The sequence below is a fragment of the Lissotriton vulgaris genome, chromosome 3_1 (assembly GCF_964263255.1).
Source record: "Lissotriton vulgaris chromosome 3_1, aLisVul1.2, whole genome shotgun sequence".
Classification (NCBI taxonomy): Eukaryota; Metazoa; Chordata; class Amphibia; order Caudata; family Salamandridae; genus Lissotriton; species Lissotriton vulgaris.
Genome location: NC_141689.1, coordinates 159197231 through 159319126, shown reverse-complemented (window position 1 = coordinate 159319126; position 121896 = coordinate 159197231). Strand labels below are relative to the sequence as shown.

The following is a 121896-nucleotide window of genomic DNA, read 5'->3' as shown; positions in this document are numbered from 1 at the left end:
GCAGACTCCATCATAGCACCTCACCTCCGAGACGTCATCAACTGCTCCCTCAACTCCGCCACCTTCCCAGAAAGCTGGAAACACGCAGAACTCAGCGCCCTTCTGAAAAAACCCACAGCTGACCCCACCGAACTCAAAAACTACCGCCCCATCTCGCTCCTTCCTTTCCCGGCCAAAGTCATCGAGAAAGCTGTCAACACCCAGCTTGCCGCCTTTCTCGAAAGCAACAAAACCCTCGACCCCTCACAGTCCGGATTCCGAGCCAAACACAGTACTGAGACCGCACTCATCGCAGCAACAGATGACATTCGAACCCTACTGGACAATGGAGAAACAGTCGCCCTCATCCTCCTTGACCTCTCCGCAGCCTTCGACACAGTCTGCCTTAGCACCCTATTACAGCGCCTCAGTAACATCGGAATCCAAGGAAAAGCACAGGAATGGATCACCTCGTTCCTCACCGGAAGAACTCAGAGAGTCCGACTCCCTCCATTCAAGTCAGAGGCCTCTGAAGTCATCTGCGGCGTGCCGCAAGGATCGTCACTCAGCCCCACCCTCTTCAACGTGTACATGAGCCCCCTCGCAGCCATCGTTCGCCAACACAATCTCAAAATCATCTCCTACGCTGACGACACCCAACTGATCCTCTCACTCACCAAGGACCCCAACACTGCCAAAAACAACTTACACGAAGGAATGAAAGAAGTAGCCGAGTGGATGAAGCACAGCCGTCTGAAACTGAATTCAGACAAAACTGTAGTCCTAATCCTAGGTACCTCCCCCTCCGCCTGGGACGACTCTTGGTGGCCAGAGGCCCTTGGAAAAGCACCCATCCCGACGGACCACGCACGGAACCTGGGCGTCATCCTGGACTCCTCACTCTCAATAACCAGACAAGTAAACGCTGTCTCATCATCTTGCTTCAACATTCTTCGCATGCTCAAAAAAACATTTCGCTGGATCCCCACCGAAACTAGAAAAACGGTCACTCACGCACTGGTCACGAGTCGCCTGGACTACGGAAACACCCTTTACGCCGGTTCCACCGCAAAACTCCAGAAAAAACTCCAACGCATCCAGAACGCCTCAGCCAGGCTCATACTAGATATCCCGCGCAAAGAACACATCTCTGGTCACCTGAAAAACCTCCACTGGCTCCCCGTAAATAAGAGGATTACCTTCCGCCTCTTAACCCACGCACACAAAGCTCTTTACGAACTTGGACCCGAATGCCTCAACACACGACTGTCCTTCTACACCCCATCCCGTCAGCTACGATCCTCCAACCAAGCCCTTGCCACTGTTCCTCGCATCAACAAAGCCACCATGGGAGGTAGATCCTTCTCCTACCTGGCAGCCAAAACCTGGAACTCTCTTCCCACTCACCTTCGCCTTACTCAGAACCACCTAGCATTCAGAAAGCAACTTAAAACTTGGATATTCGACAAGTAATCTCCCCCCCTCCCTCAAGCGCCTTGAGACCCTATGGGTATGTAGCGCGCTATATAAATTTCTGACTTGACTTGACTAGAGATCCCTTCTGTGGACGCCAGCTTGCGTAATGTTGGCATTGTGTATGGTTGCGAAAAGGTCCAGGTGAGGCGTGCCCCATTGGGAGATGTGACTGAGAAGCTGCTAATTCAACTCTCACTCGTGACCACATACTGTCTGCTCAGTGAGTCCGCGAGGACATTGTCCATTCCAGGGACGTATTCTGCACAAAGGGAAATGTTGTGAAGAAGCAACCAATTCCAGATTTTCTGAGATTTGTGAGATAACGTCAGGGAACGGGTCCCCCCTTGTTTGTTTATAGAACGCATTGTTGTGGTATTGTCTGTCCTCACAAGCACTGGGGAATTTTTGATCAGAGGAAGGAATGCTCGAAGCGCCAGCTAAACTGCTCGTAACTCGAGAAGGTTTATGTGCAGTTGTCGCTCTGAAGGGGACCACTGTCCTTTGATTCTGAGTTCTTGGAGGAACGCACCCCAACCTTCCAGGGACGCATCTGTTATGATATGCGGAGAAACTGGAAGCAGGAAAGGCAAACCTCGCAAAAGGTTCTGCGGGTGAATCCACCACTGTAGAGCTTTCACCACGGGAGGAGTCACCCGGATGACATCGAATGATCCTGTACACTGGATCCATTGAGTGGACAGCGCTTCCTGAAGAGGGCGCATGTGAAGACGGCAGTGTGGTACTAACAGGATGCAAGCAGACATCATCCCAAGCAGGGACTTGTAAAGGCGCACCGTGAGGGATCTTCTGGTTTGTATGCGGGCCGCTAAGGATGTCAGCTTGGATTGACGCTCCTGCAATAGAAATGCTTTCTTCTGTGCCGTATCAAGGACAGCGCCTAGGAAAGTGAGATGCTGGGAAGGTTGAAGGACCGATTTGTCTCGATTGTGAGTGAGGCCCAAGTCGTTGAAAAGTTGAAGACAGGCGTTGGAGGATTTGGTCACGCCTGCAAAAGAAGGCACCTTGACGAGCCAGTCGTCCAGGTATGGGAAGACTTGGTGATGTTGCTGCCGGAGGTACGCAGCCACTGGAGGCATTTCGTGAAAATGTGTGGCACTGATTTCAGGCCGAAGGGCAACACCCGAAACTGGTAGCGTCTGCCCGCCACCGCGAACCTGAGGTATTGCTTGTAATTCCTGTGGATAGGCACGTGAAAATAAGCGTCTTGAAGGTCTAGACACCATGAAGTCGTTCGCATTGAGGAGAATTGACACCATACGGAATGACTGTTTTTTGAGATACTTGTTTAGGTTTCTTAAGTCCAATATAGGTCTCCATTTTTTCTCCTTCTTTCGGATCAAGAAAAATAGGGAATAGAACCCCTTGCCTCGCTGAGCATGAGGGACTCTTTCTATAGCACCTTTCTGGAGCATTAGTGAGAGTTCCAAAAGCAGTAGATGTAAATTTTTGTGGAGCATTGGACGAGGAGGAGTTTGAGGCAGAGTTTCTATGAACTCCAGAGTGTGTACGAATTGAACTAGTTGGAGGACCCATCGATCCGTAGTAATCTTTTTTCTAATTTTGCAGGAAAGACTAAATTATTCCTCCAATCTTGCATGGCAGAGAAGACATGGAGACCTGTGGCAGAGAGAAGTCATTGTCTTCTGGCTGTGCTTGACTTTCCTCCTTTACCACAAAAGGAAGATTTTGTGTAAGACGACTGCTGCTGCCTCTGTTGATATTGAGGCTTATACTGCTGACTTGAGTTGTAAGAGGACCGGTAACCTTGAAAATCTCCACTTGCAGAAGATTGTCCTCTCCCTCTTGAGCTCCGAAAGGGAGGACTCAAACTGGAGGGTACCCAGTGCCCTCGCCGTATCGGTATCTTTTTTAATACATTGTAGCGCCTCATCAATGTGTGCTCCAAACAGAAGTTGGCCGTCGTAAGGCATGTCAAGCACTTTAGATTGTACTTCGGGACGGACAGTAGTAGCTTTCAGCCAACCTTGGCGTCTCAGCACCGCAGCCCCTGCCAGTTGGCGAAACCTCGTCGATACGATATCCATCGCACAATCGATTATCTCTGAGGCTGAGCATTACCCCTCCAAGAGAATCTTCCTAGCCTCCTCTTTTTGTTCTTCCGGTAAGGATCCCAAATATGGGGCAATATCAGCCCATATTTGACGGTTGTAACGTCCTAACAGTTCCAGAGAGTTAGAGGCGCGCACTGTTAATGCGGACATAGAAGAAAAACGCTTTCCAATATTGTCTAGTTTTCGTCCCTCCTTATCCGGAGGTGCAGTTAGAGTAGCAGAAGGATTTTTCTATTTACGCTGCGCTGCTTGAGTAACGACAGAGTCCGGTTTGGGATGGCCAGTAAGGCAAGCTGGAGCAGTGTCTGGAGCCCTATATTTCTTGTCCAGCCTATGCAGCACTGGGGGCAAGGAAGAAGGGTTTTGCATGATCTTAACCCCCGGATCCCAAATGTAGTCGATGATAGGTATGGACCAGACAGCCTTTTTGATGGGTTCCTTAAAATCATACAGGAAACAGTCTTGGTGTTGAGTTGTAATAGGAATTTTGAAACTCAAAGCCGCCCTTTCCAGGATATTATGGAACCCCCCAATGTCCTCCAGGGGCGAATCGGCTTGCGTAGGCACAGGAGATTCTGGACATGGAATGACAATCGTCCCATTCGTCATGGGAGTCCTGAAGTTCCCCTTCATGTTGTTGCTCTTCCTCATCATCATCCAAGGATGGTGGAGGTTGTGAGGGAACAGGGTCCGGCTGAAGTACTAGAGGCAGAGGCCGAGATCTAGGTGGAGGAGAGACCACTGGAGGTGGTGGAGGCATAGACAGGAACCTCAGTTTATAATCCGCAATCAAAAACTGAACATCAGTGACTATAGATGCAGGCAGACACCATAGGTTAAAGGGGAGGAGGCTGGAATTCCTCCTGGTAATCTATTGGTTCTTCCTGTTCTTGTTCCTCATATTCCAAGCTCTCGTGGTATTTTACGTTCAGTTCAGATGGACTAGTAGCTGTCTGGAACATAGAGCCATCCTAGTCCAGGAGATGCGCAGGAGGTAAAGGCTGGACTCTGCTCGGAGAGGTTAAATCCGGTGTCAGTGTGCGTTTGGTAATTTTTAGATGAACATACGCACTTTAAGGTATGTTCCGTTGTCGAACCAGTCGACTGGGTGGTCGTCGACGACTGATCCAGAAGGCATCGATGTAAATCAGGTTCTCCCCTTGCCCCTGCACAAGTATTAAGCAATCTGGCTCCGCTGCTGCTTAATCCACTTCTTGAGATTTGGAATCTCTCATTAGCCTCTGGCCTATTCCCTTCTCTTTGGAAACAGGCCAGGTTGATTCCTATCCTGAAAAAGGCCGATGCTGACCCAACTCTCTTTAGTAATTATCGACCTATCTCACTCCTCCCTAAGCCGGCGAAAATCTTGGAAAAAGTGGTGCAGGAGCAGCTTGCGGAACACCTGGAATCAAATCAACTTCTTCATGATTCCCAGTCTGGTTTTAGCACTGAGTCTACACTTCTGGAGGTGTCGGAGGCTATTCGAGAGTGCGTGGATGCGGGCGAGGAGACCATGCTTGTCCTCCTCGACCTATCCGCGGCCTTCGACACTGTCTCACACGACATCCTGTTAGATCGCCTCCGAGATACTGGCATGGGGGACCCCTTTGGCGTGGGTGAGATCCTTCCTAAGAGATAGTACTCAGCAGGTTTTCCTCCGGCCCTATGCTTCTGCAGAGAAACCTTTGATATGTGGCATTCCGCAGGGTTCGGCACTCAGTCCCCTGTTTAACGTTTACCTTGCACCTCTGGCGGATGTGATTGAATCCTGGGGTGTCAGAGTGATCTCTTATGCTGCCGACACTCAGCTTGTGTTTTCATTTAGAGATCACTCTGAAGGCAATTTGTCCAACTCTCGACAATGCCTGGTCAACATCTCCTCCTGGATGACTACCAACAATCTGAAACTTAATGCGGATAAGACTGAAGTCCTATTTTTCAATCAAAAATCTCCTCTCCCGGCTGGAGTATGGTGGCCTGCTGAATTGGACCCTGCTCCAGTCCCAGTCTTATCCACACGCAATTTGGGCTTTCAATTTGATAATGCTTTGTCCTGTAAGACCCAAGTTAATAAAGTTTCAGCAGCATGCTTTGGTAAACTGCGTATGATTAAAAATATTTTCCCTTTTCTTCCGCTTGACTCACGGAGAACTGTGGTTCATGCGTTAATCACGTCCCATTTGGATTATGCAAATAGTTTGTATGTGGGAGCCCCGGCCTATCTGATTAAACGATTGAAGATCGTACAGAACGCAGCGGCCAGGCTGATCTGTAACATTCCGTATCGCCACTCCATTACTCCATATTTGGTTAAACTGCATTGGCTGCCGGTGTCCCATTGTATTCAATGCAAAGCATTGCTCATTGCGTTTAGGGCGCTCAATGGTCTGGGCCCTGCTTATCTGAGACGCAGGCTGAAACCTGTTCAGTTGGTTTATGTTCTCAGATCTAATCTTCACCTCCTACATGCCCCCCGTTTCAGTGTTTCTAGAATGGGAGGTCGGGCTTTTGCTGTGGTTACTGAAAAACTTTGGAATCATCTTCCTCCGGATCTGAGGTTCATGACATCAGAGTCACTATTCCGGAGTAGACTAAAAACCTGGCTATTGTTTAATGTCTAGACTCCGCTGTGCCTCTTTTGGTTGACTGCTGGTCGTAGCGCCGGGACACCCCCGTTGGGGGTAGCTGTGCGCTTTATAAGCTTCAAAAATAAATAAAATCGACAACAATTTAGTTGACGGTTGCGGCGTGGACGGCGATTTCTTCGTAGACAGCCTCGACGTTGGCTTCGCCGACAGATGGCGTCGATGGAACTTTAGTCGACGATGTTTTTATCGACGACTATGGTGCTTTAGTCGACGATGACTTCGTCGCCGCGGAAGTGCTAGTCGACGGCAGCTGAACAAGCGTTGACGACGACTTCTTTATTTTAATTATAGAGGAAATGGACCTATCCGTCAACGACTAGGATGTTGTAGACGTGGACGTTGACATTGAAGACTCCATAGAAGTGGAAATGGTAGCAGTCGACGCAGTCACCGGCAAAGCTGACGAAGTTGTGAAGCGTTTCTTGAAGGTGGAAGCAGAGCCCTGAGGAGAAACCTTCACAGGCAAGACCTTAGAATGTACCTCTGAAGACTTTTGAGTCTTCTTTTGAGGTGGCTCCGAAGATGGTCCTGGGGATGTCACTCTAGGTCTTTTAGGAGATGTGGACTCCTGAAGGAACATTCACTCTCACCAGAAGAGACTGTCTGGTCTTTATCCTTCAGTCTCTGTAGCCATATCAAAAGGCGGCCCTCTCTGTCCTTGAGGGTCTTTGTTGAAAAAGTCCGGCAGACCTTACAATCTTTAGAAGAGTGGTCTGGGTAGAGGCAATAGAGACAATCCTTATGCTAGTCTTCTACATGAAGCCTCTTCTTGCCACATGAAGCACAAGGTCTAAAAAGACTTAGGATATCAGCCATAGTAAACTGAAAACCCCACACAAATGAAGTGCTGAGAGAAATAAGGAAAACTGAGCAGAGCTCAGTGGAGACTTCCTTAGCACGACGTGCGGTAGAAAATCTGAGGGACCAGAGCTCCTTCCAGGAAGGTTCTAGAGAGTGGTGATAGCTGATTGGCTCTTGGCCAAAGTTTGGTCCTTTTCACAAAAGGACAAGGATATGTTGCTAATGAGAGGCCTCTGGCCCATTACTATGTATATATGTCTATATGACATTACTTTTTTTATGTACCGGGGACTCCCATCCCGACGACGGGGAATGATTCAGGCATGTGAATCTATGAAAGATACCCCTAATACTGGATAAGCAGACTCTCCAGCTCACGCACTGATCAGGAAGCTACCTTTCTCCTGCCAAGAATCCAACTCCAGCGTTTCCAGTTGCGGGATGTTGGGAAATCGAGTCCAGAGAAAGATATCAGACCTTCATTCTAACAAGGTATGGAGCCGATTAGAACCTAGAGAAACCTTTGGTAGATTCTTGGCAAAAACAAAATCTATGCTAAACAATACTTACTTCTTTCCTCGTACTAGACTTAAGTTGGGTACATTGGGGTAGGTGTATTCTAGAAGCACCAGTTGTGTATTTTAGTCTATGTTTTTTATGTATGTATTTTTATACGACTTAGAAACCATACAATCATCTGCCTAACGATTGTAGCAGTTCACTTCTCTTGCATGAGAAAGAAGATTGTTCAACAAACCCTTTTATTGAAAACTCCCTTCTCACTATTTCCCTGCAACTCTGTAGAAACTAAGCATGCGCGATTGACTGAGTGAACTAGTTATCCATTGTTTCCACGACTGAGAGATATTCTTATTCTTGGGAAACAAAGTTGTCATGTTTATGCAGTTGTGCAAAACTAGAAACTCTCTCGAATGAACAAGAAGGGATTAATGACCTCTGAGTTAGCTGGCAGATGCACATAATTTAAAAGTTTAGTATATTCGATAGAGACCTATTGACCTAAGTCCTACGTCAAATCTATAGAATATATTTTTCCAATGCGCAGAGCCTATTGGGAATATAGGAACTACACTACAGACCTAGAGACCCAATTCGCCTGAAACAACTTTCTTTCACAGTAGGATGATGGCATCATCCTGGAACTATGCGTTAAAACTCTACCCTACATCTTTTTCCTTTCTCTCAGATGTAATAACCATTGGAGTACATACACCCTTGCATCTATTGATCCAGCATCTCATGTAACAAGTGCCTGTAATATTCCATGCAGAAGTTGCAGATATTCTTTCTGTATCTGTGATAGCCTGCCACCTGGTTCACAGCATTTCCTACAGGGTATACAGCTTACATTTTTGAGCTTTTAGTGCACTTCTATAAGAGGATTTCCCAAATGACGGTGCTGGGATGCAAAGGAACCTACGTTTTCAGAGTACTGTGCACTAGCTGTCTTCCAGGTTGGAACACAGAATCGAGAAATTAGGCAGATTGCAAGTGTGTACCCAAAAATTCAAGTTACAATCATTCACAAATTCCTTACTCATCTCTGGTTTAAAATTCCATCAGAAGAAAGCGGTCTCTTAGTCTAAAGAATTATTTGCCTACTGTGGAGTGAACAATGCAGAACAAAATTAGCCTGAAGCTACAGAATGAAGCATATTCCTTACGTGCATTTGCGAATTATGAGGAATCGTTCAGTTGATTCATTTTTCACAAGCATACTGAGGACAAGCAAATTCAAGTAAAACATTGTACAAACTTGATTAAAAAAAATATTTAAAAAACAAGCATTTAACTTATTCTCGGTTCAGGTGAAGATCTTTTAATTTATAATAAGTTTTAACATTGTGCCCCTTTACTGATATTGGAAAAGGAAATAAAAGTTCTTTGCTTTTTTTTTGAAAAATATTTTTGTTTTGTTTTCAGTTTTATTACCATTTGACACAGGCTAGCGTTGCACCCACTTCTAAAGCTGCGGGAAATCTGACAAATGAAATCAAACAGAATGGAAGTAATTTCCCAGAAAATGAATCCACTCTGTTTAATTGACTGCACTGCCTTGGAAATAAACGAAAACTGCTTTTGCAACAAAAAGCCCCTGTACAAAAGAAAAAAACCAACAAGTCGGAGACGCAGCTACGCTGTTCTGACTGAGGAATGAAGAAGCCAAGAAGTCCATGAACACTGGAATATCTGCACAACATGGAGTGGCTGCCTGCCAGTTGTTTTTGGTCCAGCTAAAATAAGTGCTTTAACCATACAGATCGTCATCATTGTCTTCATTGTACACGTTGCCACCACTTCCTGGCGCAGAGCCTTGGCTTGGTCCAGCTCCGGGTTGGCTGCCTGATGGGAACCTATGAAAAGAGATCCAAGTTTTAATAGACTTCAACAGAACGGAAGCTAACACGTTAATACATCTATCCGTAAGACATAGGAAAATAAGATTAGTGGACAATCCCCAGTTCATTTAGTTTGTACGGCTAACCAAAATAAAGAGACAAAACAGAATACACCTTTACAATATCAGACACCCTGAATTCTTCCTATATTCGTTCGCTCCATGATTCCAAGCTCCACAGGCCCACTGGTCGCCGCTAAGGGAGAAAACTGCTATGCAATCAATGCACTAGTGTGTGGTCTGCATCCCATATGCCTCGAACAGAAAAGGCTACTTACCAGTATGCATCTGTTCTTGGCATGTAGGGCTGCAGAGCCACTCTAGGGCTTAGATCGCCATCTGGTGGTGGGCCCGGATGATTACACTTTGTCTGTTAGATTAGGACTCCTGTAGATCTTAGTGCGCATAGGCATCGACTCCATCTTCAGATTGTTTTTCGCCACTGGGGAAATGATGGAGTTGAAGGAGTACAGAAAAAGATGTCCATGTCTTGTGTATCTAATTAAGATATTACTGGAACAGATATAGGTAGCAGGGGATGCGGGTGGGCGTTTGTGGCTCTGCAGCCCTACATGCCAAGAACAGATGCATACTGTAAGTAGTGTTTTCCGTTCAAGGAATATGGGCTGCAGAACTCACTAGTGCATTGATAGCACAGCAGTTTTCTCCCTTAGCGGCGACCACCAGTATCGGTTGCATTAGTTTGAAATAATGTCTGGAGTACAGCCTGGCCCACACTAATTTGTTGTTTTGCTTGCAAATCTACACAGTAATGTTTTGTAAATGTGTGCGGTGTAGACCATGTAGCTGCTTTACAGATATCATCTGGGGGTATATTTCCTAGGAATGCCATAGATGCCCCTATTTTACAGGTGGAATGGATAGAGTGAGTTTTGCTTTTTGGTAACAAATTTGAATGCATTTAACAATCCACCTTGCAATCCCAGATTTTGAAATGGGATTACCTTTATGTGGAGGAGAAAAGGACACAAACAATTGTTATGTTTTACGAAATGGTTTTGTCCTATCAATGTAGTAGAGGAGCACCCTTTTTACATCTAATGTATTGTGGTTGAGAAAAGAATACTGGCAGCTCAATAGATTGGTTAAGGTGGAACGGTGAAAGGACTTTTGGAAGAAATTTTGGGTTTGTTTTAAGACCCACTTTGCTGTGATGTAGTTGTATGAATGGTTCTTGAATTGTTAATGCCTGGATCTCACTTACACGGAGTGAGGTAATAGCGACTAAAAAAGCAACTTTCCATGTAAGGAACTGTAATTCACACTCCCACAATGGTTCAAATGGAGGACCCATAAGTCTAGTGAGAACAATATTTAAATTCCATACCGGGGAGGGTGATATCCTGGGAGGAATTATTCTTTGAGTCCTTCCATAAACGCTTTGATGGCAGGTACTCTAAATAATGACAAATGTCTGTTTTGAAGGTAGGCTGCTACAGCAGCAAGATGTAACCTGATTGAGGAGTACGCTAAACTACATCTTTGTAGATTGAGCAGGTAGCATATGATGTTTTGGATAGAAACATATAATGGATTCATGTTATTTGTGCACCTTTTCCATTAGGCTGCATAGCATGCTCTGGTGGTGGGGTGTCTCGCTTCTTTTATGACATTCATGCAATCTGGTGGAAGATTGAGGTATCCAAATTCTAAGACCTCAGGAGCCAAATCGATAGGTTGAGCTGCATTGGGTCTGGATGCATGATCTCTCCATGGTTCGGTGTCAGTAGATGTGGAGAGAGTTTAAATTTTTGATGTGGTACTGAGAGTTCTAGTAGTTTGGTGTACCACGGTTGTCTTGCCCACGTTGGTGCTATAAGAATCAATGTGAGGAAATGTTGCTGTAGCTTGCGTACCACTAACGAATTAGTGGGAGAGGTGGAAAAGCGTACGCAAATTTGTTTGACCAGCTCATCCATATCGCATTGCCTTTGGACAATAGATGTGGATATCTGGCGGCGAAGCTTGGGCATTTGGAGCTGCGGTGTGTGGCGAACAGATCTATCTCTGGTTGGCCCCACTTGTAAAAGAAAGATTGAAGACTTTGAGGATGAAGTTCCCACTCGTGTATCTGTGGTCTTTGACAACTTAACAGATCTGCAACTGGATTGTGAACTCCTGGTAGATGTTCTGCTAACAAAGATTTTTTGAGGAATGGCCCACCTCCATATGCTCTGCGCCAGCCGGGAGTGTGTTCCTCCCTGTTTTTGGGTGTAATACATGGCTGTCATATAGTCTGTACAGACTAGTACAGCCTTGTTTGATAGATAATGTTGAAACTATTTTAGAGCTAGAAAAATTGCTAGCAACTCCAGATGATTTATGTGGAGTAGCTTTTGTGAGATGAGTCTGTGGTTCGCACCACTTGTGGAACAGGCTCTATGAACGACTGGCCCTTGGAAAGGTTTTTGGTGTTCCACCACTGCAGAGAGCGATGTGCCCGGTCGTCCACCACCACCAGATCTGTTATTTGTTGTGGAGCCCGATCCCACTGACTTTCTAAGCACTCTTGTATGGGTCGCATTTGGAGTCTTGCGTGTGGCACTATGAAAATGCAAGATGCCATCATTCAGATTAACTGCATGAACACTCGAGCTGGTAGCAAGTGCTGTGGCTGGAATTTTTGTATAAGAGCTTGCATACTTTGTATCCTTGTTAAATTTGGGGATGCAATTGCTTTGGAGGTATCTATTGTGGCACCCAGATACTGTTGAGACAGGGATGGTTGGAGATGTGACTTCTTTTGATTTACTGTGAATCCTAGCTTGTGTAACAGGCAGATGGTCTGATGCGTGTGCTGTACACATTGGTGGTACGACTTGGATTTTATTAACCAGTCATCTAGGTATGGGAAGACATGAATGTTGTCCCTTCTTAAGTGTGCTGCTACTACTGCTAGACACTTTGTGAAAACTCGAGGTGCCGCAGTTACTCCAAAAGGGAGTATTTTGAACTGGTAATGTTGGCCGTCTAGTACGAACCGAAGGTACTTTGTGAGCTTGATGGATAGGAATGTGGAAGTAGGCGTCCTTGAGATCTAATGTGGCAAGTAATTCACTTTGTTTTAACAGAGGCAGGACCTGCTGTAACGTGACCATATGGAAATGGCCGGACTGTTTGTAAAGGTTTAGAGGCCTTAGATCTAGTATAGGTCTGAGGGAACCGTCCTTTTTGGGTATGAGAAAGTATAGGGAGTAAACTCCTGTGTTTCTTTTGTTGTTTTCTTTATTTTTTTTTAAATAATTTTTTATTGTTAAGAAAAGCAAACATTGGACATTGTTTCAGGGAAACTCCTGTGTTTTGATGGTGTTTTGGGACTGGTTATATTGCATTCTTTTGCAGTAGAGATGCAACCTCTTGTTTTAGGAGTGCGAGATGCTCCTGTGACATGGGACATTGTCTGGGTGGTATTGTTAGAGGAGTGGACATGAGCTCCAGGCATTACCTGACTGAATTATTTGTCTTACCGACCTGTCTGTGGTGATGGAGTTCCAGACAGGTAGGAACTGTTGTAATCTTCCCCCAGACAGGAGTGGAATGGTCTGGGGGGCGATGGGAGGGAAGTCACTGTTTGAGAGTAGAGGCATTGTGGTTCTTGTTGCCCCTACCTTTGTTGTTACCTCTATATCCTCCTCTGTAATAACCTAATGGGCGAGGTCTGGGTGGACGCTTTATAAGAAGAGGTGTTGTCCGTTTGAAAACCTTTAGAGGCGCCCCTGTAAGAGGAGCGATGAAAGGACGCTCGGTGGGTCTGAGTTTGTAAGGCTCCCATGGATTTTGCCTTATCAGTATCTTTTTTTCATTTTCTCTAGTGCGTTAGCAACTGTTGGACCAAAAAGATGTTGCTGGTCAAAGGGTTGGTTTAGGATACTGATCTGTGCTTCTGGCTTGAATCCAGAGATGCATAACCAGGCATGTCTGCTTAACAGTACTCCTGTATTTATTGCTCTAGAGGCTGTGTCAGCAGCATCTAACGCACAGCGGATTGAGGTATTGGTAATAACCTTGCCTTCCCCTATTAAGTCAGAAGCCCTGGCTTTATATTGTTCTGGTAAATGTTGCATAAGTATTTCTAGCTCATCATAATGAGCTCGATCATATCTTGCTAACAAAGCTGGAGTGTTAGCAATTCTCCAGACATTGGCTGCTTGTGAGATGGTGCATTTTCCTAAAGCATCTAAAAGCTTAGACTCCTTATCAGGGGGTGGAGCATCCCCTGTTATCTGCGAGTTAGCTCTTTTCCTCACATTAGAGACTACTAATGAGTCTAACGCCAGCTGACCTTTGATGTATGCTGGGTCAATTGGAGCCGCTTTATACTTTTTTTCTAGTCCGGGGTTAATTACCCTGGCTCTGATGGGGTCTTTGAATACCTCTGGTGCATGTTTTACCACTCCATTAACACCTTGAATGCTAAGGCAATTCATCCCGGATGCTGAACTCCCTTGAATCCCATTGTTCATGACAAGCTCAGCTCGTCATGAGCATGGAAGGGGTTAAGTATTGGTAATGTGGTTGTGGTTTTATGTGACAACAGTAATGTATCCATAAGGAAGTCTTCTTCCACTGGATCTGTATGTAAGTCCACTCCATGAAAAAAAGCTGCTCTATGAATGAGCTGTGTAAACTCAATAGTGTCTAGTGGAGGAGATGGTCTAGAAGGGTATGCGTCATCTTGTGGCAGATCTGGTGCATCTAGCGCATTATAATATTCCCCGGGATCATCTGATGGCCCAGGTATATTGTCTGGGTCATCTGTGTCATCTATGTGTTGCTCACTTTCTACCCCCTGTGAATAATTGTCTACATAGTCATCATCCTGTGCTGTAGGACTAGGTGTAATGGATGGTGAGTGTGCAGGAGAAATGTCTATTGGTAACTTTAGCAACTGTGAAGGAATTCTTATGGGGGAAGCTTGAGCATGTTTTTTAAGAGGAACTGGAGGTGGCTTGGGAGTGTCCATTTTCCTCTTTTCAGGCACTGTAATTACATGTCCAGTCTTTGGATGAATAGGAAGAGACTTTTGTTTCGGATCTGGTTAGAAAAGCTCTTCAGAAGTATCCTCTCTCAGTGCCAATTTGTCTTGCTTGGGACCGAATTGCTTAGAAGTTTTTACAGTGTCTAATGCAGTCTTTGGAGCAGATCTTGATTTCGGTTCCGAAGACTTGGAATCGTGTTTCTTTTTCCGATCGGAGCTTTTTGGATCCGGAATTACGGGTCCCGAAGCGCGTTTGGGATCATCCACCTTCAGAGCTGAAGTGTGTTTCGGTGCCGAGGTGGGCTTTGGGTCGCCTTTTTTCAGAACCATAGTAGACTTCGGTTCGATAGACTTGGGGACCGCTTTCGGTGCGGAGCTTGTTTTCAGCTCAACCGCTTTCGGTACCGAGGGCTGCTTCGGTGCCGGAGTTAGTTTTGGTTTGAGGACTTTCGGCTTGTCGGAACCGACAGACTGACTCAAGCCCGAGTCGACTGGAGGCTTTTTTGGATTCTTCGTTGCCGAGCCAGAAGGCGGGCGTCTGAAGGTTTTGGTCGGTGTGCACCTGGACCCGGAGGTGGAACCGAAGTCTGTCCCGGTATGGGGGGGGTGAACAGGGTTGATGCTTGTACTCACGACCTGTTGACCAGCTGGAAGAAGATAGTCGTCTTCTGATTGTCCCTCAGCTCCGGAAGCTGAATCCTCTGCTTCGGAAACAATGTCATCCTGCTGTCCTTCGAACTCTAGCTCGATCGGAGCCTAGACTATGAGAAGGTCTGGTGTCGATGAAGAGAACTACGCCATGACTCTTCGAGCTAGACGGTCTCTGATGGTTTTCTTGGACCGGAACGAAGCGCAGGCCTGGCAATCTCGACTTTCATGCTCTGGGGAACAGCACATTTTGCAAACCTCATGAAGATCAGTGTGGGGAATTTTGTGTCCACACTGAGGGCACTTCTTGAAGGGTGTTCTTTCCATGAGCCAAAGGCCCAATGGCGCAGTTGGTACTGACGAATGCTGGAATCAAGAAGCGCATGCCTTTCTTCGACGCGGGTAACTGGAATTACTATCGAAGACTATACCGATGGTATGATGCAGGACTGGAAGTCGAAAAGAGATCGGTAACGGGACCGAACGATAAACACATCCGAGCCCGATGGCGGAAAAAGCAATCTGAAGATGGAGTCGATGTCCATGTGCACTAAGATCTACAGGAGGAGTCATCTAACAGACAAAGACTCTTCCAAGACAACAACAAAGTGTAATCATTCGGGTCCACCACCAGATGGCGATCTATGCACTAGTGTGTGGTCTGCAGCCCATATGCCTCGAACAGATGGTTACTAAGGAGCTCTAGAACTTATAGCTGTTGCAGCTGTGTAACACTCCGGCTCCTCTTGTCTGCCAGACGCCTGGGTAGGTTGACGGCTCCTCTTGTCTGCCAGACGCCTGGGTAGGTTGACGGACGCAACGAACGGCGATCTAAGGCCTACTACTTTATACGACAGGAGGAGACTGTTGAAGCAAAGCAACCCTTACACTACGATTGCACCAAGACGTGGTAGGACCCACGGCCTACCAGTCGACCCCATGTGGAGTAGGTAAAAGCTACGCCGTCCACACTGTGTAGATCGTTTAATTTTATAGGTCCAGACGAGTTGCGCTGTATCCCTAGGAACGACTGCAAGAAACATGTTGACCATACACCAACTAACCACATGGTAGAGTAAACAACCCTGGATCATTGCACCAGGTAGTCTATCTCACCATTTTGTTTTTACTAAGGTAGTTAACCAGGCTAATAAAAATCCCTGTGGATTACCTAACCTTTTTTAAACTTCACACCACCATCACTTACACACATCTACACCCTTTCACACGAGGCCCCCATACCCGCATGCACCAACTGGCAGGGACAAAAGATCTCAGAGAAAGAGCCCCATCTGGGTGCCCGTCAGGCATTGCACCGCCAGCTTGACGAGGAGCAAAAACCCATATGATGAAGCATGACACCTAGCTTGCAGGGTGTGTGAGGGTTTTAGGTCCCGAAAGAGAAGATCCCTCCCTCCCTTCCCCCATTCACTCTTAAACTAGCTCTCTGGGTACCCTCTATTTCAGGTTGGTCTCCCAGTACATACCTCTCTCCCCACCAGGGAACTGCGTACCCTTCTTTGTTCTAACACTGGTGTGAAACATTGAAGCTCCTACAACCTGCATACATTTGAGGCCTAATCACCGATGCTTACCAGTCCACCTCACAGCTTTCTTCTGAACTCCGTGCAGGACAGCCTTGATGTCTTAGTAGAGGTAGGCCAATTTAGAAAAAGAAAAGTTCCTTTTCCCAGATGAGTTTCTGTAATGTTTTTCATGTGAGGGGGGAGGGGGGGGGGGGGGGGAGGGGGTGTCCATAACTGGGCATGATAGATCTCTGAAGGGGAAGCTGAAGTAGTAAGTTTCTCACAGTGCTTTCACTGGGTGATAAAAGATGGTCAGAGTATAATGCTCATCCAATCCTAGCCCACTTCATTTTATCGTATAATAACTAATTTAGCTATTTACCGATCCCTTTTAAATCTGCATTAACTCCATTATCTTCTCTGAAGATCACACCGACTCCTAGTAATTTAATCTACTAAAGCGGAACTGGAGTAAATTCACTGAATGGTTTTCTAAGAGTATAAGCTTAATTTCAATAACCAACGACAACAGGATGCCTCAAGGCAGCCAATGCAAAAACCTTTTGGCTGTCCCATGGGGTGGGTGGTGGACCGGGGTTGGGTAGGAGTAAGTCATACATTTTGAAGACCTGTGATATGCCGGTTAACAGAAAATATGGTCCCTTCTTCAGAGTAGCGCCTATGCGAATGGAAACATTCTTCACGGCAGCAGTAGCAGTTACCCATTATAGGCCTTTTTACCTCCTGGAAGGAATTAATTCTACAGCACACTATCCACCTAGATATGGTTTGCTTTGCAGAAGTTATGCTTGTGCAAACCGCACAATAGTGGACAAAATATTGACATGATTGTCTGAACTCCTTTATCATGAATGACGAAGCAGTAATTCGCAGCCCTCTTCCCATCTGATGTAGGAAGAAACTTTCTGCCAGAGAGAAAGTATCTTTGAGAATCATAAGGGAAACAGTTTGAGGTGAAGATCAGCTGTGTTTTTGGAAAGGAGGATGACTTTGTAAAGCTACTTTGCATACGATCACCTTCAGTATGTTTTGTCAGATGGCTCAACTTTCAGCGCATGTAGCAGGAATACAAGAACAGGAGACTCAACTAGGGCAGATTTTGTCCTACTGACCACCTCTTGAGGCCAGAGGAATCTATGGAGGTGCTGATTAGAAACATACCTAATCTGCACTGATGTCCAGTATCCATGTAATTTGACATAAATAAGAAAGCTCTCATGGATTTAAGGTGTCGTCATACACAAAAGGAATTATAGCTGCATTAATCCCTTGCAAGATTTCTGTAGCAAATACTTACGCAACTTAACAGATTTCAATTAGTGGTGGTAACATAAATACCTCCAATAATAAAAATCACCGTCAGATAAACGCCAACAGTATTACTTCATAATTTTTTACGACCTGTAAACAATCAGTGTTCCTCCATCAGAGCGTTGTTACCTGAAGCTGCCAAATCCACGGCTTTGCTGTAATGTCTGTGCAAACATCTCATATTTCCGGATGTCATTGTCACTGACAGAGCGGCGGGCAAAGCGCATAGCCTCCTCAAAATGATCCTTGCGGATTTCAGGAACTGGATCATCCTCCTCCACTTCCTAAAATAAAAGGAATACATGCGATAATGCCCATGAACCCAAGCAGTCAAATCACACAAATATTTACAGAGATTCTTAGCATGACCTGGGGGAATAATTAAAGTATCCTACAAAAGAACTCTTGCCGGTAGGGAGAAAGGTTCATAGTTTGAGCATGTAAAAAGTAAGCCAATTCCAAGCAATGAGTGAATGGAGGTGCAAGACTCACAAACATGAGTAATATTTCAGTGCCGTCTCCCATGCTCAGAGAGTAAGAAATGTTAAGTGAAGGGAAGGGGTTCATAGAAAAGAGCACCCCACGAATGATACAGAACGGAGACAGTTGTGTTCTATGGCACAAGAAACAACCTATGGTTTGCATTAGAATGTTGAAAGCAGTTTAAAAAAAGCCCGCACCCCACCAAGAGTCAGTTATACCAATAAAGCATTTAGCATTTGCCCATCTCCAGTCTGTCACTTTCCATGACAAAAATGCTAAACTCAATCTTGAAGTGACTTTTAGGATCAGCTTCTTTGTTCGAGATGTGGTTAAAACAAACCAGACATCTGTACAACCTGTAGCCCCTTTGCTACTTAAAGCAAGTATATATGCACACACACCAATATGAACTAGGTATTATTGAAGACACTTCCGATTTAGCGTGGCAGCTGGCAAGAGATGACCCAGAGACCTTTCTTAGATTAAGTGAGGAAATGCAGAGGGATTACAGTCACTGAATGAACACTAGAAGATATTCTGCAGGGAACTTACCATGGCTGAGGGATTGATCTGTCGCTCCCGCTCTCTCCGGATCTCGTTCTCGATGCACTCGCGGATAGCTAACTTGCATGCTCGCTGACAAATTTCTGTAAGATCCGCACCAGAGAAGCCATTGGTCATTTTAGCCAGGAAATCGACATCTACATCCTGTGAAGGATAGAAAAAGCAGTTCAACTTTGGATGCCTACCACAGTTCTGCACTTCACCAAAATACAGAGTTGGATACCTTTCATCCAGAAAGTGGCAGCGTTTATCTTCAATGACCGAGAACAACATCTGCACATCAAATTACAGTCAAATGCCCTTCGTGCAAGGGCCACAGTGTTAAAATTCAATGATGGGGAACAAGATCTGCTCATCTCTACATGCAACCTTCATCTTTACTAGCTAGCTAAATCTGAAAAGCACATCAGAGACCGAAAATTGTGTCAAGTACTCAGTAAAGCATAAAAGCTTAAGGGCCAACAGCAGAATAATAAATGTGTAAAGACCACTGTGTCCGAAATCTCCAATTGTGCCAAGCTTTTAATTTGGTTTAAATATTTAGGTAAGTTGTGCGCAACGTTAAACAAAGTGAAACTGAAGAATTATTCTTAGCAGCAGAGTGGGCCAATTTATAAACAAAAAACACAAAACACTAAATTTTAATATCAAAGAGTAACAATTGTATACAATATAACAAATCTGAAAATCACTGTATTCAGCAATCTACTCAGAACATCCTTATACAGACAGAGACCCATGTTTACACTGGTCTTCAAGACACATTCTAAATATGTGGTGCTTAATGACTTTCTAAAGTGAGCAAAATGAATTTGATGAAAGGACCAATAGAGGTAGCACACGTGTCTGAGGAAGAGGCAAGATATACAAATCAATAAGAGAAAAAAGACAAGTAGTACTCTTAGCTGAAATCACAGTGGCACAAATGCACCACCAACTACTAATGTAAGATCAAGGGTTATTAAATGTTTGCTTTTGTCAAGTAAAAACTGCAGAAATTACAGGGCATGAAAGAATATGGATAACCAAACGCATATGTGCCACCTTTGAAACTAATGCGCAGCTCATTTTTGTCAGCGTCCCAGTTTGGACGAAATCAGGAGACAGATATTGTGAAATACTTTAGAAGTTGAGGGTCAAAAAACATTAGAGGCAATCAAAATCCGTGACCAGGTACAAAGGTATCATCCAAGTGTACATGTTCAACTTATACTGGTGGAAAAACTATTCTGGGCGGCTTTAAATGAGAAATTTACCAATCTTGCTCATTTTATTCGTGATTGCTAATAAAATGAATGAAAACGCAGATTAGATTCTTTTGAAATTTGTAATTTCATAGTGCCAAGTCACAAACGTATACTTATTTTAATCTGAAAGTCAAGATGACTGATTTTTTTTTTGATTTTGTACACCTGGCTTCGCCGTGGAGAAATTATGGGATTGACTATACTGTGCCTGATTACCAACTTTTTATATTTCTGTATTTGAGAGAAACCAGGGCATGTGATTGCAGTTTGTGAAAAACTAACCAAAAGAAATCAAACAATTTTTAATACACAATATACCAGGTTTTTACTCTGCTCTATTTATGGACTACCCCAGCGCATGCTCAACACAGCTACAACTTATTTTTTATCAGTGTTAATTGGCTGCAAAAAATGTCCCCCAAGGATGCTACTTCCACTTTAACACAAGAGTTCGGGCCACTGACTTATCAGCTGATGGACGTCAGTATGATTAGACATTTAATCCGACGGCAGAAAAAGAGGACCAAGTGATTTGGAGAGAAGAAACAGACCTTATCTATCCAGTGGAGTGTGCTTTCAGCAGTTAGGAAGCTGAACTTCAAGCTCAACTGAACTTCCGATGACTGTTCATGTGAAATGGACATTTATTTACCGGGAGTAAGTGAAGAAATTCAGCTCACACAACATTCCAAGCTTTGTTCACATACAACAGAATCGATCATCGACCTAATCACTGCTAATTTAGACAGTACAATCCCTGGATCCATAGCAGTAGCCTGGTCTGACCAGCTCCATCTCCTATTTCACCTCACCCTTCCTGCCCTTATGCAAGTGTCTCCCTGGTGCACTCGGAATATCAGCTCTCAGACTCATTCTAGAAAACCAACATACATAAAGGAAACACCCAAATGAACTCACCTTGTAGTTCTTAGAACTGCCAGAATGGCCTGTAAAAGAAGACTTACAAAGCTAAACAAACCTTAACCACTAGCGAACTTAATACAGGTAGGCACCAACCCAAATAACTAATAGATTCGGTCACCCATTTCGACCTCCTTGACAAATCTAGGTGTGAAGATTTTGCTAGCTTCTTCCGAAAAACAGATCAGTAACCTTTAAATTAACGTAAACATTCCTCCCAAGAAATCTAAACATTCACCGAAACACTTTACTGCCACTCCTCCTAACTTTGAAAACAACTGCAGAGACCATAACATCAGATTACACCAATACCCCATTTGTGCTCCCAAGCCAAACACAGAGGCACAGTCTCACCAATACAGTTAACCTGCATCAATGCTTCTCTACAAAAGTACCAGAGTAGACACTTGAAAATCAGTCCTGCAAGACCTCGAGCACATCGCTTGAACACAAAGTTTTACACTGGCCTCCCTTTATGTCAAAGCTACTGACACAAGCATTGACAAGGGAATTAGGTCTCGCCTATGAAAGATAGAATCCCTTTGCTGCTAGGCCCCCCCCCATGCTAAGCTTTTTTTGGCTATTTGGGGTAGTTCACTCTTCGGCCCCTGTAACCCTTTGACCACATAAGGTATCCATGCCAAATTTGCATCCCTTTCTTCCATCATGGGGATTTTAAAAGGTACCCAGGGTTTGTCGATTACCCAGGAGGGGATCCAGAAATTAGCCACAATACAGCTAAATTATTTTTTGGGGAAAAAATGCGACAAAAGTGCTACAGATTAAACTTGTTATTTCCCCCAGCAAATGGTATCAAAGGGGTTGTGGTGCTGAAATCACCATCTTCCCAGGTTTCAGGGACAAGCAGGCTTGTCCGAAAACCAAACTATTTTTTACACAGTTTTGAAATTTTACTGGGACAGCCTTTTTTTCTATTTTTTGTGCTTTCAACCTCCTTCCAGTTAATGGTAAAAATGGGTATAAAAGCAGTGATAGATCCTGGAAAGCTGTTCATTTCTGAAAAGTAGACATTTGGCTTTAGCAAGGGGTCATTTGTGTAGCTCCGTCAAGGTGTTCTTATGAAAACTAACAGTTGAAAATACGAAATATTGAAAAGTTTAAAATACTACCCATTTGTGCCAACGTTTTCACCTGTAACTATGACAGATGTTTGGAAGCAATATAGTGTTACATCCGCTGGACCCTTCTGGTTGTGGGGATATACAAGACTTGTAGGTTCACCAAGAATCCAAGGAACCCAGAGCCAATAACTGAGCAGCGTCTTGCAATGTGTACCGGGTATGTAGCAATTCATTTGGGAAAATATAAACAGGGAAAAATTGGTATGAAAGACACCTATGTATTTCTGAAAAAGGAACAAAATATATAGTTTGTAAACAGTAGCTTTGCGCACATCTCCGAAATTGTGGGTACCCATACAAGCATGTGAATTATAGCACATTTTTCAAAGTGACTTTTTTTTACACATCTTACATTTGGAAGGCAGAAATGCTTTGAAAGTCAATAGGTAATAACAGTTGCTCTACAATTCTGTGTTCCCCTAAGTCTCCCAATAAAAATGGTACCTCAATTGTGTGGGTAGGTGTAGGGCCCGCGACAGGAAACAGCCCAAAACGCAACGAGGCCACACCACATTTTTACAGTGAAAACTGACCCTTTATTTGCAAGGTGCCTAGCTGTAGATTTTGAACCATAGCCCTGCCGGCACCTAGGGAAACCTAGCAAACTAGACACCAGGGGGATACAGGATGGGATGGGACTGCCTGGCTCACACCAGGCACTTACAAAGAATCACTTGCAAACCTGAAAAAAAACTCTGCCCAGATTCCAGAACTTTCAATCACAGAAAGTTGAAGATTTTTTTTTTTTTTTACTAAATTTGAGGTTTGCAAAGGATTCTGGGTAACAGAACAGTGAGCCACACAAGTCACCACATCCTGGACTCCCCTGGGTGTCTAGTTTTAAAAAAAAGTAAAGGTTTGCGGTTTCCTTGGGTGCCAGCTGTACTGGGATCCAAAATCCACAGGTAGGCACATTCCGGGAAAAAAAAAAAGTCTGTGCCTAGGGGGCTTTCTGCCACCCTGGGGAGGGGGAAATCAGGGGCTATTCCCCAGATATGCCCCCTGGGCCTAGTGGGTTTTTACCACCAACCCCCCCCCCCTCCCCTCCCCCAACCCTCATCGTCAGTGTCCTGGCATTATACCTTCAGTTGAGATGGACTATATGCTAGTCTGAACAAACTTTCATCTGCAGCTTATCTAGAAGATTTTCAGCAGAAGCGGCGATACTTTGCTCAAGGATGTCAGATTTGAGGATATTCACTTCGATTCCAGTGGTGTCTTTCTTCTGCTCCGTCAACAAGTATCTTTGAAACCATGCTCCTATCTAGAAATTAATTTAGCAATTCACTGCTCCCAGACCAACTGGATTTGCACCACAAATGCGTGCTTTCCAACTCCTCGCCAAAGAAATAACATTCAAGTTGGATGTATCCAATCTGACTTCATTGAATTGGCTGCACCTTTGAATACAATGTACCCTCAAACCTGCAGGCATCACAGACAAAGCCTTGCATCTAAACACCCCAAACAAGCTTCTTCTAAAATTACTCTTGCAGAAGGAACACAAATATTAAGAGGCGAGGTTTTGGTGCTGCATAATTTAACCAAGTGTAAAGTCGGAGAGAGAGACAGAAAGCCACAGGAGGGAGATGAGGGTACAGGGAGCGTCTGGCAGTGGGTTGACGAGGCCTGGGGCGGAGTAAGACCTACGCAGCCTTGCTGTTAGACGTGCCGACAAGCGCAGGCTCTGAACACAGCTTCAGACACCAGCACTCATTATGCTCTCCGGACAGGAGCATGCCTCTCTGCTCCTTATCCCCCACTGCCACACGAGTCTTAGACTACTTTACATTCCACATTATGACCATTTACCATTTCTGCGTCCCTGCCGATCTCTGAAACGTCACATCATTTATACACAATAAGAAATGTCCACCTCAAAAGCAATATGCGAAGAGCTCCGAAACCCTACCCTGGCTGACACTTGCTCTGTACGAAAGACTATGCTCAAAACTCATGGACTACGACTGTCACCCTGTGGCATAAAAGGGAACTGCACCCCCCCCCTCCACCCCACCCCGGAACTCCCTAAATCCTGTCCGGATCGATGTCGGCAGTGCTCAAATTCGGGGATTACTGCGATTGTCTACGGTACCACTGTGGGCTCGAGTCGGGGTACCACGCGGATGGACGGCGTCCCCCACTTATTTTAACAGGAGGACGCCATCCTCCCTGCCAAACAGCTGGACTTCACTCTTTGGCCTCTCTGGGACAAGGAGCTTGGCACCTTTCACGACGTCACTTCTGGTGACATCGTCCCCCCACTTCTTTTTTTACGACTTGTGCCCCGACCACTGATGTTTATTCAGCACGGCCACGCCAGTTCATCCACTGTCCAATGGTTGTGTAAAGTACACCACTTATGAATGGGTTTTAATCAAAAGAGTGGTGTGCAAAACCTAAGCTTTCTTGTGCAAATACTACATGGTATAATATACAGTGTCTGGTCGCCACAGCGTTTCAGTACAGAAACCATTCCCTGTACATTCAGAAACAAGAGCTGCGGCTATGGGTGCTTGGGAATGGCCTGCCAAATGACAAAGGTACCAGGGACAATGTGCATCTCAAAGAAAAGTTACAAGAGTGCATGGAATAATTCTAAGAACGCGTGGACTCTGGAGTCCTGGCTATTATCGGTAACACTTTGGACGACTTCAAATTGAGCATGTCTTTGTGATGTCAGAGGCCTACTAAGGAATAAATAAGACAGCAACCCGGGAACAAGTGCTCGCACTGTGCCTAGGCTAGCAGAACAACATGGACTTCACATGGGGATCTTTACCGCAGGATAAAAGGCAGACAGTGATTTCGCAAAGCAAAACAAGAGAGCTGTAACTTACCTTAGCAACCGGGGACTTCCTGAGGTTGGCCTTCAGAATGGCCATGCGTGACTTCTCATCGGGCAGAGGGATGTAAATCAACTGATCAAGGCGGCCGGGTCGCAGAATGGCCGGATCAATGATATCAGGACGGTTTGTGGCACCGATGATGAACACGTTCTTCTTGGTGGACATCCCGTCCATCTCAGTTAGGATCTGATTGATGACTCTGTCTGCGGCTCCACCACCGTCCCCGATGTTCCCTCCTCGAGCCTTGGCTATGGAGTCCAGCTCATCGAAGAACAGCACACAAGGAGCTGCCTGTCGCGCCTGCCAAGCAATCACATTTCATTAGGATATCTAAAGGCAAGGACCCGGAATCGGCAAAATCTGTCTCAGGTCATCTATTAAAAGGGATTAAAGATCACTCTCTTGTTAAGAAACAAGCTTGGGATCGGACACTTATGCCAGTACCCCCCCCCCCCCTATTTTTATTGGGTCGATAAAGTCTTTCCACAAAAAGACATTTATGCTCAGTTTATGTTGCGGTGCACAGGAATTAAGTAAAAATTAAAAGAGGAATTTCCCCCCTTCACAAAAGCATCCTACAAAGTGCCACAAAACCAAAAAGCTACAATATAGCATGCTGCATGCTTGAACCATTATCAGCGTCACTCTTCAGCTCACCTTATCAAAGATCTCCCGGACGTTTGCTTCAGATTCTCCAAACCACATGGTGAGCAGCTCTGGCCCCTTGATGGAAATAAAGTTGGCCTGACATTCATTGGCAATCGCTTTCGCCAGCAGAGTTTTACCACATCCCGGGGGTCCGTAAAACAGCACTCCTTTGGAAGGGGTCATTCCAAACTTGAGGAACTTGTCTGGATGCTCCACAGGGTACTACAATTAGAAGTTGCAAAAAAAGTTTGCATCAAGAGATCAATTAGGAAATCAACTTCTAAACAAGAGGAAAAAAAAAGCAAATGCTTTACAGAATCCAGCAATAAGACTAAATGTTTAGCAGAACAAAGCTGCCAACAAGTGTCCCCCCCCTTTTTTTTATACACACATAGGAAACATCTGAAAAACAGATTAAATGTTTCCTATTTTGTGAGCCTTGAAACTGCGCTTGGGTTTTACTAGCTGTTTTAATTGTGTATTTTTTTCAAATGCTCACTTTTTAGTTAATACCTTTGGTTAACTTACAGTGCATCTACACTGAATGTTTCTTCTAATGTTAGTTTAGTGTCGAAGAGATTATACGGTCAGAAGCACAGGCTAACAGTGAACAAGCAGGCTTTGCCATATGCTTATATATTGCAGTCTGTTGATTCACCCTGGCGGAAGTGCTCATTCACTGGCTGGTCCTCCAGAGACCTGGCTTGTTGCGCCCTTTCACCAGGCAGCACGAGTATCAAAGAGAATAACCCTACTCGCTGAACTGTAGAGCATCAATAAAGAGACCTACGCAATTTAGATGAGCAAATGGACAGCTTCAACTCCCTTGATTTCATGAATTGTAAAGCCACAAACTAACTGATCACAGCTGCTAATGCTCTACTTGGTGCTGGGGAGGCCATCTGCTTTTTACCAGGGGCAACTTCAGGGGGGTGGAGCAAGGTTTCATTTTGTGTTGGAAACACTATTTGTTAATGCTAAAGAAAGCATATAAACAAAAAACAATCTATGTAAGCAACTCTTCTCCAATTACATCACTGTGATAAGTAAACTGCATGTTTATTAACCTCTTGGCTGCTAATGACAAGGGTAACTCGTCATGGACTTTCCATTGATTTCAATGGAAATTATATGATAATCAGAATATATGCCTTAGCAGTAAAGGGGTTAAAGACATTTAGAAAATCTATCCAATAGGGTTTCACACCACAGCTTGGGAAAAAGGATAAACCCACTCCTAGGCATAGACATTAGTGCTTAATTAGTACACAAAACAAAAGAAAGTCCCAGAGCCTTGTCAAGAGGCCACTGCAGCTTGCACCAACCATTACACCTGCCAATGCTGCCAATGACAATACCAACTACTAACCGTCACATTCCTAGTATTCCAGGCCCCAAAAGCTTTGGAAGCCACGTACGACCAACTGTGGAATGATAGACATGGCGTTTGGTGTGAGACATGTTTAGAAACTCAATCCATATCGCCAGTGCACACTGCTATTTTGAATTGAAGGAAGTTATCCAGAAGAATATAAACCCATGAAAGGTACTTTTGCATGTATTGTTGAGCTAATTCTATATATCGTGACTACATAACGTCCTGCATTCTGAAGTACCGGAGATCTCGAATTTATAAGCAATTCAGATTGCTGTTGAACCATAGACCAAACGCTACAAGACTAGCGCACTTTCTGCCCTGAGGAAGCCCAACTTGGGCGAAACGCGTTGGTTGTGTGTCCGATCATCCTGTACAAAGAATATGTCCAAGGATGAAATAAAAGTGAACTGTGTACAATATTGAAGGACTCACTCATTCTGTGAAAGAGTGGACATACACTCTTTTTTTGTTGCCACCCTACTCTCATTTTATCTAGATCTACACATACACACATGTACGTACATAAACATTTACACACGTATGTACATACACAGAAAAATAGGATGCCAATCATTGGAGTCAGTTAATAATTTGTAAAGTAAACAAGATTTCTTCAATTCCTGGCATGTGCCTGCCTAGAAAACGACAGCCATTTAAAGAACCTCATGCTGCATTTATGGGAGAAAATTTGGTATAGAGCATTTTAGCAAGGCAGGTTTCACATGGTTGAAGAGTTAACCATATTTGTTTGTGCTGTACTCAGAGGTTCAGCTATTTCCATGAAACAACTCCAGAACGGAGAGCCATTACAAATTATCAGGATGCTGAACTGGTTGACTTTCATGCCCTCAACATCAAAGACTCTGCACAGCAGGGTTGAGACTAATAAAGCAGGGGATTGCAAAATATTAAAGTGCTAACGATACAGTAAGTACATATCTTTAAGGGAGTGAGAAAACTACTTGGGCTGATGGAACCAATCTGCTCTGTAAAAACAATCTGCCCAGCTACTGCTGGTTCATGCAGCAGTAGCTTCATGCAAGGTAATTACCTCGATCAGAAGTGTTATATACTATAGAAATTCAGCAGTTCTAGTTCTCAAGTAAGCATTACTAGTGTCCTAAGGTAACTATAACCCAGGCCACTGCCAAGCATAGTTTTCTCATCAATAATTTAATTGCAAATGTTGCAGTGATATTATCAATGATGTCAGATGTCAAGAGTGATGTAAATGCGGGGTAATTAGCAGTGCATGGTGATGGCGCGAGTTATTGTTACCTTAGGGCAGGAGTAATAGTTACTCGAGACAAATAGAACTGCTGAATTTCTATGGTTTTGTGTGGGTAAAATCCGAACCCAACTAGAACATCCTTGTAACCTTTGCTTTTTATTGAATTTCACGGTTTAAAAAAAATATATCAATTGTACTACAATTTGACCCATAAGTTCAATTAATCAATTCATTTTCACAAGTTTATAAATACATTTTCTACACACATTCATTCTTCTATATTTTAAAACAAAAAATTAAGGTAACTTAGGTAGTCTTTCCATAAATGCAATGCACCATGTCTTGGTTTCATTTTATGGATCCCCAGAGCCATAGCAAATCCTCAGACAAATAAGGAGTCTGCAGGTTATATTGCACACGTTCAATATTAAAACACCACCACATTTAATACAAACATAAGCTACTGCAATTTCTAGAAGTGCATCACTGCTGGTGTGAGTGGCTGTGTGGGGCGCTTTTGTAGGTCTGTGGGTGTGCGAGTGGTTGTGTAGGTGTGTGTGTGAGTGCTTTTCTGGCTCCGAGTCATGTAGGAGTGGCTGTATGGGTCTAACTGGGTGTATTTTACTTTAATTCAGGTCTGGATCCGCAGATACTTGCCCAATAAAAAACATTTTTAGACAATTCTCTGCACAGGAGGTGTCCCTCACAGACCCCTTCATCAGGTCCATGGATTCAGGGTACCTCTACCTAGACCCTTTCTATCACTTTTAAATGTTATTTTCACCCCTGGGAACAGATGCCCAAAATGGCTGCTGCAATTTTCCTCTCAAATTACGGCCAGCCAATCACAGCAGTGTTGTTGGCGCGTGGGTCCGCATCTCTAGATACACAAATATTTTACTTTAATAACTCTAAAAACTACTACACAGATGTAGACCAAATTACAAAAGCATTCTTTCTGGACCAAGATCTATCTTTCTGCTAAATTTGGTGTAATTTCATTCAGCGGTCGAATCAATCAAAACCTTGGGTACCAACAGTAAGAAAGATCAGCATCGCAAATTTTAGATTGGGCATCGTTTGATTATTCTTTGGTCAAGAAAAACTGACACGGGACCTAATTAGTACACACTTCTTTGGGGGCAAAGGGTTCAATATAACCAACTCCTCGCACTATTTTACCTGTACAAGCTCTTGAAGCTCTCTCTTCACATCTTCGAGACCACCAATATCTTCCCAAGTGACCTGTGGCACCTCTACTACTGTCTCACGCAGTGCAGATGGGTTACTCTGACTCAAAGCCCACTGCAGAAACACAAAACATGGTTAGTGCTTGAACACTATTACACTTAGCCCTAGTATGTATTAGAGGTTTTAAGCACAGCCAAGTGACACCTTACCCTGAAATCGTCCATGGTCACAGCCAATGAGTTCATTACTTCTGCATCAATGGTTTCATCCTCCAGATCAATGAGATCCATCTTCTTTCGGATAGCCTGTAGAGCAGCCTCCGAGCACAGAGCAGCCAAGTCGGCACCAACGTGTCCATGTGTCTCATTAGCCACCTGGAGTAATGGGGAACAGGAAACAATGAAAAGGCATAACAGTCACAACAGAGCTCTAAACAGTGTGCTTCTGAAGTTTAAGATCGATAGAACACCCTCATCATAGTCAGTAGCGCACAAACTAGAGAGAACTAAATGTAGGATTAGAGTAACGCCATACATCTTAAGAAAAGACTTTCAATAACCACTTCTAGATCACCTACCTGCTCCAGATCAACATCATCAGCGAGCTTCATGTTCTTGGTGTGGATCTGCAGAATTTCCAACCGACCAGTTGCATCTGGAATTCCGATATCTACTTCCCTGTCAAAACGGCCTGTAGAGTAGATGGCAGACAAATAACATTCAAAAATCACTTCAGACTGTCCATCACAAAGTTTCAATTCCAGAGAGAACTTATAGCAGTTTAGCAGGAGCAATCCTGGGGATTGGTCTGAGAGGCCTGCTCAGACACTGCCTGTGAGACTGCGGCATTTCTCCAACCGTTGGAGAAATAGAGTGCGCATTGTATGTTTGGCTGGCCTAGGACGGCTGGCCAAACATGCATGCGCACTTTAAGTGCCATCACCTGCCTGTAATGATTCGGTCACACCCTGCACGCATGTCGGAATCAGTCAAAGAAAAATAAAATGATAATGTTTCATTAATATTTTTTTGTTTGACCGACGAGTGGGGCGACGCTCCTCTGCCATTACGGAGGAGCCTCCGTTGGGTGCAAGCGATGCATAGTGAAGTAAGAAATTGTATAGGCCTTAGTTAAACTTTGGGGAAATGTCTAAAGGGAGAGCAGAGTCACTAAAAAGACTAATCAATCGGGAAGAAAACAAGTTACTTACCTGTAACTTTGGTTCCCCAGTATTGGTAACTTTCATAGATTCCCATGCTTTGCATCATTCCCAGTCGTTGGAATGGGAGCCTCGGCCTAATCTCATTTTGTAGCTTATCCACCTATTTTTGTAAAAGAGACCAAATTCTTGCAGTAGCCAATCAGAGCAGCCTCAGATTTTCGTAGCCGTTGTGAACAACAACATCGTTGGATAATAAGGCTGAGCTTTCCCAGGGGAGGAGGGTGGGCGCATGGGAATCTATGAAAGTTACCCAATACTGGGGAACCAAAGTTACAGCTAAGTAACTTGTTTTCTTGCCCCAGTATTGGAACTTTCATAAATTCCCATGCTTTGCATCAGAATAGCTAGCAGTAAAGAGAAAAGTATATTTTGTAATATGTGTACCTGTAAATGTCATACGTAATCCTGATAAGAAAACAGATACACATTTGCATCACAAAGCAGAACAATCACAAGTAATACAAAATATGCAAACAGGAAGGCGGGATAGAAAGGAAAGCTCACCGACTTATTGGAAAAGGTTCCTCAAAACCGTCTGGCCCACTGCCGCATCCTCTTTCACAGAAGAATCCAAGCAGTAGTGGCGAGTGAAGGTGTGGACACTGCTCCATGTCGCCACTCTACATATGTCCTTGATCGGGACACCTGAGAATAGTGCCACCGATGAAGCCATTGATCTCGTAGAATGAGCACGAACTGCTCGCTGAAGTGGTTTCCCCGCTTCTTGATAGCAAAAGTGTATTGCACTGGATATCCAGCGGGAAATGCAGGGTTTAGAAATTGGACAACTCTTTCATGGAGCACTGAATGAAACAAAAAGCCGGGAAGATTTTCTGAACAGTCTTGTGCGCTCTAAGTAGAACTTGAGACATCTGTGAATGTCCAAAGAGTGCAAAGCGTCCTCTGCTGGCGTTGAGGGCCGCGGAAAGAAGGATTTTAAGACCACCGGCTCATTCAGATGAAATTCTGAGGGTACCTTCGGAATAAATTTAGGATTTGTTCGTAGGATGAGAACATCATTCTTGAATTGTAGAAAAGGTTCCTCAATTGTGAAAGCCTGGAGCTCACTAACTCTTCTAGCCGATGTCAGGGCCAAGAGAAGAGCCAGTTTCCACGAGACAAACTTCATGCCAGCTCTATGAATAGGCTCAAATGGGGCCTTCATTAGATGTGACAGGACCAAATTAAGATGCCAGGCTGGTGGTGGAGGCCGGACTGGTGGAAAAACCCTCAACAAACCCTTCAGGAATTGTTTAATGATCCACGCAGACCAAAGGGAAGGACCTGATGATGGTCTAAATCTAGAAATGGCCGCTAGATGTACCTTTACAGAAGGAGGAGCCAATCCAGATTTTGCAAGAGAAAGGATGTAAGGCAAGAGTTGGTGCGGTGCAGAAGTATATGGATGTAGACCTTCTCTCCGACACCAAAGGCAGAATCTCTTCCACTTTGCCCGATAAGTTTTATTTGTACTAGGCGCTCGGGCCTGGGCCAAAATGTCTTTACATTCTCCTGAAAGATTTAAACCCTGGAACTCTCTGAACTCAGGAGCCACGCTGTCAAATGTAGTGACTTCAGGTCTGGTTGCAGAACCTGTCCGTGAGCCATTGTTAACAGTGATGGGACAGGACGCAGGAGAATCGGTTGATCTTGGGAGAGGAGAAGAAGTTCTGTGTACCAAAACTGCCGGGCCATGCTGGTGCAATCAGAATCATTCTGCACGGTTCCACCTTGAGCTTGCGGATCAGTCTCGGGATCAGCGGAATAGGAGGAAAGGCGTAAACAAATGCGCCGTACCAGGCAATCAAATGCGCATTCCCCAAGGATCCCCGATGGTGAACCCTGCTTGCGTAGGACTGGCATTTGGCGTTTTGGGGAGTCGCAAACATATCAATGGTTGGGGTCCCCCAACGTGAAAACAGTTCGTTCAGAATCGTCTGATCCAGTTCCCATTCGTGGCTGATAATCTTTTGGCGACTCAAAGCGTCCGCTGTGGCATTGAGTGTGCCCGCCAGATGTTCTGCTGAAAGGGTGATTGTGTTGGATCACCCAATTCCAAAGCCTCTGTGCTTCCTTCGAAAGGGTGCAAGATCTCGTCCCGTCCTGCTTGTTTATGTAGTGCATGGCTGTGGTGTTGTCTGTACAAACCAGCACTGAACGGTTGCGGATCCTTGGAAGGAAAGCCTGCAAGGCTAGACGAATGGCCATAAGTTCCAGCAGATTGATGTGGAACTTGCCCTGGACTGTGCTCCAATGACCACTGACTTTCAGTTCTTGGAGGACCGCTCCCCACCCCTCCATGGAAGCATCTGTTGTCAATACCATGGGAGATGGTGGAAGTTGGAATGGCAAACCTACTGAAAGATTGTCTTTTAGCAACCACCAGCTGCCTGCCTTCCGCATCTCAGGAGTGATTACTATCTTGTCGAAGGAGCCAGACACCTGACGCCATTGTTTGTCTAACTGTTCCTGCAGTGGACGCATTCGCAGCCCGCAGTGTGGTATCAATGGTATGCAGGATGATATCGATCCGAGAAGCGATTTGTATTTGCAAACTGACAGAAACTTCGTGTCTGTAGAAGGCGAGCTGAGAGAATCAGCTTGGTTTGGTGCTCTTCTGAAGGAAAAGCCAGGCTGCACTGTCTAGGATCGCACCCAAAAACTTCGCTGTCTTGGAGGGGCGCAAAATCGATTTTCCCCTGTTGAGCCGAAGGCCTAGCTGCTCAAACAGTTGACTGCAGCTCGTGACTGCCCTGGACGCCTCTTGGAACGAAGGAGCCTTTACCAGCCAATCGTCCAGATATGGGAAGACTTCAAAAGACTGCCTTCTGAGAAAGGCTGCCACAGGAGCCAGTACCTTTGTAAAGATCCGCAGAGCGGACCGGAGACCAAAAGGCAGTACTTTGAAATGAAAATGGCTCTTGCCTACTGTAAATCGAAGATATTGCCTGTGAGCTGGATAAATGGGTACATGGAAGTAAGCATCTTCCAAATCTAGGGTTGCCATGTAGTCCCCTGGATTGAGAAGGCGGAGGATGTCCTGAAGAGTGACCATCCTGAAGGACAACTTGATGAGATAAGTGTTGAGCTGTCGTAGATCTAAGATTGGACGCCACTTGTCCTTAGTCTTCCGAACCAGGAAGAACCTGGAATAGAACCCTTTCCCTTTTGGGAGAGAGGAACCGGTTCTATTGCCCCCTTGGTGAAGAGTTGGTGGGCCTCAAGATGAAGGAGTTTCAGATGTTTGGGTGTAATGGCGTCTGGAGCTCTCGTTGGAGGAAGATCTTGGAACTCCAACGTGTGTCCTTCCTTGATGATGTTTAGGACCCACTGGTCTGTTATTATGACCATCCAGTTGTTGAGGCATTGGGCAATCCTGCCCCCCACTGGTGTTAACGAGGGTACAGGAACAGTAGAAAGAGCCACCTGGCCGCTATTGTCTCTTGGAATTATCTCTCCTCTGCTGCCCCCGTCGTCCTCTCGGCGGCTGGCGAGAGAAAGAACCCCTCTGTGAATACTGGGGTTTGTATGTCTGGCCAGGTTGGGAGTTGGAAAAGTAGCGGTGCTGATTGCCGCCTCTATAGGATGAGAATCCTCTTCCTCTTGCTCCCCTAAAGGGCACCTTGCGGTATTGTAAAGTTCCTAAGTACTTGGCCGTATCTGTATCTTTCTTTATGCCCCGTAGGGCGTCATCCACGTGTTTGCCAAATAACATCTCCCCATTCGTAAGGCAGATCCAGAATTTTATTTTGTATCTCCTGTCGAAACCACGTGGCTCACAACCAACCCTGGCGTCTCAAAACTGCAGAGCCGGCTAGTGCTCGAAGGTCGTAGTTGCTATATCCATAGCACAGTTGATTACCTCAGAAGAGGCTCGCTCCCCTTCCAGTAAGATCTTTCTGACCTCGTCTTTAGATGCATCCTGAAGTTCTTCCACAAACGGGGAGAGGTCACACCACATCTGGCGATCGTATCTCCCCAGAATCGCCAAAGCATCAGCTGCCCTAACGAGGAGGCTGGCCATTGTGGAGAATCTTTTTCCAACATTGTCCAGACGCCTGCCCTCTTTATCCGGTGGCGTCGTTAGCGGCGTGGATGGGTTCTTAGATTTACTCTGTGCGGCCTGGGAGATAACCAAATCTGGTTTTGGTTGACCTAGTAGACATGCCGGGCTGCCCTCCGGCGCCTTATATTTTTTCTCCAGTCTGGGGAGCACTGGGAGGACCGTGGCCGGATTCTGCATAGCTTTTAAGCCTTCAGACCAAACATGTTCAATGATGGGGATTGAACGTACTGACTTTCGGAATGGTTCTTGTAAGTCATACAAAAAAGATTCAGACTGAATTGTGGTAACAGGAAGACCAAATCTCTTGGATGCTCGTTCCATTAAGTTGTGAAAACCTCCAATATCTGCTGGAGGAGAGCTTGCGGTATCAGGCCCTGTGACGTCTGGATCTCGAAGGCCATCCTGATTCCAGTCCATATTCTGATCTTGGTCAGGGTCCACTTGCTGATCTACATCAGATGAGGCATTATCATCATCCGTATCATCCCGAATGGGCACCACCTCTTGTGGATGTTCTACAGGCTCTGGGTCACGCCCTCTTGAAGGCAAAGAGTGTTCTGCCAATGGTTGAGGTAACTGAGGCAGAGGTGTAGGAGGGCGTACTTGTTGAACCTCCTGTGGAGTAGGAAATCGCCTCCGATAGTCCTGCAACATTAATTGTAGATCAGAGATTAGAGTGGATGGCATCGCTACCATATCCTGCTGAGACTGACGTGGAGGTTTCTGCAAAGGAACCTGCATGTGAGGCCTCTCCTGTTGGTCATAATAGTCTTGTGGAACATAGTGTTGTTGCTCCATTTCACCTTCCTCAGAACTGACGTCCTGTAATTTGACTTTTAAGTCAGATGGGCTATAAGCCGGCCCGTAATCGCTATAAGCCTCTTCTTCAGAGTCCTCATCCAGCAATAGGGTAGGAGGCAACCGTGTAACTCGCCGTGGAGATGTCATTTCCGGTGTTATTTGTCTTTTTCTGTGAGAAATTGCAAGTTTCCCAGTCGTCGTCGACGGAATAGTCGTCGTCGGTTGAAGCTTCAAAGACTGTTTCGTCGACGGAGGCGCCGACGAAGAAACTGCGCTCGTCGAAGTCTGAATCGTCGACGGGGAGATTGTCATCGTCGACGATGGCTGGATAGTCTACGGAGCCGGCGACAAACTCGTCATCAGCATCATGGTCACAGGTGTCGTCGACATGGTAGTCGACGAACAGGCATCAAGCGTCTTAAACATAGTCGACGGCGCAGGTGCCGTCGTCGTAGCCATCGTCGATGAGGCCAATTTTAAAGAAAAGTCTTTGACAGAAATTGTCGACGTACCTGTGGTTCACAGTCGACGAACGCTGTTTCTTGTCTGAAACAATCTCCTGAGGCGCAGTAGAAGGCTTTTTCACCCCTCTATCCTTGTCAGAGGGTGGTGAAGTCACAGGGATGATATCTTTAGCCTTTTTTGAAGGTTGCGACTCCTCAGGCTGTCCCTGCCTCTCCTTTTCACCGCAGTGAGGAGATTAGGGAAGCAGGCCTATCAGACCTATCAGAGGTCCCAGGCAAGGCCTTGACATGGGGCTCATCAGATGTAGTAGGGGGAGACCTACCCCTCTTCTTCGATTTTCTAGATGACACCATCGAGGAGGAGCCCTAACTGTCTGAAGACAGAACTTCCTTGCGGTCCTTCATTTTTTGTAGCCAAGTCAGGAGGCGTCCCTCTCTGTCCTTCAAGGTCTTGGTGGAGACGGTTCTGCAAATCTTGCAGTCAGTGGCCTTATGATCCGGATATAAGCAGTATATGCAGTCTTCATGTTTGTCTTCAACAAACAACCTCTTTTTGGAGCAAGTAGCATAGGCTCTAAAAGTGCTTTCTTCTCTTTGTCAGACATGACGAAAAACAGGCAAAAAGTTGTAGAAAATACTTAGAAGTGAAGAAAATTGAGCAGAGCTCAATGGAGACTCCCTTGCACAACGTGCGGTAGAAAATCTGAGGTTCTCTCAGGAAGGTTCTATGGGGTGAGGCTGCTCTGATTGGCTACTGCAAGAATTTGGTCTCTTTTACAAAAAGAGGTGGATAAGCTACAAAATGAGATGAGGCATAGGCCTATTTTTTCACTTTGTGCTTACTACTAAGGTACTTTTCATTTACCGAGGCTCCCATTCCGACGACGGGGAATAATACAAAGCATGGGAATCTATGAAAGTTTCAATACTGGGGCAAGGTTGTTTACTGCTTGGGAAGGGTGGAGCAGAAAGCTGCCGTTTGGCACCCGCTACATTACAGTGATTTTATAATATGCTTCTTTGTTATCCAGGCGGGCACCATAATGGGATGAGCAATGCATGTGGACACTGCTGAGGTACCTGGCTCACACCGCATGCAGATGGTGGGTCCCATCTCTGGCTGCTGGTGCTGAACAGCCTCAGCCACACGAGCAGTGAGAGCAGCCGCAAGCTGGGGATACAAGTACTAATACCAGCCACAGATTATGGTATATGAAATGAAATGAAAAACAATTTTTAACGCGCAACTAAGCCCAGATGGGCGTCAAGGCGCCTAACCAAATAATACCAGATAACAGAGACTGATCCTAATTACGGATAAGCCCTGACAAAACACCAGGTCTTGAGCGCCTTTTTAAAGGAAGACAGAGAAGGTTGCATCTTAATCTCAGGAGGTAACAAGTTCCATAGTTTGGGAGCAGCAACGGAAAAAGCTCTGTCTCCCCAACGAACCCTTTTGGTACGTGGGACAACCAACAGATTCATCTCAGAAGATCTTAAAGATCTGCCAGGCTGATACCGGGTCAGCAGGGCACCAAGGGGGTCAAAAGAGCCCTCTGCCAAAGCTCGATAGACAAGACAGAGGATCTTAAACGAAATCCTGAGATGAATGGGCAACCAATGAAGGCTCCTTCTGGCCATCGTAGCAGATGAAGCTTTGGGAAGTGCTAAGACAAAGCGAGCAGCCGCATTTTGAACTACCTGTAATCGCTGAATGAGCCCCTTGTTGGAGTCTACATAGAGCGCATTACAGTAGTCCAACCGTGAACCTATCAATTCTACTGCCACCTGTTTGCGTGCTGAGGGAGAGAGATAGTGAAGGATCCTCCTGAGAATCTTTAGCACTCCCCAGCAGGTGGCCACCGTACGGTTGACCTGCAGAGTCATGGATAGGGAGGTGTCAAAGATTACCCCAAGGTTTCTTGCTGACTGGGCAGGGGATGGACAGGTTCCCAGTGATGCCGGCCACCACTCATCCGACCAGATATCCTGGTCCTTGCCAAAGACCAGGATCTCAGTTTTGTCACCATTCAACTTCAGGGAGTTCTGAAGCATCCAATCCGAGACTGTCTGCATACAGATCCTGAGGTTGGTGGCGGATGATGATACTGAGTGGGCCAGTGACACCATAATCTGGGTGTCATCGGCGTATGACACCAGTTCCATCCCCTGAGATTTTACTAGCCTTGCAAGGGGGGCGACATAAATGTTAAATAGGGTCGGACTGAGAGCCGACCCTTGTGGCACCCCACACTGCAAGGACATAGCAGGGGAGAGGAACTCACCAAGCTTGACTCTTTGCTCCCTATGCTGTAAAAAGGAGTGCAGGAGGTTCAGTGCCATGCCGGAGATCCCTGCCTCCCTCAACCGAGATGTAAGCGTTGAGGGAGACAGGGTGTCAAACGCCGCTGTGAGGTCTAGTAGAACCAACACAGTAGTTTGGCCAGCGTCCACCTTCCTACGGATGTTATTTGTCACCATAGTCAGAGCTGTCTCCGTACTATGCGCCTTTCGGAACCCATGCTGGGAGATGTCAAGATACCCAGATGAGTCCAGGAAGGCGGTAAGATGGCCATTGAGGTGTGTCTCAAGAATCTTAGCAGGAGCGGGTAACAGTGAGATAGGTCTAAAATTCTTCAACTGTTCCGGGTCCAGCGTGGGCTTCTTGAGTAGAGGTTTCACTATCGCTTTCTTCCATATTAGGGGGAAGGTACCTTGGGTTATAGCACCATTCATAACTTCCAGGAGTGGCGGGAGCAGTATCGCTCTGCATTCCTTCAATATCCTCAAAGGACAAGGATCCAGAGGTGATGAGGATTTAATCCTATCGAGTAGAAGCTCAAGTTCTTCTCGGGTCAGTAGTGGAAAGGCCGTTAGACTAACCGGATGGTCACTAGTCCAGGCTTGTAATTTGTTCAGGGTTTGGAGTGAGGATTCAGCTAAGGACTTTCTCTGAGTTTCCAGCACAAGATAGATGTCCTCAATTTTTTTATGGAAAAACTGATATGTTGTTGCAGAGCTCCTGCGAACCCACAACTGGATCCGGGACCTGAAGGGAACAGAGGGAGTCTACAATCTTAAAAAGCTCCCTGGAGGAAGTAAGGGAGGTAGTAAGATTCGAGAAGTACTGCTGCTTTTCCCTGATAACATTAGTTTTGTAATCGGCAAGCAGACCCTTATGTACTTCCCTTTCAATGGGATCCCATGCTTTCCTCCATTTTCTTTCCTGTCTTCTGCAGCCTTGACGAAGGAGATTAAGTGAATCCGTGTACCATGGGGCAGTGGGCTTGCGGCGAGCCGAGTATCTAAAAGACGGGGGAGCCAGCTCATCAACCGCTAAGGTGATAGATTCAGAGAGCAATACCGCAGCATCCTCCACATCTCCCAGGGAAGAGAAGGTGAACTTCTTTATGTAAGGTTCAAGAGTGTCATTGGTGATGTTCTTATAGCTCCTTTTTGGGCCTCTGGTAGTGGAGTACACATCGGATGTTCCTTCCAGAGGAAGGGCCATCAGGAGAGGGATCGCCGAATGGTCCGACCAGACCAGAGGCACCGGGGTGTCAACAGACAATCTGTCGTCGTTGGTAAAGACTCCATCGAGGGTGTGGCCCGCCAGATGAGTGGGGCTGTTGACCAGCTGTATGCATTCACAGGTAGCTAGTGCGTCCACTAACCTGATGGTATCTGGGTCTCTCGTGTTGTCCAAATGAAAGTTAAAGTCCCCAAGAATGGACAGATGGGAATTGCCAAAGTAGGGTTCCAGGATTCTGAGAAGGTCATCAATGAACGTAACTCTGGAGCCAGGGGGCCTATAAATAAGGATTCCTGAGAAGGAAACCGAGGGAGCAAACAGGATGGAGAAATGCAAGGCCTCAAAAGAGTCCGATACTACAGACAGGGCTTTAATCGTGCAGGGCAAAGTGGCCTTGCAGACAATAGCAAGTCCACCCCCTCTGCGTATGGGTCGGTCTTGTTGAAGTATTTTATAACCCTCTGGGATGGCCATCACTAGGTCATGTCCAGAAGACTCCGATGCCCATGTTTCTGTGACAAGCATCCAATCGGGTTGCCTGTCTACCACAAAGTCATGGAATGCAATATTGTTTTTAATAAGGGATCTAGCATTGATTAAAAAGCCCTTTTTTATCAGAGTATTCCTATCCACTTTAGAAGGTATGAGAGGTAATAGTACAGATTTGCAAGTGTGACAGCGGGAGGAATGCAGAATGCCCTCTGGGGAAAATCTATGGGTACATGGTAGACATGGGGGTTTTAACGCAAATAGCTCGGCCGAGGAGTACGAATACGTTCCCAGAGATAGTGTGGGTAAGAGTCCAGTGTCCAGCCCGTCCTCAGCCTGTTTCGTTTACTTCCCATCATCGACACCAGACTTCAGGGACTGCACTCTTCCATGAACAGTGGTGAAAGTGAAGAATAGCTGTGCATGGTGCCAGTGCGCGCCTCAGAAGACACTATGCAACCATGCAGCTTACATGCTCTTCGGAGATACAGGAGTGCCTAGCAATGTAGCGACACCTGCATATGCAGCCATCACATATTCATATATGCACAATTAAAGAACATAGTCGCAGTAGTTCTTGGCACTGAAGAACTGCTTTGTGTACGACATACTCCGTGTGAAAGGACATACTCCAGTCACTCACAGTGAAGTTCACCAATGGCTGAAGTTCTGCTAAAAGTATACTAAAGAGATATCTTTAGTTAAAGCTAAAGGACTTGGCTAGCACCACACTCAAAACAACAAATTAGTTCCTTATATAGCAGTGTTATGCGGTGGGCAATTTAGAGCAGGCATCTCCAACTAATCCCTCACGAGCTACTTACTGGGAGCTACTTACTGGGAGCTCTCCGGCTGCCTGCAAAGAGCTCTCCGGCTGCCTGCAAAGAGCTCTCCGGCTGCCTGCAAAGAGCTCTCCTCTGTCTAGCCTAACCTACTAAATTAGAAGCTTTTGCTTGTTCAATTAATATACGTGCAATTGAAAAGCATGCATTCAGGATGAAAATGTGTGTATTTTCAGAACTCAAAAGCAGATGTTTGGAAAAAAAAGTTTCAATTTGCAAAATATACAAAAAAGATGATAATCAAGTGACTAATCATGCAGCGTTTAGGAGACTTGATATTAGTGCCATGGCATTGCAGCTATTGCTACCCACATAGAGGCCTTCTACATTGATAAAGTCTTTTCATACTACTGCTGGCAACCATGCCTGATGAACGGAGGTGATCACTGCTCGGAATCTTGAACGGGGTGCTCAATAATATAAACTTGCCTGCTGTGGCCATTAGGCAAGACTAAACATAGTAGCAGCTCAAGATTTTCAGTGAAAACAAATAGCTCACCTCAGAAAAGGCTGGAGGCCCCTGGATTAGAACAATTCACACAAAGAAGGTTTAAAAAGGACACAAACAAGTTTCTACTAGTAACACAAAAGTGTCAATATGCTATTAGATATCCATGTTTTCACTGATAATCTACAAAGTATTACAATTCATTAAAAAATGTTACCAAGATATTTTTTTAAAACAAGATTGGCAAATGTATCCATTCCCAACTGTCTACGCATTGAAGATTTATGAACTGGGTATGGAAAAGTAGTGTTTTGCTTGGGAGTGGAGGAGGCCACGCCCTGTATTACTTCTTTGTGGCGAGACCTAGGGGGTAATTAAGTTCCATCACCTCAACTCATGATGCTCAGAAAGAACATGATCTACCCTCGCCCATTCCACCTACCTCAACCCTAACATGGGTTGCTAGACAGAAAATCTAAGGTTAAAAAAACAAATAAAGAAATGCATCTCTAGAAAGGCATCAAAGAGAGATTGAGCCTATCATCAGTTTCCAGGATCTAGGTGCTGGGATACTGGGAGTCCAGAATCTATTATGGGCAGTGTCCTGGTGCCCTAAATCTGGGCTCTTAAAAGTTATTTCCTACGGAATAGGGAACAAAATGTGAATCCAGAGATACTGAAACAAATCTGCTTTCTGGAGGTGGCCAATGAAAGCTCGAGCAAGGCACGACTAGTCGGATGCCTGGCTCAGCTAGAGGTCCTTTGGAACCTCGAACACAAAACAAGCCAAGGTTTCATGCGACTTCTACCCACCTCTCAGGCTCTACCCTTATGGTAAAAGAGTTAAAATGAAAACATTAACATTTGAGATAAAAACAAGAGCTTAATGGACTCATTTAGTGACTGATATGTACAAAGTGAAACCACAAAAACAGCTTTTAATCCCAGATTCCCTGCTTAACTAAACTGGATGATCTTCGGCAAATATTTTATTTTGCCGATCCTCCTTTTACTTCCTTATCAGATATGAAAGCATACAGGAATTAAAAAAGGACGTATAGGTTTTGATTTATTAAGACTATAATACTGCTATATCTATAAGCACCTGGGCCACAAAGGGTGCACAAAAACTGAATTGCTCCTTAGGTCACTAACATTGTCGTCAGGACAGAGGAGGGGCCCAGAATGGTTCTAACCTCATGATTAAATAAAAACTATCACTTTTCTTAAGTACCTCTCAGTGTAGTAAAATAATGTGACTTACTAAGGTCAACGCTTCCGCATGTTTAAGACATTGGTTTTAATTTTGAGGAGACTCATTTTACGTGATGATTGCCTGTGGTTTACATGGCAAACATTTCAGGGCTCTGCTCATACATGGGCACTCTGAGCTAGAGCCTCCTCTTGGCAAGGGTCTGCCTTTTTATTTGTTGGCTTGCCCACCTCCACTTTAGTTCACCACTTGCTTGGAGCAGGGGAGTATTTGCAGCTCTCCACGTTGTGCAGGAGCTGGGTGGAGCCTGCTACAGTGCACACATTTGGTGTCTGCAGACCACTTATTACTAGGTCCAAACTTTAGAGGCATTCAAATCTGTCAGAGTGGTACCGCTATGGGACACATGTAATGAGTGCTTTACTTGTCTGTTGACCCAGTTCACATAACAGCAATTTGCGCCATTGACTATACAGTACAGCGATGGTGAATGTGACTTCGGCAGTTACAGCGTTGGAGGACCCAGTGTGCCAAGGCGCTAGTTTCTTTTCCTATGGTCGGTCCCTATTTTACTGGTCTCTTCCGAAGCCCTGCAGCCCCCGGTCGGGCTCTTGCTTCTACGGCAATTTCTCTCTCTCCTCTTTCCACCAGTCGGGTCTAGTAGGTCCAGGCACTTTAGACTTACATGTCAAGGACACCTAGTATATGCACTGTACCTCTGTGAAAGACTCGAGAGCTCCCAGACCTTCCATCAGTCTAGCCCTGCACCCTGTGTGCATTCCTTCTCAAGAAAGCAGATCCTAGAGAAAAGCATTGGCTGCTGGATTACTGAATACTAAATAGAGCTGAGTCGACTCTGCCCCCTACCTTAGTACTGAACATCCCAGCAGCCCCTACTCATTCCTCGTGAGCAGGTTGCTATTTAGGATCACAGTTAGGAGCGTAGAGTTAACGCCCCACGCACATGCGAAGACCCATCCCCACAGGCAGCATATATCGGATACAGATGTTGTGACGCCCTGCCGGTCCACCATGTTCGTGTCAAGCCACGTGCATTATTACATTATTGGGTTTATGTGCACACCATGGCTCAGACAAGACCGCATATGTCACCAGTGAAGTAGTGTGGCTCACTGGTTAGAGGCGGCAGACCCGAGAGCAGAGGACGGCCCGGGACCAGGGTTCGATTCCCGGCGCGGCAGGTTTCTGGACCAGGGTCAGCGGACTCGATAATTCTCTCGCCTCGGTGCCCACTCTGATCAGCGATCACACTCTGCAACTCTGGGCATTAGCTTGCCTCATCTTCACTAACGGCCCCACCAGACCGCCGGGGATGCCTGGTCTCACCCCGGAGATACCCATTAAGGGACCATCTCTCAGGGAAACCAGGAAGGGTTTCGCAGCGGTCGAAGCGCCTTGGGACCCTACGGGTAAGTAGTGCGCTATATAAATGCCTATACATTATACATTACATTACATTACCCGCACCCAATGACTGCCTGGTCTGGCAGTACAAGACGCCTCTTCACCAAACCCCTCCCATTGCCCCCAGTCCCTTCCGAATCCTGGCTTCTGGACCCACTACCCAGAAAAAAAGAAGAAAAAAAAAGCAAAGGGGCCAGCCAACTTAGGCAATGGCACACGCTGGGCTTCTTTCGAATGCCAGAGGGATCTTCAGGTGACAGTTAACAGGAGTAGTTTTGTCCAGTGCCGGAGTGGCCGTAGCGGGCACCAGGCGTTTCCCCAGCGGGCAGGAAGGGTGGGGGCCGGTTTTGGACCGGTGGGGGCTGTTTTTTGTACATAGTGAAGGTTTCGCAGCAGTGCTGCAATATCGGCCTCCTGTAACAAAAGCAGCAGCAGCACTTCCCACTAACGCCGCCGCAGCCCCCCTTGTTGGTCCGACTAAATTGCCAGGGCCGGTTTGTGTGTCCAGTTTGACCCAGTCTTTGTCCAAAAGTGGACCGCCATTTGTCCTTTCACAATGCAGCAGTTATTCCACTTGCACTGGTCTCCAGAAGAGGGAGAGTTCTGGTGCTCCCACTGTCAAGCGGACCAGCTGCAGAGAAATCTAAATATAAGTTCACTCTGCGTGGACCCTAGACCGGTCAGCTAGGATGTGAACTGACATGTACAAGAGGCAAGAGACCATTGCAGGCCGAGCCAAAGTTAGCTGTAGAGTTAAGTCAAAGCGGAGCAGTACATTGCAGACGCAGAGGGGTTCGGAGCTTTTTATCACGATGGCTCGGGAGCGACAATTGGGGTACTTGTATGAGCACCCTCACACACACACACTGAGCTCATCTGAGGGTGATGCACTTAAGGGCATCAGGTCACAATGCATGCATTAAACCGGGAGGTAAGATTTGTTTCCTGCCACCAAGGTAAACCCATCAGTACTAGCAACAAGCCCTCTACCACACACGCCTAGTCACTCAATTAATGCATCTATCCCCAGGCACTTGCCACGCCATCCATCCATCCACTGAATGCTGTATTCACCGACCTACCAATAAGCATAGACACACATGCAGTCACTAATCAATAAAGAAAGCACTTTTTGTTGGTTTACAAAAAGCCAGACCTGTACACATCTTTATCAGTCCAAGCCCTTACTACCACTTCCCTGATCCCAGCATTGCCCATCCAGGAGCACGACAACTCGCCAATACCAACAGAATGGACTGTGCCTTGCTAAATACTTTCATTTTATTTTCAACTGTTTTGTAAAACAGTTAGGGAACTTAAACCAGCTCACCAGCCTCATATTTCTAATTAATAAACGTGCACCTAAGCTTTTAGCTCAAACAAAGTTACCAAAAAGGAAAGCCTCGGCGAACTTTGCCAATCCTTCATTTGGGAACAGATGGATTACAATTTCGTGGAATCTTAAGAGTGCATTATGTGGTTGGCTTCTCTAACAGTGGTGATTCTTTTATATGGGCTATGCGCTCGTCCTTTCTGCCCCCTACTTTGTGCTTTTTATTGTGCAATTACGACTAGGAGTCAAAACAACTTTGTGCCAGTAAACTGACTCAGGCTGTCTGGTGACTTCAGGCAGCATTCGCAAGTCAGGTTTATGGCAGGCACAAATCATGCACTCTGAGCATGCGCAAATCCTAGATTTGCCGGCTGACGAGCTCACAGCCCTGAGGCTTATGACGTCACCAGCTCAGCATAGCCATTGAAGTCCTAGCCAATAAACCTAGCCCCGGGGACTGTCGACTTCAGCTCTGGAGAGGCCAGGGCTACACATCAATCACAGTTGAGCAAGCCTCACTGTAGTATTAACCCTACCCTGACTGTGACCAATCAAATTATGGAGTCTGTCAGTTTCCTCCTAGCGCCTCTGGGAGTGGGGTCAGGGTGCATTTGAAGTTATTAGTAGCTGCCATACCATACAGGCTGACCTTCAGTCTTACAAACGAGACGTTGCTCTCACAGTTTGTTGATGTTGCTGTTCTGAGCCTCTGCTGCTCACACATGTATTAAAACAGCAAATTCAAATTTACCAATGGACTAGGGCTGGGACTGACTTATGTTTGAGCATCAAGTATTTCCTCCTCCAGCACAGTTTACAGCCTGGCCTGAGAACGGTGTGCTGTGTTAGCTTTTAGAATGACAGATGGCTTGCAGCCTACGTAAACTGGTTTGATGAAAGCAAAGGGCTTCCAAATGCAAGCAATAAAATTCAAGCCATTTGTCAGGACATAAAAACACTTGGCCTGGTAACAGATTAGATGGGTTGACACCATTGCCTTGGGCTGTACTCTACTCTAGTGTAAACTTTGAAAAAGACAATCTAAGGAGGTCCCACTACGCTTTAATGCACTGTGCTCTTGACTGAGTAAGCAGCACGCATGCAGATGCACTCGGACATAACTGCAGCTTGAGCGCTGGGGTAGCTCCTGTGTTACTTTCTCCTGCCCTTTTATCTCAATCAGTTTACAAGAAAAAACATTATAAATATTAAACTGGTTATAATGGACCACAGCTCCTGCTCAGTTCCTAGCAGATGTGGAGGTGCAGCACAAAGATTACACAATTAGGACACATTATGCCAAAATGTAAATGTGGAAGGCTTTTCATTACCAAATCGTCTAAGCGCAGGGTCGATGCTGTTGGGTCTGTTAGTAGCAGCCATAACAATTACATGTGCCCTCTGCTTCAGGCCGTCCATGAGCGTGAGCAGCTGCGACACGATACGTCGCTCCACTTCACCATGTGTCTGAAGGAAAGAAAGCAGAAATCAGAATCTTCGTTCATTTAAAATTCCATCCTCCACCTGTAATGTAGCTCAGGGAGCATCATATGGTGTCGCCCTGGAGCATCACTGGATTAATCTAACAACAGAGGTGATCAAAGAGCTCATGTTCCTACCAGAACTCAAGTATAATGCTGGCAATGTCGTTGCATTCATCAGCCGGGTACACAATGCCAATACAGGTCTGTAACTTGTACTTTTTCATTATCTGTTAAGATCAGTGCTAAGCACAAGTTATGTAACCTCCTGCAGGACTATAAAATTTTAGCAGCACATTTAGACATCTTGATTAGAAAAAAAACAAAACAATCAAAGCAACGGATGCTTGTTGAAAATTTGGTCACTAACAGGACTCTTAACCCACCCGGCCCCCAATCCAACTGTAAAAGCCTTCAAGCAATCCTGTAGGTGGCAATTGTGCTTTTTGGGTGGTGGGTTTTGGAATATTCATTTTTAATGCCTACTTGTATGGACTATTTTAAAGGATGCTGCCTTATATTCAAAGAGCATTATTAGGTACCAAAGCAGTTCGATCAAAGTAAGATATGGCTTCTAGTCTCCATGCAAGTATCAAGTCACTCAATACCTATTTTAGTTTAGCAAGCGGAGCAGTATTTAACAGTCAACTGGAAGCATTCTCCATGGATTAATATTGTACACATGGCTCAAAGTTGAAAGGAAATCTAGCACCTCCCACGAAGATTTCATTTTTTGGGGCGGGAAAACTACTTCGGCCCTGATGGTACTAGGATATTTTAATTCTTTACTTGGTTACTGGGGAGAGGGTGGATAGATGGCAGGATCTGACATGGAAGGGATTGTAGAGCACTGGCAGGCCAATGAACAGCGAGGGCCAGTCCTTGAAGCTAGGAATCCTAACAGGCTTATAGGGGCTCATTAGGATGGCGGGCGGACCAGAATCCGCCTGCCATCTCTGCAGTGTGTGGACGAGCAGTCACATGCACCGGTACTGCACCGCAAACTAGGATGCGACCGCCGCCAGGGCTGTCGCATCCTGCAATTTAACACCCGCCGCGATGTTAAAATCGCATGTCTAGCTTTTCACTGCAACACATGGCAGGCACCATGCGGTGTCTACCACCTGGTGCAGCGAAAGTAGGGTGGTACCATAGGTACCCCCCTCCCACCCAAGTGCACCCCGCCTCCCCCATCCTACATACAAATGGTTAACTGAGGTTTACAAAGTCTAAGACTTCAGGAGTCACCTCGCTAGATTGCGTGACTTTGGATAGGGATGGTAAATTTAGCCACTTGGCACATTTTTACTTAGCAATGCGGGAATCAGTGGAAGAAGAGTATAAGCATATGCAAATAACCCAGACCAGTTTATCCACAGGCTAGCGAATAAGATGTGGAAATCTGTGGACAGGTTGGTTTTCAACTGTAGAAAACAAATCTAAGTCAGTGTGCACTATCACTGGAAGTATAGTTTGAGGATCTCAGGATTCAGTTCCCAATAGGTTTTGTCTTGGTTGTGCCAGATGAGCAGGTCTGCAAAGTCAGTATCTCTCACAAGAAGGTGTTATGTCAAGCAGAGAAAGTGGCATTTCAGAAGCAAGTGCCACACTGGTTGTGCAGATTGAGATCTATGGTATCTGCATATATTTTTGCACCCTAAGTGTGTGATTAAAGCGGTCAGTGCGAAAAATGCTGCCTTTGGTCGGTGCATTTTCCCAGGACTGTGCTCCCCATGGCCTGTCTCAAGGCCAATATAAAAAGGCGTTTGTTTCGAGTCCCAACCATCTACCACGTTGTTATGAGGGTGTGTCAAGGAATCAGGAGTCTTGCCATGAGATGCTTTTGGGAGCCTAGGACGGCAAAGCAAAAGAATGTGCCTTAGATATCACCTTTCAAGACTGATCCTCTTTCTGCGTCAAAGGTATTTTGAAGGGTGAAACGGCATCATGTTTCAATTTAGGGTTTCACGGAGCTCAAGTGAGCATACTTGCACAATATTTTCAAATGGCCCGAAACCTCTAATCGTTTGAATCCATGACTGTGCAGTAAACCCACCTATAGCCAGGATGCATAGCCTGTTGAAATGCTGATACATTTAATAGCTATCTTCGCCATGATTGAGGCAGATTACATACCGGTTACCTCTTGGATTGTGCCAACAATAAATGACATCAAGGACGAATTTAACACTGCCTCTTTTCCATCTCTCAAGCCACACAGACGTCATTCTAATATGACCCGGAAAGAGAATATGAAGACTTCATGAGTCCACTTTAGATGCCTCGATGACATTTATGCTCTGCAGTAGATTTGAATGCTCTCTGTCCGTTTTCTAATGTCGTACATAAAACGTTTTTGGGTCAAGACAATCTCAAAAGATGAAGCACTACACTTCTGATTCTAACACAATATATTTAAAAAATCCTAAGGGGGCGGGTGGTTGTGAGCGGCTGCATTGTGGGTTTCAGTGCTGTAATTTTGAAGTCATTAAGTTGTAATAGTCTAACCGTAAAACTAGATGACAGAATAGTGCACGGCATGCAGGGCAGTTTCTAGGTGTTTCGCCGCCCTAGGCGAGAATTGAAAAATGCTGCCCCCTCCCTTGCTCTCATTAGTTCCACCTTATTCTCCCCACTGCCCAAACCTGGCCCTTGTTTATTTACCTTTTTAGACTTCACTTCTTTCTCGCCTCTTCTCCCTCCCGCTTTCTGACAGTTTGGATATTTTCACGCATCTCTTACCGCTGGTAACTGGTTTCATTTAGTTCTTAAGTCCTGGCATTTCAAATTCTGCTGTTGTGTAAGAGCACCGACACCTTAGCTGGGTAGAGTTTTGCTATAAATGTGAAATAAATGCCATTTCAGGCACAGCTGCCTCCCCCAGGGCTCAGACCAGATTTTACTCACTTCATGTGCTCCTTGCTGGCACCTTTTATCAATCAAAGTCCCAGTTTTACTCTTCATGAGGATTTCAATTCTCACCTGGAAAATCCCCAGGACCCAGAAGCTACTAACCTTCTATGCTCCAACAGGCTTTCCACAACTTTTTAGAGATGCAACAGATCGGCTGCACACACTCTCAAACCCATCGCTACCAAGCATACTTTGATTAGTGTCGAAAGGCCTTTTCCTCCTTTATGGTCACATCACGCAGCTGTCCCTGTCTTTTAACACCCTTATTACTCAAAATACATTTAAAATACTATTCCTCTGTCTCTAAACAGCTAATGGGCTAAAATGAACCGAGATAGCTTTACTGGGGCGTCGGACCTAGGTATCTTGTTTTACTCTGTTAATGTTATCGCTAAATGCAAAGGCATTTAATAATTGGATATCGAATACCCATGACATCATAGCACCCAAAGACGTGGCCCTCTCTGCTCTTATTTACTGAAAAACTCAGAACCACCAAAACAATCTTTTGGTGGTTCTGAGTTTTTTAGTAAATAACATTAATGTAGCGCCTCTGAGGTGATTACGAGTTGATGCAGTGGATTCTAAGTAACAGAGAATGCCTCCCGAAGCAATAAAATGAGCTTCGCTGACTATCCCAGTTAAATATACATTAAGCACAAAGATGCAGCTCAGTTTGCATGGGCGCTACAAAAGGGGTAAGTACAAAAGGGGTAAGTAATATAAAAAGGAACACTGACTAAAGCCTGCACTTAAATAACATGATGTAAAAATCTAGGGCCTCATTTATGAGGCCTTTCGTCAGTTTTGCGCTTCCGATGCGTCACTTTTTGTGACGCATCGGCGGCGTAAAACATGCGCACTATTTACAGGCAGCGTAAAACATTGCGCACTATTTACAAAGTCGCATCTAAGCAGATGCGTCACTTTATAAACCCCTGCGCTACATTATTCCTTCGTCAGGTATAATGTATGCAGGGGGGGGGGGCGTTCCCCCGCAGAAAGCCTCGTAGAAGTGACGCAGTGAAATCTGTGAGATTTCACTGCGTCACTTTTAAGACGCTGTTGCGTCAAAATATAGCGCCTGCCTCAAAGCAGACGTAAGACTGACCCAGGCCCTTTCACATGGGGCTTGCCCCATGTGAAAGAACGGATTGCTGGAGTTGCGTCACTTTTGTGACACACTCCAGCAATGCGTCACTTTTGCGCTTACAGATACGTCAGAAATACTGACGTATCTAATTCCTTGCGACATGATGCATCATACATTAAATATGACGCATCAGGTATGTCGCAAGGAGTGCGCACTGAGAAGTGACGCATCGCTGCTTTCACGCAGTGATGCGTCATTTCTCATAAATGAGGCCCCTAGTACTTCTAAATAGCGGAAATCACTCCTGACTTTTCACGCTCATCCGAGGGAACGGTTTCCAAAATCGCTACAACTTTTTGGTCATATCTCAAAATTCCTCCCATTCCTGCCTCTGCGTGATCCGAGATGGTGTGCACACGTTTGGCCCCGATGGCGGAGATGAGTGCATTTAATGAAATCTTCATTCGATCTAAATGTATTTCTGCTGGCCAGTACTTTTATCCCTTGCTTGGAGTGTAGCACAAAACACGACCCTTTTCTTTATCTCGATTATTTTACAGGATATTTGTATTTGTATGTGTATTGTGTATTTGTACAGCGCAACTATTGCTCCGAAAGGAGCATCCTGGCACTGAAGAAACAGTGTGCAAACAATTACAATAACTAGATAGCGGCCATTACATAGTCATCTGGAAGGTTGAAGATCCAGGTTTTGAGTTGCTTCCTAAACTGGCTTTCCTGATTTAGGAATCTGAGGTTCTTGGGCATTGCATTCCAGGCTTTAGAGGACAAGAAGGCTAAAGTCTTACCCCCCTTGGTTTTGTAGTTACATTTAAACAGCTTAATCAGGTTGTCACCTGAAGATCGTAACGTCCTAGAAGGGTTATAATGGGGGTATCGCCTGATAAGATACTTCGGGCCAGTGCCGTTAAATGCACGAAAGGTGATCACCAAGATTTTAAACAATATCCTCTTATGCAGAGGTAGCCAGTGAAGGGTCTTCAAAGCAGCCGAAGCTGAAGATTTCCTCGGTAATTTTAATAAGAGTCTGGCTGCTGCATGTTGCACGCTTTGGAGTTTTCTCAACGTGGCCTTTTTAACACCTGCCATCGGGTCATTACAATAATCAAGGCGGGCGAGGATTAAAGCCACAGTCACCGCCTTTCTTGAGTCTGTGGGAAGAAAGTCAAAAAACTTCTTTAGGGATTTGATGATGCTAAAACAGTTTCCTGCCACATTCCTCACCTGCTGATCAGATGATAGCTCGGCGTCAAATAGGACTCCCAAATTTCTGGCTGACACCACGGCCTGTGGAGGAGCAGGGGAATCCTCCGGCCACCATTTGCTAGGACAGAATTGGGGATTTTTTCCCATAGGAAGAATCTTTGTCTTATTGGCATTGCATTTTAGATGGTTATTTTCCATCCAAAGGAAGACATCCTTAAGGCAGTTCTTTAAATTTTGCTCGGCATTGGTGGAGTTCCTATCAAGGGGTATAATAAGTTGAGTATCATCGGCATATGATGTCACAAGTATGCCGTATGACTCAATTAAGGAGATGAGGGGAACCATATAAATATTAAATAATAATGGGCTCAAAATGGAGCCCTGGGGAACTCCAGACAACACCTTTTTTCCTTGGAGAGGAAAGGACCCAATGCAATGGTTTGCGATCTGTCAAAAACGAGATTATCCAAGCCAGTACTACATCTGAAATTCCAATGTCTTAGTCTACTTATCAGTATTGAGTGGGAGATGGTGTCGAACGCCGCTGTAAGGTCTAATAAAATCAAAACGGCGATATTAAAACTATTAACAATAAATAGTAGCGCTCACGGCCTATTGAACAACTACGCTTGAGTTCTCACTATAACTAGGCTCCTGGAATCGTCAGTGTATTTTTGTCGCACTATGTGTCGTTCAAAACCGCTCTTGGCACTGATGAGTCACAAAATGTTAAAAGAATGAATAGTAAGGGAAGGAGAGATGTGAGAGGTACAAAGGGACAGGTAAATGAGATAGGAAAGCAAGAGGGTGCGAGGACCCACAGGCCCTAGAAAAATGTACTGGAGAAACTAACATTCACAACTCTTGAACGGTCGAGTTCAAGGGGCTTCTTGAACTGCTGAGGCCCAGAAGAAAGAGAGACAGCAGGGCATGCTTACTGTTGGGGCATGGGAAGAACTCCTGTGTTTTGCCGCCCTCCTCCTATTGCCGCCCTAGGCGGCCTCCTAGTCTGGCCTAATGGTAGAAACGGCCCTGATGGCATGGGGCACACAACCACAAAGTCTCCCCACTCAAAAGAGCAGGCTGTTGAGTCAAACGTAAGCAGTTGCGCATTTTCCCTAAAGAAGAGGGCTAATCATCCAGCTCCTTACAATCAGTTCCCTCCAGGAAAGTGTTCCCCACTGCACTTCTACTTCTCCATTCCTCCTTCTTAATCCCTTCACAAGGGCTATCTCGTTTGAATAGCTCATCTGTTTTTGAGAAGCCAAAGATTAAGAGATAAAGACATGGGAGCTACAGTAGTCCTTGTTCAACTCAGCCCAGTTTTGTTACTTGGAGGATAGAACATTGGGGTGTTAAGGAGATCTGTGGCTTGCTTATTTGGGACCACATTTGTGTTCCAGATGGATCACAAACATATCAAACAGCTCATGCCTATGAATAATGAAAAAACCAAGTTGTTCAGGGGATTTAATGTCCTTAAGGTTTAGAACTTCGGTGTGGAGTATGAATATTACATAGAAATGCCAACAGACTTTGTAGGATTGCCAGAAAGGCTAATATAGGAAAAGCGTGATGATAGAGCAACTGTCCATGTAACAGCTTTGTTGAAGCTATAACATTCTAATCAATTTGATAGGCCTTTATAACAAGGCAATACCTCTTGTAGTCTAAGTAAAAATGTTCAACTGTGCTTGTAAGGAACACATGTTCTACTTCTAAAAATTAATAATGCGTTCCTGCAACTCATTTTGTGTCTACAAAGATATCCCTTTTATACTGCATCAGTGCAAAAAGTTAAAATCAAAAGAAGGAAAATTAACATTTATTTTGAAACCAGGAAGAAGAAAGCCAAGAGCATTGCATTTTGTTCTCCTGCTAGCACCCAGTATTGATTGAGCAAGTACGGTGTACTTTAGAAACGGTTTACATACTAGATTTTTAACAGACTAACAAGTTGTTGTACACAAGAGAGCAAGAGAAAAAAAAAAACTATTGACACAACATAGATGCTATTTTTCGCAACTGGCGAAAAGGCTATTCTAATTTGTTCAAGAGAACAAATTATCACTACTTTGATTACCATTACCATAGAGAATGATGCAATACATCAAATTTATCACTCAGAGTGGGCAATAAAGGTGAAATATGCAAACAAAGTATGTGGCGAATCAAGAGTTCTGATGAAATAATGATAATTTAGAGTCGGAGAAGGCATGGGTTAGTGTCACTAACCTTCTCTCTCTTTGGGGCAATGGCATCAAGCTCATCAATGAATATGATGGCCGGAGCATTTTTTTCTGCCTCTTCAAAGGCCTTTCGCAGATTACTCTCAGATTCTCCAGCCAGTTTGCTCATGATCTCCGGACCTGCAAACCAAAGTTATTCCATTCATTCAATAATAGTTTCTACTCTATGGACCACACAGGTCTATAAAAACAGATTAAATATAAAACTTGCATAGGGAAACAAAAGCAGATTTAGATTCACTTCTAGAGCACAAACTGTACAAGTGGCAATAAGAGAAAAACAAAACATCAAGAACCAATGAAGCAGACAAACCGCAGTTTTCAAGTTATCTGAATGCAGGGTGGTATCCAAATGCACCTGGTGTATTACCTAGCCTGGGTACCAACAGAATACAAGCACCCCATAACATATTATGCATGAGTGCATCATGAGTATAGCATCAACTTCCTCAGGTGTCAGCATGAAATGTCGCCAACCCCTTTTAAGATGACTGGTACAAGCTGCAACAACAACCCCATAAATAGAAGTAGAAGATTTCAAAAGACTAGCAAAGCACTACTGTGACAACCAGGTTGCTGGGGCTCCATGGTACTAGCCGTTCACAGCTGGTGTCCTGGGGCCAAAGTACTACTGGACTCAGAACTAGATTACCAAGTAAGCCTCTACAGCACTTGCCTATCAGGATAGAAATAAAGAGTAGACCAAGACTTACTCAGGGAGGTGGACCAGGCACATTGTATCCAGTGTACACCATAATACTGCTAAGATAAATGCCTAATCAGGGATTTACTTTATAAAACATAAAAGTACTTTATTATACAAACATGAATAAAATATACTCCACAAACCTAAAATACACAGTGAGAACCAGATGTCTCACCCTCAGGGCCAGAGTTTTGACCACAAACCGCAATATAGCGCCTAGACACTAAGCACTATAAAAACTGTTAACATTGCATTACATTGGTGAAGTTGCACAGGGTTACTCATCAAATCTAGAGCAATGGAACCAATAATTGTATTAAAGTGTTCGGGTTAAGCAGGTGATAAGCCATCAAATGTTCCTGGTCCACCCACTGCCCCCCACCCCAAAGCAATTTCAGTGCCCATCCTTCCTTGGCAAAGCCAGCACTCTGGATAAAAGTGCCTGGTGTTTTAGCAGTTACTGGAGTCCCACCAGACTTCAGTGTAGCAGCTAGCTATATCAGGGTAGTATCTGGCTAGGGTGCCAGTCCATTCCGATACCCTCAGATGACACAAAAGTGGTGGGGCCTGTACCACTTATCATGGTCTAGATTTTCTAATAGCAGGGCACCCAAGGGAACAGTGCTACTTGCAGCAGTGAAGGACAAGCAAGGACAAATCTGGAGACTATAAGTTGTAGGGCAGAGACCAAGGTTTTAAATGATACATTCTTAAACAGGGCACTCTTCCACCAGCTACAGATGGTAAATGAAAGCACCCACTGGCTCCCACAGCACAGGGGGAGGGGTCAAAGGCAAAGCCTTCAATGATAACATGGAGCTTTCACCATCTCCCTCGATGTTGATGTGCAGCAAGTTTCCTCATCTTGAGCAGCTGTCTTAAATCACCTTGCGTTCCAAAGGCAGGAGCTTCTACAAGCCTCAGAAAGGTCTGTCTCTGCTCCAGAACACAGCCAACCAGCTCCTTCCGTCAATACTGGCTAATTCCTTTCATAGGTAATCCATCACAGAGACACCTCAAGTTCAAATCCTATCTCTGTGTCTAAAAGCATGGCAATCAACCCATGGTTTCCACTACTGAATCTCCACGTTTCTGACAAGGCACCCACAAGGGGTGCCGAGGAAGCAAACAGCCTTGAACAACAAAACTGGCCAATGAAGGCAGACTATCATTCCCTTGGTGACAGGCTAATCAAATCAGACTGCGCTATTTTTGCATTTTGAGCACCCCTCCTATTCCAGGGCATATTTCCTGTTTGATCATTGTGAGATCAGTCCCTGTGAGGAGGGCCCCTTAGTCTCTTGGTACAGGCCTGTTCAAGCTCCAAGTGAGGAATTTTAATTAACTCGAGACCAGGAGGCCCAGGCCATAACCCAGCATGAAAGGAGATGGTTTCATCCATGCACAGAGAATCTTAGCCAAATACAGGTAAGAGCTAGTGCCAACACCAACCAGACAAGCTTCTACTAGGGATGGGGATGGGCACTGGGAGCTGGAATGTCCAGCATAACTAATACTAGTTCCGCTCACTTTCAACACAATGGCTCACCATCCTCACCCAGTGACTCTAAAAACACATACAAAAGAACCTGAGTGAGACTGCACAGACTTTATTTACTAAGAGTGAGCAGATATGGTTATTTAAAATTTACACTACTCAAATGATTGACGTTATGAGCCATTAAAACAAAAGGAGAAGTCATAAAGCAGCTTTTACCATTGATCAGGAAGAAGAAGGCTCCAGTTTCATTTGCAACCGCCCGGGCTATAAGGGTTTTTCCAGTGCCAGGGGGTCCATACAGTAGGATACCACGTGGAGGCTGTGGGAGAAAGGGGATGTTAAAATCAGCAAGATTACAACTCTATTTATTTAAGCTATTGTATACAACTCTACTCTAACAAAACTTTTTTTTTCCTTTTAGTGATTAGTTATGGTTTGGCAAAATACACTACAAAGAGTGTATTCAAACAAGATGTCCTGAAGATAAGAATTGGTAAGCTGATGTTCTACACTGAATTTAAAATGTAACATCCTTTCTAATCACGTGTTTTTCTTAGGATGCAAATCAGTAGTGGCATGAAAGAAATGAAAAAAAACTAGTTATGTGGCAAGGTGTGCTATGAACATGAAGTTGGGTTATTCTGATTTAAAGAAGGCAGAAGAATAGGCGAACTAAGTGGGTTATACCATCAGATGGCTTAAATGATTTTGAAACCTGCAAGTGTAAAGTGTAGTAAAGCATACTTTGGTTTTACCTTCACACCTATAGCCTTAAAAAGAGCCGGGTGCCTGAGTGGGAGCTCAACCATTTCCTTTATCTGCGCCAACTGCTTCCGGCAGCCACCAATATCATCATAACCAACTTCATTCAGGGACTCCTCTTCATCCTGTAAGAAGGAAGCAGACAAATATCACCTGGATATCGCAAAAGGGTCACAATAACGCTACACAGCACAAAAACATCTGAGAAGTGAAACATCCAAAAATAAAAACAAACAGTAAATATTCAGGCACCTTCTGTAGACAGAGGCTATGCACGGCCACCAAATCTAATGAAGCAGAACCCTAGAAACAAACTAAACTTTTAATAAGACACTTGCAGTAAGATAAATGCATGGGGCTGCACTGAAAAATTAGGGCGGGCACTTGAATAAACACAAACTCTCCATTACCAGATTAGAGGAGAGAAGTGTATAATGCCAGCCCTGCACACAATCACTATTCAGCCTTTACACAGAATCCCAAGGCCAGCATAAAATGGCAGGATGTAGGAGAAGAAAAGAAACGTGTTTATTCACAAAACAGGAATTTGCAATCTTAATTGAATTTCCACACAAACTTATTCACAGGTAAATATAACCAGAGCCCAGGTTTGTGGATATTCCAGGACGGATACACCTGTAAAGGTCATTGACTACTACTTTAAACGGACACACATAGAAATGCTAACAGATCCATGCACGCTTACATAATCCCAGCAAACACACCAACAAATATACAAGGCAACAAAGGAAAGTAAGAGATAAAAGAAAAAACACTGTAGCATACCACGATATTACAACAAGGTATTGCACAACAAGTACAAAGATTGGTGGTAGCATGCAACCAAGGCACAATATTCGCAGTAAAATATCCTGCCTCCTGATCCAAGGAGAATATGATGTTGAGCCTCTACATATTTACCTCACCCCACATCCACAAAGCGAGACATGTTTCTTAATTTGAAAAGAGCCCCTTTCCCCAGTATAAGTGGTTCACCCACTAAAATAGAATTTACAAAACGTTAATGGAACGCACACCCAAGCAGTGTGTGGCCCTCAAATGATATGGGCCAGTTTCTACCAAACAAAGCACTATTGGGCGCCTGTGGTGCCCTCCATTACCATATGCAAGAACAAAAACACATGCACAGGTTGGAGGCCTCATAGATCTTGGATATGTGGGACTTCCCACAGAAATGCATGGATGCCCACAGAAATGCATGGATGTCCTGAGAGAGGCGAAGTCCTCATGAACCATTCTGCCAAGTTAAAGCTGGCTGGATCTGGGTGACATCGTTTTACCTCTGTATTGTTATCAGGTCCTATAAGAGGGTAGTTTTATTATCCTGCCTTCTGCCATCTCTAACAGGTCCACAAACCAGATCTCTGGCTCACTATGGAGCTATCATTAGTAGTGCAAAGGTTGTGAATCTGCAGCTCCTTAAAACTAGCATCATCAGTGGGATTAAGGAAAAGACTTGCACACATTTCCATGACCATTCTATTGATAGGGCATTGGTGGCAAAGACAAATGAGTGGGATGCTTCTGCATTTTGCATTACTGTGTTTTGCAGATAAGTCAATTTCCTGTCTGCACCACTCATGAAAGTCAACTATTTCTTGCTATAGCTCCCACTTGTAAAAGCCACCTGCCGACTTCTACGTTTTTGGAGACTGGCAAATGTATCCCTACCAGGTTGATAGCTCCTTGAACTGCCCTTGTCCATACCTCCTGTGCTAGTTTACACAACATGCAAGTTCGTACCTCCTGGTTTGTTTAGTTCGAATACGGTTGTTGCGTTGTCCATCTCAACTTGGTGTCTTCCCAATGACACGTAGGTTTAAAGCCTTCAGTGTCAGAAAAACGTTTTTTAGCTCTATAATAGTTATGAATTTTTGGAATGTGTCATCAAATTACCCTTCACCAGGCAACTGTCCAAGTAGGGGTACACACATATTCCCCTCTTCTCAAGTGCACGGCTACCACAGCAAGACATTTCATAAACACAGTTCATCCCAAAGGGAAGCACCTTGAATTGAATTGATAATGTACAATGTCCAACACAAACCTGAGATATTTCTTGCGACTGAGAGGCATCTTTGAGGACTATGGTTGCCAAGTAGTCGTCCCGACCCACCCGCCACACTTTTTTCTCCCAAGAGTGGGCTGACTACTTTCAGCGTGGCCATCTTATTCTCTTGTTGAACATGTTCAAGAATCAAAGGTCTAGAATATGTCTGTATAGGTTGGGATTCCGAAACAAGATCTGACAGAGTACAGTCTTGGTTGTAGCCGCATTTAGTAGGTTCTCTCTTGGTTGTATTTCTAGGGGGTATTTTACTGCTTGTTAAAAGCAAATTACCTCTTCCCTTTTGCCAGTTCTCCTTTCCCGGTAGTGGTTTGTGTTGATGCTCTATGGAACAAGCCTGTCATATGACAGAGTACCCATTTGTCTGAGGAGATTGCTCTACTTCATGGATGAATCCTCCTATCCTGCCCCATACTGGTATTGTGAAGTAGTGTGGCTCACTGGTTAGAGGCGGCAGACCCGAGAGCAGAGGACGGCCCGGGACCAGGGTTCGATTCCCGACGCGGCAGGTTTCTGGACCAGGGTCAGCGGACTCGATAATTCTCTCGCCTCGGTGCCCACTCTGAGCAGCGAGCACACTCGGCAACTCTGGGCATCAGCTTGCCTCATCTTCACTAACGGCCCCACCAGACCGCCGGGGATGCCTGGTCTCACCCTGGAGATACCCATTAAGGGACCATCTCTCAGGGAAGCCAGGAAGGGTTTCGCAGCGGTCGAAGCGCGAGGACACGCCGGTGCGCGTAAAAACTCTGCGCTATATAAATGCCCCTATTACTATTATTATTACTATTGTGTTCCTTCAGTCATTTTGATGGTAGCCCTGTTCCCCCTCTGGAGATCTATCTCCTGACTCAAAAAGGCTGTCTGGACATCAAATATGGTACTGCCCCAGTGTGGTTGTGCTCTGTGCCACAGGCTGTGGTGCATACGTGGCCTCTGGGGACAGGGCTCAATACTCCCTCTCCACCCAGCCATTCTCTTGAACGAGGCACTGTCTCCGGAAGAACTCCATATCCTGCAAGGTTCATCCATAGATTGGTCCTTCATTTGTTAGAGCAAATTTTTCCTCGCAGCTTCAAAAAAGGCTTTTCTTTTAAAAGGCATGTTTATCATCAATGCCTGGACCCTTTACTTAAACCCTGATACCATTAGCCAGGCAAGCCTTCCGAGTGTGGTACCTGTGCAGGTCTGCCTGCCAGCTGTGTCTGCTGCATCTAGTGCGGATTTCAGAAATGTATTAGTGATGGTTTTACCGAATGTAAAACTGCCTTTGCTCATTAGGAGAGGTTAGAGTAGGTCAATACCCTCCCATGGCCATCTCTGTTTAGGAGGAACTGGAGTTAGCTATCCACCATTTTGGGGCAACTGGCATATCCATCTTCCAACCCAACCTCTTAGTCTTCCTTTCCTTGTCTGGTCACGGACCACTGTATGTAGGAGCACTGGCCTCCTTTCTGGCTGGGGACACTACTACAGAATCAGCTGGGATGTTTATGTATGTAGGGTCCTGAGAGGACTGTCAATACATTTGTACTACTCTGTTTGTAATGGCCTTTAAGAGACCAGCTCCTCAAAAGGCTTCCGTCCCCTGATCCACGAACCTTGGTAGCAAAGGAAAGTACCAATTTTTGTGTGGAGGGGAAGAGGGTTTCAAGCCGAAAACATAAATCAGTTTGTTCCTCCTGTAAGTGCACCCTAAGTATGTGCTCGCTGTTCATTCAATAACAAGTGTTGTACATGGCAATGTCATCTGGAGTTAATGGTTTCGAGTGGTAAGAGTCCATGTACTATCGGCTCCCTTTTGTTGTGCTAGGTCCTATAAAAAGGGATAGATCAGAACTCCTCATAGAAGATTTCTTGCTCCTCTCCTTGTGATTCAGGTGTTGCAGGAGGGCCCCAGTTCCGTTTTTTCCTCTTCTGGTCTTTTAGTCTTCTGCCCTTGCTGGGTTTAAGGCCTTGAAAGAGTTGTCAAACTCCTTCCTTTAAACCTCTGAGTCAACATTTCTTTTTCTAGACTTCTAGCACCGGTTGCTCTGCGTCAAGCGAGTCCTTCGCTACATTGCTGGGGCTTTTTTTTTGGAGCTTTTTTCTGGCTTGGACTTTCACAGTACCAGTCAAGTTGTCTTTATTCGATCTTCCAAGGACAGACCATAAAAGATACACAAAAGTAAAAAATAATAATAATAATACGTTACACAGTACCATTCAAATTTTGGAATCGAGCAAGAGTTTGAGGGTTTGTACCAGATGGTGTCCTTGTCCAAATGGGGCTCTTGGTGTTTCAACTTCCCATTGGTGTCGAGGATGTTTTGGGGGACTAAGTCTGAGGATTTCGGTTCAGCCACGCTGCAACACAGTGGTGTTGCAGGCATGCATTTTTTATGCTCAGAATTATTTAGTGCCTTTTTCTGCAAATCCGCTCTTCCAAGATAAGAGACACTCTTCTCCCCATATCTTCCTTGTCACTCAACTACCTCAAGTCCCTAAGGCATGGCTAAAGTGCTGTGGACAGAAAAGCTTCACAAGGCTCAAACCCTTCAGACTGAAAGTCCCTAGACAGGCAGAGAATGCAGACTTCATGACTACCGTCCTGTGAGAGTTTCTTGTAGAACTTCAGGTAAAATCTAAAGGCTGCATTTTTTTTATCTCTTCCCATAGGCTCCGATCCCCATTCCAGTCCCTCATAATCAGACCCAAGTGGTAGAGGTCTCTCCAAAAAAAAAATTTAAGAAGGCTTTCAGTAGTTTTGGGCTCCTTTCAATTACTTCTGTTGATCCTGGGTCTTCGCTCCATGTACAGAGTTTACTTTTGGCATAGTCTATGGTCTATTACTTTGCTTAACTGTGACCTGTCGCTTTAGATAGAGCTTCCGAACCCAAAAGTGTTAAAAAATAAAAATAAAAAAAAAATGAAAATGCAACCACACATTGGCGCTTCAGGGATGATGTCACAAGGGAATAAGAAAGACAATTCTGGACGCAGCCACTAGATGGTGGAATAAGGAGCACAAAATGTGAATCCAGAATAGATTCACAATGCAAAAAAAATACCAATCAACTGTGTTATATTATCTCCAGAAAGTGCTATTTGATAGAGGTGGCTAATTATGTAACTTCTGTATTTATACCATCCTGAGTTAGACCTTCATTTGTGTTGTCCCTGGCTTACCTGAAAAGAATCTTTGCCTTAAGCATCAATTGCCAAGGGAGGCCATCATAATGTATGAGATCTCAATTTCTCACATTACGTGCTTAACAAACCAGAACTGCTAAGACATGCTATGGCAAGCAAAGCTTGCATCAACCAAGATAAGGGGAGCAATATTAACACATTCTGGGGAATCAAACAGAACAGCCAACTCAGGTTTGTTTTGGTGCCTTCCACTTTATTGGTAGAGCTCAACCCCTAACTTTAATAGGCAGTAAACTTACAGCAGTCAAATCTTGCTTTTAGAGCAGGTCCGTTATGAAACGCAAATTAAGCACCGCTGAGAATCACATAACCTGCACTATTCTTATTAAAGCAAATTTTGTTTTAAGAAGTGGTCTTCGTTTTCAAACAACCCCATAAAGTTAAGTTATTGCATCTAAGCTGGATAAGCTGGATATTGGCTTACCTCTCGTTTGATAGGCTCCCCTTCACAATGGATCACTGTATCTGGGGCCACTATACAGTACGGGCTTGGATCAGTCTCAACAACTTTAAACTCCACTGCACGCATGCCTCCGCGGACCAAGAAAATATCACCTGTTCATTAAGAAAGAAACATTTCAGGTAACTAGACTACAAAGATGACGCTTGGGGATTTGAAAAGTATAGTGGTAAGCTGTATACATTCAAGATGCAGCTAATACATTAACCGGAAAAAGATGCACAATATATTTCCAGTTCCAATCTATAGCACACGCAAATCGATTACTGATTTAAGTTGGTAACCCAACAGCAAATTTAGAAAAAGAGTAATAACGTTTTCAACAAGAACACTTCTGAGACAGGGTTTTCAAAGTGTGTAACATGGACAAAATACATTAAAATTCCTAACTTGACCAAGGAAATTCAATAGTGCCCCTAGCCAAAGGGGAAACATGGCACATATGGCCTTCAACAGGAACGAGCGGTGGATGCTTTTAGGTTTCAGTGGTACTGTAAAGACAGAACATTTTTAAATCAAAAAAGTAAAACTGCAGTCGATAAATCAGCAAGACTACTATATCTCTATAGTACTAGAGGGTGGCAACTGATTTTTTAATCAGTGACGATAAAGAATTTGACAGAACTGCATTATTGTCTACTACAGCAGAGGACCCAGTAACTGTTTATATAGCACAGCTCAGCAGCCATACTGTAGGTCCGAGTGATGGCATACACTTCAGAGACTGTTGGAACCACAAGTCACATCTGGAGCACAAAGTCCAGAAGTAATGAGTGAGTGTAAGAATTCAGCAGCCATATTATGGACATGGTTGGGCGTTTTGGTGTGCAAGAGGGGTCTATGAAGTGATAGTGGGGAACAGTGTGGTGTTATCTGATGAAGTACGTCTGAGGGAGTAAAGGCACCTTACTTTAAATAGGGTGCATTGCCTACATCTGTCACCTTTAAATGGGTATCCTTACGCAGGTCTGGTCGGTGAGCCTCATTACAACTGTTTTGAGGTCCGACTCTGCAGGCTAAAAGCATTTCCTAAATTAGAGACAGCAGAATGCAGTCCTTATTTGGATAAAAAGTAGTGCATCTCAAGGTAAGGCGTGCACAGATGTCGATTTGGACATCCAAAAATCAAATCCAGTTCTATTTGCATAATTTGTTAAACCACCAAGCCAGAAAACTATTGCTGAATCTTAGCAGCGCTAAGTCACGCAAGTGCAAAGTTGGTTAACAGGTACACCTCTAATTTGTACAAGCATAATGTCAGTCTTTCAATCTCAAGTTTACTATGTGACACATACTCCCTCTTGGTCCATATTGGCAACATTTCATTAAGTATATTAAAAGCTAATTTTTACACAAAGATGTTAGGAACGCAATGCCAGCTTCAACAGAGTTTATATTTTTTGCCAGTGTTTAGATTTGCATTATTCTCAAAGCAATTGGCATTCGATGATTTGTTAAAAAAAACATTTTATTGAGTTTGTATGGTACCATCTGGACAGCAGCCCTGCATATACACATTGAAACCTCGGATAATTCAAGAGCACCTGATTTTGTGTACAAAATTAGCACCAGTAACAGATATGACAATAAAAACTTTGCGCAAACAATCCCATTACCTGTAAAATTTGGTAAATGTGTTAGAGTGTCTGAGAGATGGTATTGAATGTGGGGTGTTGTGGCCCGGGACGTATGGGGAAACACCTACATCAGGGGGGTCTGAGAGGAGAGAAAGATCTATATCCCAGTATGCTGCCCATCGAGACCAGATTTTCCTGTTTTTCAAGGGACAACCTCTCGACTGGAAGATAGCAACATCTCTGCTCCCGTGCATCTATCCAGTCGGGTTTGTCATTTCCCTTTCCTTGCAGGATGGGGCGGGAAGGTTCCCTTCCACAGTAGAGCAATATCACGCTTAGCTATGGTAAGGGCCAGGAATAGTAGGTGTTTATACCGATTTCCCACAATCCCATCAGTGCTACGTAATGAAAATAGCTTGGGATCGTATTGGAGGTCCCAGGAAAGCACCTCACCCAGGCAGGTCGAAACCCAACGCCAGAAGGGCTGTAGTACAGTACAGTCCCAAACTGTGTGCATAAATGTTTCCTCATCTCTACCGCAGCGTAGACATTGGGGGAAGATTGAATAACTCCCATCTTCCAGAGACTGAGTCGGGTATAATACACTCAGTGTATGTATTTGATATTTCAGTGATCTTTAACTTGATTTTATTTGTCTATATCAGTGTTCAATACCATAATGTACTAAGATTTGTTTAGCTGCTTAGGTGGTGAATACCACAACTATTTTATATTAAACTGTTGTGGTATTTGTAGAGCATGATCTCTAACGACTACCCAAACGCAAGGAACTGACATTTACACAAGTTTGGGCCACCAACATAAATCAAAAGACACAAATATAAAGCTGGTACATTGCAAATTACAATTACATTTTTAAAGAACGGAAAGAAAAATGTGGATCAACAGCAGCTCTATAGTACTTGCGACATTACCTTTTCTAATTGGTCTATAGGCTTCCAGGAAGTATGGTTTAAGATACACCTCAAAGAGGTTTCCAGTGATCCCTTCCACTGTATCATCAATGGGCAGTACATGAATCCGCTTTCCATACTTCACATCTGGGCATGGCTGAATGCTAAAATAGGAATATGTAGATATGATACATTTAGAAATAATTACACTCAAATACAATTCCTCCAAAATGCATATCGACAAAGATCTGCTGCTAGTGCAGAGAGCACTAGAAGCAGCTCTTATTTTAAGTGCAAGAAGCATATCTTAGAGGGGCATCCCATGTTCAGCGGAGGAATAGGACTCAAACAGTTGTTTTTTTGTTCAACTTCTTTCTAACCATACCCTTACATCCGTCATCAACACATGCTACAAATACATTATAATCCCCGAAACCTAAAAGGAAAATACATTTTAAAAAATGCGTTGCCAACCACCAACAGAGCATCTCAGCTCATTTTCCTTTCAAAATCTTAGAACAGTTTGTATACAAGTTGTCTAACCAGTTACTATCCAGCCTTCAACCAGGTTTCCCTGCGCACCTAAAAGGTCAATAAACGTGCTGCAAATTTCAGCACCCCTTATTTGCATACTCCTTGATCTATCCAACGAGGCCAACACGGCCTCCCATCCTACCTTAATCACCCTGCTCAATACCTTGAACATTACCGTCTTATCTTTCAAGTGGTTCACCTCCTCTTTGCTCCAAACCCACCAAGGTCATAAAGTGTTGGTAAGCCTTACCAGTCATTCTTGGCACCCTCGTATTCGCTCCCTCTACACCACCTCTATCACTATCATCACCTCGTTTGGTGTCTCTTGCCATCTGCCTCCAACACTCATGGTTTCCTAATTTCGAGCCCATCATTCCCTCCTACTGTTATGCATTTCTTACGGTCTCCACTATTAAACACTGGATGGCTTAACATCCCCTCGTTTTAAACTGTAACAGAATCGGCATTTCTGTACCGGTCCTTTTCCAGCGCTGAAAAAGTCTTCCTAACTCCCCGGAATGTGCCTTTTGTGCCAGAATCTGGGCATACTATCCAACCCTTAGAAGTGCCTTGAACCTCATTATCACCCTAACAACACGCTATCAAGTTCAAAACATTTGAGAAATCCATGCAGTTGCCCCATTACCCACTGTTTGTGCTCTGATCAGCTAACTGGCACGCAGAAAATCAATCTTCTGCTATAGACTATAAGGCTTACCCCAGTACGCTTTCCTCATGGTGTAAAACTTCATAAACATGGCCAATAGTATCTTACACTACCTGCCAAAACACACTCCTATTCTACGGTACAACACCAGCTCATTATCTGCTAAAAACCATGCCCTCTGCAAGCTACTGGCATTTAGAGACATCCATCACTTATTCCACTATTACCTCTCTGTAACCGTAGTCCGCCACAACCTAGCTTCTCCCGAACCGCTTTATGCTGCAACATTGTACCTCTGTAACCGACTCTATTGGATTGCACCATTTTGCAGGGCATCAATGTGGCATCCACATCGACGCGAGACAACAGAATGGCTCCCATCTTAACCTGCCCACATGACAAGTAAATATACAAATGGCTGCATGTCTGTTAGACATGCTTCAATCATATTCGCTGAACGTCTGCAGGCACTGGCAACACTCACACAGTAGCAACTCATCCTAAAAGCCTGTACTCACTTTAGTCTAATCACCCAATTCCTATATATCTGTATCATTCTTTTGTACAGCTTTTCTGACCAAAACGCTATGATCTTCAAAAAAGAAATGATTTAGGCATTTCTGTGTGAAGGTACTAGACTGCAGTCTTTATCCATTAAAGTAATCTCATCAGCACAACGTTGTTCACTTCTATAGTTAAAATTCAGAACAATTACCAGAAAGATATCGCTCCTTTTGGAAGACTTTCCTTAGTTAAAAAGGAACAAAAGTGAATACAAAATGTGTTGCTCCAACAATTTTAATCCCCAATAATGCAACAGAACTCTAGGGCCTTATAGATGAAATCTTATCAACTGAGTGTAAACAATCCATCGTCTACGTGCATTAGCTGCTGAGAGAACTACTTGTAAATAATTGACAATGAAACTACCACATTTGTTCCAGATTAAGTTTCACACAGAACCACCCCCACTCCACCACCCATGGGCAGCTGTGTCTACCAGCCTATGTGGACACAGTCATCTCAGTCAGTATCTACCCAAGCCTATTGCTGCTCCCCCACTTAATCCATGATCTAGGTTATTTGTGATTAATGCAATGGGATAAGCTTCATGACTAAGGTATTTGAGATAGTTTACGAGAGCACTTTTAATGCTTAGGATATTAATGTATCAAATACCTCCAACAGTCAGTCTCAATTTGATTTGACATTACATGGCTAAATACGGTTAAGATCCTAAAGGCGAGACCGTTGCATTGCAAATGCTTGTTTTATTTATTTATTTTATATATTTTTAAAGTTTTATATAGCGCGAACAAGATCTTTGCAGATATCAGAGCGCTTTACAGAAACAGTAGGTAGGATAAACAAGACTCTTGAATCAATATGAGATTCCGTAGACAGTGAGTTGCAAAAATAGGGTATCAATCATACAAGAGTATACAGAGTAATAAAAATCAAGAAACAATAATAATATGGAAGCAGTACAATGTCTAAGCGGATAAGATTATAGCACCCCAGAGGGTGTGTGTGTGTATGTATATATATATATATATATATATATATATATATATATATAACCCTTGTTTTAGGCTTGACACCTGGGTAGATCTTACTAAAGGTGTTTTTCTTCCTGGTAGCCAATTTTAAATCACCTCTCACTTTATCACTGCACGCACTGCAACTATCTATATTGCTTTGCTTCTAGTGGACTTAGTAGATCCTAGAATGGACTACTTTAAAACATCCCTGAGTTTCCCCTCCTAGGGAGGGGGTTGTAGCCCTTGGTTGCACTAGGTTTTTCAACCAAGAGGAGATCCCAGAGGATGCATTCGACTTTGGTGGGTGTTGGGGTTCCGTCCTCTCTAATGGACTCCTCCGAGATCTAGGAGAGATTTAAAAACTGAAACTATTTGTGCTCCTTAGCTTGTTTAAACTAGATTAGACCCACGGATTCCTTTTGGTTCTTTAACTTAGATAATGCCAACGTAGGCGTGTCATTACAAAAGACACCCCAGCACAATTGTATCCGTCTAGAATCTCATTCATATAATTTGACCTTAGTGGAATACTTGATTACAGCCTCTTTCCAGGTCACACTTCCTGCTGATGTGCAGTCTCGTGTCTCTACATACTGCAGCTCACACTCACATCTAGAGAGAATATTTGAAGCACCTGCATTTTGAAAAGCCAATTCTCAAATTTAGTCAGGGTTCCAAAAGCTACTGGTTTCATTTTAAGGTGCAAATCCCGGTCTTAGCTGGCAGTAGTGATTGTTTGGTTTCTAGAAAGCCTTAGTACTACCTCTTTAGTCTCAATTTATCTAATCAAGTTTTGTACAGATCTCCCAGTTGAATACATCTTCTAGCAGTCCATTCATTTAAAACATTGCCTTCAGTCACAGTAGTCAAGTTGGGATTATCTTTAAGGAGTGAAAATGGTGAAGTAAAAGGGAGTAACATGTATCTTAACAGCCACTTTATCCAATATCACCAAAGTCCCCCTTGTTACCGGGAAGGAATGTAAATCTTACCCTCTAGGTTTCCTCTCCATACATGGTACCTTCCATATTAGTCTTCCTGCCACCATTTGGTTGATAACTCACCATTGTTTCTCAGTTTTCCAGTATACTGGGAAAGTAATTGGAATCCTGGAAGAATATGATGTCTCTGCATATGACCCTCTGCGCCCCCAGACTCAAATGCATACTTCTCAATTGCAGATCGGCCCAAAGGCATTCCGCGGGGGTCGCCGATCTCATCATGTCTCTGGAACCGGATCTAGCCATTCGGACTGAAACATGGTTGTCTGATTCTTCTACACCTATCATGGACATTCTAGTCCCCCCCCAACTACAGTATCAGTAGGCTTGGCAGGTCCAAAAAGACAGGCAGTGGAATTGCTTGTATTTATAGAAGCAACCTCTCAGTTATTAAAGCGTCCGTACACTCTCTTACCTCTTGTGAATACCTCTGCCTTGATGTCATCAGCGAAAGCAAGTCGGTATGCTCACTACACATCATATACCATCCACCTGGGGACAAGCTCTCCTTCTCCCAACAACTCATGGACTTAATCTCAACCAACTCAGGACGGCAAAACACCCAAATTTTCCTTGGCGACTACAATCTCCACTGGAATGATCGCTGTGACACAGTGGTGAATAGCCTCAAAAATTTCCTCGACGCCCTTGATCTCACCCAAATATGCAATAGCCCGACTCATGAGAAAGGCTCTATCCTGGACCTCATCATTTCCAAAGAGGACTCTATTCAACTTGAGTCAATCCAACCTTGTGACTGGTCAGATCATCATATTGTCTCCTTCATCAATGAAAAAGTTAAACTTAACCCAGCTCAACCCTCCAAGCCCAAAGTTTGGAAAAGAGACATGAAGAAACTCAACCCAAACTCCTTACCGCCTAACAGCTACAATCTCTTACTTCCTCCGTCCGGTGTTACAGACGTTCAACTGCTGACTGACCATTATTTCAATGCTATGACTGTGGAATTTTAGTTTGTGAGCTAAACATTATCTGCGCCAGCTTGTCACCCACGTACAACGTGCACGATCGCCATTTTAGGCATCATGGTCTCCCTGTCCACAGTCAGTCGCCAGCGCGCCCCTCTCACCCAGCGAGCATCCTCCGCGCACCCTGGCTCCCCCTTCCTCCCCCTCATGAGCATGACCCTTCTGCATGACCCTGTCCTTGGGAATCACGCCAGCGCCTGACCAGCATCTCCTCTCCTCCCATGAATGCCCCTCTGTTGATAAACCTTCCCTCCGCGCTCAATTGTCCACGCAGCATGAATACCACTCCTTTGATGACCCCTACCCCGTGTCCGACTGTCCACACAGGTCCGAGGCCATCGCCTAAGCTGGGAGGTATCATTTACTGCCCCTTATTGTACGAGGTCGCTCTCCTTCAAGGGACCCTCTATTGATCCAGGCTTCCCCACCCCCTGGGATATGATCAGGCGCACAACATCCTAAGACTCGACGGAACACTCAGCTGCGTGATGACCCCCTCCTCTTATCAGCAGGTTGAGGACCTCTATTGTGGAAGTATATGGGGGTGGGATTGACACGAGGATTACGGGGATGTGTCTTTCCTTGTTGTTCACAATGTTCTGATTGTAATAAAGAAAGGTCACAGGCCATAAACCAGTGTATAAGAGGCCAGGCCTCCGAGAGGCTGTTAGAGCACCTCGAGACGATACCTTGTTGTCTGATCTGATGTGTTCTGCTCCGTCGGAATAAACTTCTGTTTTCCTGCCTTCTGGTCTCCGGCGCCTGCCTCATTGCTTGGTAATTTGAATGGTACAAGGGCGGTTAGCGCCGGGCAAATCTTGAGAAAGGTCTTAGCCCTACCTTTTTCTACAATTGGCGTCCCAAAGCGTGGGGCCCATCAGCGACACGTGGATCCAGTGGGAGAGGTCCCGACGACAGAGTGAACGACTGCAACGATCGGGAAGAGCTCGTGTCCGATAGACCCTCGTCTGACAGCCGATCATCCGACCTTCACTAGTTCTGAACAGACCTCTCTCGAGTGATCTACGGTCCTGACTGGGAACCATCAGGAGTGCCACGGGCATCACGAAGGAGAGAGGACGATCAGGCGCTGGATCCAGGAGACAGGAAACCGTCCATGCGGTCCGGGTAAGGTCGTGTAAACACGACAAATTAAGAAAAGATTGTTTTGTTTGGATAATACTAGTATTACGCTTTGTTGAAACCTCTGGAGATTCACTGTCTGCAAACGGAGAAAAACAAACAGGCTCTCTCTTTGCAAGCAGTGAAGGATAGGTAACGCAGACTTTTGTCCCCGTTGTAATCCGTCGTGCCTATCTTCCTCCCCCACTGTTTCCCGAACTGTCGTTCGTGGATTATTGACTGGAGATTCTTTGTCTGCAAACAGGGAAGAACAAGGTCTCTTTGCAGGTAGAGAAAGAGTGGGTAGCGATAGCTTTTCGTGCCCACTTATTCTTCCCACTGAATTGTTTGATTGGCCGATTATTCGGTATTGGTTCGTTTGAGGCATTCACCGCCGGCAAACAACGGAGAATAGAAATATTCTGTCTAGTCTTTGCCCGCCGTGATAAGATAGGTAGTGCAGACTTTTGTCCCCGTTGTAATCCGTCATGCCTGTCTTCTCCCCACTGGTTGGTAGCCTGTTTAGCCCGGACCGCTTATTAGAGATGAACCATCCAGCTCCACTGGAGGGCACCCCTAATAAGGACATGTTCACTAAGCATGGGCTAGTCGCTATAGCTTATACTAAGTTATGGCATAAATATACAAAAAAGAACCCTGAAAGTCAGTGGCCACTGATAGGTTCCTTTAATGAAAATAAAATAAAAACATTAGAAATAGCGCTCCAGAAGAATAAGACCACGCCCACTATGCTCGACAGTATCGGCATGTGGCGCAAAGAAACGGAACAACGAAAGAAAAGAGAAGAAGCAAAAATAGGGAAAGAATTACGAAAGGCAGCCCACCTAGCCGCAAAGCAACTGGAAGAGGAAATAAAAGAAAGAAAGGAAGCTACGCAAACCCAAGAATTAGGGTCGACAGGCCAATGTCCTGTTAGGACCCCCTCTGCACTCTACCCTGAATTGCCCTTCAAACAACGGGCGAACGATGAGTTACTGCTAGGTCCCCCAATCATCTACCTGCCCCCTCCATATGCTCCCAGCCAACAACGCTTGCAAGCCCCGAGTACGAATGAAAGTGATCCTAGCGCTAGTGCACCGGCCCTCACGGCCTCCGCACCAGCCACATTAACAACTTCGTTAGACGATCCCGAGGCTAGCAAGCAATCACCAGCCAGACTAAATAGGTTGAGCAAAGATGAGCGGGATGGGATCGACAAAATAGCAAAGACATTAGTAGAACGAAGGGAAAGCGAAGATTATACAATGAGCGTATATAATTCACATGCAGACAGCCACAGACGGCATTTCATCTTGCGATTCAGCTACTATACCCTGAACGCGTATGAATGTATGGTATCAAAGTAAGGGTCCCGCTAAACTAACAACACTATATAGGAAAATTGATGTTGGAGATGGGACTGAACGTGAGGCGACGGAGCTCTTCATGCAGATGCTTGAGGTCTTCCGCCACCTCACGGAACAAAAACCAGAAGCCAAGGCTACGGTCCCTGAAACGACCTCGGTAGAAGTAGCCAATACTATGATGCCTATCAGAGAAGCGGCCCCTTACTGGATCCCGCCACGGGGCCAGGGAACGAGCGATGATATTAATAATGAAAATGCAAAGGGAAGGGTTGTGTACAATTGGGTTTACCAACCATGGGACCGACAAGACATCCTAACCTTTAAGCAAACCCTGCCCGATTTAAGAAAGAACCCGACGGCATTTTATACCGAATTAGGCACAGCCTTGGGTTCGACAATAATGACTTTAGCAGATATTGACTTGTTCTTTGGGTTATGCCTGCCAGCTGATGTGTGGAAGCAAATCCGGAAGGCTGACCACACGGATCTGTTTGGACATACCTGGGACCAACTCGGTAAATTAGATAGACAGCGAGAGCCTGGAAGGAAACCAGTAAAAGACATACTGGAACTTCCAGACAAAATAGTTCAGAAATTAAAGACACTGATCCCAGAAAGAAAGGTAGACTGGTCGATAGTCACGGCCTGTCGACAGAAACCCCAGGAAGATGTGTCAGAATACTTCTCCCGGTTCGAGACAGTGTTCTCCGACTACAGTGGCCAAGACATGACCACTGCAACCGGACAGCACCTGTTTGTACAAAATTACGTAAAAGGCCTAACACAAGAGGTCTCCCAAAAGCTGCAGACGAGTGAGAGTAGTTGGGGGGCCTCCAAACCCGCAGCTATCCTTCAGATGGCTCAGTATTACGAGCACCAAAAGAATGAGAATGATAGGGCGTCCGAGAAAAAGAAGAAAGATTTAAAAGAAAGGGTAATGATAGCCCAGATACAAGGTATAACGGTAGGACGGGAACATCAAAGGGGGAACTACCAATCAGCCACCCCCAGAGATATACCTCCTAAAGACCACACTCCCACACCCCACATTGGACGTAGAGACATTAGCAACGACCAATGCGCCTTCTGCAAAGGGTTCGGCCATTGGAAACACCAGTGTCCGGTTATGCTAGAGATGAATAGAAATAGGGACTCCAGGGATGTAGCGAGTGGTCCGAGAAATGGGGTACAAGGACGAGGGCACACCAACGGCACCAACAATGACAGATCAGGGAGACTGAACACATTTGACCGTCCCCGGCAGAACCAATATCAGCTGTCCGAAGGTGAAAATGCCCCCGACTTTGCATAGGACTGCCAGGGGCAAGGGAGGGATCCAGTCGAGCTCTGTGTTGACCAGCAAGGTCCTTATGTCACCGCTAAGGTCCTGGGTACAGAGTCTCCATTCTTGGTAGACACTGGGGCGACACGTAGTGTGTTATCAAAACGACTGATTCCAAGGGCACCCTTGTCTGGCTCACACATAACGTCGATAGGTTTCGATGGAACGCCCTCCACTAACCCCCTGTCCGTACCTATTACCTTTGACCTAGAAAACAACACCACTGACGTGACATTTCTGCTCTCCTCCAACTCCCCTGACGCCATTATGGGCATTGACTTACTGAAGCATTTTCGAGCTACCATTAGGTGTTCCCCAGATGGAATACGAGTCATCCTGTACGACAACCCAGACTCGCCCAGATCCCGTCCCCCACGACACATGTGCTCCATAACGGACGCTGCCATGTCCTTGCTTGACACCCTGCCTCCGTACCTATGGGCCAAAAATGACTCTGATGTGGGGCGAATGATGATTGATCCTATCCACATAACTGTACGACAGGACGCTATGCTCCCGAAACTCCCACAATATCGGATATCGCCAGAGGGTGAGAAGGCACTGGTAGCGATCATTCAGTCTCTGGTAGATGCAGGAGTGGTCGAAGAGGTGGTTAGCAACGTCTGCAACAGCCCAATCCTACCTATTGTTAAGAAGCAAGGTGAAGGAGATGAGAAAGCGTACCGCTTCATCATCGACTTACGAGAGATTAACAAAGTGGTTGTACCCCAATATCCTGTAGTCTCTGATATCACCACCATTTTGACCCTCATCCCGTCCACTGCCACCACCTTCACTGTTATCGACCTCAAGAACGCGTTTTTCTCTATCCCCATCCATCCAGACAGCCGTTATCTCTTCGGCTTCACTTTAAAATCCCGCTCGTACCGATTTTGTAGAGCTCCCCAGGGGTACACAGAAAGTCCCAGCATTTACAGCCAGGCCCTCAAAAGACAGCTGGATGCCTTCCAGCTACCAGAGGGAGTGGTGTTGATCCAATATGTCGATGATATCCTTTTGGCGGCCGACACCACCCCACTCGCAACGACAGCCACCGTCCAACTCCTACACTTTCTTGCAGAAAATGGCCATAAAGTCTCCAAAAAGAAGTTACAGTTCTGCCAGCCACAAGTGACTTACCTGGGCCATCTCCTGTCCAAGGAAGGGAGGAAACTTACACCCGACCGAATCCAAACCATTCTAGACACCCCCATCCCAAAAACACAAAAACAGGTCCGCTCTTTGGTTGGCCTAACCTCTTTTTGCAGACAGTGGTTGCCTAATTACAGCCTCATTGTGAAACCATTACTTGCCCTGCTGACCAAAGATGTCCCCTCCCCGCTTCCTTGGACCACTGAGTGTCAAGCCTCCTTTAAGGAATTACGGGATGCACTCTGCTCAGCGCCTGTCCTAGGAACCCCGGATTACTCCAAACCCTTCTCCCTCTTCACTCACGAAAGGGAGGGGTGTGCATTGTCTGTCCTAACTCAATCAATTGGTCCTAAGCAGCGCCCTTGTGCCTACTTCTCCGCCACTCTTGATCCTGTAGCCAGAGCCTTACCTGCCTGCCTTCGAGCGGTAGCTGCCGCTGCTGTCTCTATCCGTCAGAGCGAGGGAATCGTACTTGCCAACTCCCTCACAGTGCTAGTACCCCATGCAGTCGATACCCTCTTGAACCAGACTAAGACCCAACACCTGACTAGCGCACGACTGACAGGGTACGAGTTGACCCTGCTTGCACCCCACATCACACTAAAGAGATGCACGACTTTGAATCCCGCCACATTGTTACCCCTGCCTGAAACTGACCCCGACATTCCTCCCACCCACGACTGTGTGACCCTCACGGACGAACAAACTAGGAGTAGGGTTGACCTCCGAGACACTGCTTTTCCTGACCCCGATGGAGAGCTATGGGTAGACGGCTCATGCATCAAACTCCCAGATGGCACCACTTCAGCTGCCTATGCAGTAACGACAGCCCGAACAGTAGTTGAGACAGCCTGCATCACACAACGATCTGCCCAGGCAGCAGAGCTGATAGCCCTCACCCGAGCATGCATCATAGCCGCAGGGACCACCGCGAACGTATATACGGACAGCCAGTATGCCTTCGGAGTGGTCCACCATTTTGGGCTCCTGTGGAGGGAGAGGGGATTCCTGACGTCCCACGGCACCCCAATCCTCCACGGAGACCTAGTCTCCGCTCTGATTGAAGCAGTTCTCCACCCCAAACGATTAGCGGTGATCAAATGTCAGGCACACAAAAGGGTAACAGACTTAGTCGGACAAGGGAATGCATTGGCCGACATCACTGCACGAACCACAGCTGAGAATAGGACAGTGACACGCATGTATGTGACCAGGTCACAAGCCGAGAAATGGAGCGACACAAGGGTAATGATCAGAGACATCCAGTCGGCTAGCACCCCTCACAAGCTGACTAAGTGGGCAAGGGTGGGTTTGAAGGATGAAGAGGGCTGCTGGCGAACGAAGGATGCAAACAAGTGGTTGCTGCCCGACTCATATCTGATCCCCATACTGACGATGGCACATTCCCCCGCACACATAGGATCTGCACCCATGATCGAACTCATTTCCAAAGTCTGGCACAACGACAAAATCCCCGACTCAGCCAGACGCCTAGTTCAGCAGTGCCTTATCTGTCTACGACACAACCCCGGGAAAGGAACTGTGGTACCCCGGGGAGGGTTTGGGACCCCCAATCACCCCTTTGAGGTCCTTCAGATGGACTACATCCAACTAGAGAGATGCCAAAACCTGAAGTATGTACTAGTCATCGTGTGTGCCTTCAGCAAATGGGTAGAAGCCTATCCGACTCGTGACAACACTGCCATGACTACTGCCAAAGTACTACTGAAGGAATTCTTCCCTCGCTATGGCCTTTGTCGAATTTTATGGAGCGACAATGGCCCCCACTTCATAGCTGAGGTTATCCAACTAATCCTAAAGGGATTGGGGGTGAAGCAACGGTTTCATGCGGTCTTCCACCCCCAATCCGCCGGTCTGGTGGAACGCCATAATGCCACACTGAAGCTGAAATTGTCAAAAATAGTGGCCACCACTGGACTTAACTGGCCGGATGCCCTCCCACTGGCCTTGTTATCGATGCGTTCCACTCCCACCAAGCACCATTTGACCCCCTACGAGGTCGTGTTTGGGCGACCGATCAATCTCTGGACTGCTCCCAAACCGACCTCCATTCATGACGTCCCAGACGTCCTACTGTCTGATTATTTGTGCAAGTTAACTAAAACGTTGTCTGTCATTAATCAACAGGTGCAGCAGGCCATCCCCGATGCTTCCAGGGGCCCCGGCCATGACATCCAACCGGGAGATTTCGTGTTGATACGAAATTTCCAGCGGACCAAGAGTCTGGAACCGCGGTGGACGGGCCCCTGGCAAGTGTTGATCACCACCCGAACGGCGCTCCGAGTGGAGGGGAAGAAGCACTGGCTGCACGCACATCATTGCCGGAAGGTCTCTGCGAACCTGGCCACGACAGAAAACGTCAGCACCCAAGAAGAGCTCCTGAGCAAAGACCGACCGATATTGGACTGTTATCCCGATACTGAGGCACTCGAACTTGCAAAATTCTCTGATCCCACTGTGCCATCCAGAGAAGGGTATTTCCTGCGTCGAAAGGAGGGAGTTTCGGCTAAGTAGGCCACGGACTAAGTTGAATCTCAGAACGGTGACCTAAGCACAATCAAGGGTTACCGGGAGAGAAGCTAAACGAAGTCTGTGGTTCTGCCCACTACCGAGCTCCCTTGAAGGTGATGGAAGCGCCAGATAAGAAGATGATGGAAGCGCCAGAAAAGAAGATGATGGAAGCAACAGGAAATACCCATTATAGAAATCCAAAGACTGACAACTTGCACAAGTCAAAGACAAATCGCACTCTTCATTGTCTTCCTCTTCTGCCTCCTCCTCATGACCTCCTTCTGGATTCTGGAGGAAAGCACACCGGCTCATGAGACATTGCTACCTACTGCACAGCCAACACCCTTAAAAGAGCATCACCTAATCTCTCTGTCGCCTCAGCTCCGAGAAAGGCGCAGGGAATTCTGGAACAATTCCTTCGTACAACTGTTGCACCAACACAACCTTGCTGCAAATGCTACGAACTGCTGGATCTGCGGGTTGCTCCCGCATGCTACAGGACACTCCATCCCCTTCATCCCTTCTCCCTTCTCAGTTCACGGCTCTTGTCTCGCCTGGTTGATCCTCATGCAAGAGAGCCACAAGGACAACGCCACTTCCAGCCGGACGGTGTCGCACTTCTACTCTGGGTTCTGGCTGAACAAAACCGAAAAGACCTCTGCTGCTCTGTGTCCTGCGCTCACGGGCGCCACCTTCCTTAAAGACATTCCAGCCAAAGAACGAGTCGAAGTACAGGTGCTCCACAATCCAGCCAGGACCACCTTCTCCCATCTGCAAAAACAAACTACCACTACACTGACTGTGGCCCTGTCTGTCATCAATGTTACGGGCCTCGTGTGTCTCGAAGGCCATGGAACGCAGTTGGTGGGTCACAGCGCCTGCCGAATCACCAGAACATTGGACTCAGTTGACCCCCCTTCCTTCGTTGCTTCTCCAAATATGTACTTTGTGTGTGGCACCAAAGCTTACACCTGGCTCCCGAAAGGTTGGAAGGGTATCTGTTACATTGCCTTCGTTCTTCCACCCACATATGTAGCCCCTGCCAACCATCACCGGCAGAGGCGTGCAGACGACCTTGGACAAGCCGACTCCACCGGAGCACAGTTCCTGGATGCAGCAAAGGGTCTTGTTCCTCTGTGGGGCCCAATGGCAAACAGCCGTGCTATCCGACACCTGACCCAGGCAGTAGAAACAACGATCAACATCACGGCTGGTATCCTCGCCAACAACACGGCGGAGCTTCAGGCGGTCCGCCTTGTGACCCTTCAAAATCGTCTTGTCCTAGACGTGGTCCTAGCCGACCGAGGAGGAGCATGCCGCATCATCGGATCCAGCTGCTGCACCTACGTGCCAGACAACTCACCTTCAGTCTACAAAGCCATTGAACACCTCCACAGACTTTCCTCAGAGGTTCACCAAGAGCAGGAAGGATGGTCGCTTGGGAGCTGGTTTTGGGACACTTTGAAGAACTGGGGTTGGAGGTTGTTTTCCTTCGTGCTGATACCTGTTGTGATCTTATGTGGGTGTTGCTTAGGTATCCAATGTCTGCCATCTTTGTGCGGCCTTGTTTCCAACTGTATGTGCCCAAAGACTTTGGACTTCCGAAATGAGCACATGAGTCCCCTCTATGAAGTGGAAATACGTGGCCTTATGGGGATAAACCCAAACTGACAAGTTGGCGAGATATGTTAAAAGGGAGGACTGTGGAATTTTAGTTTGTGAGCTAAACATTATCTGCGCCAGCTTGTCACCCACGTACAACGTGCACGATCGCCATTTTAGGCATCATGGTCTCCCTGTCCACAGTCAGTCGCCAGCGCGCCCCTCTCACCCAGCGAGCATCCTCCGCGCACCCTGGCTCCCCCTCATGAGCATGACCCTTCTGCATGACCCTGTCCTTGGGAATCACGCCAGCGCCTGACCAGCATCTCCTCTCCTCCCATGAATGCCCCTCTGTTGATAAACCTTCCCTCCGCGCTCAATTGTCCACGCAGCATGAATACCACTCCTTTGATGACCCCTACCCCGTGTCCGACTGTCCACACAGGTCCGAGGCCATCGCCTAAGCTGGGAGGTATCATTTACTGCCCCTTATTGTATGAGGTCGCTCTCCTTCAAGGGACCCTCTATTGATCCAGGCTTCCCCACCCCCTGGGATATGATCAGGCGCACAACATCCTAAGACTCGACGGAACACTCAGCTGCGTGATGACCCCCTCCTCTTATCAGCAGGTTGAGGACCTCTATTGTGGAAGTATATGGGGGTGGGATTGACACGAGGATTACGGGGATGTGTCTTTCCTTGTTGTTCACAATGTTCTGATTGTAATAAAGAAAGGTCACAGGCCATAAACCAGTGTATAAGAGGCCAGGCCTCCGAGAGGCTGTTAGAGCACCTCGAGACGATACCTTGTTGTCTGATCTGATGTGTTCTGCTCCGTCGGAATAAACTTCTGTTTTCCTGCCTTCTGGTCTCCGGCGCCTGCCTCATTGCTTGGTAATTTGAATGGTACAAGGGCGGTTAGCGCCGGGCAAATCTTGAGAAAGGTCTTAGCCCTACCTTTTTCTACAATGACCACGATAATCGATGAGGCTGCACCCATGCAACTGAAAAGAGTCGCGTCCAAGATCTCCAACCCATGGTATGACGGGAGCCTCAATGAAGATAGACGGGCCATGCGAATGGCAGAGCGCACCTGGAGATCAGCCCCCTCTGCACAGCACCTAAAAACTTTGAAAAAACAGAGAAACGCCTACTTCAGGAAAATACAACGCTCAGAGAGATTTCTTCAGCCTCCAGCTCGCCCAAGCAAAAAACCGCCCAAGAAAACTGTTTGAGCTAATCAGAACACAATCCAAAGAACAACCCCAGACACTCAGCACCAGGGGCGCTACACCTTCCTGTGAAGACTTCTCGGCTTTAACCAAAAAACCGACAACATAAGAAGTGATCTCCTCAATGACGCTATTCTTTACTTCAAACCCCAACACACAGCACCGTCTGAACCAAAGAACAATGCTACATGGTCATCCTTTGGCACCTACTCCGAAGAAGAAATTGGCAGACTGCTCAGCACCCTGAAACCATCCAATCACCTCTCTGACCCCCTTCCTGCTAACGCTTTAAAAGTTGCCTGTAACTTGTTCTTCAGTGGAGCAGTGTCAATACTAACTCCAGTGCCAGTGAGGAACCAGTCCCCTAGTCCCCACTATCACCACAGAATCAGTAAAAACTTCTCGGTTCCCCCGCCTCAAACACCACCCACCTGTGTGCCTACAATAACGTCAGTGCAAAACAAAACACAACTATTCCAGATCCCATTGTACAGTTCAATACCTAACTATGGTAGTACTTACCGCAGAAAGTCACAATCAACATAAAAAAATTACTTTAACCAAAAATATATTTAGTCTGTGGAAACAGCTCACTAGTAGCCCAAAACATAGCAGCTTTATGTAGAGCGGATTAGACCCGGAGGCATCAGAGTACTTTACGTGAGCACCAGTTATGTTACAGACAAACACAGGGAGATTAAGTGATTTGCCCAAAATCACAATGTTCAGCGTACCTGCTGAGACTTAAATCCGGTTCCCAGGCTCAGAGGCCAACCGCCCTAGCCATTAGGCCACTTTCTCTCCCCAGCTTGCACCATTTTAAAATGACTAATACATTGATAATGGGAACAATTAATTATACCCACCATCTCATCAAGATGCATGGACTAAATTTGTGTATCAAGCACATTATATAAGACAAAGCCTACCAAGTCAGGTGTGATGTACATATCAAAGGACATGGTGCCAAATCTCAGTCTAAAATGTAATGGATCTTTCTGAAGAGCACTGACTGAGCAGAGAAAGCCAGCAGGCCTTATAAAACAAGACATTTGTTCCAAAATTAATGTTTTATTTAGAGGAGGGGGTTTACAAGCAATACAAGTAAATCTACCAAAAAAAAATATATTTAGTTTCGCCCCAGAAGCCAGATACCTATCAATTTTTTAATTTGACCACTTTTATGCCAGCAAAAATTTCTCCTGCTTCGCTACTGGATAAGGGTATCTCAATCAGAAATGGTGGCAGAGCTACTACCAATCTAGAGCGATGTTCTGCTGCCATTTCTAGGAAATAGACAAAGCGGAGCATCCCCAAAAAGACAGAAAATATAATTTACAGATCTGTTAAGGCGGCTAGATATGGAGACCGCAATATACCACCGACTTAGGCCCACATTGGGACAAAGGCTGTTAAACAGATCGTCGCTCATTGGGTTGCCACCACATTTTCACATTCCCATTACAAAACTTTAAATTCAAATCCTAACTCTCCGCCAAAACCCACCCAATTTGCAGTAATTTAAAAAAGGTCACTGCTAGAAAACTATGTATCCCCCCCCCCTTTTTTAAGAACGGACAATGAATCTTTTTAAGATACAAATTGCTAATGTTATAGCCCTGTAGTCTTTGCTAAACAAGAGTCTTGAGTCCCAAAAGCAAGTCATTCTAGTTCAACACCTACTTCTTCAATGGTTTTCTACTGTGTTAACATCTTGATCAGCTGCAGCACAGTTTAGAATTAAAATTAAATCACAGAACAAACAGATAATCTATAAAGGAAAAGGCCCTATGCTTTCAAAATATAGTAACCATCTAGCGTAATAGGTCACAAGAACACAAGTAAAAATGCTTGGTCAGCACTAAACATTTCCAATAGACCACGATGGCCTCGGGTATTCAAAAGCAACAAATGACAGTGGACAAATACTGTACCTGATCACATCTCCCAGCCGAACTCGTAGATTATTACGGACAACCCTGTTCATGCGGATCTTCTCATCTGAACAGGTATCGTCAGAAAGGACAATGCAAACTGCTTCACGCCTCTTCTTCCCTTTCAGAAGAACTGTATCCCCCCTAAACAACTGCAATTCATCCATTTTCGCCTGCACAAAAAAAGAAAAAATACTATTTTAAGTTTAGGTAAATACAGCGTTTGTTGTATTCAAAAGGTCTTATTGTTTAATTGGAGTCACGTTTCCAGGGATCACAGTTACTCATGATTATCTTTGAACGAAGAACACTTCCCTGTATCAAATTAAATGCTCAAGTTAAAGACTGGCTAGTTTAATTACACAAGACTTGGGCTGATGCAGGTAATGTCTACGATGGGCAGAAATTTTAACAAATGGCAAAAAGCCTTTACACGACTTAAAACACCCAAAAAAACCTCTCTCAATACCGTAGAGGAAATTAAAGAGGGATGTGAATGCCAAACCCCTCTACATGTTAAGCCGTTGAGAATTTTGCTGGTGGCAAAAACAGCCTGTCCTAACTAAAGGATGTGCTTTGCAATAGTATAACCTGACCTGGGGAGACACAGGTCAGCCATTAATTAGACACCCATTCTACAATTTCATCATTCTTACAAGCACACATGATTCAAACACAAGACGCAGCTAGTTTCTGAATGATCTCACCACACAGCTGTTTTCTTACTCTAAGAAGAACTTATATGGCACTTTACATAACTCCTAAAAAATAAATATCCCCAAATAATTTACACAGCGCTTGTGAACAACAGTTACTAAGCTAATAAAGGGATGAGGGAGGTGGGTGGAGGAGAGCTGAATGGAGTTACACATATCCCTCGGAACGTCAGCCAAGATTCCTGCAATCGTGTCCAAAAAACTAAAGCACACGGACATCGCAGAGTGGCAGTGAATTAGGACGCCTTCCTGCAAAAACAATTCACCGTTCCAAAGCTGCAAGGAGAGGTGGGATCTCAGAGTGTTGGTCACAGTATCCACTACCATTTCTTAAGCACAAATTTTGATGCACAGAACTGAACAATCGTTTCTACTTAAAGGACATATACAAGAAAACATAGCCCGTCTGTATGCGCTTGGAATTTCTAAAAGTAAGAAGATGAAAATGTGTGAGATTTGCCCATCTCATAACAGAACAAAGAAAAAGCTTATGCACATAACAGTAAACGCACCAGCAGAAAAATTTCATTGAAATCAGAGCTGATGTTTGCCTTTTATTTATCTGTACCACTTGTCGGTCTGAATTTCATCTCACCTTAGGGATCTGAAACTATTCTCCATACGGATTAAACCTTTAATTCCAAGTAATTATTATCAGTTATACAAATAATTGAAAGTCACATGAGACTAATCAAACAAAATCTGATATCTAGACGAGTGTGCTCCACAACACAATTACTAGAGCAGCCAGCTGCACTTACCTGGGACAATGACACCACACTGTTGTCCTCATTGATCGCTTCATCAACAATTAGTCTATTGGGTCGGTTCTTCTGCTTCAGAATTGCAGTGGACAGGTCTTCTGCAGATTTGGAACTATGAAAAGAAGTAAATTTAATTTGTATGAAAAAGGTGTTTTTATGTGCGAGTTTTTCATTGCCTTTCAAAAATATGTGCCTAAACCGAATGGTGTTCAGAATAGTAGCTGCAACCCACCCTCCACACCCCTTGCTTCTTAAAAATCCACAGCCTAGCTCTTACTATTAACCTACTCAAAGAAATAAAATGTGTGGGGAGAAAAACACTCACCTTTGCATTTCCAAACTATAATGAAAGGAAGGAGCCTGATATTTAAGTGGGTCAGAGATTGCCTTTAGAGGATAATATGCTGATTTGCTTATTTCTATGGTCTCAAAGAAGGAGAGGTGTGGGTGTGATATGCAGGAACTAGTTAATGCATGTGCAGTTCGAGGAGTTAACAAAAGTCTAAATGTTATTTTTAGGTCACATGCTGCTTACAAATATTCCTGCCAGTATCTGCATACAACTACTTTCAGTAATCCTGAAACTCAGCCCAGCCCATCATTCCAGACTCCCCTCACCCCAACCCTTGCTTTTGCCTATTCCCACAGAGATGAATTGGTGCTTTTCATTCCACTGCCTACCATGTTTTACCATCCATTTAATTCAGTCAGAAGTTGCCTTCCCATACAAATTCACTGCTCACAATTCACCTCTTCTAAGTTCAGAGCGCATCTCTGCTTTCAATTTTCTTACCCATGCACAGTCAGGTAATGGATGCGAGGGCTAAACGTACCCTTCCTTCCAACGTTTAAACGTGTTTTTTTCGCCTACTGACTCCCAGTTTCACTCAGAATCACTCATTGGACAGTTGCAGTCTAAACAGGTGCTAAAAGTAATATCTTGAGAGGAACATGCCTATGGGAACTGGAACTTATCAGCAACTTCAGATTTATCTCCAAATACGAACAGCATTCTATCAGAGGCAGGGGAAATGTGCTTTTAAGAGGGAAAACTACACATTGTTGCAATTAGCTCTACCTTGTACATTCAACTATCCATATTTTTTCCTCCTCTGATGCATTCTGAAGGTTTCTACAAAATCTTCAATTTCACAAACCGGATATATGTTTCACATATGTAGATCCATATTTAGAGTAGGTACGTATGAGTGGGGATTTGGGAGTTCGAGAACTGCAGCTGGGACCTTATTTGCCGATCACCAGGCACGTCATGAGTTTGCAGGCCTGGAAGGAAGCTAACAATATATCGCCTCCAGGAAAAAAAGACTTGTGCAAGAGAAGGAAACGGCTTCCTGAGTGCCCGTGAGTGGTGCATTTGCCAGAATGGCTAATACATTCATTAACGAGTTATACCGGAACATTCAAGAATTTAGAGTGAGTACAGCCGATCTATGAATAGCACAGTTTTGTGGCGCTGCTCATCAAGTAGCCGTGCGCCTGTGCCAATGTCCCCGACCAGTTATGGGTGGCAGCGATTGGCCTGTCACTGGAAGACCAGATAACAGTTAATCCAAGCCTCCTTACCTAACACGTGGCACAGAACTGTATGGGAAACCAAAAGATGGACAGCAAAGCATGTACGATGGCCATCTGTGTCATGGATGGCATCTTCATAGGTCATAAATGGCGGAGAAGTTGTTGTACGTAAACTTCCTTAGTGGGCAGTAAGAAACGAGACAGGCATCAAGTCACCAACAACAGCTTCAAGCCCCCGGATGAATTACTGAGCACTGGTGGAGAAACATTTGGTTGGGGAGGAGAACTGGTAGTAGGTGGTTCAGTGACTGACTTTAGAAAATAATATTCACACACCTGCTTGCATAGAGAAGTTGCATCTCATCTCTTACCATTCACTATTCAATGCCATGCTACAACAGTGTCCTGTAAATTAACGCCAAGGCACAGCCATCTTACGAGAGTGCTTCAATGATAGGACGCACAAAATGTGTTTCACACAACGTACATCTTGTACCAGTAGAATACTTAACACAAGGAACAGGCTATATCCACTCCTGTGAAGGTACCTATTTTTAAATGACTGGTTTCGCGCAGCATTTATGTATTATTGGTATTTAGCAATCCCTTTCTGAATAGATTTGTTTTCTACAATTCTTTCCTCCGACTTCTAACCCTGTACCATTAAGGTTTTTTTTGTTGCTTTAAGTTAAATGCCATATTTAGTATTTTACATAATTAGAAGAAAATATTGGTTGGTAGTAGTAAGAGGAGGCAATCATGTACTACATGCAAGGGGCCTTAGCTATTACGTATAGCACCAAGTACTAGTAGCAGAATAAGGAAATGATGCAAAGATGTACAAGTGTAGGTCTGGATACAGGAAGACTGGCGCATTACTTTCGCAGTATTGAAAGGCGAGAAACTCATCGGAAGCTAAATCGTGTTTGCAATAAATGCTATTAGTTTGACAATAGTTCTTCTGACAAGAGCCCTTAAACTTAATGCTGGACGCTAAAGTGGGTTTATTTTGGGAATCTGAAACGTATGAGCCAACCAATGGTTGGGCTATGGTACAAGGTATTGGATTCAAATCTGGCCCTTGAACAGGATAGTTTGCTCTGGCATTAATGATATGTGATCAAGTTAACTTGGGCATGTGCTAAAGTTATAATCTAGGGTCCGGGTATTGGAATTACGAGATAGTGTACCATTGGTGTTTTCCATTTAATTATGGATTTACCATAGTAATCAGATATTCCATCATTTTCTACTTAGCTTGCATAGTTCAGTCATAAAGGCTTATTTTTAGCTTAAACGGGTAAAAGCTCCTCAGAAAATGTCACACATCTGCTGCGCTGTGGTAGACCATTTGTGAAGGTTAACTGGTCATCTTTTAATTGAGGATTGTGTTCAAGTGTTTAACTGGTGAGGAGGAGCTTAGCGCGCATCCAAGATGGTCGCGTGAGCACAGGGCTCCCCGGGCCTTCGCCACTCCTCGCAATTTATCCTGAAGATATCCTGATTTCCTGGACGGACTTTCGAAGATGAACCTCGACTGAGTCCATAACTCTTTTCAGAATTGAAATCGGACTTGAGTAACCGAAATTACAGCACTTTGAAATTTTGAGGCCCACCTGGAGGCTGTGCCGGGGACTTGGCGACTTGTGGATCCGGGACGAAGTTGAACAACAACGGACCTGGGGCCTCCTCGGTGGCCGTACCTCCACTTTCGGTTTAGTTTCCGGATCCTGGCAGGGTCTGATTGAGAGACCGTTCCGCCCAGCTGGGGACCAATCCAGCCTCCATTTAGTGTCAGCACGGCTTCCTCATTTTACCTCTTTTGGGTCAAATTGTGACTTTCTCTTGGCCGTATGAGCCAGCCCTTGTGGTTTGTCGGTGGCCATTTTCACCGGGGCGCATCTTACAGTATGGCAGGCAGGGGTGACGCCGAGAAGCGGAAGACCAAGACGTCTCTTCGAGGGGGACCGGTCCAGACAAACGTTATGGACCGGTACACTCAAGCCAAAGGATCCCCCGGGCTTTCCAGTCGTACCCCGACCCTTCTGCTCCGGTTGACTTGTCCCTGCAGGACATTATGGGCTCCATTACCGGCATGAGGGAAACCATCGGCCAGCAGTATGAGGCTCTGGCTCGTAAAATCGACACGGTCGCCATTGACGTCACTCTGATCAGGGCCTACCTGTCTAAAACTAACGAGAAAGTGAAGTCATTGGACTTGAAGACTTCCAGCCTCACGGCCGATGTGTCGGAACTCCAAACCGAACTTGGGAATTTGAAATCGACCAATGACCTAATGTCCCATCGGCTGGAGGATTTCGAGAACAGGGTAAGACGCAACAACATTTGTGTCATAGGTGTTCCAGAAAACCCCGAGACTCACTCGGTGGAACTCCTGGTCGAAGATCTAATCCTCACCCATCTTGCCCATTCAGGACTGAGCAAGTTCTTCGCTGTGGACATCGTGTCCCTGGCGGTAAGCCCAAGCCGGGCGCCCCTCCGAGGCCTATCATCGCAAAACGGTTTCATTTCAGAGACCGTGATGCGATCTTGCAGGCATCAAGAGTGCATGGCCCGGTGAAATTCGAAAACTCCTATGTCAATTTTTTCCCGGACTTCACTCAACTCGTCCAGAGACAAAGGATGGGCTTTCGGGGGGTTAAGCAACGTCTCCGGGACCTGGGAATGAAGTACGCAATGCTTTTCCCTACCAGGCTTCGAGTGGAATATGAGGAACGGACCTTCTTTTTCGATCGACCGGACAATGTGAGTGCCTGGTTGGATTCCCTGCCTAGCAGAGGCGATCAGACGGAGCACCCTGGCGGTGCGAGGGTGGTGAGCCTACACAGAAGTGACTTTCCGGTCCCTGACCTCCGAACATTGGACGTCGCTCAGCTGGGTGCTATTTCTTTTGTATATGTTGCCTTATGGTAGTCCACTCCTGGGTGGCGGCTCGGGACGGGCCTCTTTCCTCCTCCGGGGTCTTTTTGTAGAATGGGATTGTTAGGGCGACAGACACTGCATTTTTTGGGTGGCTTTTTAGTCTACTGCAGGGGTGCAGGGAGGGGGGAGGGGGGAGTTGTAACGGGTTTTAGTTGGGGGGTGAGAGGGCGTTTGTGTTTTCCTTTCTCAAGGCGGCATATTGGCTCTCTCTGCTTCTGGTGTCCTGCTCTTTGTGGGGAGACTCATGCATCACTTTTGGGGATGGGGGTAGTTGGTTGAAACTCATATCTTGGAACGTCAATGGATTGGGGGATCGTATAAAACGGGGTGTTGTACTGCAATATTTACGTTGTTTGTCCCCTGATGTGGTACTCCTGCAGGAGACTCATTTGGTCGGCAATGTGTGTCACGCTATGAATAGGTGGGGTTACCGATTGGTTGCACACTCCGGGTTCACCACTGGTTCTAGAGGGGTTGGTATCCTGGTCCGGTCTTCCCTCCCTCTGGAGATTGATAATGTCATTCTTGATGACAGAGGGCGTTACGCCGCCCTCACGGTAGGTGGGGGGCAAGATTCTTTTTTTAGTCACGATATATGTTTCCCCAGGCCTCCAGACCTCTACTTTCTCGGATGTTGGTCGGATGATGCTGGGGCTCCCTGATAGTCTTCTCCTTATGGGTGGGGACTTTAATTCTGTACTGTCCGGCGATTTGGACCGCCACCCCCCCAGGGACCTTCCCGCTTCCCAATCATGGCTTGGTGGGTTCTTGGACACCTTTGGTCTGGTGGATTGTTGGAGGTTAATGCATCTGACGCTACGTCACTACACCTACCACTCCGGGGCTCATGGGAGTCTCTCCAGACTAGATTACTTCCTCATGCCCGCTGTCCAGTCCTCCTACGTAGGGGAGGTTAGCCACTTGGCCCGGGGCATTTCGGATCACTCTCCTGTGTGGCTTCTTTTTGATACGGGGCTGCACGCTGCGGGCGGGTCGCCCCTATCAATCCCTGGCATCTGCGCAACCCCAAGACCCGCACCAGCCTCATAAAGTCGATTGACCACTACTTCCTGGAGAATGAGGGTCTGTTTTGTCCTCAGTGTCCCTGTGGGAAGCCTTCAAAACTGTTATTCGCGGACACGCCCTATCTTTAACAGCTGAGACCAAGAAAGCTAGGAAGGGGGGGGGGGGGGGGGGGGGGGGTCGTGAGTCTGGAGGCCGAAATACTGGAGTTGGAAGCTGACTTAGACTTAGGTGTCACCCGGGATAGGCTCCACGCCCTTAGCTTGAAACAGTTTGATTATAAATCCCTTGTGACAGATGCTGCTAAGACGATGTACAGGGAACAGCAAGGTAGACTGTATGATGTTGGGGATAAGGCGGGTAAATTGATTGGCTGGCTCGATAAGAAGGAGAGAGCGAATCGTGTGGTCCCTGTGATTCAAAATTCTGACGGTGTGAATGTGACTGACCCTGGCGAGATTGTGGAATGTTTTGCTGACTATTTTCGTGTGGTCTACTCCCCGGTGTCCGACAGAGATAAGGACGACTCGTTTATTGCTGAGGGACATTGCGCTGCCCTGCCTGTCTGAAGAGGATCGGGAGTGTATGGAGGCATCGTTGTCGGTCGACGAGATTGCGACTGCGATCCGTTCCCTCCGTTCTGGCAAAGCCATGGGCCCAAATGGCCTGCCTATTGAATTGTACAAATTGCGCCCGGATAAGGTCGCACCCTAACTCCGTGATATGTTTATGGAGTCGCGTGATCTTGGCTCCCTCCCTAGTGACCAGCGTCTGGCTTCTATAGTTGTAATTCCCAAGGAGGGCAAGCCTCGTGACCGTTGTGCCTCATACAGGCCTATCTCCTTACTGAATGCTGAGCCGAAGATTCTCGCCATGGTCCTTGCTAATCATCTACTCACTGTTATTTGTGACCTGATCCATCCGGATCAATCTGGTTTCATTCCGCACCGGAACACTGCTTAATTTGCGGCGCCTACATGGCGTTCCCGCTAGGGCAGAGTTTCTGACCGAGCCGGCCATCTTGGCTTCATTGGACGCCACGATGGCCTTTGACACGATAGAGTGGCCATATCTTTGGGCCACTCTGGAGAAATTCGGTTTCGGTGCGGGATTTATCAGTTGGGTGAGACTTTTATATACGGATCCGCTGGCTCAGGTTGTTGTAAATGGTAGGGTGTCCCAGTCCTTCACTCTTGGGAGGGGTACTAGGCAGGGGTGTCCGCTGTCCCCCCTGCTCTTTGCTCTTGCCCTAGAACCGCTCGCGGCCTGGCTCCGATGGGAACCATCGATAAAGGGCATTAAGTGGACCCCCGATTTAAGACCGGATTTCGTTGTATGCCGACGACATTCTCTTGTATCTCACTTCCCCTCGCAAATCCCTTAACGCCCCATTTGACGTCCTCACTTCTTTTGGCAAAAACTCCGGTTTGATCATTAATTGGTCTAAAATCGTGTGTGTATGTCATCTCCGGCTGCCTTCCTCCCTTGCCGAATAGGTTTCCCATTCAAATTTCACAATTCGGCTTCAAGTACTTGGGGGTCTACGTATCGTTGGACCCGGCTGTCCGCTACGAGCATAATCTCCTTCCTCCTCTCAGTCGCTTGAAGTTGGACGTGGCTTGTTGGCGTAGATTGCCGTTGTCGCCACTTGGTCGAGCGGCGCTATTTAAAATGAGGTCCCTGCCCCGATTCCTCTACGCACTTCAGAACTCTTTTGATATTATTCCGGCGACCTACTTTCGGGAGGTGGAGGGTTTACAGAGGAGACTTGTTTGGGACAGTCGCGCACACATCGCTCTCGCAAAACTAACTCTCCCCGGGTATGATGGGGGCATCGCGCTGCCGGGCATCAGGAGGTATTATTGGGCCTCCTGGTTGTCCGCCATCAAACATGCTACGTATGCACCCGGTCCGAATCCGGCTTTTGAGATGGATAAATATCTGTTGCCTGGTGGCAACTTCAACAGACCGGAGACTGGTTGGAATTGGATGACGAGGACTGGCAGTCTGCACTATCCTCCCCGAAAGAGGTCACCATTCCTGCCCATCTCAGTCTCGCTCAGCTCTAAATTCTTCACCGTGTGTATGTAACGGGTCCTCGTTTGGTTGCTTTGGGTTTTTCCTCGGATGGGTTGTGTAGGCGGAAATATGGAATGAGTGCCACCTTCCTTCATATTCTTTGGGAGTGCCGTGATATTGTGGCGTATTGGCACCGCGTGCATGCTGTAATGGAGTGTCCTGACTTCCCCACTGCGCCCCCCCCCCCCCCGGTCATCTCTATTGTCCTCCTGATTCTCTATCCGGTATGGCAGGTCTCCCCCACCGGAGCTCGACATCTTCTAAAATGTTTCTCACCTTGAGTTTTGTTCTTTTGTTTTTTCTCTTTGTTCTTTTTCGAAAAAAATTAAAATATTTATATCCTGCCTACCTCCTGAGTTGCCGAACATGTATCCTGTACTTCTGCTGGACCTCTGGGGATCAGTCACTGCTTCTCTACGCCTAGTAGTTGATCTAAATACACTAGCGGCCGGCCCCCGTGGTTGTAGGCCCATATCTGTAATGATGTTTTGCACAATAAAGTTTTTCAAAAAAAAAATTATAATAACTGGTACTCATGCATTGAAACCACGCCTAGACACCAATGTGTTAAAATGACAAACTTATTAAGCAAATTGCCACACATTGAGCTGCATTGCCAAGCATAATTTGCCCTTTCTTGCTGGATAATGTAATCAATACTGCTAAATAATCTGACACCTTCTATAATTAATGTGTCATTCCTGCGGCTCTGTCTGCACCTTCCCAAAAATGTATGACCCAAAGGACTTAGTATGACTGTGCCTTAGTTTCATTATGTTGTCAACATTCAAACCAGTTCGTAATAAGCTTCAAAAGAAAAATAGTATGTTATTCGTAAAAAAGTGAATGCCTGTGACCTTCATGAACCAACTTAAAGTGCCAACGACTGAAGGGATCAATCATTAACTCCTTCAGACAGCTTCTCTCATTTTAAAATCAGTCCAAAACTGATGCTCCAGTGCAACTAGCCCTCAATTCGTACTTCTAGCAGACACATGGTTATGTTACAACTAGCCAGTGTACTGCTTGTTCAATACAGTGGAAAATCAGACACCATACTTAAGTGCGAGGTGCTTTCACATCTAATATGAACCACGAGTCACATTCCGAAAGTGGTGACTAATCAACAACTGTACAAAGTAACATGTACAGGAAATCTTGCATGGAAGAGGAAATCATTAACAGATATGCAGCTCTCAATTTTATCAGTGGTGGAGTAAGACATTATAAAATGGTGGAGTGATTGGTCTAATAAATTATCATTGCGATAGGACTCCTCTGTACCTAGCAGTCATATGAACCGAGGCAGTCAGCGTTCAGTTTAAACGGTAACAATTCATATGGACAGGTCAAATTTCTTCCAGGAAAACAGATCTTGGTTCTGGAGATAGGAGGCAATGGGTTGTTTTGCAAAAAGCAGTTGAATGTTGACTGCAAGAGCGTGAATCTAAAGTCCAAATATTAAGTACATTCTGAACAATGAGGATTTACAATTCAATATCCACCATGGGTTACGAGTGGCTTGGGTTACGAGTGGCTTAGATTACAGCTCGGCGACTTTAAAATTCAGTACAAAGTATACGATGTCCTTTGTCTGCTAAAATGCTAGGATGGACATTAAAATACAGAATCATTCGCCGAGACAAAGACTGTTACAGAAAGACATTGACTATCACTGGAACAGAAGCTGAGGCACCTCTTTACTTGCTTAAGAATGCGTGACATAATACTAAAGAAACTGTTCAAATCATTAAAGTAGACTGACCTCATCAACACCTTAAACGCAGCCAAAAAGTAACATGCGCTCTTGCTAAACCCATGTGCAATCTGTAATATACATATATATTCAGGCCTATGAAATCGAGCTATGGTGAGGGTTTCAACAAATGAAACTATATGTACATCCGACAGTGCAAATTCACTAGAAACTAAGCTAAACAATAAAAAGGACAAGAATACATAATCGGGTAGAATGCGGCAAAAACATTAACTTTTAAATTATGTTTTGTGTGTGGAGGGCTGATAAAAAGGCAGTGTATTAAAAAATAATGCAGCATTATAGAGTAATTTGCGATAAAGGCCATCTATGAGGATATTTACCCCGCACTAATCAAAGGCATGCCCAATTTAATAATAGCATGAAAACAACTACACGAGGCATCGGAGTGAGAACAGCCTCTAAAACAAGCTGCATTGTCGAGCCTATGGATATCGAGGCCCTTCGGCAAGCAAGGGAGATGTCACAGCCTGCTTCGGTAACTGCAGGCGATGATGCTGGATAAACACAGTGCGCAGCAACGCCTGTCGCCAGCCTATCAAATTACAGGGGAAAAGTGCTGTGTTCATCCTGCTCCTGGGAGACCAGCATCGGCCAGCTCGAAGTTAATATGACATGGAATCACTAATGCAAGGGCTCAAAGAAGGATTAGGTTCAAAGTACTGGCCCGTCAGAAAATTAAAGAAAGAGTAATTCTGAAAACGAACGCCGTAACATCTGCGCACATTCTAGCTTTACCAGTGTTAAGGGCTGACACACCTGCTATGATGCAACCACAGCCAGGAAACTGAAACCATGGGCGCCTCCTTTTGCGCAGGGAACAAAGAAAGCAAACCGGCTGGCTGTGGTGAGTCCGTGGACTCTGCTTTAAATCACCATAAAATGCCACGTGTTTTACAACTGAACATCCTTCATTCGAAATGTAGAAAGCGAACTATGGTAAGTAGACCTTTAAAAGACGCACTGTCACTCTGCTTCTGCCAAGACCCGAAAAGCTAGCATACCAATTTGTTTTCATTCACACTACCTATCAGTGGAAATTAAATATAAAAATGTGCTACTCACAAATGTGGGTGAGACTATTTCTACAGCTTTCTTTGTACAAGACTAAAAGTCTATTGCGTATTTATGTGAAGGGCACCATATAGTTCTTAGGGGCCAAACGTCGGCGATAGGTTCTCCTGTGGGCCCTCCGATATATCTCGGAAAAGTAATCTGGTATAGAAGGAAACAGTTATTCGTGATTTTACAGCCACACTGATGCACGGGACGTGCTATGCGACAATCGAATAAAAAAAAAAGTTTAAAAAAATTTCAGCAAGCCCAGGTCAAGAGATCGATAATGTACATGAACCAAACATCATCAGTCTTTGTGTTCGGGAAGTCAGCAACACACCCATAAGAAGTACTCTTCCTGTGTTTTCCCTATTCAAAAGGCAGTTTTGAGGGAACAGATTTAATCTTAAAACAGAACAAAGTATAACTGCTTCTGGATAATCCGGTGTAAACTGTATAAACTAGTTCTCAGACAGACAAGAAGAGAGATGCACTGTTCACAGTGGGGGCCTACATGGGAACTGGGACATGTTATGGGTGTCGGGGGCTCAAAATTATTTTTTGGGAGGAGGGGGTATTCGGAACTACTAATAATATATGATCCAATTCCAGCCTTTTCGTGGACTCATCACAGACAGTGCAAAATCACAATTGTCCAAATTCTAACGGCGTTTATATTTAATATTCAGGGATAGTGAGGTGTTTTCAATATTGTAAGACAGCAGGAGCTCACACATTACTGAAAATATTATCTGCCACACCCTCAGACTTCTCATATGTGAGGTGTTTGGGGATCCAAAAGACTTTTTATGTATGTTGGATGAAACAAACATTTGTCTGTAATAGACTCTCACACATCACCCACATTCAAAGTACATTAAAGAAAAACTGTTTAAGAATTACAAGGACGTAAGGGCAAGACTGCAGAACAGAGTCGAATCTAAGATGAACCTGCGCAAGCGCTCACTTTGCCCATGCCTTAAAACGACTCTGCGTGGGAATGTACCTTTACTATACATTAGTTTAGGACTCATGCCAGAGAGCTGTAAATCGACCTCACCTACTAGGGCGCATAGGCATTGAGATACATGTTAAAAAGCGAAGAACAACCAGCGCCAAGAGGCCGATAGATTTTATAACCGATGTTACCGAGTCAACAGAGAGTAGCACGAAGTACCTTATAACATTTAGTTGAAATTTATAGTAATGTAGACCGCTGTTCTAACATTCTTTTTAGATACATCATATTTTATGTTCGGATACATTTCAACAGGCACGGGTTTGCGCTTATAACAGGGCTGCTAAACAAGGAACTATTTCTTGGACTTCAGTTGGATGTGCATGCCCACTAAATGTGCCAACAGAGGCAGTTGTTGGAGTTAAAGGGGATATAGAGTCAAGTACGATGCTATCAGATGGCTCCCATAGCATCATGGACTCGCGGGCCTAATGACAAAGGGGACGGTACCACTGCATGTAAACTCTGATGCCTGGCCCTCTCTGCTGATACAGCTGCCAGCCCGGTGACACAAAGAGCGCAGGCAGCTCCCACAGGCCCTCTGCTCGTGGGCAGCACCGGGGCCTACATGACACAGCAGGAAGCAGGCCCGAACCCCGGCATCCCCCTCTCCTTGACACATGCCCGCCTCCCGCGCTGTCACACGGGCCTGGGGGCGCCACCGGACAGAAAGCAGCATCTGGAGGCCCAAAGCCACCATGCCCAGGCAGTAGACCCCCAAGAATGGACGGCGACCCCCGGCGCAACGCTCCACGGACCCAGGCGCACCCGAGCTTCCCACGGACACTCACTCAGATCCCGAGGCCATGGCTGCGGTGATGGTGCCGGTGCTCGCTGCGGGTTTCTGGCCGGCTCTGCCTCGCGCTTTCCACTCTGACTGACGATCCCGGCCGAAGCTTTCACAACCGAGTCATCCGGCGGCACGAGAAGGGATCTGCGCCTGCGCAAGGCCCTGCAATCCTGAGCAATGAAACGAAACACGGGTCGCCGGGGCGAAGGGACTTCCTGCTCCTCCTGCTAACGCGACGCCGATTGGCCAACGAAAGAAGCACACGGAAATGACCGGTTCACAACTCCACCAATAAAAAGATGTGAAAGTCAGCTTCCGAGTTCTACCAAGCGACTCTTCTTCATTGGCTGACTCTAACAATTGACGTCATACTAACACCATAGCCATTGGTTGGAGAAGTGCAATATGAGACGACATTATGTAAATCTTCGGCACAAAAGGCACATGAGGGTGAAACGCAACCTTACATGTCTGCGTGTGATTGGCTGATTGTAATTTGCCAGTCATGCTGGATGAAGCTTCGTCACTCGCGGACATTATTTACCGGTTCAGTGTGAAGGTTTAAGCCTAGTCAATGCGGGTTCCACGCTGTGTGATCCTCAGTAGTGACACCCTCTTCATGACCATAAGAACCTGCCTCTGTATATGATATTGCCACTAAGTGGTAATACCTGACAGAGTCCAGGGTTTTCCCAAAAGTGTACCGGACTCTAATAGTGGTAGTGTTGGTGAGCAGCCTTAGGCCTAACACAGAGGAGTGCAAGACATTCTATGTCAGTCCAAGGAGGCTCTGATTATGCTTCTCTTTGCTTTACTGCAAACATACAGCAGCCAATGAAAACAACTTTAAACTGCATACCCCCGGAAGTACAACCCCCTCACTGGTATGCACTGTGGCGTGTAGGGTCAAGGCCCTACACGTGGTGAAGAGACTATGAATAAGGGACACGGACTCTGGTTATATGGTTAGCCGGAAAGACCCCGAGCGGTCTTCCGCCTTGTTTATTTATACCCCGGTGCGAGTCCGCCCCGGGGTATGCGTGCATGCGTGTATGTTTTTGATACAATGTATGGGAGAGCCCGAGTGGCTCTCTACATCCCTCCTTCAATTTAGTTCAGTCCTTACAGCAATCACGCGTTTATTGACTCACGGAGATGTCCAGGCAGTCTCTCAGATTCTGGCTGGGTGTCGGGTTGGGCTGCAGGTTGTAACGTTGGTTCCGGGCACACGGCGATCCTGCAACCCCAGCCGGGGTAGTCCCTGCATTCTCGCCACTGGGGGCCGCCCAGGGTCGGTTGTTCTCGACGGTGTAGTTTTGCGGTGCCATTCTGGGTGGACTCTCTCCTCTTTGCCTGGTTATGGGTGACCTCGGTGGTGACCTTCCGAGATCCAGACCTCCATCATCTGCTGCCTCCGGACCTTCCGCGGTGTGTTGGTCTCCAGTTGCCTCACTAGCTTTTTTAAAGCATGACACATTGCGGGTCACCACTTGTCCATTTCGCCTGGCAGTCACCATTGTTCCTTGAACCTTGTCCACGATCCACACCTCCGATTCATAAGGCGTGCAGAATTTCCACCCCGGGTAGCGATCTCGCAGTAGAACCGTGTCTCCCTCCTTCAGAGTGGGCTCCTTGGCATGGCGATACTCACTCGCCTTCTGGTTGGTGGTTCGCCTCCGGGCTTGAATGACCTCAGCATCTCTTTCCTCAGGTACCCAGGTACTGTCTATCAGAATGCTATCACGGGGTGCTCTCTTGAATAACACATGGGCAGGAGCACATCTTGTGGTGCTGTGAGGCGTCTGCCGATAAGCCCCTAGAAATTGATCGAGGGCTATTTCCGGATCTTCCCCACTGTCCACTGCGATCCTCAGGGCTCTGTTGAGTGTTCTCATTAGTCTTTCGACTTCCCCGTTTGGCTGGGGCCACAACGGGGTGATTTTTCTATGCTTGATCCGGAGGCTCTCGAGATAGTTCTGAAATTCTCTCCCTTGGAAGGGGGGCCCATTATCAGACTTGATTTCTTCCGGGACTCCCATGGTGGCGAAGATGCGACTCAAAACCTTTTTGACTTGGGGAAACGCTGTCGAAGATATGACCTCCACTATCGGGAATTTCGAGAACGAGTCGACCAGGACCAACGTGTGTCGGCCATCGGGGAAGCTCCCGAAGTCTATGTTGAGGTGGGTCCAGGGCGTCTGAGGTGCATCCTCTGTGATCACCGGCGCTGGGGCCGGGTCACTGCCCGTGATTGTGCAGGTATGGCAGGATCGTATCATCGCGTCAACTTGACTGTCCATGGCGGGGAACCATACCTTGCTTCTCAGACGTGCTTTTGTCTTGGCCATTCCCTGATGGCCTACGTGTGCCAGAGCTAACGCTCTTGGTTGGAGACTCTCAGGCATTACGATGAGATGTCCTCTGAGGATGACTCCTTCATCGCCCACACTCAGCTCACTCCGGTATTGCCACAGCTGTTGTCGCGCATGGCTCACTTCTAGTCGAAGGCTCGGTGCTCCATCAAGGAAATGGGCCCAGCGGTTTTCCTCCAGAGCCTGGCGAACTCTTACTAGCGTTTCGTCCGTGGCGGTCGCTTCTCCTATTTCCTTCAGCGTCATGTTTTCTGGGCATGCTGCCGGCGAGATCATGTGGACGAACTCCTCAGCTTCTACGCCTTCTTCTCGTGGTGGATATTGGCTGACGACATCTGGGTGGCGGGATAGGTAGTCAGCCGGATTGTGTGCCCCAGGTCGGAACACAATCTTGAAGTTGTAACCTTGTAGCTGGACAGCCCAGCGTTCGATACGTGGGGGTGCCAGCCTTGATGATCCTGCAAACAATGGCAGTAGCGGCTTGTGGTCCGTCACCACAGTGAACTCCTGCCCGCACAGGTAAAGATGGAAATGTTGACATGCCCATTTTAAGGCCAGGGCTTCTCTTTCGATCTGGGCATAACTGGTCTCGGTGTCCGACAGCGCCTTGCTGGCGTATGCAACTGGTTTCCACCCTTCTGGTCCGTATTCCTGCAGGAGCACCGCCCCAGGCCCACTGGGCTGGCATGGACGATCAGTTCTGTTCGGCGGCGGGGCTGGAAATAGGCCATGACGGTGTTGTCTAGGAGGCTGGCTTTGATGTTTTGAAATGCATTGTTGGCGGCTACTGTCCATTCCCACTTGTGGTCTACTCGCGTGAGGGCTCTGAGGGGTTCTGCCAGCGCGGCCAGGTTGGGTATAAACCGACCACAGTAAGTGGCTATGCCTAACAAACTGCGCACTTCGGTGGGGTTTCTTGGGGTGCTCGCTGCCTTGATCGCCTCTGCCTTTTTGGGATCCACTTTCAGACCTTCCCGCATGAACGTGTAGCCGAAGAAGTCTATTGACTCTTGATAAAAGGAGCATTTCGACCGGTGTAGGGTTAGTCCGCTGTCCACGAGCCTTTGGAGGGTGGCCCTCAGGTGCGCGTGGTGTTCCTCGAGGGTTGCAGAGTAAACCAATATATCGTCACTGAGGTTGATCACTCCACTCAGTCCGGATAGTACTTCCCGTATGGCGTTTTGGAACACCTCCGCAGCGGAGGAGTCGCCAAAGCTTAATCGTTTGTAGTGTCGAAGTCCTACATGGGTCGAGAAGGTAGTGATATACCTACTTGCTGGTTCCAATTCGAGCTGATGGTATCCCGAGTTGAGGTCTAGTTTCGAGAACCATTTCGCCCCATTCAGATCGGCCACTATATCATCCATAGTAGGGGTGATGTGTTGTTCTCGCTTGACGGCCGCATTAGGCAGCCTCATGTCCACACACAACCTGATCACCCCAGGTTGTTTCGGCTTTGGTGCTACTACCAGCGGGGAAACCCAGGGTGTCGGGCCCGACACCTTTTCTATGACGCCAAGGTCTTCCAGTTTCCGGAGTTCTTATTCGACTTGCGGCCTCAGGTTGAATGGCACTCTCCTGTGTCGGAGGGCTACCGGCCGTACTGATGTGTCTATGTGCAGCTTGAATTTCCGTCCTTTGAGTTTTCCGAGGCCTTGAAACAACTCTGGGAAGTCCTTCAGCATGAAGTCTGCATGTGCCTGATACACCTGGTTGGCAAAGAACACAAGGCCAAGGTCCTCTGCCGTGTGGCAGCTCAGAAGGGTGCCTTTCTTCCCCTCTGTGATGTGGAACCGTGTTTCCGTGGAATATTCGCCGTTTACGACGGTCGTTTGGATCACTCCCCTTAGCGGTAGTGGCTCTGTTCCGCCGTAGGAGTAGATTCTTGCAGTGGAGGGTGCCAGAGGGGGTTTGGGAGACATTTTCTCATATTGATCGGAATCCATGACGTTCACGGATGCCCCGTGTCTATCAGGGCTTTTATTTTGGTGCCTTCCACAGCAATGGAGCACATGGGCGGCGGCCTTCTCCTGGTGGACGCTCTGCTGACGTAGGAGACGACATACACTTCATCGTCCTCATCGTCTTTGTATCGTGGTCGTCTCTCCTGCGCCTGGTGGTCAGGAGGGGGTGGGTCGTGGTCAAGCGATAGCTGCCGGATGCGCTGCGTCACTGCCCTGGCTCTCGGACCAGCTGGCTTGAACTTTCCTCCCCTACATACTGCGGCTAAATGGTTCAACCGCCCGCATTTTAGGCATATCTTTCCTTTCGCGCCACATGTGGCCGTGGTAGGATGGTCTTCACCACAGTATCCACACTGATTTCCTCGTGAGGGGGTGCTTCGTGGGCGAGTGGCTGGGAATCTTCTCTGGATTGCGTCAATTCTCTCCTCCTTAATCGGTGTCGTCCTCGCGGCGGCCGGGGCGATCACCGGTGTGCGTAGCGCAGTCTCCATCTCCTCCGCCCTTGCGTCGGATAGCTCGTGTGAACTGGCTAGGACCAGTATTTCATCTAGCGATATGCCCGGTTGGCGGAGAATGAGTTTTCTCAGGAGTTTTGACTTACAGCCCACTATGATTTGGTCTCGGATTTCCTCCCGTGGGTTGGTGAATGGGCATGTGCTCGCAAGCCGGCGTAGCCTGGCGTAGTACATGTCGACGGACTCCGACTCCGTTTGCCATGCTCGTTTGAATTTGAACTTTTCAAAATCATTGTTGAGCTGGGGATCAAAGTGCGCGTTAAGTGCAGCGACCGCGGCCTCATAGTCCTGCTCGGGTCCCGTGTTGGGGAGTGATTTGAATAGCTCGTAGATCCCTGGCCCACCGTACAGGATGAGGAGCGACCTTTTTACAGTTCCATCCGTCTCCCTGGTGCCCTTGAAGTATAGGTTGAGCCTCCCAACCCACGCCTTCCATCTCATCGCCGCCGTTGCAGGGTCTGCCGCCTCGCTAAACGGGGGAATGGGTGCTGCGCCAGAGTGTAGGTGGGTGGATGTCATCAGTGTGGGGGCTCCGGTTTGGTTCTGGGCCTGTGGCGGTGGCGCGGCTATCACTGGTGGTGGGTTTTGGCCTGCCCCATCTTGGCTCGCTCCTGGTGCTGTTACTGACATAGTTCAGTCCTCCCTTGGCCCTTCTAGAGCTTTCCAGTTGGTCCCCGTGCGGTGGAGCCTCTAACCCTGGTGTACCGGCTGGCCAGGGTATGTGATTGATGTGAGGATGTTTGCGCTGCCCCTTGTTCCCTTCAGGGTGAGTTTGGCAGCCCTGCGCTTGGCTTAGCCCGTGCTTGTTTATTTTCCCTTCACACTGTGGCCGGTAGGAAGTGTGCACTCTTCCCCCTTCGGGCTGTGATTGCAGATTGCGGGGCCTGGCGCTATCCAGCCGTATGGATTTGCCTGTCCTGGATCCGTTTGGCTGTGCTTGTGCTTGTTGTTTCTTTTTTTTTCTTCGCTCTCTGTCACTCCGCTCTCCGGGCCGTGCGTGTGGGGGCAGGGCTGGGGGTGTGACACGGGCGTCCGTGTGGGCCTGCCGAGACCGTAGCTGCTACGAGGCTGGGGCTGGTGCTGGGCCTCACTGAGGCCACGTGGTGCCGCCGCGCGAGTTGCGCGTGATTTCTCCCCCAGGGAGGCGGGGGTGTCGCGCTGGCAGGAGAGCGGCAGACTCACCGGCAACTGTAGGCTGGATCCCGCGCACCCTGACTCTCCGGCGAGTCCCGCCGGCTGAAGGCGCTCCCACCAGGGAGGCGCGTGGGCGGGCCTCGGGAACCGGGTCAGTGCAGCAGTACTCGCGGGTGGGCTCCGCTGCAGGATGCAGGTGCACAGCGGCGTCCCCGACAGAGGCAGCTCGGCAGGCGTGCAGGTAGGCCGGCCTCGTCGCCAATGTGGCGTGTAGGGTCAAGGCCCTACACATGGTGAAGGGACTATGAATAAGGGACACGGACTCTGGTTATATGGTTAGCCGGAAAGACCCCGAGCGGTCTTCCGCCTTGTTTATTTATACCCCGGTGCGAGCCCGCCCCGGGGTATGCGTGCATGTGTGTATGTTTTTGCTACAATGTATGGGAGAGCCCGAGTGGCTCTCTACATGCACCAATCACCATTAGTCCATATACTGTATATAGTCCATGAAGCACATAACAACTTCCTCTTTCTTTGCTGCTACAGCAGCGAGTTAAGTGCTATTTATTTCTCATTGTATGCCTATTATCATTGTTATTGCAGTCACTACTGTCTGTTTTGTGTAGGATAGTGCTCTGGCGCGCTCGGCGCTTTTGATCTTTTAGCGCGAGTCGGCACTTGTATTGTTAGCGCGATCGGCGTGCACTTTTCTGGACTCTTGATTGCAGTAGGGTCATTGTTTGCCTCATCATTGCTTAGGAACGCTTCGGTACTTGGGGGCAGTACATGTGGGCGCGTCCCGCATTTTGTGGCTGACTCGGGATCCTCGCCCAGCACCGGAGGGCGGCTTTGTACAGTGGAGCGGGACCGGGACAGACGCGCACTTTGCGCTGGAGGGGGCAGTCCGCTTTCTTTCTCCATGCGGTCTGCACATGTGTGAACGCCCGGATCGGATTTTTCATTACCGATCGGGTTTTCGCGCCTCACGGACCTCTCCTGCCTCTACCCTCAGTCCCATTGAACGCCCGACGGGGCGAATAAGCGGTATTAAGGCTCTGCCTTAGGGAAATTGGGGTGGCTCCCTCCACATTTAATTTTCACTGCACTGAGGCTTGTTTTTGGACTTCTGTGGGTACTTTCAGCCTGTCAGTGTCACCCCTGGGCTTTTTCCCGTCCTGAAGTTCCTCCATCCTCCTGGATTTCACAGATGGGGTACTACGCCGAGGAGGCAGATCAGTGGGCTGAATATACAGATGATGTTCAGTACGATGAGGATGAACATCAACTGGAGGAACAGCTTGTGGAAGCCCTTGATTCCCACGTCCAGGTTTCAGTAAATAAGGCATTGATTAATGCATTAAAACCTTTTACAAAACCATTGAAAAATTATGGCAAGCATAAATTTAAGTCACACCATGGCGGACCATCTCAACACCAGTCTTCTGCCGCGCTGGCCAAGATGGCAGCGAATATCCTTGATGACCATGGGGGCTATGGGAGTTCTCGTCAGTCCTCTTCTTCTTCACAATTCCAACAAAATGACAATGACACCTCATCCTACTTCCCTGACACTTCTGATTCCGACCAGTCAGAGGCGCCTAAGAAGGCACCAAAGAAAAAGCGCAGGTCGCAACCCGAGACCTCCCTTCCTCCCAGCAAGAACTTGCTTTTCAACCCTAACAATATTGTACACCATAGATCCACAGAGTGGGTGCCATGTGTGGAGGTGGCGCACTACGTACAAGGCAATATCAGACTGGGCTTTGAGCGCAATGTGCTCTCTGTTCTGAGATCGGAATGTCCCAGGCAGACCCTCTTGGGTAAGGTGATGGAGACCTCAGAACTGGACCCCAATATGGCCACCTTCCTTAAAAAGTTCTCTAAGGATCCCAAGAAGGGGTTGGACAGGGCGTGGAGAGGCTGTCAGGACAGGCTCCTTGACGTGTGCGGGCCCCTCACAAAGATTTTGGACGCGGAGGTGCAGGCCAAGGAGTCCAACATGCCACTGGATACGACGGAGGTCCTGGAATGGGCGCAGAGGGCTCTCTGCTTTCTGGGAAATGCCAACTGCGCTGTGTCTACGGAACGGTGCCGTTCTTTCCTCATGCGGATCGACCCACAACTTGCGGATATGGCCACTTCGGAGGCTGGGATCATGGCAAATGGCTATAAGTTCGTAAAAGAACTAAGCAAATGCGTTTCCACCTTTCCGGCTCTCGTCAAGGTCCAGAGCAACATCAAAAAGGTCTTTAACGCGGGCCTTTTTACCAGGGCCGGTTGCAACAGGGGTCGAGCGCCCGGCCGTGGCTCCAATCAGGCCTCAAGTGGTTCGGAACAGCGTGGACGTGGGGGCTCCCATCGCTCCAACTTTTACCCAACCAGAAATCATGGGGGTAGAGGCAGAGGCCAGAAAGGAGGATACAGAGGTCACAACAATGACACCTCTTATTCAGAAACAAACACTAGTATAATACAAGTACCCTTTTGAGTTAAAAAGTGTATTGCGATCCAACTTACACAACTCTTTTAAGATTTACTTTTCCCCTTAGACTAACTCTGCAAAGTTTGTGTACTTTTACGTTACTACTTTTAATTTCGACTTGTTGCTTACTTTCTATTGTTTTAAAGATGAAAATGTTGACCGCATGGTGGTAAGTTCCACCCTTTTATGATTTTTTATAAATCAAATAAAAGTATTATAACCTCTTATTCAGGTAAACTTTCTTCAGGAGGGAGTGGTCAAAGTGGAGGGTCGGATTGCTGGTTTTGTCCATAGGTGGAGAACCCTGACAAGCGACCCTTCGATTTTACAGACAGTGAAGGGCTTTCAGATATGGTTTTACGACACTCCCAGGCAGGCTCAGGCTCCTTATCCTCATCATTTTACCCAGGTCAAGTCGTCGTTCATAGACGACGAGGTTGCATCCCTGTTGCAGAAAGGGCATATTGTGCGGACTTCGCCACTCGCCCACAGGTTCGCCAGTACAGTGTTTCTCGTCCCCAAAAAAGAGTTATTGTCTGGTGTTGAATCTCAAAGACTTAAATTCTTGGGTAGTGTATCGCCATTTCAAAATGGAAGGCATACACTTACACCGGGTTTAACTCCTAGAAGGCCATTGGATGGTGCGTCTAGATTTAAAAGACGCCTATTTGGCGGTTCCCATATTTCCACCCCACAGGCGGTTTCTGCAGTTTCAGTGGGGAGGCGCTTGGTACGAGTACGCCACGCTGCCATTCGGACTTTCATCTGCCCCTTGGTGTTTCCCCAAGCTTCTCAGGCCGGTGGTGCAATTTCTCAGCGGGGGGTCAGGCTTATCATCTACTTAGACGATATCCTGATAATTGCCCCAAGTGTTGCTACAGTGCTTTGTGATCTGGCTCTGACGACGCAGCTCCTTCAGGAGTTGGGTTTCGTCATCAATGCGGACAAGTCTGTCATGACACCGTCTCAGTCGATGGAGTTTCTGGGGTTCCAGGTGGACTCAGTCGCGGCTCAGCTGTTGTTGCCACTCAAGAAACGAATTGCCATCAAGAAGGAGTTAGGGAAAGCTTTGTCTGCGCAGACTATATCATTGAGGACTTTAGCCAGATTGGTGGACCTTCTAGCCTCGTCCATCCAGGCTATTTTTCCGGGTCCCCTCCATTACAGGGCCCTCCAGAGGTTCAATCAATCAATCACAAAATTTGTATAGCGCGCTACTCACCCGTAAGGGTCTCAAGGCGCTGAAGGGGGGGTCGCTACTGCTCGAACAGCCAGGTCTTGAGTTGTTTCCTGAAGGAGAGGTGATCCTGGGTCAGCCGAAGGTGAGTGGGGAGGGAGTTCCATGTCTTGGCTGCCAGGTAGGAGAAGGATCTTCCTCCGATGGTGGATTTCCGAATTCTTAGGACGGAGGCCAGGGCGAGGCTGACGGATCAGAGCTGGCGGGTGGGTGTGGTGAGGCGGCTGTTGAGGTACTTCGGGCCCATGTCGTGGAGAGCCTTGTGTGTGTGGTTGAAGATATTACATCTCCGCAAAGGCCTCAGTTATACGGAACAGATTTTGTTGACGCAAAAGGCGAGGACGGAGATATCATGGTGGTTAGAGCACATGGATGCGTCGAATGGCAAGGCCATTTTTCCGTCAGTCCCAGAAAAAGTAATCGAGTCGGATGCCAGGAGATGGGGCTGGGGAGCCCGGTGTGGGTCAGTAGAGACCGGGGGCCGTTGGTTCCAGGAGGAGTTGAAAATTCACATAAATTGTCTGGAACTCTTAGCGGGTTCTTTTTCAATTCGGACTCTGTCACCAATCAAGGCAGTTGCTGCATACTGCTTCGAATGGACAATGTCTCAGCAGTACGGTATATCAATCGTCTGGGTGGCACAAGGTCACGGTTACTGGTGGAAATAGCCTTCAGAGTCACATTTCGGTGACAGCAGAGTACATCCCGGGCTGCCCCAACGTGGTAGCGGACTGGAATTCTCGCTTCCTGCGGGATTCCAGCGATTGGCATCTCCATCCCCAGGTGTTTCACCAGCTCAATGCCAAATGGGGTCCTTGTACAGTGGATCTTTTGGCCTCCAGACTCAATGCACAACTGCCCCAATTTTACAGTTGGCGGCTGGACCCTCTAAGCCTTCAGTCATGGACGACGGGTATGCTTTATGCATTTCCCCCGTTTGCCATGATTCAGAGAACTCTGGCTCAGGTCCACAGACAGAGGGCGGAGATAATTCTGGTATCTCCATTTTGGAGAGCACAAGCGTGGTTCCCAGCAGCGCTGGCCCTGTCATGTGCCTTCCCAGTGTGACTGCAGTCGTTTCCCGAGATTCTGACCGACCTACTGGGTCAGCCTCATCCATTGGTCCTTCAGGGTCTGTTGCCTCTTATGGCATGGAGACTTTCCGGAGAAGTTGGTAAATGCCCGGAGTTTCGGAAGACACTTTGTATTTTTTGTCCCAGTCCTGGGCCCCATCTACACATAAGCGATATGAGTCTGCTTGGCATAGATGAGTTAGTTGGTGTGCTGAACGGCAAGGGGATCCCTTGGGATCCGGTATCCATATGATCATTAACTTCTTGTCTGAAATGGCAAATACAGGTCTAGCCTATAGGACAATCAATAATTTCAGATCAGCAATCTCGGTGGGTCATCCGCATGTGGATGGCAAGCCAGTAGGAGAACACCCACTGTTTGTCCTTACTTCACGGCTTAGAGTGCAGAAGTTGCTGGTCTGTGAAGTGATTCGTGGTATCAGGTCTTTCGCGTAAACAATTATAGGCCAAGCTGACTCTTTTGTTATGTTTGATCTCATGTAGACGTGTTTCTGAAGTTCGTGCCCTGGACATAGCAGGTAGAGTGTTTACTCCTTCGGGGGTTTCGTTTACCATTTCTAAACACACCAAGTCTAATTCTAAGTGTATTTCTTATCCTGCATTCCCTCATCACAGTAAATTATGCGAGGTTCAATGTTTGAAATGTTATGAGAACTGTACTCAAGAGTTTAGGACTGATGTTGCAGGACAATTTTTGATTTCTTTACAGAAGCCTTTCCGCCCAGTCTCTGCCCCTACGATGGCCAGGTGGGTCTCCTGGTTATTGCTTTTGGCAGGTATTGATACTGCATCCTTTGGCGCCCATTTAGTGAGGGGAGCGATGGCTTCCAAAGCTCTGGCTTCAGGTTCCCGCTTGGAGGATATTATGACTGCAGCGGATTGGTCTTCTGATTCTACATTCAAAATGTTTTATCATAAACCAACTGTAGATGTTGCTACTAATGTGGTGGGTCAACTTTAAACTAGCATAATCAGAGCCTCCGTGGACTGACATAGAATAAAAAAATTCTAGCTATCGAGAAGGAGAATTTTCGATTCTATTAAGGACACGGAGGCAAAGATTATCCCACCCATGAAACAGTATTTTGCGATATGATGTTGATTTCGATCATTGTGAATAATGATGTTGACTATGTGTCTTCCTGTGGGGTTTCATTCCGCCCATTGTTTGCTTGCATACCTTTGGTGGATGGGTATTACGACATCTATTCTCGTTTCAGGAGAACAGAACAAACCGGCATTAGGCATAGATAGCGGGGACTCCACGTCTGGAAGAGGATGTTCAGTGGTCATGTTGAGACCCTCACCGATGGAGGATTGGAGATCCAGTGTTTGGCGATCAAGTCTGGACTGTGTTAAAAAGTTTTGTTGCAAAGAAAAAGGAAGTTGTTATGTGCTTCATGGACTATATACAGTATATGGACTAATGGTGATTGGTGCATACCTGTGAGGGAGTTGTACTTTCGGGGGCATGCAGTTTAAAGTTGTTTTCATCGGCTGCTGTATATTTGCAGTAAAGCAAAGAGAAGCATAATCTTCGCGTCGGTTTCCTTAATAGAATCGAAAATTCTCTGTCGCGATAGCTAGAATTTTTTTTATTTAGTCCTGCCAAGTATCACGCATCAGGAATTAGACTAACACATTTCAGTATGGTAATCCGCATTACAGTACTGAAATGCATTGCCACGCATATCTGTGTAGTGTCGCAGCTGTCATCCTAAATTACCAACGCAGCACACCACCCGTGGCGTGCACTGTGCAAACTGTGCTCCTGCAGCAGGATTTGGCTCACACTGTAAACTAAGTCAGTGCTGGCAGGCTCATACTCACAGTGTCCTGGATAACCTTCATATGATCAGATTCCTCACGAAGTGGCTGACTGGCAGCCTGACCTCATGAACCCCTGATCTGAAATAGTTAATGACTTGTCAGGGGACGCATGGGACTAGGGTGACCAAAGGGTAAATTTCACAGACCGTCCGAAATTTGGACCTCATGTCTGTTGTCCCTGAGGAGCACTTTTACGGATGCCTTTTGTCCGTAACTTTGGGCCTTGCAGGGAGCAGAGCTGTTCCCCTGTGAGAGACCTCCGCTCCCTGATGACGCCGCCTCACACTCATCCTTGGAGCACAAGAGCAGCCCCACCCGCCCATTGTATTTCTGTATGCATGCTGATTGCCACAGAATGACAATGGGCCAGTTTGTGGATTGGTGAGGTGAGGTGGTTGGTTGGGTGACATAAACAGATCGGTTGTACTGCTTGGGAGGCAGAGCACATGCAGCATGTTTTTTTACTATAGTTCTGGAATAAAGGGTCATGGTACATCACGGAAGCAGGAATCAGAGACCTGGGATAATAGCAGAGTTTTTATTTTTTTAATGTTAGAAGGGACGATCCCGGGGGGGTCAGAATGTCTTCTCCCGACCTTCCCGTGATCCATCTCTTCCAGGAATACTGCTGAGTCCTAACGTGAAGTCCTCGCCGGGGAGGACGCCAGGTCTAAGATCGTACACACTGAGCTCACACCACAATTATGAACGGACACCTCACTGTGGATTTCAGTAAGCAAGTTCTTTATCAACAGTAGAGCTTTATGCAAAATGAACACTTATTTACAAGCGATCGAGGGATCGTAAAGTCTCAGTTATGGGGAGCAAGGAAGCCGGACTGTCTCAGTATCAGGCCAGTACGAAGCGTACCCTGCGCACAGCTCTCAATTCTCGAGCCGGGGGATACGGGCGATGGTGGTCGTACCAGCTGCTGTACTCCTCTCGCTTCAGGTCGTGTTGGTAGCGTCGATGGTCCAGCCGGACCAAGGTTCTCCTCAAGCCGCGACGAGGTCAGCAGGGCTCGATCCGGAGTGAACAGAGTGTCTGTCAGTTCTTGAGGAGCCGCGACAACGTCAGCAGGGCTCAGGGTGTTCAGCGAATGTCCCTAGAGTTTCAAGGATGAGCCGCGACGAGGTCAGCAGGGCTCCGAGGTTCCAGTTCCGTCTTCACGAGAATGAGCCGCAACAGCGTCAGCATGGCTCGATGAGTTCCAAAGTTCAGTCTTCTCCTCAAGGGGTTGAGCCGCGATCAGATCAGCAGGGCTCTCTTGTCCAGGATACAACTGCCCGCTAGTTCTTGGGAGCCCCTTGATATAGCGCAGTGGCCCTTTGATGTCCGGACCCTCGCAGGCGGAGATCTCATGCCCCGGGGCTGGTCATTGGGGAGTTCCGTCGGCTGGCCCTTTGATCCTCTTGAAGATGCGTCCGCGGATTCCCAGACACCCAGCATGGTCTGGAGCCAGCTCTCGGGGAGGCCAGATGTGCGATCGAAACCAGCCCATGGGGGAAGGCCAGAGGTGTGAGCGAAACCAGTGCCCCAGGGAAGGCCGGAGGTGCAATCAAAACTCTTTGGTCCTATCTCACTCAGGAAACCCTTTACCCCCCAGACGGGCCTGGCACGTCTGCAGCCTAAGTTTCGCTGGGACCGGGGTCAGGCAAGGCTATGGGGTCAGGGACCTCGGGAAGGGTAATGGCGGCCGGTGACCCTGTGGGGTGATGCAGGTTCAGGGTGCCCAGTACCGGGAGGAGCATGCAGGGATGGTCGTCCGTTGGTAGGGTCGTGTAGGGAGCAGGGCGGACAGGGAACGGGACGACCAGGGGTTTCGGGGTGCAGAGCTGGGCTAGCGGGACACTGAGGAACGGGGGAAACCACGCCACGAGGTCAGGTCCAACATTTAACATACATACAGGTTACTCTCTAATAATGGTATTCTCTTCAGTGACGTCAACACAGCACTCACAAGGGCAATCACTCATAGTAGTGGATCTCCTACGTCATATCAAGAAATATACTTTGCAAGACACTATATAATACAAAACTAACCTAGTTTCTGGAGAAGGTACTGAGCCTTCTAAAATGGAGACAATTATATTATATATATTTGTTATGATGTCCCTCATGTTGAGGGCGCGCGCCTCTGTGGAATGCTTCTATTTCAACGTTCAAATGCTACGTTGTGTACCTCACGGCATCGGCAGTTTGTCAGTTACTGCTTGGGGGATGCTGCTACTTTGTGCCTGTGTGAATAAATCTTCTTGAAGCGACACTTCAGGGGCGGCCTTAGGCATGTGCAAGCTGTGCACCTGCACAGGGCCACCAAACCCTAGGGGCCACCACGCCGATATATATATCCTTAATATAATAATCCTCTGAGGATGGATACATATTTGCGTGGCAGCCCCTAGCAGTGATTTGGCGGCCTCCGGCTCTGTTCCACTTCCAAACACCTTGACCCCCCTCTTCACTGGCCTCTGCTCTCTGCCCCGGCCGGACCCCCTTCTTCCGGGGCCCCCTACCTACGCTCCCTGCCCAGGGCCACCATGAGCCTAGAGCCGCCCCTGGACACTTGCCTCCATGTCATCAGTACTTTACAAAATGTTATTGGCGACGACCTTCCGACGGCACACAGTCAGCGGCACAGTACCTGCGTGTGCAGAGGCACTATTACTGAACCTGTGGTCATCGTGGCTCCGCAGAGGGGTGGAAGTGCAACTGAAGTGACCCCCAACGCTCCGCATCACCAGCAGGATAATTACATGTATGGGGTGAGAGAGTGTGAAAATTGACCCCCAACGTGCTGTTTTTGTCCTTACTTCACGGCTTAGAGTACAGAAGTTGCTGATTGAGGGGCAAGCAGTATCTTGTCCGGAACCTCGACGGAACGCAACCGTGGGAGCTTGAAGACTGGCGCATTTCTGAGCTAGCGCTTAATGGTGCTGGCGCAGGCGCTTTCACATGACAAGCTCAGAGACAGCAGTTGACTTAACGCGCTACCGCTCGAAGGTGATGCAGGCGCGCTGAGAGGAATTCCTTTGTAATTGACCCCAGAGCTGCTGCCAGTGATGCGCCCTCATGTGTTTGAGCCCCCCCCCCACCTTAAGGCTATAGACACACGTTATTTTTTTATTCTTTCTCCGGCTTACACTCCCAGATCAGTCACGCTGAGTTCATTTTGGTTAATTTTTCAGCCTATGAATGTAACAGCCTCCTAATTTTCTGCTTCTTGGTGTCCATTTACATAACATTGGTGAACATTTTACATACTGATGTCCAGTGTTATTTTTATCTTTGCCAGAGGGTGTACTTCTGTATATTCCAACCGTCATTGTCTTTCATCATCTTTCATTTAAGCATGGATGTCACAGCTTTAGATGTCACAGCAGTCTCTTTTCCACATTTTCTTTCTCAACCTGGCATTCCTAGCATCGAGTGGGATGAGTGGATTGACATCTTTGACAATTATCTTGAGGGGTTGGATGCTCAGGATTTTAGCACTAGTAGGAAAAGAGCGATTTTACTTACCACTCTAGGTAAAGAGGGACAACTTATTTTCAAGTATCTTCCAGCTGTCACTGACGGATGTATGACGATCCATCAGTAACAATGCAATCGTGGGAGTTCTCATCGCGGTCACTACATCGGAAAGGCAGCCGCATCGGCCGTTTTCTTATCGCACGTTGTTACGCCGCAAATGCGGCCATTTAATTGGATGGCGTGTCACCGGCGATTTAACATCGCGCTACATGACAACGCGTTTTCCGTGCTCTTGTGCCCTCTGTTGCCCTCGTATTTCGTGCCCTTCTGCCCTCTGATTCTCTCGTTTGTCGTGCCCTTCTGCATTGTGTTTTACTCTTTTTTGTGGCCTTCTGCGCTGTGTTTCCCTCATTTTCCGTGCTCTTGTGCCCTCTGTTGCCCTTGTATTTCGTGCCCTTCTGCCCTCTGATTTTCTCGTTTTTCGTGCCCTTTACTCTTTTTTTGTGGCCTTTTGCGCGGTGTTTCCCTCGTTTTCCGTGCTCTTGTGCCCTCTGTTGACCTTGTATTTCGTGCCCTTCTGCCCTCTGATTCTCTCGTTTTTCGTGCCCTTTACTCTTTTTTTGTGGCCTTTTGCGCGGTGTTTCCCTTGTTTTCCGTGCTCTTGTGCCCGCTGTTGACCTTGTATTTCGTGCCCTTCTGCCCTCTAATTTTCTCGTTTTTCGTGCCCTTTACTCTTTTTTTGTGGCCTTTTGCGCGGTGTTTCCCTCGTTTTCCGTGCTTTTGTGCCCTCTGTTGCCCTTGTATTTCGTGCCCTTCTGCCCTCTGATTTTCTCGTTTTTCGTGACCTTTACTCTTTTTTTGTGGCCTTCTGCGCTGTGTTTCCCTCGTTTTCTGTGCTCTTGTGCCCTCTGTTGCCCTTCTATTTCGTGCCCTTCTGCCCTCTGATTCTCTCGTTTTTCGTGCCCTTTACTCTTTTTTTGTGGCCTTCTGCGCTGTGTTACCCTCGTTTTCCGTGCTCTTGTGCCCTCTGTTGCCCTCGTATTTCGTGCCCTTTTGCCCTCCTATACTGCCTTGACTTCCTGTTGGTCCTGACTACAGGACTCGAAGAAAAATAAACCTCGAGGTTTGCCTAAGCAATGGATGTGTAGTTTATTGGACATCCGATTATGCCTCAGCTGATAAACTTTACGTGCATTTTGAAGTCTGTGTTGGTACTGCAAATAAAAGCTTTGTATTTTAGGACATAATTACACATATTTCAAGTATTTGATAATTCTTTCTTCTTTACATTGTACACATGGCCTTTTTGTATCCATTTATTGTCATGAAATTATACAATTATGTATTTTCAAAACGTGTATTCTGTAGTTTCCCAGTATTTGGTTGTCACGCTTTCTGTACGAAATGCCATCCACCATCGTGACATAAATTGCACACCCTTTCTTGTTCATTGTGATACTTACAAATGGGGGGAGGGGTACAGAGCTATGTGATTTGCTATTGTAAAAAAGAATTCCAAAGTTTCTGATACATCTCAAAGGTACAGTAAACTCTGTCGAGATGCAGTTTACATGGCGGTTGCAGTTCCATACTTTATTACCTGTTGAAATTCATAACACAGATTTGTCTCCCGTCCTCATTTACTCCACCAAAAATAAATGGACTATATTTAACGCACTTAATCCGGCAACAGCAAATCAGGCTAATCTCCCTAACAAACACCCCTTATTACAAAAAAAGATGTCCTCTAAACAGCAGTTAGGATTGCTGGGATCGCAGGGTAATTATTCACTTTGTGACACTGCAGTCACAGAAAAATAACTTTATCCGATCCATTCATCCATCCGCCATCCATTCATCCACCTGCCATCCATTCATCCACCTGCCATCCATCCATCCATCCACCAACCCACCACACACATATCACCCATACACCCATCCATCCATCCAGCCATCCCCCAGCCCCCATACATGCAAAGATGTCCTCTAAACAGCAGTTAGGATTGCTGGGATCGCAGGGTAATTATTCACTTTGTGACACTGCAGTCACAGAAAAATAACTTTATCCGATCCATTCATCCATCCGCCATCCATTCATCCACCTGCCATCCATTCATCCACCTGCCATCCATCCATCCATCCACCAACCCACCACACACATATCACCCATACACCCATCCATCCATCCAGCCATCCCCCAGCCCCCATACATGCATACATCCATTATTCATTCATGCATCCATCCACCCCTACACCCATCCATCCATGCATCCGCCATCCATTCATCCATCCATCCATCCACCCACCCACTCACCACACACACACACCCAGTCTGCCACCCAGCACTCATACATGCATCATTCATGCATCTATATAAAAGAATAACTACATAGCCGCTGCATTTTGTAATGGCATGTGAAATGTGACAGACTGTGACGTTTTTCTAATGCTTTTTTAATGGCATGAGACAGTCTGCATTTCGATTTTTGAATCTTGTTATGATCAGTTGGCTGAATTTTCATTAGGAAAATCCCGTTTAGAATGGTTATCCGATCCATTCATCCATCCACCATCCATTCATCCACCTGCCATCCATTCATCCACCTGCCATCCATTCATCCATCCACCCACCCACCACACACATATCACCCATCCATCCCCCAGCCCCCATACATGCATACATCCATTATTCATTCATGCATCCATCCACCCATGCACCCATCCATCCATGCATCCGCCATCCATTCAACCTCCCACCCACTCACCACACACACACACACACCCAGTCAGCCACCCAGCACTCACACATGCATCATTCATGCATCTATATAAAAGAATACCTACATAGACTCTGCATTTTTTAATGGCATGTGACATGTGACAGACTGTGATGTTTTTCTAATGTTTTTTTAATGGCATGTGACAGCCTGCATTTCGATTTTTGAATCTTGTTACGATTAGTTGGCTGCATTTTCATTAGGAAAATCCTGTTTAGAATGGTGTTCCGCTCAATTTCACAAGCCTCTTTTATTACAATCACCTGTGTTCCGTGATCACTTCCACAAGACTCCTTAAGACTCTTAAGACCCTTAAGACGCCCGTCTTGAATGGTGTTACGACCGTCGAAGTTTGCCAATATGTCATTAACATCGCATGCGTTGAAATTGCATGCGATATTAATGACATTGCGCCGTCGTAGCATGCGAGGTGAACGACGATGCGATGTGAAAGACGCGGTGCGATAACACCGCGATGTTTTGACCCCGATGCGATGGGTGTTTTCCGTCACTGACAAACGTGGCCAACCCTTTGAAGACATCTATCTGGAAGCACGGAAAAGGTTGAAGAAAAGGTTTACACAAGAGACAAATATCGTCATGAGGAGGCACACATTATACGCAGATGACCTCCTGATCTATATCAGAGACCTGACCTATTTCCCAGGCGTCCTCACAGACATATTCAGCGCTTTCAGTGAAATATCGGGCCTCTGTGTTAATTGGGCGAAGTCTGGCGTGTATTCTTTCGCTGCAGATACCCCGGAGTGCGATATTGTGGTGATGGGAGAACGGCTCCTTTGGTATCCGACTGTTTTCGCTACCTAGGGATACAAGTTTATCGCGAACCTGCCGACTTGCTGGAGGGTAACCTCACAAGAACGATTTTGTCGCTTACGGCTCAGGTGACCTTTTGGAACTCTCTTCAGTTGAATGTCCCGAGCCGAATCACACTTACAAAAATGGTGGTACTACACAGATTGCTGTATTTTTACACGAACCTACCGGTATATGTCCCAACTCGCATCTTCCGGGAACTAAAACACTGACCAGACGTCTGATCTGGAGCACGGGGAGGCCCAGAGTCGAGTTGAAGACGCTGTGCGCCGCGGCGGAATCTGGGGGGCTGGCTGTTCCTAATCAGGAGCTCTACTACCTGGCTGCGCAGCTGCAATGGGTTGCCTACTGGTTGAGCGGGAAGAACTTGAGCGATACAGCCTCGGACGGCGCGGTCATGACTGTTGCGCAGATACATGCACTGTTTCACCCGCTAGCTAAGGTCCGCTGCCCGGTTCAGTTACACTTTGCGGTGGCGCGGAAATGCTTTGTGAGGAGCCTAAAACGCACGGGCTCGACCACACCATACGCCCCTAATCTGCCACTGTTAGGGACACCCTGGGAGGGAGGCGCACTTACGGAGACTGCGCTAGGCAGTTGGTCGGCTGTTGATTTAGAAAGCTTGGGAGATTTGTTTGTAGAGGGCGCTTTGCTTGCTTTCGTGACGTTGGCAGCCAACACTGGACTACCTGCTGGGCAGTTCCTGACACATGCGACACTCATACATAAACTGACACAAACTTGGGGTGAACTGACGGAGGAACCACTGACACACCTGCTGATCCAGTATCTACATGTGATGGGTAATGGCTCCCACATAGTTCACTGGCTTGCCCAAGTGCTACACACACATATGCAATTTTCATCACAGCGACTGCGAGACAAATGGACAGTCGATAGAGGTCGTGACTGGACTGATAAGGAATGGGCGATGGTGCTAGCTGGGGCGAGGAATGTTCCACGCAACTCTCGTTTTAAGATAATACAGTAAAACATTGTGCACCGCGCGTATTTAAGTCCAGATAAAATTAATAGCTACTTCGGTCTTGACTCATCGGCGTGCCCCAGGTGCAGACTTGTGGATGCGCAACTGTTACATATACTCTGGACGTGCCCGCCACTGCATGGTTATTGGACCTCAGTGACTGCCACTCTAGCAGCAGCGACAGGAGGTGATTTGCCCCACACGTGGGAAGCTTGTCTGTTGGGCTTATTTAAGCGAACAAAGCAGACGAAGGTTCGGGCGAGGTTCTGGGATCTGGGGCTAATAACAGCGAATCGCCTCATCACCAAGAGATGGAAAAATAGTGCATCCCCGCAGGCGACACACTGGCGCACCTCATTGGACAATTGGGCGAGGGCAGAGAGTGTTGCACTACGCAGGGAGGAGACGACGGGTCTCCGAATGTACCCCATAGCACACGACTGGGATATTGTCTTAGCGGCCTTCCACCAGGAGTGCCTACAAAGGGGTATTGTTTAGATGCATGTTACACACTGGGCACTATACCGACTGTTTCCCCCCCCTCCTTGCCTTGCCCCCCCCCCCCCCTCGCCCCGCAGCACGACTGACTGGCCGCATTACGCGGCTCCCGTTACTGGCGCGGTACCGCGCGCGACTACGGCCTGCCTGCCCCGTGAGCCACACACGTACACACACACATATCGTTCGAAACCACCAGCCCTTTATTTTTTCTGTTAAAAGCATTTATTCTTCTGTTGTTCTTTACAGTTTGACCTTTCCTGAAGTGGAAGATCTGAATGTACATTACATTGTTGAAGCACGTTTTTAGCCTTCCACTGGGGGCATAACACGGCGAGTGTCTGCACACTTCACTGTTGCGCATTGGGTATACAGTTGGTTGGGGTTGAGACTCGCCACTGTATGTTCTTTGTAATATGATGGCGATCAACGTCTCTGCTAAACCATTTGCCTTTTCTTTAGTTCATTGTTGCTATGCCAACTAAAGTGAGTGTACAACTGTTGCGAAACATAACATTTCTTCCGAACAGTGGCTTAGGCAACTATTTGAGTGTGCATTTATACAGTATGACTGTGACAGTAATGCGAATATTCCACCACACAGCAACAAAATATGGACATGGTGCCAATTAGCGAACAGGTTGATATCTTGGTTTTAGTTGCACACTTACTTATAATAAAAAGGAAAAATGCTAGACCTATGATTTACCCGACATAAGACCCAGTTGATAACAAATAAGCTTAATGATATTACGCCGCCGGACCCCAGGGTTGTCGGCTACACGGCTGTGGTTCAACCCTGAAAACATTGATGAGTACCAACAAATGTTTGCGGCCGGCCCTTGAGGTTGTAGGCCCTGTGCTGTGTATTTCTATAAGTGTACAATAAAGGTCTTTAAAAAAAAAAAAAATGAGGAGGCACACATTTTACACTCAACCACAGAGAAGTGGTGAATCAATTGATGACTTTGTCACAAGACTGCGTGAACTTTCCCTCAAATGTAGATTTGGTCCAATGGCTGAGGAGATGATACGGGATCAACTGATAGTGCAATGCAGAAGTAGAAAGACTGAAGAACGGCTGTGGGCTGCAGATAACCCTACTCTAAAAGATGCCATTGATGTAGCAAAGATAGTAGAAGAGTCGGAGTTTGGAGATGGATCGTAGAGATTCTAAATTGAATAGTAATGGTGAAGGGAAAACATCTGTTATGGAAGGAGGTGAAGGGGAAGTGGCTGCGTCCACCAGATTTTGTGGCAAGAGTAATAGGGGTTTTTCCGGCAACAGGCCATTTCCTAGCAAGTTTGGCAATATGATGTGTAGCAAGTGTGGTAGTACATATCATACAGCTGATTCAAAAAATTGCTGGGCCATAGGCAAAGATTGCAGGAAATGCGGCCGCAGAGGTCATTTTGCTAATATGTGTCGGTATGTTAACACAGGAAAGGTGGCTGTGTTGAATGAAGAGACCTACTATAGTGAATGCTTGCCTAGGCTTGACAGAATCCTTTGTGTTGAACCTTCCCAAATCGAGAAGGGTGACAATGAAGAAGTTCCTACAACCAACTCTTCATGTTTTGATAAGAGAAGACACAGACCAAAGCATAATTTGTCATTGCTAACAGAAAAGTTGATCTTATGGTATTGTACACCAACGTACCTAAGAGGATATATGAACAAGAATGGCCAGCAGATCTATTTTGGGGTTAACTCCTTCATTAGAAAGGGAGTGTCCCAAGTACTCCAATTCCGTGACGAGGAAGGCACATTTTTCTCTTCGTAGCTTTAAACCTGCCCCTAGAAGACTTGCAAGTGCTTCCTTTAGCCCAAGTTGTGACTCTTTTCACTATCAACAAAACCTAGGATATCATCTTCAAAGTAGATGATGTTCTTCATGACTCTAAACACTTCTGACACCATCCTCTGAAAAACACAGGCAGTAGAGGATAGTCCAAAAGGCATCCGGGTAAATTGGAAGATGCCTTCCATGGTTATGAAAGCTGTCAAGTGTTTAGAGGAGTCATGTTAATGCTAAAACGATTGTCACAGTTGATGCAAGTGACACTGGTATTGGTTCTGCCTTATCACAGAATGATAGTACTGCCGAAAAAACAGTAGCTTTCACCTCACGCACCTTGACAACCATTGAATGTCATTACTCAGTGATAGAGAAAGAAACTTTAGCTGCTACTTGGGGAGTTGAATATTTTGGAACATATGTCTGGGGATGTAAGATTCTTCTCTGTACAGACCACAAGCCACTACTTAAAATGTTGTTACCTGGTGGGACCGGAAAGGGATCAGTCAGACTAGCTCGCCTGGCTTGCAGGTTACAAGAGTACAACTTTCAGATAGAGTTCATTTCTGGGTGGCGCAATGTCCAGGCAGACTGTTTATCATGTTTGCCTTTAGAGAGGGAAAGAGTGGGTAAGATTGGGGTCACTAAGAGTGCAAGAGCAGGAGCCGTTTCATGTGTGGAGGATGTTGTTCAATGGAGTCGTGGGGTGGTCAACAAAGAAGAAGGGGCGAGTGCCATGTCAGAGGATGAGGTACTTAAAGTCGTCCACAACCTCATTCTTAAGGAAGGCTGAAGAGAGAGCACCTTGCCTTGTAATGTGAGACCTTTTAATTCCATTATCAATGAATTATCCATTGTTGCAGACCAGATTATCATGTGTGGTGATAAGATTGTCCCTCCCCTTGGCATTCGCAAGAGGTTATTTGACACAGCCCATGAGGGACACATGTGGCAGACCATCACCTAGATTGAGGAGCGAGTTCTGGTGGCCAGGAATAGATGGTCGATTGGGTTGAAAGGTGCACTTAGTGCAAGGAGTGTGAGAAGAGGTTAAAGGTTGGACCACAGTCTGTTCGAAGTTCCATCCATGATCCCGGTGTGAGTTGGCATAGTATTTGCCTCGACTTCATTGGACCCATGCCAGGAGTTCATCCCAATAAGAGATTTGAAATGGTTGTAATGGATGTTCACTTTAGAAGGCTGATAGTGCATCTCCTTCCCGAAAACACCACTAGAGTCACCATAAAAGTGTTGCCCTGCATTTTTAAAGAAGAAGGCTGTCCCATGTCCTTATTACAGACAATGGCACACAGCTGACTTCCAGTGAAATGGGTAAATTCTTTCGCCTTTTTGGGATCAAACATTCTCTCAATGCACTTTATAATCTGCAGTCCAATGGTATTGTAGAAAGAGCCAACCGTATGATTAAAGGTGCTATAGGTCTTGATCTTGCCAATAACCTGGATGTTGATGAGACCATAAATGAACTGGTGTGGGCTTACTACACCATTGAAAATACCACTACTGGTGTTGATCCTTTCGTTGCCATGTGTGGAAGGAAACCCTCCACTAAACTAGTACTGTCACGACTACAAAAATCACTAGTCAGGTTAACAGTGTAGCTACTCTAATAAAACGACAGAGGAAGATTAAGCTCAAGAAATTCTGTTGGAGTAAAAGAATACCTGTAACCAACTATTTGTAAAACGTTGTTTAAAATACATACAACATTCAGGAAAAGAAAATGGCGGCATCAAAGGACAATGTTCAAGAGTCAGTTCGCGTTCTATTGTTTTGAATCTCGCGACTGGCGAAGAGGTTGTAGCGCGCGTTCCAATTAGGAACTGTGCACTTAAACTGTAGCCTTGCGTGAGGAAGAAGTGTCTTCCTTCGCGCATGCCTTTTCTGTGAAAACATTTCTTTCGGAAAACATGTGTCGAAGTCAGAACAGTGAATTTTCTACAATGCATGCGCAACGAGGGATTTTCCTGTCAGTCTGGAGAAAGTCAAGTTCGTCTGAAGACAGTAGTTTGAACATTTTTGATAACGACTCAACTTAGCGGTAAAGTAACTGAATTCCGAAAACCACAAGGTATGATAACAACCTGAGACTATTCAAGCAGCATTCAAGTTTGGACTTGTAACTCTATTTAGGATATTGTGAAGATAATGTCTAGTTTAATACGTCCTGTCATAATTTCCGGGTAATTATACATTCCACTCAGAGCATTCGTAACTAGTGAGGGAGCTCACCAGGTACTAAATAGTGTGTTGTTGTTTCCTATACAGAATTGAAATTATAACAGAACACTCACACATAGAGAGGAAGTTCAGCCTGGGGTCATATTGGTAAGACTCAGTTTTTAGGTGAATAGAACATTGCAGGTATAACAAAAGTGTAGAGTTGCATGTCTGTTCATTATATCTCCTATGCAGGTACACCTATCAAGTGTCATAAGAAAAACCGAGACCTAGTGAAGCGTTACTACACGCAACAATAAAAGAAGGCTGTTTCTCTCTTTTTTTTTCCACTTCCCCTTTCCCCTCTGTTCGAGACACACCCGAGTACTAATTGTCTGAAGGGTGGAGTGACGTTGGGACCATCA

General features: G+C 46.3%; 1 protein-coding gene across 1 annotated transcript; it reads right to left on the bottom strand.

Moving 5' to 3' along the window:
- Positions 1 to 8814: 8814 nt before the first annotated feature.
- VCP (valosin containing protein) lies at positions 8815 to 96585 on the bottom strand. Its single transcript, XM_086960254.1, has 17 exons — positions 96294 to 96585; positions 84068 to 84182; positions 82591 to 82763; positions 65596 to 65738; positions 63048 to 63178; positions 57336 to 57467; positions 56797 to 56899; positions 54360 to 54493; positions 46742 to 46877; positions 30153 to 30265; positions 29785 to 29949; positions 29567 to 29689; positions 25785 to 25997; positions 25119 to 25427; positions 18957 to 19112; positions 18051 to 18205; positions 8815 to 9372 (listed from the first exon to the last, which is right to left on the bottom strand). Exons 1-17 carry the CDS (start codon positions 96308 to 96310, stop codon positions 9267 to 9269), a joined length of 2424 nt encoding a protein of 807 aa, XP_086816380.1. The 5' UTR covers positions 96311 to 96585; the 3' UTR covers positions 8815 to 9266.
- Between the last annotated feature and the right edge of the window lie 25311 nt (positions 96586 to 121896).

Bases quoted from the DNA above. Each gene is read 5' to 3' on its own strand.
- VCP (XM_086960254.1), bottom strand. The intron at 54,494-56,796 runs GTAAAAGCTGCT...TTTGGTTTGCAG, and splicing joins CTTCTTCTTCCTGATCAATG to GTCCGGAGATCATGAGCAAA. The intron at 30,266-46,741 runs GTAATGAAAAGC...TCTACTCTACAG, and splicing joins CCCTGCGCTTAGACGATTTG to GCCGTTTTGACAGGGAAGTA.